We start from the raw sequence: 127,220 nt of genomic DNA, 5'->3' as shown, positions 1-127,220 counted from the left end.
CTGTTTGAGATTCACTGGTGTGTTTGGCATCATTGCTCTGTTGGTCAAGTCAGACAGATGGACTCACATTTCACTCTAGAATACTTGATGTACTGAGGCGTTCCTGGTCAGCTCAGTGAGTGCAAAGTGCCCAGGTCCTGTGGCTGCACAACAAGAATAAATTGTTACCCATCAACCACTCTGCTTGACAGTTTATATGCTGCGTTTGATTTTCACCAATTGTGGCACTGTGCACCATAGCTCAATATCATAGTTTGATTTTGTGTGTGCAAAATACATTTTTGCAGATATCTTGTGGTTCAGATACAATTTTCCAACCCTAGCCTGTGCTGCCGTGTTTTTTTTTTGAATTTAGAGGCTTTCTCCTGGTAATCCTTCTAAACAAGCGAGTCTTGTTCAGTCTTTTTCTTTGGATACTTTCATTAACTTGAATATTCTAATAGAGCCCTGTAGAGTCTGCGATGTGGATTTCTTTTCCAGTTTCTCTGAACATTGCACAGTTTGACCTTCTGGTGATGTTGCTGAGATGTCCAGTCCTGGGAAGATTGGCAAGTGTCTGACATTTTTTTTCCACTCGTGAATAATCTTTATCGGTGTGGAATGATGAACTTCAAAGTATTTGAAACTTGTAACCCTTCCCAGACACACACCCAAATCCTCCAGATCGTCTAAAGATCAGATGATTTTTTTTATGTTTCTTTTATCCTTCTTTCTTTCTTTAAATTGAAATCCTAATATGTAAAAGCTTGACAGTGAAAGAGTGTAAATATTGCTTAATGTTGTTTTCAAAACTGCCTTTGTGGTCTTTCATACTTTGCATGTCTTGGAACAAAAACCCATAGACACACCCAAGGTTAAAAGTATAATGTTGTCACGGTTGTTACGGTTCCATTATGAAACAGGTTACATTCATCAGCAGCATGTCTTAGACCATCTTTCAACTGAGCTGTAAATTTCGTGTCAGTGACATACCTGTAAAGTTTCTTAACTTCATCTTGAGTTTGTGTGACATTATTCCATTTAGAAATTCTGTCCATAGCCAGACAGGGAGGCACATGCAGACAATACTTTAGTGTGTTGGTAGGTGTTGGTAGGTGCTCCAGCTGAACACATCCCTATTTCCTGTACCTTTTTCCAAGTATTTATGAGTCACATCCAACAAATTTTTAAACAATGGCTTCACTTTGATGGCAACTACACACCTAGAAACCTTCCAGACTACATTTGACTTTTAGTAGTCAATTGAGTGCATACATTTACAGCAAATTGTTGTTTTTGGTCATAGTTTTTCCCTTTCGAGCCAGACGTTAATTGATTTAGTGAGGCTGTTGTGGCAAAGGATTTGGCGCACACAGCAGTACAAGGTAAATGTTTATTCACTGTTGCTTTTTAAGCTGTTTGTTCTCTGCAGCTGAATATGTGCTTAGAACAGTTCTGTCCTGTTCTCTCTCTCTTCTCTGGGCTCCAGCAGTTACTCAAATAGGGAAGGCTTAATAACACAATGCCTGCCAGGACACCACACACCTGGACCCACTGGACCACCCCTCCACTGCATCTGAGATACATGTCACACCATCATCTCACTCACAATTTCGTTAAAATAAAATAAAAAATTTAAATTGCTCGTTAATCTATAGTCAATCTATAGTCGGTCAAAAGTTGTCCTTAAAGTTGGGAAATTACTGTTACACCAGTCAAAACATGAAAAAACCCACAACTTAGCTCAATAAGATAAATATCTCAGAATGAAAAAGTACACTAAAGAATGAGCTCAACTAAATTTAAAATATACAAAAGAGATTTACAAATTCAAAATCTAAACACGATACAATAAAGAGATTAAATCTTAAATGAATTAAAGTATTGTGGCATCAGGTGAAAAAATGTTTTTGCATCTGTAAAATTATGCAGAGTTAATGGAGTTTAGCATTGCAGCACAATCAGGTTTACATAAAGTGGACCAAGAGCCCTTTTATTCACTCACAGGTGACGTCCAAGCCATACAGTCATCATGCATTCCTGTTTTTCTTGCTGCAACTGTTCAATGTCAGTTCTGCGAAAGATAATTCTTAAAAGGTATTATCTGTGGATCTGTGTATTGACAAAGACTACAGGTCGTGACTACATTTAACCTGAGCAATAAAGCTATTTTTACTTGTGGCTATTTGCACAATAGAAGGGGTAAAAAGAGATGACACACCAGTCTAATGAACTTGAATGCTTGCACCTGCACACCTGTGTTTTTCAATATTTTGCACAACACTATATCATAATTATTGTATCACAACATATGGATATATTATACTATATTTTCATGAATCAAATAAACCTCTTTTCAAAATGTCAATTTCTGGATTTTGCACATTAGCTGTTCATTATTATGTCAAAACTGTTTAAACTCCAGGAATTTTGCAAATGTTTTAAAGGTAGAAAAATGTGTACTCTAGTTATTTGTAGTGAGTACTGTAGAATTGCAAACATTTTCCAGGGTAGTCAGCGATGTCATTGCAAAAACACGTTTAAATGGTTTTGACCTTTTTTTTTTAAAGAAATGTATTTTAAATGAGATCGAGTTTGAGCACACTTTAATATAACAGACAGTCGTGTTAAAAACGGCACTAAAAGCTTGTGACGAGATGCTCGATCCTCCAGCTCTGTCCACTGCACTGCTGAATGATGAGTTCATAGTAAAAGTTTGCTCTCTGGGCGATTTCAAGGCATCTGTTTGTTGCTTTGTTTATGATTGCTTGGCCCTGCCACAGTTTGAGAGAAAGTATGAGGCAACAGTGCACAACAAGTGTTTGTAAAAACAATATGTCTAGGAGTATGTCAGTAGGAGCATCTGAACATTTTTGACTTCAGCACCTCCCACCAGTGGCACCTGAAAAGACTGAAGAGACGCCATTTAAACATGATTGTTATCGACCAAGATCTTACTTGTTTGAAGTCCCAGTGCATGTGTAGTTCATTCATTTTTGCCAGTGGACACTCCTGCAGGGTGGGAGAACTTCCAGAGCCTGGATCAACCAGGCAGCGATCACTGTTATAATTGTGAGATGCAATCCCCCCAATGATTATTTCACCATCTGTGTTGTAGTAGCAGTGCTGTTAAAAGGAAAAGTAATAACTTCAAATTATATTCAGTCATATTTATTATCCTGGTAGTTTGGTACTCTACATTACCTGTGGTTGTTGGAAGTGGCATTCATGCAGGATGGGGATATTTCCTGGAACAGGTCCTTGGTCCACACAGTGGTTCTTAAGAAGGTCGTTCCGTAACTGGAGTGTCAAAATTGCTTATTTGCTTTGTACTGAATCATATACTTACTGTGTGGGTACAGTTTCTAAAAAAATATATTTAAATCTCCTGGGCTTTGCTACTACATGTTTTTTAAAATTTACCACATTTAGAGTCTTAAATCATGGAAAGCCTCCTGAAATACAACTGAACTTTTAACACCACCACATTTCTTATCTTGAACTTACTCTAATAGATATTTTTGTCCTTGTGACAAAGTGCTCAAAAAGCAAAATAAAAAGCCACTTACCACACCATAACCCAACATGTTATCCCATGTTAACAGACTGGTGTAGACATTTTCCAAGTACCATTTGAAGGGTTTACATTTAAGCTTCTCTCTGAGCTCCTTCCTCTGAGACACATCACCAATATCGACCATGTGATCCTGTGTGTCAGATGTCACACCAGAAAGCATGATTTCCACAGTAACATTCTTATTTCTAAAAGAAATGTCATGAAATGAATGCTGGCTAAAACAGCTGTGTTTACTGTAGTTTTTGTGAAAAACTGTCAGGTATGAGGTAATAATGTGGCAGCGTTACCTTGGAAAGCCTTTCCCCCTCTACAAAAGTGTCATTTTGGCTAAAATGATCAATAAGAAGAAAATATTGTATAGACTTATATGGTGAACTTTTAAATAGAACAATACATTTAGGGACAAAACAGCCAACCACTAAAAGGAAGCATCTCTCCTGAATAAATAGGACAAATAGTATGCCAGGTACAAAAAAAGTTGAAGAAAGACATTCCTCAGTTTAAGCTTGTAATTGTTAGTGTAAGCTAATTTGCATTATAAAGTAATTTATAATATAGGCCAGGGGTCGGCAACCTGCGGCTTTTTTGTCCTTATACTGCGGCTCGGCGTGGTTTGAGAAAATAAATTAGAAGTATTTAGCTGAAGTGTATTTTATTTGTCTTTAGTTCTTTTTTTAACTTGTAGTTCTAAATTGGAAGATTATTGTGATATTGAAATATAAAAATAAAATTATATTTTATTATTTTTCATCGCTCAAAATAAGCATCACACTCGCGGAAGCCGGTGTACCCGCCGAAACGACGTGAATTTATCGAGACTTTCAACCCCAGGTAGGCCAATTATGGATCTTCGGATCCACATTATGTCAGCAGCTGTTCTCCACCGTGAACTATGTTAAAACAAACACCGCTCACGCCTCACAGATGACAGCTTACAGTCCTGCGTAAAGATGAAAGTGATTTCGTACAGCCCCGATTTGCAGACGCTGTGCGCAGAGCTTCAGGAGCAGAAGTCCCGTTGTAAACATACCACAGCAGACCCGATGATGTTTCCATGAACACGCTTTTCAACATCTCTTTATTAACCACTTTTCACACACGGTTGCTGTACGCACACAGCCGGCTGTAGCTTTTCAGCTCACAGCTCGACACACACCAACACAACAGCAGAGAGAGCACAGAGTTTAAAGCGGCGAGGCGTGATTGCGGGTGCCAGTGTTGCCAACTTAGCGACTTTGTCGCTATATTTAGCGAGTTTTCAGACCCCCTTAGCGACTTTTTTTTCTAAAAAGCGACTAGCGACAAATCTGGCGACTTTTTCTGGTGTTATTGGAGACTTATTTATGACGACTTTTTGACGTGAAAGCGGGTATCGCTTTTACTCTCAACAAGCAGCGGGTGCTGCCGTGGGTACCTCGCCCGTTCCAAAGCGCTCACGGGCGGAGAATAGTCCTCCCCAGCTGCTATCAGGGCAGAAGATGTTCACACCTATGCGTCCGAACTGCAAATGAATCGCGCATGAGCGAAGCCGCTGCTCTCGCACTGACTGTAACGCAGTCAGTTCTTTTACTGTTATGCTGTTTTGTGGATCACGAGGTTTAAAACTACCTATACACACACACACACACACACACAGTAACTCCACCAGAGTGCCTATTTCGGGTCACTTTTGCCGGTCCAAGCCCGGGTAAAGGAGCAGGGTTGGAATTGTGACATTAAAAAACAATAATTGCTAAAATTAATTTAATTTGTAGTTAAATTTAAATAAAATAAATAAATTCTAAATGCATTTAGAACGTTTTTACTCACTTTATGTCTCTTCCATGATGTTATTTCTCTCTCCAACAACGTAGGTTACAATTATATTAGCATGACCAATTATGCAAATTAGGCGATGATGTCATTTAGCGACTTCTAGCGACTTTTAGGACAACCAATAGCGATTTTCCTTACTGAGGAGTTGGCAACACTGGCGGGTGCCGCTGAGGTGCGTCCGACTCCCCTGCAGCGGCACTGCAAACCACGCCCCGCCACACACATTAACCAGGTAAAATACATATTTAGGCAGAAATTTGCAAATATCTATTTTTTTTAGCAGCATAGTGCTTTTTTTCCAATTACTTTTTAAAAGTCAGGTCAAGGCTTCAAAAGCCCAAAGGCGATATGAGGGTGGCGGCTCACAACAGTTTTTGTTTGCTACATGGATCATTTTAGTTCAGCTGGGTGTCTTTCCTTTTGTTATATTTCTTTAAGAGTTCAAAATGTGTTAATTACATAAATAAAATGTAATTTTCTCTGTAGCACTTCATGGATTTCATAAGCAACACACCTTAGTTGCTCTGTGGATTCTTTTAAAAAGCAGTTAAAAACGTTTCTTTTCAAACAAGCCTTTTGTTGATCTACGTATTTTATATTCTTTACATTATTTACATTTGATCTTTTACATTGCGTATAATGTCTATTGATTGTATTGTTTATTTTAATCTTTGTGTACAGCGCTTTGTGACTGCCTGTCTGTTAAAAGCGCTTAATAAATAAACTTTACTTACTTACTTTAGTTGTTCACACAAAGCATAAAGGTAAAAAAACCCAATATATGCAGTGTTATCTTCATTTTAGATGTCAAAAAGTATATGCGGCTCCCAGTGTTTTCTTTTGCGTGGTCCAAGTGGCTCTTTGGGTGTTAAAGGTTGCTGACCCCTGATATAGGCTATACATACTCAGCTGTGATGATCCAGATCTGTCCATATAGAAATAAACTTTAATGGATACCTACTATTCTTATGTTCGGGTCCATATCTATATCCTTGGACTCTGTTAGAGTAGCCTTGCAAGATTTGCAGTTTGTGTTTGTGTGGGTCTCAAACTTAAATGAGCTGTGGGCCCCTGCTGGCACTGTCATGTCATGTGAGGGACACTTTAGTGTTCAAGTAGTACAAAAAACCCCAACCAAACAAACAAGAAAACACTCACAAATATTTCTGAAAATGTAGTCTTTCAAATACTGTATAACAAGACAAAATTGCAAACGTGAACACAACTTTTTTCCCTCCCTCTTAACTAACTGAAGTGTTTCATTGAAGTACCAAATCAGGGCTCGCAAAATTTCAAAATCTCTGGTAGCCCTTCGGGCAGACACTCTTCAGTTTTTGGTAGCCCAAAATAAATTTAAGTAGCCTGAAAAAAAGAGGACAATTTTTTGATTGACTTAAAAAATTGTTAAAACACAAATTACAACAACTGTAAAAAAAAACACAATCATCAACTCAAATATTTGGTTCTAATTGAACAGAAATTTCTATGAACTTGTAAGAACTGTGTAGAACATGGATCAGTCTGTGTCAGATCCTGAATCTGACATTTCCACTGAAGTCACGGGTAAGAGGTAAGTGGAACCAAGATCTAGGCCATTTGCTTTGTTTGCAAAGGCTGCTACGTTTTGCCAAAGATAGTTCACTCTTTGCAACATCACGCTGTTCTAAACAGCTTTTTCTTCTGCGTTTCTTCTGGACTTCTTGTGCTTGGTTTATTTTTAGTAGTTTTTTTGCAATTGGCGTTTGTTCTGGGAAAGATACTGCAGACTGAGCAATAATGCATTTCTTGCATTTCTCATGGGTTCTAATGGGGTCTTTCTTAAAATGACTGGTCCCAGTAACAAAGGTGCTTGTCGACTCAGAAATTGAGGGAAACTCAAGACACACCCAGCAGAACATTATGTTATTTAGCTCGTCATATTCCAGCCACAGAAATTCTTTTGTCCATGAAACCAAAAAAAGCTGCGCTTTTGTTTTTGCCTCATAGCCTGATTTGTCATATCTTTTCCGTTTTGTGATCGGCTTTTCTGATTGGCTGTCCCTTCTTCACCCTGACCTGTCTTATTTGGCTCTGCAGAACTAAAATACCTGCGTAAATCCATCTGCTTTTACACAGGCACTTGCATAATGATCAGCGATTCTCTGCGCAATCAACCTGTATCACATGTTTAAGCTTGCTGCGGGAGATTTCACTTGTCACGTTTGAATAGTAAGCTAATGAGTGATAAGACGATGTCAGAGGAATTGGTGCGCAATTAATCTGTCACTCACCAGTCAGTAGCTGCCGCTCTCTATTCACAGTTTGCGCCATCGCAAAGTGAAAGTGAAGCAAAAAACAAGCGGAAATTCAAACGCGATTTCAATATGTCACATACTGACAGCTACGTTTGCCAAAGAATGCAAAAGCATTGACATATTTTTTCTTCCTATGACAGCCTGACGGGCAGGGCTGAGATGGGTTTTGGTAGCCCGACCAGAAAAATCGCTAGCCCCGGGACATCGGGCTAGCGATTTTGCGAGCCCTGCAAATAAACACTTGGTCCTCTCTTTCTGGCCAGACATGTGGCAGCACTTCTGCTATCATTTGGTTTCTATTTAACAAAATAAAAATGCAGAAATAAGTGTACACATTAGTTTTTGACTCTGTCACTGAACTAACACAGCCAATCCCTCAACATGTTTCTCTGCTCATATTGCCTTCATATTAACATCTATAAGGGCCACAAGTAGGGGTGACGTGGGCCACAAGTAGCCCCCGGTTTGAGACCCCACCTACAGCAGACCATGGAAACTAATACCATTAAGCTCGTGGCACACTGTTTTTGTGCTGATCTTAATGCCAGATGAGGTTTGAAACTCTCCAGTTTCTGAGTCACCAGTGTTGGTGGCTTTTACACACTATGTGTCATCCTATATGGTGACTCCCCCAATAACTTTATACAGCCTCACCTTTTGTCTGAAGTAACATGTTATATTTTCCATTAGACTCCCCTCCCTCAAAGCCCACTTTCGATGGATTAGCTACCATTTTCTTATCAGAACCCAGTGCTTGAAAACCCCGCCTCCTCATGTCTGCAGTGACCATATAAGGAAATCTGTGCCAAACGGACATAATCTTAGCACAAGACTGGAAACAAACATTGCAAATTAAGCTAACAGGGGTTGCATTTACACATACTGAGCTAATTATTTCGAAATCTAGTCACATTTCAGATGAGTATCCAATACATAACAGAAAAAAGCAAGAGTGCAGTAGGTACAATTTAAATTAATAAATGTGTGTGAAGAAGTTGAATTAGGTGAAAACACCTTTAGATCATTAGCACACATGATATGCAGTATTTTTAACAGACAATGTTTCAAGAATACAAGATATTACACCGTATTCATGTGAAGGACAGATTTCACATGTTCTGTTTATAATCTAATGTAAAACACTGAAGAATACATATATACTAAACTAGAGATGGCACGATACCACTTTTTTTTATGTCCGATACCGATATCATAAATTTGGATATCTGCCGATACCGATATGAATCCGATATAGTGTGTTTTTAATCAATAAAACTGTTTTTTAATATCTTGCTGCTTTTTGTATAAGTTAATACTCAAGTTAAAAAAACAAACAAAACAAAAACAATAAAACTATTCTGTTATACCTGTATGCAAAAAAATACACTGCACCCAAAATATTTCATAGTTCAGCAAAACTGATCAATCTAATAAACTTAAACCTGCTCCATCCTCCCTATTCTGGTATTTTAAAGAGTAAGCAACCTAACTAATAGGGTTCTAAAACTCCCAGCAAAAAAAATAAAAAATAGGGAACCCCCCCACCCTCCACCTCATGATGCTTAATCGACGTAATCAACTTTAATTTGATGCAGTGTGAAAAACAATGCACAGAAATAAATTATTTTTCAAGAATAATTAAATAGATTCAACATCTTTCTTCAACAGATTTGCAGACTGCACAGATGGTACTTTCCCAAAGGAAAGAGTACTATAGCTTACTAGGGTATATTAGACTTAACAGTTACTATATACAGTTATGGACTTCTATACATTTTACATCAGATTAAAACTTTGGGTGTAAGATTCGGATAATTTTTTATTAAAAGCTCAACATTTTAAATGAGAATAAGAAAGAAAAGTATGTCTTTGTGCCCCCTTTTCCCTGTTCATGCCCTATCGGCCCCCCTGGCTAAACTTTGCTAGATCCGCCCCTGCACAGTTACCAGCCGTCAGCTGCGTAGAAAAAGATCCTGGTCTAGAAAGTAATATTAAATACATTCTAACAACAGCTTATCAAGCTTAAACGTGCTGCTGTTGTTCAGCCGCTGGTTTCCTCTTTCTGGCGCGAAGTGGGACAAAAACAAACAAGAGAGACGGACAAAAAAGCCGATCAGCTGATCGTTGATCAGTTTCACATTGAAGTAGCAGCAGGAGAGAGAGAGGCAGTCGCTCCAGGTATCGGTTGTTAAGCTTAACGCGGGAATGCTTCACAAACATTCAGAGATGAGCTTACACACTTGCTTTACTTCTCTCTGGGATAACTTCCTCAGAGATGAAATGCTGGTTTGGTAGAGAGGCTACAAATACACACAGCTGCTCTATCACGTGAGCACACTGCTGCCACGTGCTACGGGTATGAGCCGAGTTATGCCGTGATATTTTATGGATCGGATTACATTTTTTATTTCTCTCCGATATGCGATCCAGTAATTTACGTCAGTATCGGACCGATACCGATACGTAATATCGGATCGGTCCATCTCTATACTAAAGATAAACTTTAGATTATAAATCATCATACAAACCTCCAGTGGGACGTTCCACGCGATAAATACATTTTTCTTGTATTCATCTAACCAGATATCTGCCACCCTCAGAGCATTTCTTCTCATGGCAGGGCTGAGATCAGGTGCATATGGTTTATGGGCCCTCTCGATGTGGGCTATCCTCGAGCAGGGCACAACCTCTATACTTCCTCCGCACAGCCACACCTGAGTAGACACAGATCAGATGGCCGTGATCGGCAAATCTTCAATCTTAAATAGTTTAAAAGCGTGGACTATAATATTATTACTAATAACTTACACGAATTCCAAGTTCAACATTTTCCCCACCATAAACTGTCATCCCACCATCCAGCCCACCAATTTCTCCAAGAAAAGCTCTGTCTGCTGCAAAGATTCCCATAACAGAGGGACTCCTGTGCAAAAACCAAAACATGAGGTTTTTTTCCCAACAATTCTCTACCTATATTGTCTGCAATCCAATGTCACTTGAGATACATTTTGTGATGCTGTCTCTATCGCCTCTTTGCTTGCACGCTTCACGTACTTCCCCGGTTGTGATTCATCCATCTTCTTTACCCACTCAGAGCTAAAGGGCTCGTATGTGCACCACATTGCCCAGTCAAAGCCATGAGAAAATGGGATATATCTTTCCACGTGTAGGTCATCAAAATGGACCTTATCAAAGACAGGGGACACTACAACAGTCCTGTCAGCTTTGATCCTGTCCAGCAAAGGTTCTGCCCTGCAGAAGAGGAACAAATAAGACACCAATGATCTCAAGAGAACTTTCCAGTATGTCATTTTTCTGTTCAAAAGATTTCATCCAAAATTACTGTTTTTAATCTGAACTTGAAGCGCTAGCAAAAGAAATAACTCATTAAATAAGGAGGCAAATGGGTACTTCCGATTGGTGGAGGATGTGTTCCTCAACTGCCTTCCTACTTTACTCTTGTTTTCCTGGGGGGAAAAAACAAACCATAAAGTTAAAACATGTACTTACCATCCTTCTGTGGCTTCAATATGGGCATCTAAAATGGCCACAACGTCAGCTGTGGCATGCTCCCAACCGGATATCCGGGACTGTGATAAGCCCATTTGTTGTGCATGTCTCACTTTCTTCATTAATCCAGGCATCTCTTTGTTAATTTGATCTATGTAGTCTTGTAAGGGTTTTCCAAGGTCATCTGGAATTGAAATAGAGATCTGTGACAAAGCTGATGTAGTTCAAAATACTGAGTGACATTAGCGAGGACTATCTTTGTAAGCTTACTGTAACTGCTGTAGTCATCCACCAGAATGATTTCTTTCAGCAGCTTCTTTGGAGTGTGGGTGATTATACTTTGTATTGCTCTCTTAATGACAGACAGGGCCTCATTTATGTAGATGAGTATCACACTGATGCTCGGCAGATCTTTGGGATATTTCTTTGCCAGACATCTAAACGGCGTGAGATGGTGTGTATTAGATTAATGTTTTAGTAAGCTCAAACAGACCATTAGCCCAGCCCCGTTTTTCGAGGTTTACTTGGGAGTAGTGAGATAGTTTTAAGCTCTTCTAGGACAAAGGATGACAACATTGGAATTTACAGCAGAAAATAAATAAATAACTAAAAATACTTGACCGTCATGGATCTCATTAACAAAATGTACCTGCTATCTCTTGTGTCTTGAAGCTTCCTGTCAAGTGGCAGCTGGTTACTCAGGAAGGCATTGTATCCATAAATCTGAAACAGACCTTCAGCTTCCTTCTGCTCTTGTTCTGTCAGGCCATCGCCCCACTTGGTAAACAGGATGGAGTTTGGGTATAACTTTGACATAATGATCTTCTCTTCTTCTTTGTCCACATTTTTTAAAATGGAATTTGTGAAATTCTTTTGACCTAAAACCTCGGTTAGCTTTGCTTTTGTGGAGGTTGAAAAACAGAAGGATGAAAACTGTTATTCATGGTTGGGGCAAAAGAAGAAGAAACCGGCTAACAGAATTGTTTCGACTTATCAAGTGCTCTTCAAAAACTCGTCACACAGATCAAATCTAGCATGCATCTTTCCCCCTTTTGGGTTCCTAACATTGAAAAAGAAAAAAAAATGTAATTTTACATGAGTTTGCAATTAAAACAACACTCCACCTTCATCATGGCCATATTTGTTATGATTAAATACAACAACCAAAACATGAGCAGGGTAAAGCAATGTCTATAAAAATGAAAAATGGATGAATATGCTTGATTTGAAGAGCAATGCCATATAAGATGGACCAAGCTGTGTTTAACAGCAACATTCGCCAAGAAAACTAAACACAGGAAACCTTAGTGGACAATCCTTTTTTTTATGCAATGAATAGCATTAAAGAAAAGGCATTGAAAGGAGATTTCTCATTGGTTGCAACCCTTATAGTTGGCAGTCTTGGCTTGCTCTGTCTCATTCAGTTCTGCTTTCAGGTAATGGTAGCAGTGGTGGCGATGTAGAATCCCAATAGCCTTTTGCTCTACACTGGAAGCACATCCTCCAGACCAACCACCAACCAACACCACCATGACTTAACAGAGCAGCTATTCACAAAAAGAGAGCCATGAGATTGGGAGTACACATTTACTTTTGACACACATACATTTCTTGTGAATGGTGGATTTTTACAATGTGATAGCTAATAATAGGTTAAGCTATTTCACTGAAGGGTAACTTTATCAATAATGTTGAAAAGAAGTCAGCGTGTGAGAATGTGAACTTTGAAACTGATACTCACTCAGTTTGTTTAGAGTCTGTTCGATCCTCTCCAGTTTTCTCTTTAAAAGTTCTTGATCAGCTACTCCCTCAGGAATAGATTTTCTGGGTGTACAACTTCTATTTGTGTAGATGATGAAAATGTATAGTGACAACAGAAATGATCCGATTATTCCAACTCTTCGTATGTTTACCTTCATTGTCGTTTCTCTCAGAGGATCACAGTGTAATTATGTCCTCTGCAGCATTTCAGCTTTCTGTGTCCGTTTGAACAGGCTTTAAAACTCAAGCTGTATAATAAAGCATATCTTATCTTAAAGTTTAAACATTTCTGAAAGAAAAAAAAACTCACACAGCTATTAAATAGTCTTTTACTGACATAAAGGTGCAGAGCTGATGCCAAAAACCATTATCAGGCTAACAATAAAGGTTTCAAAGTACACACAGTAAATTCCATGTGCTTGTAAAACTTACTCAGCCTCCTTTCTTTTACATGAATTCACTGTGGTTGTAATTGATATAAAAATATTAGCACATTTAGGATAAATGACAGCTTCTTCAATTAATTCAATACAAAATACTACATAGAGTGCACTATACAGGTCATCGGATGTTCAAGATGGGCTTTACGTCGACCAACAACTGCTCACACTGTCAAACCAATTCACCGGACAATTATATCCACGCTCTTTGGTTCTGTCCACCAGTTCAGAAGTTTTGGCGCGAGATATGTGAAGACTTATCAGAGTGTCTGAAATGTAACATTCCAACTTCCCCTTTAGTGTGTTTGTTGGGCAGCTTAGGTAATGTCACTTCAGAAAAGAATATAGCCCATATGGTTTTCACTGCCCTATGCATAGCCAAGAAAACAGTCCTCATGAACTGGAAAAATAAAAATAATCTCAATTCTAACCAATATAGAAATTATCTATTAGATTACATTAGTCTTGATACAGCCTCTGCCACCACATCAGATCAATTGCTCTGGGCTCCTTTGATCAGCTCCATCACCTAGTGGGGGTGGGGGGGTCATAGTTTGGTCCCGCCTTCACTGTTGTGATTGGTGTGGGGGTAGGGACAGGCTTAGGGTGTCGGGGGGTTCCCCAGGAGCATCTTCCTTGGGGGGCTCAACCCGGGGTAGCGGTCATGGCCAATTAGGGGCTCTGTTGTGACGGTTTCCTCGTTGCTGCGTGCAGCGGGGCTAGGGGAGGGTCTGTGCTGACGGACGTGGGTTACTGACCTGGTAGCCTGGCAGCCCCTGGGTGGGTCCGGGATGGGCGTGAGGTTCTGGGGGCGCTCCGGCTCTGGGCTGGGGCCCTGGCCGGAACTCGGGGGCTTGGGTCCTGGTTGGTGTGTTGCCGGGGTTGTGGGCGGGTGGGTGTATGGGGGCCCAGCCCTGGCGCAGGGTGCCGCCGGTGCGTCGAGCCACCTGGGGGGCTCTTCAACTGGTGAGGGAGGTTGTCACATCTTGCAGGAGCTTTCCTCTCTTCAGGAACTCTCTCTGCAGGAGGGGGAGATACAGGAGAGGTGGAGGAAGATCTCAGCCTGGGCGTCTATTGTCTTATGTAGTCTGGAAGATGAGTGGATGATGGGGTGGGTGCAGTTTCCTCTGTGGTGGGGTCGGGTGGACTGTCCCGGGCTCTGTGGGGCCGGGCGGCGCTGCTGCACTGGGCCCCGGTCCGGATGGGCCTGGGCCCCCTTTCTCTGGCGGGTCGCGGAGTATGGGGGTGCCTACTGGGGTCAGCGGGGGAGCTGGCCCCAGGGAGGGGTCACTTGCCCCTCCCTTCCTTCCCTCCCCATCTCCAGCTGCCTCCACCACAACCACCAACACATGCAGGGCCTTGGAGTAGGGGTGTGTCACCAGGGAGCAGAGGAGGCTACCCCCCCCCCCGTCCCCTTCTGGCTGCCTCTGCCTCAATTTTATCCCACAACATAGACATTCACATTACTCACACTCTCATTACACATACATATAGGATCTTGGGGGTGGGCACGCTACACGGAATCCAAATTACCATCAGGGTGTACAACCTCACCCCTGGCGTCGTTGCCCACCTCTCAATTTTAAATACACGTAGACATTGAGGGCTATCAGGAGGGGCTATGCGCTTACCTGCTGCTCTCTGGTAGGTAGCTCCATGCCCTCCTGGGTTTTAAATGCACCTCAGAACACACATACATCAACACTACATATGAGCGGGTGGAGGGAGGTTTGGAGTCTTCTCTCACCCCCGTTCTCTGCGGCCTGCTGGAGCGGGGGGCCAGGAGGAGGAGTTGGCCGTCCGACTGGGGTCTGGAATGTGGGGCCTCCCTGCTGCTGCGGAGTCGGGGCAGTCTGCTTCTCCCCACCACAGGGAAAAGGGTAACACCACCTGGGTCTGGGTGCAGTTCCCCCTCCAGGGGCAAGGGTACCTAGACCCGGTTCGTAGAGTACGCTTGGGGAGTGTGATTGTGTGTACAGTGTCTCTCTATGTCTGTCTCCACGTTGGGTGAGTGTTAAGTAATTGCATATGAGAGCATGAGGGTGGGAATGGATGTTTGTATCTGTGTGTGCCTGTATGTCTGTGTCTATATGTCAGGTCGGGTATCAGACGCCACCTCTCTGGGGACATCTCAGGCCCTCCAAGGTTTGGAGGCCTATCTCCCCCCACCACCACTTCCCCTGCCGGTGGCAGACGCCCTCAGACATCGGTGCGTTGGTGGTTCTTTGTGTCCGGGGGTGGGCGTCCAGGTACACACCGGCTCACTCCTTGGCGGTTGCTTATCGGGGCCTGGAGCCTGGGGCTCGCTCGGGCCACTTCGGGGGTGGGGTGCCCCCGGCCTCTCGGCCTGGGGCTCGGTCACTCAGGCACAGCTGGCTGCCGGCGGAGCTCACGGGCACGTCACTGTAACCCCCCCCCGGCTTCTGCTCCGCAGCTGCTGAGTGACCCCTCATCTGGGACTCTCCTCAGCTCTTTCTGGGATAGTGGCGCAGCTGCCCCTCTGTTGGTCTTCTTTGGTCTCTTGTGTTCTGGGGGCCTCTGGATGTCTGGAGTTTTGATCTCCTCTATACCTGCTTCATGCCCTGGAGGACGGGGCTGTGGCCCCCCACACCCTCTAACAGATCATTACATGAAGGAACCTCTTAAATACAAGTGCGCTCATGCTCACAGGTGTACACACGGGTGCTCACACACACAAACTGTTGTAATTGATATAAAAATATTAGCACATTTAGGATAAATGACAGCCTTGAAGCATTAAATATTACAGATAAGATTATGCTTGTTGTCCATTTCTATTTTTCTCTCTTCTTTATCCTCCTGTAACCAACCAACCAAAAGTTGAACATAGTAAAGCAATAAAATGTGTGTAAAAATAAAAAGAAAGGTCATATGGTTATTGTAATAGTGCCTCAGTGAAGGAAGAACACTTGGAAGCAGGAATTCTCTTCACCCAATTTCTTTACAGATGCTGACAACAAGGCAGGTTGGTGGTATGAACCACAAAATAAGAAAGCTGCAATTAGCAAACTTACAACTGTTTAAAAGAACCCAAGGAAACTCAAAACATGTCAAACCCATGGCTCTTAGTCTACTAGCCAGCACTTTAATCCTACAGTGTCATCTCAAACTCTCCCTCAGGATCATCAACCAGGCTTATAAAGCTTAAACCTCTTCACAGAACAAACCAAGTAAGCAATAATCTGTTAACTGTCATAATAGATGTTTTGCAGAAAAGCGTGACAAAGACGTTTCCATATTGCCTATGAATTTTACTTTTATGTGCACCGGGATAGAATATGTGAAGTAAAATGGATTTGTTGTACAGGGTGTGCATGTGTGGCTGCATGAGGTATGGTGTTGTAGGTAAATGCAGTGCAACGCATGTCACCATAGTAAAGACATATACTTGGCGACACCCTGCTAAGATTTCACAACTGTGTAATTCTATTTCATATTTTCTGACAGCCTCAAAGTTTCCGAGTACTAGAATCTGTAGTAATATAGTTTTTGGGGCTTGTTATATCGCGGCAGTTTCTGTTTTATTCCGGCGTTGCGGAGAGAGGTGCTGGAGTTATCTCCACCAGTGAGAGTATAGCGCCTCCGGTCCTGGGGTAAGCCGTTAAAACTACTTTTATTAGCATTCACAATTGCCAAAGGCTAAGGTTATATTTATCTGTTGTTTTAGGGTTTGATTGCTGCCTTCACATCTCCGTGGCAAACTGCCCGACCTTAATCGGAAGAGTGAAACACCTTCCCAGCTGCTGTTGTGAGGGCTCCTCCTCGGTGGAGCCTGCTGCCGATCTCAGCCTGTGCGGAGCCAGACCGGCTTGTGATCGAGGCCTGGACAATTACCACCAGCACGAGTTGTAGTTGACTCGTGGGGCGTAAGCCTTCCAGTGTGGTGTGTGTGTGTGTGTGCGCGTGTGTGACTTCTTTTATTAAAGTCGGTTTTAGTTTTTATGATCTGTAGCGAGCCTGATGCTCAGTGTCCTTTTATTCTTTTAACGTATTTTTCTGTGTTTTATGTCAGTGAACGGAGGACGTGCCAGTGGCCCTGGGACCTCAGGTGGTGGGTCGTTTTCACACTTTCTTTTGTACAGCACCGGGTTTCTTTTTGTGTGATTTTCTTTTGGGTCCACAGCTGCTGGTAAGTCCAAGTTCCACGATTGTTTTATTTTCACTTTAGGACACTGTCAACAACAATGCTACATTTTGCTTTCTAATATTTTATTTATTTTAACCATAAATAAAACTGTATTAATATTGGAGCCAACCTGCCTCGGTGTGCATCCTTGAATGTGTGCGGCCTCTTTTCATTCCTTTTATCTATTTTTCTTAAATATATATTTCCTGGGGGTGAAATTCCCCTAGGTGACGTTGTCAGAATAATAGAAGAATAAAATATCCCTTAAAGAAAGTGTCATTTGCTGTTTGTGTCAGTGCCACAAAACACCTCAAATGGGATGTTCCAAGCCAAGTTAACGTTGTGCTTGTATTCATCCATCCAGATCTCTGCAACTCTGAGGGCATTTCTCCTCATGACAGGACCCAGGTCAGGCATGTAGGGCTTGTGGGCCCTCTCAATGTGGGCGATCTTGGAACATGGAACAACTTCAACACTGCCTCCACATGTCCATACCTACATGAACAAAGTGTAACTTAAAAATTATAAATTTGCACTTTGCAAGGATAAAAAATGTAACTACAACTATAGTCCACAATGCGCACATTTTCTTAAAAAGTAGATGACAAATACAGAAATTATAGTTACTTTACCATGAAAGAGAACTTTATGACTCTATGATCTTTACTCACACGAATTCCCAGCTCAACATTTTCTCCACCATACACTTTATCAAGGACTCCAATTTCCCCCAGAAACTTTCTATCAGCAACCAGGATCCCCATGACAGATGGACTCCTAAAGTCAAAGAAGAGAACCATATTTTACAGCTTATAAACCAGTTAGATTAAAATAAAATAAAATTAATAAGGCTGTTGCATTGGCTAAATGCTGATTTCACTTGAACTTGCCAGGCAGTGAACCGTCATTAAGTTTGTAATACTCGGGTGTAAATCTCTCATACATGCACCACAGAGCCCAGTCGAAGGCGTGTGCACTCGGTGCTTGTTTAGGGGTTTTTTTTCGCTGTAAAAAGAAGTTTCCTTCCCACTCACAACGGACGCTAATGTTTTTGTCACTTTTTATGGAATCAAACTCAAAGTAAGGTCAGTACTTCCACGCTTTAAACGCTGCACGCTCATACTCTCTCCTGCACTCGATATATGATCCATTGTTGATCTGCACACAGCTGTTGCCACGAACGTCGCACTCGCTTACGTCATTGTCATGAGACATTCTCGCAAAGAAATCACGGTTTTAGTAACGCAGTAACGTAGCGTTCCTACGGGAAAGTAACGGTAATCTAATTACCGTTTTTGCGATAGTAATCCCTTACTTTACTCGTTACTTTAAAAAAGTAATCAGATTACAGCCCATCTCTGGTGCCCACTAATAACAATAGTCGCTTTGTCAATGTTACCCTCATTCTGATAACACCGACTTTCTAGCCAGATAATAGCACGTCAGAGGACACACAAAAACACACACAGTACTGACCTAACTGACACTGTAACTCCTGATGTGAATGTCATAAAATCGTTAGCTGAGCAGAGGCGTCAACATCCCTTCACTCCCAAAAAAGTGACTGTGACCCCTCACATAATTTCTCTGATAAAAAGCAAAACTGAAATGTCTGAACAGCCTAAAATTATCTTGAAACTGGTCATAAAAGAGTCATCAATGTAATGGACAAAAAATATATACTGTGTTTTTAAATCTCTTTTCAAAATGTTCAGTTATTTGTTCATGATTATGTCATTCAGCCTGAACTGTTTAAACTCCTGGAATCATGCAGATGCTTCACAGGTGGAAAATGTGCAGCCCAGTTATTTGTAGTGAGTACTGTAGGAATTAAAACATTATTAGTGGTATTTAGAAATAGTTTTGATCTTTATTTTGTTTTAATCTGTGAAAAGTGTTCATAAGATCAAGCTTGAGCACACTTGAATATAACAGATGTTCATGTTAAAGACTGCACTAAAAGCTTGTGACGAGATGCTCGATCCTCCAGCTCTGCCCACTGCACTGCTGAATGATGAGTTCATAGTAAAAGTTTGCTCTCTGGGCGATTTCAAGGCATCTGTTTGTTGCTTTGTTTATGATTGCATGGCCCTGCCACAGGTTGACAGACGTTATGAGACAACAGTGCACAGCAAGTGTTTCTTTTTTTTTTTTTTGTGTCCTGTTTGGATCTTTAGCCATCAGAATTGTTGTCTTAAGGCCAAGAAAGCAAGTGTTTCTAAAAACAATATGTCTAGGCCAAGATCTTGTTTGAAGTCCCAGTGCATGTGTAGTTCATTCGTTTTTGCCAGTGGACACTCCTGCAGGGTGGGAGAACTTCCAGAGCCTGGATCAACCAGGCAGTGATCACTGTTATAATTGTGAGATGTAATCCCCCCAATGATTATTTCACCATCTGTGTTGTAGTAGCAGTGCTGTTAAAAGGAAAAGTAATAATTTCAGATTATTTTTTAGTCATATTTATTATCCTGGTAGTTTGGTTGTCTACATTACCTGTGGTTGTTGAAAGTGGCATCCATGCAGGATGGGGATATTTCCTGGAGCAGGTCCTTGTTCCACACAGCGGCTCTTAAGAAGGTCGTTCTGTAACTGGAGTGTCAAACTTATTTGCTTTTTATTGAATCATATACTCATGTGGTATGTGATTGAGTGATTGAGTTTCTAAAAAATATTATATGATTTTATTTCATCAGGGCAGCCCCTCCATGAACTGCTCCAGGACCACATTTGTCAGAAGGCGTGCCTCCAGAAAAATCCGAGGGTCATTGTCCTCCCTCATCTGGTCCATTGCCACCGCCAGCAGAGAGCAGGGAGGCGATGTGGCGACCTGACGAGCCACTTCAGCGCCTACGTCTGCCACTCTGCCTGGTCCTGCAGCTTGTCCGGTCGATCGCTCTGGGTGTCAAGTACTGTGTATGACAGGCAGGAATGGTGGATCCAAAGTTCGGACTCCAGAAGGCGAAAAATGCACTCACAACAGCTTTGTTACTGAACATGAAAATAACTAAACTGAAAATAGAAATAAACTAAATAGGCAGACATTGTTTTCAAACCTTTTCCACCACAATTAACAGGTTGTGAAAGGACAGTCTTAGCGGTCTCTGAATTTACTAGATGAGGAATTTACTAGACGAGGCTTAGCTAAGACAGGTTTTAAATTTTTTCCACCGTGACGAGCAGTCTGAGGAAAAACAGTTCAAGCAAACAGACTCGGGGATGAGAGAACCTCAATTAACAAAACCTGAATTGATGGTCTTTGAAACATTATTGTCTTTTACCTGCTCGAGAGATGCAGAACAACACTGAGACAAGGAAGGCATATAAACAAAACCTAAGATTGGAAATCAGGAGATACTAAAGGGAGCTTAGGGAGCTAGAAATACAGAAACTAAATAATAGAAACACTAAGTCACAGAATACAGACAAACAAAATCAAAACCACTGTGTCACCAGACCCAGGTACCATAACACTGGGCCGCCACGTGCTCACGTTCCATGGCCGCCATCTCAGCCAGTTTTCTTTATTTATCGACATCAACATTCGGTCCTCTGCAACAATAAAAAGGGCCCAATACCTCATCAGCACGATCATCTTAATTTAAAATGCCAGATTTTCTACATTCACACAAGGCCCATTATGCATGTGCGTGGGTAATTCTTCCAAAAATATCCCTTAGAAAGCATTATTAAAATCATTTCTGCTAAAATGTGAGAAATTTGTGACAAATTGCAAAACACCTGGCTATGTCTTCACTAAAACCTCTGTAACTTTGCTCTGTTTCACTTCAGCAGCATCAATTTTTGCACAGATAATGTTCATTTGTTGATTTCTGGCTTTCTGAAGTTTATTGTGTACTGCACCATATTTTCAAAGGGGTTACATGCTATAAAAATACAAAAAAAAAATAGGCGATGAAAAAAATCTTCGTATTTTTCTATGTTCCAGACTCAGTTACTTTGACACAGTAACATCTGCTGTAATATTTACACCTCTGTTGAAGCGTTAGCTTTATTTTGATACCAAGACTGTTTGCACAGAGTTTTAGTTGCAAAGAAATACTAATGACAGAACTTCATTTATCACACTGATGCTCGGCAGGTCTTTGGGATATTTCTGTGCCAGACATCTAACCAGTGTGAGCTGGTATGTACTGTGAGGAAAACCTTTGCACTTCTAAGACAAAGGACGACAACACTGACAGTTACAGCAACAAAATAAAAAACCCTGTAAACATCACGGATCTCATTAATAAAATGTACCTGTTATCTCTGTTATTGTATCTGGATGCTTCCTTCCAAGTGGCAGCTGTTTACTCAGGAAGCCACGGTATCCATATATCTGAAACAGACCTTCGGCTTCCAGCTGCTCTTGTTCTGTCAGGCCATCGCCCCACTTGGTAAACAGGACGGAGTTTGGGTATAACTTTGGCATAACGATCTTCTCTTCTTCTTTGTCCACATGTTGTAAAATGAGATGAGATGAGAACTGTTATTCATTGTTGGGGCAAAAGAAGAAGAAACCGGCTAACAGAATTGTTTCGACTTATCAAGTGCTCTTCAAAAACCTGTCATACAGATCAAATCTAGCATGCATCTTTCCCCTTTGGATTCCCCACCACAACACACACACACTGCAACCTTTTGAACAGGCTTTAAAACTCAAGCTGTATATAAAAGCACATCTTATCTTAAAGTTTAAACATTTCTCAAAGAAAAAAAACCTCCTACAGCTATTAAATAGCCTTTTACTGACATAAAGGTGCAGAGGTGATGCCAACAATCGTTATCAGGCTAACAATAAAGGTTCCAAAGTGCACTCAGTAAATTTCACGTGCTTGTAAAACTTACTCAGCCTCCTTTGTTTTACATTAGTTCACTGTGGTTGTAATTGATATTAAAATATTAGTACATTTAGGATAAATGACAGCCTTGAAGCATTAAATATTACAGATAAGATTATGCTTTTTGTGGTCTTCTGTATCACCTTAACTTCCCCATTAGCTTTATACTTTATTACTTCGTCTACTGACATTTAGACCCACCATACATTTTTTTACTGTCCGGATTATGAATCTTCTGAGGGGTTAGTACTACCTCATCATGAACACGCCACCTTAATAATGGCCATACTTTCTATGATTAAATACAACCAAAATTTCAACATAGCAAAGTAATAAAATGCGTGTGAAAATAAACATTTAAATTCAAGTCACATAGTTATTGTAAGAGGGCCTCAGTGGAGAAAGAACACTTGGAAGCTGGACTTCTCTTCACTCTGTTTATTTACAGGCGCAGATAACAAGGCAGCTCAGGTTGGTGGTATGAATGACAAAAGAAGAGAACTATACAAAAGAAAACTTACAGCCAAGCCCGTGGCTCTTAGTCTACTAGCCAGCACTTTAATCCTACAGTGCAATTTGAACTCTCCCTCAGGAGCATCAACCCAGGCTTATAAAGCTTAAACCTCTTCACAGAACAAACCAAGCAAACATTAGTCTGTTAACTGTCATAATATGTTTTTACACAAAAGCAGGACAAAGACATTCTAGGTATCAATTCTGTGGCTTTTACATAAACAACCACAAACAAAAGTTTGCTTAGAGTGACTAAAAGGTTGTTTGAATAGACTGAAAAACTCCCCCTGCTGGTCAAAACCTTTATTGTCATTTAACTATTTGTGATGGCCACTCGACTCCCTCACGACAGTGTCAGCACTGAAATAATCATTGCCAGGAACAGAAATAAAACACAGTAATTTGATTTTGTGTGCATCACTCATTCATCTGTTTCTGATGAATGTGTAGTCAATGCAACAGGTCTGGATATATGTAAGGTGTCTATTAGTTATCAAGGTAGTTATCTTGTTGATGTCAGACGTCAGGAGAATAGACAGAGTATTTTAAACTGACAGGAAACCCAGAATACAAGGCATGCAGAAGAGCACCTGAAGATGGAACACAGATGTCTACAGCATCAGAAGACCACGCCAGGTGCCACACCTGTCAACTGTTTCACATGCACTCACCAAAACTGGACAATAGAGCGATGGAAAAATGCTGTACTCCAGCAGCATTCACAGTCCAGTACAGCACGTTTGGGATGTGGTTGAAGGGGAAATTTGGATGAGCAGCTGACAAATCTGCAGCAACTGTGTGATGCTATGATGTCAGTATGGAGCAAAATCTCCTGTGAATGCTTTGAGCACCTAACCGAATATATGCCATGAAGAATTGAGGCAGCCCTGGAGGCAAAAGTGGGTCTAACCTTGTATTTGCAAGGTGTAACTAATAAAGTGGCCGATGAGTAATTATGTCAAGTCATCTTTATTTATATAGCACATTTAAAAGACATCAAGTGTCGGCCAAAGTGCTGAACGCAGGGATAATATGATAAAAAAAATGTGTATATGAAGTACTTTGATTGAAAACACTGATGTAATGCTGTGACATGTTGGAACTTGAGAGATCTGTGACATTAAAAGGAGAAGTGCATCACCACAAATATCTTTAGCAGTGAAGTAAAAATAACAGTATTGTGTATAAAAACAATTTAAGGTAAAGATTTAAAAATGCTGGCAATCAACACAGCTGATTTAAACGGCTAAATGACCTCCTCAACATGTCCTGAAGTTCTCCAGAGGCCTGGTAATAAACTGACCCTAACCCTAATCATTTGATTCAGGTGTGATGACCCACGGTGAGATCTAAAACCTGCAGGACACCGGCCCTCGAGGCCTGAAGTTCCCAACCCCCGACCTATAGCATCAACATGAAAATCCTGTGTCACCTTTTTCTGAAATTATCGCATTCAGATTTTCACCCACGGCATGAATTTGAAACTTTGTTCTCGAGTTATCGCATTTACAAACATGCAGGGTGATGACAACACCCGATCTGCCTTTTACACTGCAAGAACTCAAAATCTTACCAAGTATATTTGTCTCATTTCTAGGACCTGGATCTGCAGAACTTTCAGTTAATACAAGATATTTTTGCTTGAAATAAGTGAAAAATCTGCCAATGGAACAAGTGAAAATTCTCCAGATCCAAGATGCACTGTCTAAAAACAAGTTCCTATATCTCACTGTAGCTGATCGAGGTGTGATGAGATATTTCAACTAGAAATTAGACAAATATACTTGGTAAGATTTTGAGTTTTTGGAGTGTACAGCAAGGGATAAAAACTGCAGAGAGCAGATGAAATGACTTTTGTGCTGTGAGAACGGTTTTATCCATTTCTGTATGTTAGTAGTTCATCTTTTATTCTTGTGTTGCCTTAACTTCCCTATTAGAGTTGTAGCTTATGCTTCTTGAAACACTAACACCGTTTTTGTTGCACTGGCTGTTTGTGAGTACTGCTAAAATGTATTTTTTTTACACTGGGATTTACTGCAGTAGCACTTCTTTTAGTCCCCCTGCTGTCTGGATTGATAACAAATCTTCTAAGGGGCTAGTTCTGTCACTAAAACACTCCACCTTCATCACAGTCATACTTTCTATTATTAAATACAACAACCAAAACATGAGCACGGTAACGCAACGTCTATGAAAATAAAAAATGCGTGAATACGCTTGAAAAGCATTGTCATGTCAGACAGGGAATGCTGTGTTTAATGAAAATATTTACCAAGAAAACTAAACTTGAGACACATTAGGGGATAATTCTTTATTTATGTACAGAATAGAGTTAAAGACAAAGCAAGATTTCACATCGGTTGCCTTAATAGTTGACGGTCTTGGCCGGCTTCGTCTCATCCAGTTCTGCTTCCAGGTAACGGAAGCGACGGTGGCGACGCAAAATCTCAATAGCCTTTTGCTCTACACTGGAAGCAGTGATGCCGAGATCCTCCAGACCCGGGAGTCCCGGGTACTTCATGTCTGTTGTGTGAAACTAGAAAATGAGAGCACATTAAAGGATTTTCTTATCGATTATCTTGAAAAAGCACCTTGGTACAAGGCTGAGGGGGGAATTCACACCAGCCTTCAGGCTATATCAGATACTTGGCAGTCTTACCCTATTCACTTTGTCTGGGGTTGTCCAGGGCTCAAAAGGATTCATTGCAAACAACTGGGCAGCCAGGCTGGAAAATGAGCAAACCATCATTTATAACATTAGCAAACAACTTTTGATAACTATACTTCAACATAGCATGAAGTGGTTGTTCTGTATTTTTATTGTCCTAAATTAATCTGGATGGCATTACTTTGACCTCCAGTAATATTGTGAGAAATCTTGGAACAATTTTTGGCCATATGGATTCAACATGCGCACGAAGCATTTATGTGGTACAGCTTTCCTTCATTTCCACAATCGTTATATTCACAATCATCAGGTCCTGTCATATGTTAAAGATGATAATATCCAAATATGTTCTCAGACTCTTATCTTACTTGTGGTTAGTTTTTAAAAGTTTAATAAAAAGAATTTCTTTTTGATAACGCTCACAGTCGGGATCAGGTGAGCCTTAACCATCCACTGAGCATTTCTCCTTCACAATCTATATGTTTAAATACCAAACCATATATATTGTATTTATTCATTAGTAATTATTAAACTCTGTCCTCCATCGTGTGTCTTCTGTCCTTCCTTTTCTCTTTCACCTCACCCCAAACTGGTTGCAGCAGATGGCTGCCCCTCCCTCAGCCTGGCTCTGCTAGAAAGTTTGCTTTTGCCACTGTTGTCAAACACCATGGGTTTGTCTAATTGTTGTGTTTTCTCCCTGACATGGATAGCCTTTACCTCACAGTACAATCCCCCAGAGGTGACTGCTGTTGTGTTTGTTAAAAAAAAAAGAAGAAGAAGAAAAAGTCAAACTACTTTGGATGCAGATGCGGCTCTCAGCAGGAGCTCTGCATGCGTGCGGGTCAGTAATAAATCACACTTGTTGCATATTTTTTTAAAACAGTTTTAAGCTAACTCTGATCTTGCTGTGTGCTCGAAATAGTCTGGGTTATTACTAAATAATGAATAATAATGAATACTTTTCAGGATCCACTGTTTTCGTGACTGAATCCTTGACGTATTTACCCAAATAAGACGACTTCCTTTAAGAGAATATTGAACCCTGAACATAATATGAGATGCTTACTGAAAAAGTGGGCGAGGCAGAGGGTAGGGCACAAAAGGTCTGTGTGCCACGGCGTAAATGTACTCCACCAGGTCATGAAGGAGGTAACGATTGGGTCTAGACAAAAGAAAACAGGAGAGATAGAAAGAGAGAAAAATGTGTATCATGCACACCCATGGTAACAAAGGCAGGACTCGAGCCATTGACAAACATGTTGCAACAGACTTATTGTACAAATGACTTGATTCAATTTGACAAGTTAAGCACAAAATTAATCATCTTTCTTCAGTATGTTTTTACAAGTACTGTTTCTAAATAAGTTATGAATCAATTACACCATGCCAACTTGGCAGCTGAGGCGGAGGGCAGAGACCGGAAGATCAAGGTGTGTCTGGTGGAAGTGGGGTGCAGCGGCTTTGTTGCCAATACAACAGAAAAACTGCTTAGATTGGAGTCAGCGGACAGGCGCAACGGCAGGCTATAAGAGAATTAGCTAACACTGCTGAGAGGACCAATCACTGGCTATGGCTGAAGAGGGCTGACATCACTTGGGCAGCTAAGACAGTCGGCTAACTGCGAGACACACGTTCAAGATTAATCAACCCGTGGTGGGCCTGCCTCAGCAGAGGCTGTCAAAAGGGTAGAAAACCTAACACTAGAAGTTTTACTGTGATAAACCAGAACCCTCCTGTCTCAGGGGCTGTGCAGTTAACCTGATGGTAGTGTAACCTAACGGCGCTCCATAAATAGAAAGAGGTAAGTATTACTTCTCAGTCGCAGTGAATTGATAGAAGAAAATAAATTGTAGAAAACTAAACAGAAGAAATTGAAGAGAAATAACAATTTAACATAAACCAGTGACACACTCCGGGGCCTGAGCAATCCTGGCAAGGCCTCCTTGGATGAGGGTGTCTAGTGATAATGGCCAAAACACCCGATGAATCCAAGGTCGACTACCCAAAATCTTAATATTATAATCTAGATCAGATCTCTAATCCCTAAACGTAACCAAGGAAGATAAAAAAGGAAAAATGGCAGAATAGCTTGTAATAAAGGGCAGAAACACCTTCCTCATAGCAGCCATCCCTCATAACCTTCACCATTTGAAGCAATGCATTACCAGGGATTGTAACATCTAATCCTTTTATTGAATTAATGTTTTATTTTAACTGAATTTAACACCACCTAAAACGTATCACATTAAATTATACATCTCCATTATAAATCTGTTTTATTTTTTAGTCCAACATTTAGGAACTTTTAAACCCTCGTGTGTTCTTCTGCTGACGTATTGTTTCTGGCAATTTCACAGTACATTAAAAATAACATTAAAAACTAAAGAAGACATTGAAGAAACAGGGTAGGTGTGGGTGTAGGGTTTTGAAGAAACACCCTACAGCTATATTATGATTGTTGATGTTGTACAATTTGTCCACCAGAGGGCACTCTACAAACCGGAGGGCAGCACGTTTTCGTGAAGTTACAAACAACAACAATCTGATGCGAGCAATCAGGAAGTGTGTAAATGGGTAATCCACAACTTGTTGTGATAATTAAAAACAGGATTATTTATAAACTATTACTTTATTATTATTATTTTATTAAGGCCTAATTAAAAACTACACATAAATATTAGGGCAGTCCATTTATGTTTAGTGTGTATGAAAGAAGAAAAATATTGGCTGACATATTGGATATTAAATATGATCAGGTGTTGGTATCAGTCAGGCTTTAACTTTGTTTTTCATAAATCCGTAAAAACTAAATACTTTCTCCTATTTAACGCTGTTCTGAATTGATCATCTCAGAAGAAATCACTGCGACTGCCAGAACAGCAGCTATAAATTTGAACTTTTAAACATTTCAATATTTGTTGAACTTTTTGGCATAAATACATTATAACATGCTAACTTTGCTAACAAATTAGCCCACTTACCCAACAAGTGCATATGTCTTTCCATTAGCATCAGGGTCTCTGATAGCACTGATGATGGCCTTAGCCACATCCACCACCTGAAGGGGAAAGACGGTGCGTTTAGTTGATTTTGTTTACAGTTTTTGAAGCATTTAGTCAAAGAGTGGTGTGGTCATCCACAGTGTAACTTCAATTGTTATATGAAAAATGACAAAACAGTTTTGCAACCACATGGCCCAGTGATAAATTAGGTATGCAACAATGAATCAAACCAGTGGAGCCACTTAATCATAGCTGCAGTGGCAAGTGTGGCTCTCACAAAACAGCAGACGTGATGGAAACCATTAGCCACACTCCAACATTTCAATTTTTTTGTGTGTTATCTTAAAAGGGAAATAAACTGATAGATAAAGCAGTTAATAAAATCAAGCACTGCTTAGCTTTTAAATCTTACATGAACAGGCTGCTTCACCGTCTTTTTCCCGAGGGCAATAAGAGGAACGGCATTTCCAAACCAGCGCATATCTGAGGAAGGATTTACATCACACAGTTACACCAATTATCACTCATCTTCAAAGATGAGGAACAACAGCTCTGTGTGAAATTAAAGAAAGGAAACACTGTAGCTAACATGCAGGACAAAAGAAACCACAATTATAAAACTGTAATGAGCTTTTGCTGACATTTACACGACACAGAGGTACAGCCTTCTTACTTGCGTAATAGTTGAAGAATCTGTCCTCCCTCCCAAACATCTCAGAGGGCTTCATGATGATGGCATCGGGAAACTCTTCCCTTACTGCAGTCTCTCCCACAGCCTACAGTTAAAGAACGTGACACACAAAGATCTGTTAATAAACATTAATTATGAACTGTAATATAAATGTACCAAAATTCGCTTAAAATTTCAACAAACCCATTCAAAACATAGTTTGACTTTGACAAAAAGAGGTCCAGTCTGTAGAGAAGCTGTTCCTGACCTTGTTCCTCAGGTATTTGGATGGGCTGCGGATGTCAGCGTTGAGGTGCGACATGTGGACGAACTTTGTGATGCCGGCTTCTCTGGCTGCCCTGGCAATCTGCTGTGGGATGGTAACATACACATCCTCGAAGCGAAAGTTCCTTCACAGAAAGAGGTGGAAAAACCTTAAATAGCCAACCTCAAAGGGAACTTATTAGCACAAACCAGCTTCATGTGAACACCAGAGCCTTTTTCCAGGCAAATATACCTCGTCTCCCACTCTCTGCCCACCAGATTGATGACAACATTTGAGTGCTCCATAGCCTGTTTAATGGAGTCTTTGTTCCTGGCATCCCACTCCTTTAACACAATAAACAAAGACAAGGTGACTGTCATATCCGCTGATGTTCTGCATTCATGGCCATATGCACTTTAAAGAGTTTCTTCAAGAGAAATTTGCATCTATAAGCAGCTTACCAAAAAGATGATTTGCCCAAGATCACCCATGGGCCTGAAGTGCATGAGGTCATACTGATCACAGCGATGAGGGATTATAATCTGAGACCCAATCCGACCTGAAAACACCACATGAAAACATTTTAACTTCCCCTAAACAGTGTGTACTCTGAAATCCAGCATTGCGGTATGTATACGTACTAGCTAATGAGCAAATGCACATTAATGTCAGCATTTTCCCCACTTTTTCTCAACTCACCCAGCCTATTGACGACGTATCGTCCCAGGAAACCTGTGGCACCAAACACCGTGGCAGCTATTCCGCTAAAAGAGGAGCGTCCTCCTTTCCCTTTAGGGATGAGAGCATGATGCAGCTTCCTCTGCTGGACTGTGGTGACAGACGCAGCTGACAACAAAGCAGGGTAGGAGTTGCCTGTTAGGGGGTGTAGAAAGGCAAGTAGCAGTTGGATTTAATCATAAGGTGAGATGCAATCAGTTACAGACTTAATTGGAAAAGACCATAAAGCTGAATGAGTGGCACTTCAAAACTGTAGTAAAGCTTACAATTTAGCCTCATTCATCTGGCAACCGAAAGCCACAATAGAGTGTGCATGGTATTACATATTAGAGTAATGCATTTTACTAAAGTTAAGTTAGTTTAATTTAAACAACACATTTCACAACAACAGAATTTAGCCCAAAGTCCTTTACAAGCACTGTTAAACGTTTCCATAGCAAATCCTGATCACCTTTAGTTTTTAGGCATTGAGAGAAATGTATATGTTATAATTATAATGTTGTTATAATAATGACTTCATTGAATTGGAGGCAAATTATGAAATTAAAAGACCTGTAAATTACTGTGAAGCTAACTCATAGACGGCTTTAAAAGTAAATAACATTTTGAAATATTTATTAAAAACGTCACAGGCAGCCAAAGCAGGGGAGCTAAAACAGAAGTGACGTGCTGTCTTTTCTTTGTACCGGTTAAGAGCCGAGCAGCTGCATTTTGAACCAATGTCAAACCAGAGAGTGGAAATGGGAAATCCTATATACGGGGAGGCTGCAGATGACAGAAGCGACAACATTGTCCTTAATTTCACACTGGTTCTCAGTTTGTAAATGAATGAAACTAAAAATGTCAGCTAATGTGAACTACAGGGCAGACTTGGGACTAAAGCTAGTTCAGTGTTTCTGTCCAGAATTATATAATTATACCATCCCTACTTCGGCAGTTACTCTAAAGACAGCATCCAGACTGTTAAGCAACAACAATGTTGTTTTATTTTGCAGTAAAACAAAAAGAGAAACAGGAGATGCTAGCAGTCTGCGAAACATACGTTACAGCTGCACAGAGGAACCAGCTCGACCCAACATCATACTTCACGTCCTTGATATATTAATCCACAATGGGACGCAGTCGCCCAGATTCAGCAGTAGCTCATGGTAAAACACTTAATTTTACTTTTCTTGTTTCCTACTAGCTACCTAGAGCTCTTGCTAGCGGGTGATTGGCCGAGCCCGTTAGCAAGGTCACCCGAGCCGAGTGTCTCGTCTCCGTGTGATCTTGTTATGGAATCGCACAAATGTAGGGATTGGCTATATGAATGGGTAAGGCATACATCTACACATGCTCTGGCTACAATTGTAACGGTACTCACTTGAAATCTTTGAAAGGACACTCGCAGGACGGCTAACCAGCACTACGGTCGCCATCTTCCCAACTACGGCAAACCCTGTCGGCCAAAATACGAGCGCTACCGCACGAAGAAGGCGTAAATACGACCGTAATATACTGTATAAATATATATATTTACAGTATATTGTATAAAGAACCTTTGTTTTCTGGGCAGTTTGTCTTAATTTTAGCTTTTCCAGGCTTGGACTTGATATAACTGTATTTGTGTCTTTTTTATTATTTTGGTGCCAATAAAAACTAAGCGCTAAAATAAATAACCACAAATTTATTCACACTTTCAGCTTTTTATTAGCATAAACTGATAAAACACTACTTATATAATTATACATTTCGATTAATGGTATTGTCTCGTTTCTGTTTTATTACTGAATTGTATATTCAAATATTTATTTGCTGTTTCGTTGTGGCCTCATGTCTGCCAACTTGATGGTTATTACACCCGTTAAGACGTTAATTTGCTGTGAGTATTACATCATGAAAATACGAATTACACGAATAACACATTGACTTAAAAGATTAATTAATATAACCGAAAACTAGTGTAGTCCAAACTGTATGACGCTCACAAAGTGATGAACATGCCTCGTTTTTATCTCTGGTTGAATAAAAAGGATATATCAAACACATGGTTTCTGAAACAGCTTTTTTCCCGTCTTTTATTCCGTCATAAAAGTCATAAAAAAGATTTATCAGGACTTTTCTTATTTCAGCTACAATCCTTTATTTCAGCATATCCGCCTTGTTAGCGAACACAAAGCCAGGGCACGGGCTTATCTGCAATTTATGTCAGATCTTTTATGGCGACTAAAAAACCCCAAAACAAAACAAACAAACAAACAAAAAACTAATAAAATGCAAGTTTTTTTCAATTTCTTCTGTAACATTATATAAGATATAAGATCTTATAAAATAAAAAGGATCCTGGCAGGTTAAATCAAATTCGGGTAAGAATTCAGCAATTTCAGGTGTACACACACAATATTAAAGTGCAAGATTTCTAATACTGCAAGGCACAAACTATCAATAATAGGATTGTCTTTTTGTATCTAATATAAAAAATGTTGGTAATAACACAGACATACAAAATTTCTTCATACAGTAACAAGACAACAAGTAAAACCTTGTCTAAGTCCCCCACAAGTATCTGAAATATTTTCTCATAATATGGTCTGTGGTTGACATGTATAAGAAATTACAGCTGAAACATACATTTATATATATATATATATATATACAGTAAATTCTATTACAAATCTTTAATGTTTGTTGAATTAAACTGTTAAACAAATATGAAACAAAGGGTCAAATATATTCCACAATAAACACCGATAAAGTAATTAATAATCAGTATGTCATTGACTTCATACTATAATTAAAATGTACATGAGAAATATTTCTTGAATATCACAACTGAAAAAAGAAAACATTTGGCTCAGCCTTTATTGCACCACACAGTTCTTCAGATCTTTTTTCTACAATGTTCTTTTCTTTTTAGCTCATCTGAGATTTTCAATGCACAGCAAAGATTTTTGGGGTTCATAAACAGTAAGAGAGTTTATGCTGTACCATCTGTACATTGTTGTGTGGCAGACAGTTTGTGACACATTTAGACAAACTAACAACTGCGTCTCAACTTCATTCAAAAATGCAACTGGTTGATTGACTTCACTGTCATAAAAACTCAAAGATTCACCAAACAAATGATAATACACTACGACTGAATAGTTTAAACAATAAAAACGATGTCTGTCTTTGCTGTTGATTGTTGTTTCTACTCCATACATCAGTGTTTTCTACACAGCACGTGGAAACTGAGACGTTTTCTGTGTGTGAGTGTAAATCACACATTTCTGTTACTATCAGTGGTAACGTTTCACTGACTTTGTGAATGTGCAGGGTTTTCAAAATCAGCTTTCTCAATCGTGTTATTTGAATGTTCTCTGTTCCCATTTGTCATGATTGTAGCATGTTTATCTCCGTTTGTTAGACAGCAGGTGACAAATCCTGAGATGACTCCTGAATATCTTTCCTCTCTGTGTCATCTTCCTCTTGAGGTTTGATGATGATGTGTATGGGCCTTTCTCCGCTGCATTCCTGTTGCTTGGTATCTGTGGACAGCTTGCCTTCACTTTCACACACCTCCTCTTCTGCCGAGGCCCCAATGGGACGCAGACGCTCTGCAGGAGCCATCTTTGTTCCGGTTTCTGAACTGTCTCTCTTCAGCTTGTCGCTGCTGTTGCTTTCCGAGCTGACCTTCTCTGCTGCGCCGTAGAAACAAAGCACATTAGATGTCAGCTCGCAGCAATTACAAAAGAATTTAAAAAGTGACATGGATATCAAGTAAAGTAATTTAGATGTGGTAAATATCATATTCTCACCAGGATAGCTGTTAGCTTGTTTGTCTGTGCTGGTCAAACTGTCTGATGTCTTCTTGGCTGCAGGCTTGGTTCTGGTCCGGACTTTGTTGAAATTTCCTTGTAGGATCCACTCATGCTGTAACCCCTCATCAGGAGTCATGCGCTTACTTGGATCCCAGCTGAAAAGCGCAGACAGTTTGAATTTAGATGAATTCATTTATGTGTAGAAGTAATAGTCATGATCTACCAGCTCAAGTCAGAGGAAGCAAAATGTAATTGTGGTCGATTAAGAAAGACAAAGAAAAGAATCATAATGTGACCTATGAACAAATAAGCAGAAGTGTACCTGAGGCAGCGTTTGATGAAGTCTAAGAAGACAGCATCATTCGTTTTCAGCACAGCTGAAAGCTCTTTGGAACTGGGTCTCCGTTTCTTCCCCTTGCTGTTAGTGATATTTCTTGGGTTTCCTTTAGAGTCTGCACAGATAATACCACACAGATTTACCAGAGTTATCACTATATCTGAAAAGTTCTAAAAACACATACTTTACATAAAATAAAACATATAAATGATTATAAATTATTAAAATCTCACCAAAGAACAACCTCCTTCTCGATGCTGACTGAACAAAATCATTTGGAGGCATCCCAAGGACCTATCAGGTCAAATATCACAATAAGAAGGAAGCAATTACACTTGCAAAGCGTGAACAGTAATCTCTGTATACAGAACAGGTTATTTCCTTGTCATACCTCCATTATGCAAGCTATCTGCTCCACTTCACTCTCTCCAGGGAAGAGAGGATAGCCTGTGTAAAGCTCAGCTAGGATGCAGCCCAGGCTCCACATATCAATGGCCATGCTGTAAGGGTGACCCAGGATGACCTCTGGAGAGCGGTAGAAGCGACTCTGGATATATGTGTACACTAAAAGAGGGGAATGAGTAGGGAAACGAGAACATTTCTGTCACCTCCCTAGCGTGATATTACTTAATTGTACATGTGCATCAAACCACTTCTGCCTTCTTACCTCTTTGTTGTTCATAGCAGCTTGAGCCAAAGTCGACCACCTTGATGTTGCCTGGCCCTCTTTGAGAGAGAAGGATGTTCTCCTGTTGAAAAGAAGAAGCAAACTGTCAAAAAACTCACCAATTTCTATAGTACCAGTGCAATACTCTGACGCACCACAAGGTGGAGCACAATCTGCAAAATTGTTCTGAGTAATCCTTGCAAAGCAATCATCAACAGCAGTACAGTTTTGATTGCTTCACTACGTTTCAATCAGTTGAATATTATTTTTTTATCTTCACAAAACACATTCAAGTATTAGAGATGTGATGCAGGTCAGTACCGGTTTGAGGTCGCAGTGGATTATCTTCTCCCTGTGCAGCATCTGCAGGCACCTCAGAAGTGCATGAGCGAAACGCCGGATAAGGGCGAGGCTGAAGCCCTGGAAGTTGTTTTTTTTTATGAGCTCGTACAAGTTCACCCTAGATGAAGGAAGAACATGTGACGTTTGGTTATTTCATCAAGACGACGACACATAAAGAAGCTTCGTTTAGCTGAAGGTTTTTATGAAAATACTTTGTCCATGTCCAAGTGTACTCAATGTGGATTCACTTATAAAAAGATGCTCCTCAAATAAACCCTCTGAAAAAGAAGGCTGCTCATTTTGATGTCACTTGACGCCTACAATAAAACATGCACTGAGTCTTGAGCACTTACTTGGAAATAATCTGCGATTGTGCCTCCATTCATAGGAAGACCGATACAAAAACGTTATCCCCCTGCTATTTCTCGCTGATAAGCATGAATTTCTTTAGACTGTGTAACCAGATCCTTCACACATGAAGCAAGAAGGGGTAAGAGATAGGGCCCCAATCAAGGCCTTAACTAAAGGATTTGGTGACAGTAATGTTAGACAAGGTAGCAGCTTGAGACGTCCCGTAAAGGTCACTGAGCCACAGTGACACACAAAGTTCTCTCTCCTCAAATAGATATCAGTAGTGACCCATACTAAAACATGGTTGGCTGGAGGTACACAGGTAGTCAATTTACTCCTAATTGATTGCAGTTACTTAGAAGTAAAGACCAGAGACATGCGAGAACTGCCTTTGATAAGCTACACTGTCTTCACACCGTGCTATTGTACCTGGGAAGGGTGACTGACGGCGGATCCCCTCGATTAAAAGCTTCATTATTTAGTGTGTTTACATTCCTGCTTTCTGAATGTAGGTAACATACTAACCCCAGAAGCTCAAAGGAGATGCAAAGGTGATTTCGGAAGTAGAAGTACTCCTTCATGTGGATGACATTGTGGAGGTTGTCTTTGTCTTTCCTCTTTATCACATCCAAGATCTTCAGCTCCACAAGAGCCTGGTGATGAAACCTACAGACAAATTTACAGCTGATACTTAAATTCGCACCAAGAGTGATTTGATTCATTACTCATTTCTATATTTTAATAATACAAGTGCAGAATAAACATATTCTTTTCTATAAAGGGAGAAGAGTCATTAAATAAATGAGGATCTGTATTTGTACAAGCTTTATTTCTCTGATTGAGATGCTTTTCAGCACAAAAGCCTCCTGATATCTCTGGATATTTCTTTATATCCACTGCACGCAACCTTTTCCCAGAGAAATCAGAAATAAGATAGCCATCTGACACAGCTTAAAGTTCTTCTGTGCCAGGTTGCACCTATTTTGTTTTCTGCATTATTGAAGTAGCGGTAGGACCCAATGGCTCCTACATCTAACCTACAGGACTCTGGCACTGCAGCCACTGTGATCCTCAGTTAAGAAGGACAGGTAAGATAACACCATTGGGGTGCCGACTTCTACCATGCTAAATCAGGTCTCAGCTATTTGGCAGTGTCCTGAAGTGTAAAGTGATCAGGTTGCAGGCATGTGGGGGGAAAAAAACTCACAACGGGGCATCAGATCTCAAATGACTAATAAAAGTTAACTTCTTCAATGTCACAAATAACTTATTCCATAGAGCAGTGATTCCCACCCAGAGGTAGCCCAGCGACCACGGGCCAGTTGTACCTGGACAGGCAATGTGACAAAACCCGAATACAATTTAATTTAGAATTGAGTAGACGTAGACAGGCTTTAGCAGAAAAGATAACAACTACTTGAAAGTAAGTAGTAGAAATTTGAAGTAATAAAAGTATATTAAAAGTTAAAACTGGCAAGCAATTGAGGCAGGTAGATAAGCAGTTAAAATTATTAAGCGGTCTGTCATAGGGAGTCAGTAAACAAAAACTACATTGCCAAAAGTATTCAGTCATCCATCCATATTATTTCATTCAGGTGTTCCAATCACTTTCGTGGCCACAGGTGTATAAAATCAAGCACCGAGGCACACAGACTGCTTCAGGAGCTCAGTGAATTCCAGCGTGGATTCCAGGATTCCATCGGTGCAACAAGTCCAGTCGTGAAATTTCCACAACTATTCCACAATTGACTGATCGGTATTATAACAAGGTGGAAGTGATTGGGAACGTCAGCAACCCACATAAAATTGCAGACCTTCAGATCAGCTCAAGAACAGTGTGTAGAGAGCTTCATGGAAATTGTTTCCATGGCCAAGCAACTGCATCCAAGCCTCACATCACCAGGTCTAATGCAAAGCTTGGATGCAGTGGTGTAAAACACGCCGCCACTGGATGCTAGCCGTGGAGAGGTTTACTCTGGAGTGACAAATCACACTTGTCCGTCCGATGGACAAGACTGGTTTGGACGGAACGTATTTGTCTGCCTGGTTTGTGCCGAGCATAAAGTCTGGTGGAGGGGGGATTGTGCTGTGTGGTTGTTTTTCAGGAGTTTAGGCCATTAGTTCCAGTGAAAGAAACTCTTAATGCTTCAGCATACCAAGATATTTCGGGCAATTTCATGCTCCCAACTTTGGGAGAACAGTTGGGGATGGCCCTTCGTCTTCCAACATGACTGTGCACCAGTGTACAAAGCAAGGTCCTAAGAACATGGGTGAGTGAGTAGCCCTATGGATTAAGAATGGGATTTCACTCAAGTTCATATGCATGTTAAGGCAGATGAGCAAATACTTTTGGCAGTTAGTGTAGCTGAATATGAATAGCTGTTACCAGAGTAGGTACTAAAAGTAGTGCACTGGTGGTTGAAATATTAAGCTAATAGTTGAGACTAAATAATTCAGACAGACCAAATTTAGTTTGAAATGAGTTCAGTGGGGGTTTAATGTCCATCTGACAGAGGTGTGAGGGTAAGTCCAAGGATAAAGGTCGGGAGCTGTAAAGCTTTACTTCACTTGCAATTTTAAAACAAGAAGTATATGAAGATAGGAAGTGTTTCTTTTTTTAAAAAAAAAAAAAATACAAATTTCAGGATCTTTTTTGATTCTTTAGTGAATTGATCACAAACAAAAAGAAAAAAATAAATCATATTACATTTTCCTGTCATTTCTCATACCTTTTCTTATTGCGGATTATCTTTATGGCTACAAGTTCATTGTTCTTGTGATCCAGGCATTTTAGGACCTGCCCGAAGGAGCCTTTCCCGATCACTTCCAGCACTTCGAACCTGTAGGCAATGTGGTCATGCAACACCTGAAAGAGCAAGAGAGAGGAGAAGTGAGGATGTGAGACTACTGTGCACTTTGTCCTTGCACTAAAACAAATCTTTATATCACAGAAAAAGTAAATGATGTAAAGTAATATCATGATTTACTAACATAACATTGTATTAACTTGGTGATATTAGTCTTAGAATACAGGCAGCATTCTCTTCTTTGTACACATCAGCCACAGTGGCTTTCCTGTAACTGTCAGTCAGGGCTGTAACAGTGAGATGAGCCTCAACAGACATATGAGAGTCTAAACAACGGTCAGTCACTCAGCCTTTAACAGCTCATTCATTGCATATTGTCTATTGACACACAACTGTCCATCACGTGTCTGATTTATACATGGTCAGATTGAACGGTGGAGTGGTGCCCGCAGCTGCTGGAGGTCATTTGGTCACATACTGTTTTCATTGGCCAGCTTGTTGGTGCATAAATGAAAAGCACAAATGTCTTTTACATAACGACTACTACTGTTGCATACTACATGTGGGTTCTCTATCATATCGAGACTATCTCTCCACTTGTACGGAGTGGAGAGATAGTCTCTCACTCAGAGAACCAAGGTTACAATGTAACCGTAGGATATGTGGATGTGCTTGTGAATGGAGTCACTTAAACTCTTGACAAACTGACCCAACCTGATGGTGACCTCATCATAATTAATATTTCTTTCCTTTTTTATTTCAAAGACACTTCTAGAAACTACACTCGGGTGTTGACTGCACCTTTTGTTAGATGCTACCATATGATTTCTTTATTAGGCCTGTTTATTTAATCTAACTGTCAGTCTTTGCTGTGTAAGGTCAAAAATATAAGTTCCTGCAGGCTGTAAAACCTCGGCATCAACACAGATGAAGCCTGATGGTTATAATCCAGTAAAACTCTAATGCTTGCTCTGAAACATTACCCTGATGTAGCTTCCGTGTTCATCATCGTATCCTGAGTTCTGTGGAGCTCCTTGGGAACCCTCGATTTTCTGGGAACCCAAACCAAGGAACCAGATCTCAGAATAATCCATGATTTCTTCCTTTTCAAACTCTGTCAGCCGATCCTGGAAGTTCTTCAATGCTTCTGCAACAGGAAGCATGAGGAGGAAGACAGGATGAGTCAGTATCACGTTGATCTGCCAAATGCAGAGGATTCTGAAATATCGCCTTCCAATGCCAGCATGCTATTTTCATTCCATCAGGGCAATGAAAAATATTAGTTACGTGTTTTTGTTGGAACACCCACAATATAATCAAAATATGAAATAACGTTTCCTTTATGATTCACTTGTGTTGTATTCTGGTTGACACCAACATACCTACAGGTGACATGGGTAACTTTTGACCCTCGTATGCTTTCTCTTTCTCCAGCTTGTTGATGAAAATCCTGCTGTTGCGAGACACTGCCACTTTATCGACTGTTGTACCAAACCGTGTGGAGAACTGCTGAGCGGGCTTTGGCCTCTCATCCTGTTAAGTAACACATAAAAGAGTCTTTTAGCATTTTGGGAGATGAATAGTAATGAAGGATCCTCATTACGTTTTCACAGTAATTCTAAAACTACAGCGCCATTTCTCAGCTTTGAGTTAAATAAACTAGCTTACAGCACACTAGACAGCTTCTACTTCACCATGTTATGGATGCCTAGTCAATAACAGCCTTACCAATTGTGTCTGATAGTTGTTTGGACCCCCTTTGTTGGCAATTTGGGGCAAGATGCTGTCTGACTGCTGCTGCTGGTTTTTGGCATTGCTAACCATCACCTGGACCACTGGTGGCTCGAGCTGAGGCAGAGTCCCCACACTGGAATTGAACTTCTGTGATTCAGATAAATTGTTATAGAAGTGTATTTGGTAAGTGCATTCAAGACAAAAAGGTGAAACATAAATGGAATAAGAGTTAGAAAAGCAAAGTTTTATCAGATCAGTTTACCAAACTCGTAAAGCTTGATTTTTGAAGAAAGTGAAAAATAAAATAAAACATAATAACAAAATTATTATAAAATAGGCAATTTAGGTCAACAAACAAGCTAGCTCTGGGACCTCTAAAATGATATTTCTCTACACATTCTACATTTTCATATGACAGAATGAAACACACAGGTATCTAAACAGACAGTTGTAAGAAGACGACAAATTAATTGGATGAAAATATGGCTACAAGTGTGATATCCACATATTCATTTTAAATGCTTGTTGCAGCGCCTTTCATTTTTTTTCATGAGAATGTGCAAACTGCACCTCATCTGTTTTGCTTCATCGTCCCTTCATGCATTTTGTCGGTGGAGGCTTGGGTGACCGGGACCTCCAGCTGATAGCGTCTGGAATTACCGGTCAGGGTGAAAGAAAAATGGGGGACAAAGACCCATGAGTCTGCGTTCTGACAGACTCTGTCAGTGGTGGCTTTGTAGGAGGGTGAGGTGCACTGACCTGCTTTTCTTAGGCTGCCACCCTGATTGCTTCGAGAGCATGATTACATGTGTCACTGCCTTGCAAGGCTCAATCCTGGCAGTGATGGTGCAAAATTAGACCTCTGTGCTTTGTCAAGTCCTCTTGAGAACATCCTGCAGAACCGTCTGTGACGACAGGGTTTTTTTTCTCACGTTTTTATGTATTGAACTCAGATGTCACGGAAAACAGAGATTCCCTACATCCATCATGATACTGCATCCCCTTTAGCAATGGACTGGATGAAAATTAAACTCTTACATATTAATTATTGATAGCATTCCATAAAAAAGCACTTTCATAAATTCTGATATTTCATCTCACGTGTTAAGAGCTGCTGCAAGATCTGCCAACTTGGTTATGACGCATAGAGATAAGCTAAATATAGTCACAAGCACCTGCCACAACAGGCAAAGGAAGCAAACACAGTTACATGCCTGAACGTAACTGGGGGGCCATGTTGTTTAAATAACGCACACACACACACAAACACACACACATATATATATTTAAAAGAGATGAAAGTAGTGGCTGTAGTTTATCTTTTTCTTTGTTTGTCTTGTAGAAATTGTTAGAGTAGGTCAGACACAGCACATTAGTTTGAATGCAAAAAGAAAAGGTTGGCATCAGTGGAGGATAGACTTGGCCAAAGAACATGTTCTGGTCAGCTGTTAAGCATCATTCGGTGGGAAAGCACTGACCTGTGAGCAGGGCCGATTTGTTCCAATACGGTTGCCTTCTGCTGGGAGCCTGTGAGGGTGAGGAAAGGCCTCTGGTCGTGATGTCTGTGGGAGGAATGAGAGTGATTCATAAAATGCCCTACACAAAAAATGAGAAATAGCTGCCTTTTATTCCCAACAAGCTGGAAATAAAATAGATACAATGAGTAACCACATTTTTCTCCTGCAGTGACTTATTTTTACAGCGTGATGCAATTGGACAACGTGTCCAAGTCAAATAAAGGAATCCCTTTACACCAAAAAATACAGATTAAAGCAGGCATGTGAGATAATAATTAAGTGTCTACTTGTGCTGGATTCCCCAGTCTCTTCAGAAACACACAGCCTCTAGGCAGCTGAGCGGGGCTGAAACCAGACGAGCTAAAATAATGCACTGTGATCCTAAAATAGATCACATCTGCAAAAACCCAGCAACACCAAGCCTCTCACTTTAAATTTCCCTTTGTGCATAGTTTGTGTAAGCATGTGCTCATGTGCACGACCATGTGCTCTGCAGTAGGTGTACACGTGCTTCCGAGCCAGTCCTCACAGGAGAATCATTGGACTGAATGCATTACAGGGAAGCAATAAACGCTGTTCTAAAAAAGTACCACACACGTTTGGGATGATTCTGTGTGCGTCGCTTCATCACCAAGCCAGCTTACACGTGCCTTATTAATCAGCGGTTGAGCTCACAACTGTGTCGAATGACACCATATGGGTGAAATAAAGCTTAGCTTCATACGGGGATATGTGTTAAACTCACTCCATCAGCCTGGCAGAAAGGACGAGGGCGAGACAGGCCAGGTTGGGTTGTTGTCTGCAGGTGCTAGATGGAAAACAGCTTCCAGATCACAATCTTAATCTGTATCATTGACTGAGAAGCAAATGCAACATCAAGTCAGCGTCACCACAGAACTGTCTACAGAGTGAAGAAGGTGAATTAACCCAACTAGCTGATTCGACTTTTTGTTAAAGCTTAACTGGATACAAGCGCTCTCTGAGTTCTCCCTTTACATTAAAGTCAATACAGTTCTTCAGATTAAACCACTTGTAACACTAACAAGGAGTAGGGTACAATAATGTGGTCATGTTACAATGTTGTGAGTGAGTGACAGCTGGAGCCATGTAGGTCACTGTGACAGGTTGACTTCTTAAACATCACCTGTACAGGTGTGCTGTAAGCCTGGCTAATGAGTACTGAGCCACTGGAAACCCAGTGACATCACAATAAGGCAAATGTGACCTGTGACCTTTTATTCCACTGTTATAGATGCATATACATCAGCTGACACTGAATAAGTAAATGAGCACATTTTGTTTTCACTTTTTTTTCTTAAAAACAATAAATTGAATTCTGTTTTTGGAACACAGTGGATGAACTGTAACACTTTAAGCACAGACTTGGACAAACTTTTATTGTACATGCAATAAACTTGTGCTCCCTTTGCCCATGTAAATCCATAATCCATTAACACGAAGGTCGGAGGGACCATATACAAAAAGGATATTTGCTCTCATCCCAAATAAACAATGGACCTACAATCAAGACAACAAAAGCCATGCCTTTATTGATGTGGTTAGGTCTTAGCTGGATGTAGGATCATCTCGACAGGTGTATGAGAGCAGGTTGATCTTAAAACCGTCCACCATTAGGGTCAACTGGTTAAAGGGTTAAAGCAAAGCAATAAAACCAGGAGCCATTGAGGTAAACACCAACAAACTGTAAAACCTGCTGCTCATGAACACTGTCATCTGTCAGACATGTCTAATCATGCTCTCCATTTATTTTGTATTGCACGTCGCATGCTGAATGTGACCACAAGGAAAAGGATGGATGTAAAGTGGTGGTAAATAGTCATCAAACCATGTGATCACAAATAGTGCAAGTCCTTAGTTTTAGACATAATTTGTAAAAAGGAATTTTGCATTTTTTCACTCATGCAGGAAAAAAAAGGCTACAATTCTTTAAAGTGCCAAAAACAGCAAAGGTTAAATTTATGTCAGTTCCCATGTAAGGTGTGAAAAATATACCAGAACACATATAGACTTACAGAATCTGTCAGCACAACAAACACTGAAGTAAGTAGGTTAAACAACGACTGAAATAGAAATGGATCAGATTTTTCATCATAACTTGGCATGCACTCTGGGGAAAGGGGGCGGACTGCGAAATAAGCACTCAAGTAGGATAGCTTATGAAAGAGAAATGGAAATCATTTCAAAGTTACGTTTAATATTCTTGGAATGAGTGAATACAATAAAATTTTTTACTATAGTTTCATTATAAAGGTTTACCTGTTAGAGGTCTGTCCTACAATTATCAGGGATGTTAGCCCTGTATCAGAGCAAAAGTAATCTAAAAATGAAGATAACACATGCTCTGACACTGGTGCCAGTGGAGATAAAGCAGTGATAATATTAATATTCATAGAACATATTCATATTGTCTGTATCATAACAATATAACACAGACAACATTATGATCCCATAAGATAATCCCAGGAAACTTTTATGAGTATCGTCAATTTGTTTTTGTAATTTTCCAATAAACTGCCTGTAAACTGGAATATTGATTCCTATTCGATTAATAAGAACTTCCTGCTTTGCTACCAGACAGTCAGTCTAGTATCCAGCGAACAAACAACTCCTCACCTTGTTATTTATTTCTGGCAACATGCTGTGTTATCAGCCTTGACAATCCAAAAACAAAGGAGAAATTACGAAATCCAAGTCATTATATCCAACTCTGTCCGTCCAACCTCAAAAACAAGGCGCACTTTCCAAAAGTCCAACTTCGTGATAAACACTGAATCAACACTGATGAGGAAAATCCCGATGACTGATCAGATTCCCACAACCCAAAGCTGCCGTACTCCCGGTTTTACGCGCACACGGTAAATGCACTGTCGTCAGAGAGGAGATTAGCCCGCGAGACAAGCTGTTGTGCCGTGACGCGTTCTGCTAAGACACCGGAGGAGCCACCTGTTCAGGTTTCTGCCGCTGACAGCTGGGGCTGTCCCGATATAGATTTGTTGGGTTTTTTATCCGTTTGCTGTCGTCCACCTACACCATGCGGTGTGACTGATGCGCTCTCCAACACCGACGCTGTGCAGCGAGGGCTACACCAACGCACGCACGTACTGGCCACAATGCTTGAGCTCACTTCAGGTACTGTAAATGTTTTGTAGACTATTTTCAAAGTGAGGTCCAGAAACCTCTGCGCTGTCGAAAGCGCGCAAGTAACGCACGGTCACGGTCTCACCGTCGTTCTTCAAAAGTCATCTTTTAGATGAGTCTTCATCTTTAAGTGACACGCGCACGCGCGATGTGTTTTCCACAGTAGCTACATTCAGATAAATCCAGCAGGTTTACTGGATTAAAACTTTTCTTTTCCCCTTTGTGTCTTTCTGCCAACATTAATTAAAATTAAGCAGTTCTGCTAAAATCTGCCATGTTTTACAGTCCTGTGCCATTTGTGTGTGCACTGCAGGGTCAAGTAGTTGATAAAAATGAACTAAAATCTCAGCTCCTTGAGCAAGATACTAAACCTCAAGTTGCTCTCTGATTATCGTAGTGTGAATGATAGATACACAGCAATTAGGCTTGGGTGAATGAGTGGAGTTGTACCAAGCCCTTTTAGTGTTCAAGTAGAGCAGAAAAGTACTATATAAGAAGTATTCTATAAAACAGAATGTCAAAACAGTGATTAATGCACTCAACGCATTTCAACACATTTGTTAGCCTTAGCACACTTCATAAAACTAGGGCTGCCACGATTAGTCGACTAGTCACGATTACGTCGACTATCAAAATCGTAGACGACTAATTTAGTAGTCGAAGACCGAGAAGGCCGGAAGTGCGAGGCTTGTGAAATGGGACGGTCTAGCCTTCAGACTTGCGTCACCGCTGTGTCGGTGGAGTTTAATAAACGAACTAAAATATAACAGGATACTGGCGTAAATTCTTGACCATCTCACACTTGTGTTTAATTTTCTGTTTGACGTTTATTCACCTGTGTGAAAATCCCGGAGGAAACCACCTGATGGATTAATAAAGTTTTATTTAATCTAATAATCTAATAACTTTGATCTCAGCCAAACCGATTTACTCCAGAACAAATAAAACACCGAAAAAAGCCAAACAATTACATTTTTAAGTTATCCGAGTGACTTATATATCATGTTTAACCTGAGTAGCGAAAGACAGCGGGGGTCTGAAAACGATGAAGCCGGGAGTCTGCTGCTCTCGCCGGCTCGAGTGACCATTGAACCCCCCGCTCGCTATCGCGCACTTTTGCAAATATGCGGTGTCTTGATAAACCGAGCAGATATTTGAAGTTTACACAGCTACTTTCTCGCCTGAAAATATGTTAAAAGTTTATTTTGTGACCCAGGAAGATTAATAAGAGTAATACTAAAACTTAGCAGCAGCCGCCATTGTTGGAAACTGAAATTGGCTGGGCCGCACTATGAATTCTGGGATATGGAGTACCACGAAGGAAACACCCGACCCATCCTTCAAATAATCGGCCTTCAAATGCAACCTCCGAAGGATGCAGCCGACGTTTTGGGACACAGCTAATGTATTTGAGTGACACGGTTAGCGCCCAGTTGGCTCCTAGCATTTCTCAACAGCTCTGCCTCCTTTTCGACTGCCTGGGACATTTAAACAATGGATAATCCGTATACAAACAAATCCATGCTTTTCTCCTCAACAGAGTGCGTACCCCGATTGAACAACAGTGCCATAAAATAAGAAGAATGGCACCTAATTATAGATTTAATAATACTGACTTAGTAATATGTCACATGAAGATTCATCAGCCAGGTTAAGTGTTTACTGACAATTGACAATTATAGCGGACATCATCATTACTATTCCAACAATCCTCTCCACACAGACAAGCATAAACACTCGATAACCACAATTTAATACGCGTTTGTAATGACGCTAGTTCAGTTTACAATAGGGTTCATTCGCTCGGTCAGCAGGTGGCGGTATCCTCGTACACTGGGGAGTAAACTGCCATTAAACGAAACAGAAGAAGAAGAGAACATCTGAACATGCGCGGTACGGATCGGGGAGTCCTGATCCGTCACTATCTTTTTATTTTTCGTTTTTGTCTACATCATATTGAAATGTTTCATTATTGCAAACATTTTAAGAGATACTTATTATTCTCAACATCTTAACAGATAATCTGACCCGTAACCATCGTAAAAGGCTTCGAGCGGAAGTAGTGGCCTTTTGCACATGCGTGGTACCGATCGGGTTTCCGGTACGGATCGGGTAGTGACAGTGCCCGCATTTGGAGGCCGATTACGCTACAGCGACACGACGAAGACTGTCCAAATTCGAAGACTCAACAAATGCGCCCTTCATTTCCCCAGATTTGAAGGATGGGTCAGGTGTATACTTCGTGGCCCAACCTATCCAAGAATTCATAACGCAGCCCAGCTCAGTTTCCATTAATGGCAGCAGCTAGCTAGTTTTAATATTACTCTTATTATTCGTTCTGGGTCACAAAATAAACTTTTAACATATTTTCAGGCGAGAATGTAGCTGTGTAAACTTCAAATATCTGCTCAGTTTATCAAGACACCACATATTTTCAAAAGCACTCCGACGTTTTCGGAGACGTCTGTTACCCGCTAGCTCGATAGCTGACCGGGAGCTCGAGGGTCACTCGAGCCGCCGAGAACAGCAGACTCCCGGCAAATCGTTTTCAAACCCACCACCCTTTTTCACTACTCAGGTTAAACGTGATATATAAGTCACTTAGATAACTTAAAAATGTTATTGTTTGGCTTTTTTCAGTATTTTATTTGTTCCTGAGTAAATCGGTTTGGCTGAGATTAAAGTTTTTACACAGCTGAATAAACGTCAAGCAGACAGCTGATTATCAGAAGTGTGAGATGCTCGAGAATTTACTCCGGTGTCCTGTTATATTTTAGATAGCAAGGAGTTTATTAAACTTCACCGAAACAATCTGAAAATTTCATTAAAATTTAATAAACTATCATCTTGTCTTTATTTTTAGTTAGCACAGACCTGAAACACTTAAAGCTGTAAGCTAATGATAGTTATATAAGAGCAGATGCTGCTGGTGCAATAAGCTGTACGTTTTACGTCCAATGGATGATGATCTGATTAGTCGACTAATCGCAAAAATAATCGGTGACTAGTCGACTATCAAAATAATCGTTTGTGGCAGCCCTACATAAAACCCAGAAGAAATAGCAATGAACTTTCATTTCACCTTGACACAACAGTTACGTGTTTTGAACCCTGACTGACATATGAAACACATCTTACCCTTCAAAGTCATATTAGAGCATGGGGCCCTTTCACAACAGCCATTCTGACAGTTTATGGCCAGGTAAACTCAGGTGGATCATTTATTACACTGAGCCAAAAAAGACACGATTAAAACGTTTCATTACCTTTGTCTACCCTGCTGTAAAATGTCAAAATGGCTGCTGTTTACAACAAAACAAAACCTATTTGCATCATGTTTATCTCACGATGCAAATGTAAGACGAGATTATTTGCTTTCCAATGACTAATCCACACTGCAGGAGGGAAACAACTCAGTGCTCCATGTGCTGATTAGCCCAGAACCAGTACAAGAGATGAATATGATAAGATGACAGCAGTTATGCAACAACAGTGGCTACTTCAGTAATCAGCTCTGGGAATGAGCATCTATTGAGGAAGCTGCTGCTACTACCCTCATTATACTCTTATCTGTTCTCTTGTTCTCTTATTTCTCTTGCTGTATTTGTTTAGTCAGACATACAATCCTGTTTCCAAAGACGTTTAAATGCTTGAAATTAAGCCGGCAATGACAATTGGAAAATTAGATAATGCAAAGCTCACAAATTCAGATTTCTAGGCAGAAGGTTAGTAACATGACTGGGTCTATAAAAGAACAATTACAAGGGGCTATAGATGAAAGAGCCAGGGTAGCATCTGCGATACTAGCAGGTTGCTAAAATTCTATATAAAGCAATTATTTAATATACTAAATTCCCAAATACCTAGAGTGTAGTTCAAATAAAATGTCATGCAAGACAGTGCAGAAAGATGCTCTTATCCTTACAATCTGCCTTTCACTTTAGACAGTAACCTAGCATCTCATTTTGAAATCAAGCTGTATGATAAATAATGCTGAATAATCTTGCAGCATTATTTTTGGACAATGACCAAATATGAAGAAGGTGCTACAAATGATAAGTTATGGTTTAGAGCTGAGCCACTGAGAGTATTTGTCCCCTGTTGGTGGAGAAGCCATCCAAGAGGGAGGTGAACATAGTGACAGTGAACACACGGTCCTCTCAGAGGTGGAAAGACTCCTTTAAGTCTCATTAATATTGACAAAACTCATTACCATGCATCTGTACTGCAGCATGACTGGAAAAGGGGGGTTAGATGAGAATATTGACTTCACTCTCATGTGCATGCTAAAAATAAAAGCAGCTTAGCCAAGCATAAAGACCAGAAACGAGATGAAACAGCTATCTTGACTGCACATAGAGGACTGTAAACCTTGCCACAGTTATCCTGGAAGAGTATTCAAGCAGCTTCTATTTTGTCACCCAGGTGACAACACATTAGACACCGCATGAGAGCACCTGAAGTAAAAAACTCAGATATGGAGTATGGAACCATGAGAACAGAAAAATCAAGAAACAAAGTTTATTTACGGGTGTCATAGCACAAAATGTAAAGCCTGTGAGCATTTCTTTAAAATAAATCAATAAAAACAAAAATACATTCTAACTGGGTGTGGCTGTCTGGAGAATGGAAACAAATGATTGCCTTTAGTCCCATCTAGGCAGTCCTGTTGCTAAATATACCTCTGGGTTGACCCTCCTGTTCCTACCCCAGCAGCAGCCATGGAGGAGGCTAAAACCACAGCAGGCAGGTGAGGTCCCGTCTTCCCACATAGCACATCTCCTCCATGCTGTCACAACCGCAGCCTCAACGACATCTCAGCCTCTAGACACTATTTCCATCCAGAGGTGCCGTAACAACAGATGGCCTCTTGTTTGAGGAGCAAATGAAAAGATTATGATTGCAGTGATGATACCAGGCCTGCATTTCCAGTAGGTTTTTGGTCTAGTTGACCTCCAGTCGTTAAAAAACAAAAATTTCTCCAACTTGACAGAACCTCGATGCTACAAACCTAAGCGATGATAGGTTTCCATAAACGATAAGTTCCCTGAAAACTTCTTGTGCCTCTGAACAGTACTCCTCTACAATCTGGACCTTGCTTCATCGAGTTACTCATTTAGACGAGGTTATATTCCAAACCTCTGTGGTTTCTTCTCTGTCAGGTTTCTGCAAAGTATTTTTCTCTGCCCCAGGTTTTATCCAGAACAGAGAGGCAGACTGCCGACAGACACTGAGAGGATGCTATTGCTTTGTGCGGTTGCTATTATGAGTGAGGGAGTGCTCTCTGTCTGCTGCTGCCAGTGACGTATGGATGGGACTTGACTGGGGACCCATCCTGAGCCGGAGACAAAGCAGCAGGGGCCTGGCACTGACTTTGCCGTAAAAGAGGCCTCTGGGAGTGAAGGACAGGGGGTGGGAAGTGGTGAGCTGGGACTAGACAGATGAGAAAAGACAGGTACAGAGCTCATCATCCTCCCAGGTGGGTACTTTGTGGGGAAGTCAGATGGGGAGGTGGTGCAGCTCTAATGGCCCTCCCATGTGGTTCAACAGATGCCTGCAACTTTCCTTTTCCTTCTCACTTGTCACTGTATCCTGGAGACAAAGACAACGGGGATGTTATATCCCCCTGCCTGCTTCTCCTTATCCACCCCTCCATCTCTTCTACTCTTCTACACCTCTTTAGCTGCTTTACTTGCTGCACAAACCCCTGTGAGATGCTACAGTCTTGCTAACAAACAGCTTAGCCACCCCACCCTCCTGTAGCTACCCCTGGCCTCCTGCCTGCTACACACAACAGCAGAAACAGCAGAGCCCACAGCAGGACAGGAGACAAATGCTGACTATAGCTTTTTACTGCAGATAGTCATTGGGTAACCAAGTGTTGTAATTATCTCTCTGTATTTCTTTTTAATTTATTGCTGATGATTAAATGATTTATCGGAGGAGCTCTCTATTTAAAGTCCAGTTATTAGGGAGGTAACAGTGCAACAGTTCATATTAAATGCTGCAGTCATACCAAAGACCAAAGGACACGCTGTCAGTAAGCACAAGCACGCTGTGCTCACACAGGTTCCCCTCCACTAAAAATAAAATCTGTAAATCACCATGTTTTGGTGACAGGAAAAATGTTGCTATTCCTGTAGCATGAAGCACCAGGGTACTGTATTCCATTACTGCTCAGTCAGCCAGTTGGGACACTTGAGGTACAGTAGCTGCTGTATCACTTCTCTCATCCTGTATTCTCTTGTCCTGTATTATTTAATTCATTTGCCCCTCAACCAGCTGGATCAGTCATATAACTGGGCTATACCTTTTTAATGTCTCTGATCTGGATAGAACGAACAGTAAGTCTGTTAAGTCATGACCAACCTGCCACCTCTGAGAGGACTGCAACCTGGTGCCTTACATGCTGTTGGGCCTTTGGCTAATCGCTGCCAGGTGCAGGCAAATTAAAACAAGATGAGTTATCGGCCAAAACAGACCGTGTCAGTGTCCCCTCCCACATGGCAGAGAGGTATGTGGGTAGTGTGACCCGGCTGGCAGGTGCAATGCAGCATCTGCAGTTTTAAATGCACAGCAGACGTCTCAGTAACAGCATGTCACCATGCGCAATATGGGTCAAGTTCACAAGGTGGCACAACCACATACACTTTAGTCACACAGGTGATTATAAACTCACTTGTAACATACATTATATGTAAACAGTTTTTGTGCAAAAGTGCAAATTTTGCAAAGGTGTTGTGGCTAAGATCCCCAGTCTGTTAAACCTACTGTGGAAATAAATGAGTTCTTTTCTGAAGAACAATAACGATGTCGTCATTGAGTCGCTGCATTAAAAGAGCATCTGATAATCTGTTTTTATTAAAGTAATTACAATCAAGCCACATTCTGAATATTAGCCCGCTCAGCCCCATTCTCTATAAGGAGGTCTGTGTGCTTGTATCTGTGTGATTGCATTCATGTTTGTTATGTTAGTGTCTGTGTTTCTTTGTTTGAGTAAAGCTGAAAATTAAGCAGTTCCCAGGCAAGCGAAATCTTATTAGGCACGTGGAGAGGCTCTCTCCAGCAGGGTGAAGAGGGTGAGACAAAAACAGGCAAATAACCTCAAGTCGACTTGTGTCCATCAACAGAAACACAAGCCACCGTTTGTAGTAAAATATTGTCTAAATTTGGAAAAGTATCTGCCCTGTTTGACAAAAACATCCTGCAATCAATGTCAACTAAGCAGATTTGTCCTGATGAATAAATTAATGAATTGATTTATAATAAGAAAATATCAATGAGGATATTTTCCAATAATGGGGACATTTTGTGGTTAGCACTGTTGCTTTAGACCAAAGTCTTGTTTTTTGCCCTGAGTGGGATTTCTGGCTTTCTCCCAGAGGTTCGGTTAATTACCAGTTTTAAATAGACTGAAGGTGTGAGGTGCTACCTGTCTACCTGCCCCTCCTCTCACCCCTCGACAGCTGGGATACGCTGCAGCTCCTCCAAACCCTGAACTGGATAAGCCTTTAAAGCAAACCAGTGAATATTTTCTAATGTTTAAGTTGTAACGTATGCCATAAAATAGCAAATAAAAGCAAAATCAAAGACAAACATGAAATTAAACGGCACTATGTGATATGGTTTCATGATATGATCTGAGGCTAACAAATCGTGATGAGTCAGATTTCTAAAAACGAAAGATTCTGACAAAAAGCTGCTGAACTCTCTTCAAATACATAATATTTATTTTACTTCAATATTGTATTGTTGTGATTTATGTTTGTGTGGGGTGTTCGATGGTTGTGGAGGCTGACCTACTACTTCATATTTGTGTCAACTGTGCTGGCCCGTCGGGACCACCTACATGTATAATCCTCCCATGCACTATAATACAATCTTCACCATTTCATGTACTGTAATAACCACAAACAGATATACAAGAGCTTCCTGTCTGCCTCCTTTCGCAGACAGACTGTCACAGAAAACACCAGAATTGGGCCACAGGTCATTTTTCTGTGGCCTTGATCGGGGGTTGATGGGGCTGTGGTGGAATTATTATACTTCCCCATTGTGGCACCAACAGATAAATCCCTCACTGTTTGAGATTAATCTAACATACAGACTGAATGCTTGCTACCCGTTGCACCCTTGTTGAATGCCTCAACACAGAAAGAAATCCTAAAGATTTTAACTGTAACTAAAATAAAATGTTATGTGGTCATAAAAGCTCTGTGATTCAGTCAAAAATAGTCTTTTTTAAACATTTTGCATTGCTGTTTCTTCACCTCTCTTAATCTTTTGAGCTGCAGTGAGACACATAGTCAACAGCCAAAAGTACTCCTGCAGGTCTAACTGTTCTTCGCACTGCATCGCTGTGCAGCTATTCTCTGAAAACCATTAAAAACACGCTGGAAGTCTTTTCTGTTTGTGAAATTTTAAAAGGCCGGGAAACCGATTGTACTGATGCCCTACAACTACAAGAATAAAAACATAAAACATATTCGTGCTCAGTAACAGTCGATAGCCTGGCTGGGTTTATTCTCATCAACATTGATTGGATCCAGCTTTGGATACTCCGAGCTCTGTTGTTCTGTTCACATCAAAACTAAATATTTTTGGAGATATTCAATGCATTCAAGTTAAAAGTCATGATGTCTCTACAGCAGTTCTACTGATACAATCTCTAGTAAGACACCATAGCCTATATTTATCTTATTCTTTCTAAATTAATATAGAGCTGGAAGTCTTACCTCATGAATTATTCTTTCATCTAAGATCTGCAGCATTCCTTCCCTGGAATGAGCCCTGACCCAGGGCCCCATGTCTGGCTCAGACCGCTGCACTGTTATTTCAATAAACCCAATAAGATGAAATTAATTGGCCTGCTTGTGAGGCAGCTGAGGCGTAAAATGTTTGCAGGTGCATGTGTGTGTCAGAGTTCAGCTCTATAACCAAAATGTGTGTGTGTCATATGTTTCGCTGCTAAATATGTTTACAACACCGCAGGATTTACCCCCTGTCGTGTGCGGTGCGGGCGCTGACCTAAATGCCCCAGACTCTGCCCTGCCAGGTTTGAGAACCTGAGGATGGAGTCGGCGCGCTTGTGCCATCAGACCTGTGTGAGTGATGATGGCCTGACATCTCTGGCAGCTCTGTGACCACAAACCTTAGACAAATGGGTCTAATGTTGCGCCAAGTGAGCTATAATCTCCAGGCAACACAGCATTTAATTTTCCATTTTCAGCTTTCCTAGAAACCATCCCCTCCTTTACTTTCTAATCATCAGTTGGCAAGCTAAGTTATGGTAACCCACCAACCAGCCAACCTTTTTGCGTCCCAGTGGTGGGACAAAGTTGAGCCTTATCACCTAGGTAAGATCAACTGTCCACTTCTGACCCCAAAGTACTTACTCTCCTGTCACCTACCACAACAAGCCTTTGCACCACCCAGGTACAAAGCAGCCAATGTTTGAGCTAGACAAAGACAGACAATATACCGCCTTCAAAGTGTATCATTAGCACAAATTGCAGGATTTAATCTCATGGCTCGCATGATGGATGCAAACAATGAAGAATGAAACATTCATTGAGTCCTTCCCCATTTCTACAGGTGTATGCTGACACACTCTGGCTAGCACAGGCGTGGCTTAAAGGTAAATCCTGATTAATGTGATCCTGATTATGTAATACAATTACAAGCTTTCATGAGAGGAAGTGCAATTAGAATTACATAAATGATCATCATAGTAAAAGACACAAATACTTATTATTAGTGGGGGTTTTAAAACACTTTTCATTTTCAGCCAACAGTGAAGTTTGAATTTGCTGCTTCAATCAAAACTGTGCAAAACTACTAGATGATTTAAAGTAGTCACATCTCATATTCTTAGATATTGTATTATACTGTAAAACTGTGTAGGAATCAGTGAACCAATCGCAACAAATGTGTCCTTTTATATAACGATATTTTAGATTAGACCAGATTACACAACAATTCTCCTGAGCCTATGGAGATGGAACGAAAGAGTGCGATGGGGGAGGACGTTGGCATACCCTGCAGCTCGGTACTGCATGACTCACTGTTAAAGGAAAACAGACACTTCATGCAACTAAACCAGACACTCATTAACTAAACTCCCTGGGTGGCTGTTTACACAGCATTCTTTGTAGATCCAATTAATGTTTATCAGCCGAGGAGTGTTCTGGCCTCTTGATCCTCTCCGGGGCAGCATCGCTACACCTCCTCACCATTGTGAAATTTAGCTGTGACATGGTGGCCTAACCAGGATCACACCTTGGCAGTATGAGACCTGCCCAGCTTGCAGGAACCAGTGGGAGGAATAGCAATCGCTGGCAGAAATGAAAATGTTGCTATGGCTGGAACTATTTTGGTGATCATGGAGATTCACATGTTGACACAAGTGAGAGCCATGTGACAAACAAGCCGCAGGCCGTTCAGTTGGCACACATAACATCTTCCATGCATAAACATAAACTCGAGGGAACACAGTGCAGGAAAGCAGATACGCAAACACGCTCGGAATGAGAAATAAGAAACGATAGTTTGATTAGGACATGATTAGAATTAAGCTCATCGTACTTCAGATGTAATTTACGCGCAGAGTCAACTTTGCAATAAAGTGACAGTGTGAACTCTGTGCTCGCTGACATCGATATCAGCCTGTCATTCAGAAGAGGTGAACCCTATGTCTCTCTAAATGACCGGCTTTTATTCAGGGGTCCGGTGTCATCAAGGAACAAAGCAGTGATGAGAAACTCTATCAGGGGCAAGGTTCATTAGAATAATAGGGTGGCACACTCCTTATTCCACATTCTGTGGAGGTGGCTGACCAGGTGCAATGCAGTGAAGCATGTCAAGAAGTGCAAGAAATATAATCAAGGTCTTAATCTAACGTAGTCTGCTACTGTGTTTTTATACAAGTTTTTATAAAATTCTTATGCAGGCATTTCAGTGCTAAATTTAAAATGCAGATCTGCTATTCCAATTACACTATTTAATGTTACAACTTTATTCAGCTAATTAATGAGCCATGGGGTAAGAAATCTCTTAACATAGAGATGTGCACTTGCATGAAGCTCCCAGTATAAGGCAAACATTGAGCTTCAGTAACGGGATGAATGTCCATATGTAAGTCATATATGTCCAAGTACATGCATGAGTCACTGTGAGATATAAAAAGCATTCTTAAATGATCAAGTGGACTTGAGCAGTGAGTCATAATATACAAAAGCTGCAAACTTGAAAAGACGCTGCCTGCTCCAGTCTCAGCAAGCATCTGTTGAGAGCAGCTGCTTGCGTCCGTATTTTGCAATGACGCAAATGCTTCGCATCGATAGCCTAACTTAGGAAACCAGAAAATCTTTTGAACTGACACCCTAACCGAGGAGTCTGTCCTTGGCAGCTTCAAATGATGCCTCAGCTACCACTCTATCAAATATCTCACTGATGATCAAAGATTTTTCAGCCTTCTTATGTTGGGCATCTTTTAGCTCAACAACCTGTGGGGAGTTCTATTGCTAATTAATAAGAATATCTGTTTGAGGGGCCTTTTTTAAGTGTCGGGATCAAAGAATAAGAGGAGCCATGATAGGATTAAACAAGGATGCGTTTAGCTGACCCACTCTGCAGTATGCAGTAATCCACATGGAAGACACAAACCGAGCTTGGCTTGGTTGTGCTGTTTTAAGTGACGATGGGCTTTCTTATTGCTGTGATTTGGCCCTCTCCACAGGTCATTAAATTCCCACTCTCTCAAACCCAACACACACACATGCAATATCAATCTGGTGTCCCCAATTCCCCAAATTCATATGTTCTCTCGTTTGTTTCTCCACCTCATCTATTTTCTTTATCAAAATATCCCTGCCTTACTTAAAAATAGTCTGAATGACGCTGAACCCAGGATGCTTTACAGAAAGACAACAGTGAGCATGATCTTTGTTGCATTAAAGGATGCAGTAATTTCTCCTCCACTGGTCTTTGTCCACTATTGGCAAAGAGGTCCAAACTGTATTAAAAGTTTAATCAACAGTAACTATAAAAGTGTCCGATAGGAGCTCAGCGAGGGAGGTCTCAGGTGCTTTGAAACACACTAATCCCTTCATGCAGAAGGGAGGGGGTGGGCGAATCAGTCCACCCCTGCATGAATGTGTCCTTGCAGGGCACAGTTTAAAGCTGTGGAACCTTCCAGGAAGAAGAGATGATGGGGTTAACACAGGTGTCAGCGCGGAAAGCTTCAGATATGGGACGCGTGTAACGTCATAACTATTCGCCAACGAGTAGTTTTGCTCTTCCCAGCAAATGGGAATAGAGCACATCTCTCAGATGCTTCCATGGTGCAGGCCAAGAACTTTACAAGGGAGAGCATGTTCCCCAATAAATCACTTCTGCTGAGAGCACACAATCACCCAAATAACATTTATTTAATGGCCTGCAGATGAACTCAGGGTGTTTGGTTACTTGGAGGCCTTCCGTCACCCCACAAAACCTTGGCAACAACAATAACTTGTGTAATACATTAAGCTTTCATGATGGCAAAATTAAAAGAAAAAAAAACCCTCAAGATTTAGTATACAGTTGAAATAATAAAGCACAGTGGTAAGACGAATTGCTGTTTCCATACCTTGATCAGAAGGGGAAATGTGCATTTTCTCTCCTTTAAAAGCTTATCAAGCTTATTTTTGGGGCCGTTTCTGTTCAAAGAAAAAAAGATAATAGTATAACAACATAAACCTGCTGCTTTATCAACTGCAGATTAAACTACTCTTCAGTTATGCCAACGCATATTGATTCATCTTTCAGAAGCATAAGTCTTGCACAAATTATTGTCATCCTTGTTGCCAACATTACATCTGCATGTGGTTTCAGTCTGAAACCACATGCAGATGTAATGTTTGCATACTGGGAAGTTTGTTTTTTCTTACAGCAGACACAGACGCGGACTCTTCCTCAGCAGCTTACTGCGTACACTACACTGACACCTTCTGGACACAAGTTTGTCTTTTATTAAACACATTCAACTCTTCCTCCAGTTCATTCATAAAACTGAAAGTGTCACTAGGATTAAATAGCTTTATCGGTAAACAGGGAATGTAAAGAAGAGACTCTAAATCCCATTACGAACTAAAAACGTCTACGTTAACTCTTCATGGGCATTTATTTACTTCTTTATATATTTTACTAAATGCAGAGTGCACCGCATTACATACCACAAACTTCTAAAAGAGGACCACACAAACCTTTTCTCCGAAGACTTGTTCGGCGCGCTCATGTTGACGTGATCAGCAAGGTGGTGTTGATGAAGCGGTTATGCGCGGCATGCCCACTAGTCAGGTTTTTAGGCGGTAATAACAAACGGCTGGCAGCCTTCGTGCTGTCGTAGTTACCACCACCGACTTATCCCAAACACAATGGCTGTTGTACACTAAGTGCTCACTGACAGTGTTGTTCTCCCTTTTTTCTGACGTAGGCACTTAGTTGCACGAGCGCGCCCGTGTGAGAGAGCACGAGACAAAGGGAGAAGAGGACACCCGCTGAGCTATACGTTTCCCACATATTGCAGCACTCAGTGACCATACCGGCAACAGAGACGTAGCACGGCGTAAAGGAGGGGCCGCACGTTTGGATGCAGGATGCTTAGCCTACTTTTATATTTCTACAAAGATACAAATTCTTTCTAAAAAGATTCCAAATTTCAAAAGAAACTAGTGCTGCTAATGTTAACCTGGTTACCATGTTTCGTTTTAGCCCTTTGAATAAAATATAAAAATATTAAGTAATGTGATAAATAAATAGAAAGAATAATGCAGAATTTGTCTCTGTAGTTCAGAATAACACTCTCTTCATTCAAAGTCCAAACAGAGCACTTCTAATAAGCAAGCAGGCACTAGCATAAGCCCACACCTGCCGCCCAGTACAAACATGCAGACACCCAGTCTACTGAAGACTGGTGGCAAAATCGAGCATTCTTATTTGCTAGCAATGCCATTTTTTTCTTGAAATATATTTAATTAAAAACAATTTTTGAAATTACTTCTTAGGGGCATATATTGCCTTATCTTTTATTCTCTTATGTTGTTTATTAATGGAAATCACAGGCTCTAAATCTATTGTCTTAATTTAAGGAAATGTTTGTCCAGCGGGGGAGTGGTGACCTTAACGGCATGCCTCCACAACCACCACTACCACTGGCTACCTAACACCAGGGCTTTGTAAAAAGACCCACTGGGTCAGAAAGTGTTCAAGCTTGTTTTTACAAGCTGACCATGGATTTGTATAACTGCGCAAACATTACATGTTTTTGTGCTAAAGAACGCAAATATTTCTGTTCTCTGTCATGAGCAAGATGGGGAACCAAATCAGTGCCATTCTTGCAGAAGTTCTGTTTGTGCAAACTTCCAAACAGTTTCAAATGCAATGTGGTCTAAAGCACTTATTTCAGCTACAAACTGAGGCAGCTAATTTGAAAGCTACTCAGTGCTGTTCTGCTGTTTCTGCTACTAAATGAAAACAAAGAAGTCTGTGTTTCTCTTGGGAAAAGAACCGTGCAATATTATTTTTGCCTTTTCGTTTCATTTTTAGATAGTGAACAGAAAGCTAATTTGACTGCATGCAGATGTACATAAATGTTCTTGGCTTGACAGAATGTGAATAGTATTTTCACACATCTTAAAATGACTTGGGAAAGAGAACCAAAGGACAACTTTTTTTAAAATAAAGTGGTTTATTTAGAATAATCAAGGCAGCGACATAGCACCAATCAGATGGAAACATTCAGACATCACTTTAGTTCTGCACAGAGTGGTTTTCTTTCACGTGTGACCAGCTTATTCTTCTGTTATTATATGCAGCAATTACCGAAGCACCATTTGAGCTGAGAAGTTGACTAAAGCTGGTCGAGTTTGAGAATAACAGAGAAAATCTTTAAATATTTACATGGAAGAAAAATCCCTTTCTTTTATCATGTGTATACTGCAGCAGGGATTATTGCCACTCATATAGTATGTTAATGAATAACTGTTCTGAACTGGTACATATTTACTGCATAAGTCGTCAAAGAAGTCTAAATGAAATCAGTCTTTTCAAAACGAGTCACTTGCCTCCAGTAGGTTAATTTAAGTTTTCTTTTTCACAGGGGGAGCATCTCGAATAGGCCTCTTAAATAAACAGTTTTGTCTTTCTTTATTTTGCTTTCCAAGTCACAGTCAGCATCTGTTAGCTTGTACATACCTGCAGCTGTTCTAAATTTACTAATCCACATACTCGTATGGTATTATTTTTTAATTAGAGTTATTAGCGCATAATATAAAACATCTGGATTTTCTTAGCTGACTCACGGCTACACCTGGATTTTTTTCCCTCTTGTCCATAAAACATTCCAGATTTCAGAAGAGGAATTTAGAGCTAAGCTCAAAGCCCACATGGTCTTGATTTTTTCTGCTGACCAGTCTTAAGAATAGAGAGCATGGCAGTGGATGAAAATAGGAACAAATTATAGAGAGGGGGTTGCAAAAATCGGGGTTGCTTAGACAATTTTGCTAATCAGCTTCAGTTTGCACCTTGCGCTACCTTCACCAAAAGCCTCTCCTCCTCCCTTTTTGCTGACATCAAACAGAGGGACAAAAGTGCTTTTTTTCTTTGGATGCATGCTGAGAGTGTGAGAAACTCGTCTCCCTGTGGACACGTGACTGACGAGAGGCTGCGAGACAGGGCATTGCGCAGAGGAGGTAGCAGCTGGAGGCGTAGTTTAAAAGAAGGTCAGATCTGATCCCGGTTTAGCTGCGAGCGGATCAAACAGGACTGGACTGATGTCTGAGGTTGTGCTATGCTCGAAGCTGAGGCTGAGTTCAAGTCGACCTGAGCAGGTATGAGAAAAAAAAATGGGTTTGTTTACAGGAAAATGCAGATGAGGATGATTTTATTTTTATGTGAGTGGCTGAGAACATACTTCACCCCAGGTGCTTGTGGTGATGCTTTTCATAGCCCACTGCACTGTTAGAGCTGGTACCTATCAAATAAAAAAGCCACAATGATGTCAGACATATTAGCTTTACTTAATATTCAGTTTGAAGCTTTTATTCACTTGAGCTTCTTACCTAAGTAGTCCTTGTAGTCCTTAAAGTATTTGTGTCTCAAGCTGCGTCCATCTGTAATTAAAATCACAGTTATATGCACAAACTGAATGAATGGATAAAGTTCCCTCTGTCAAATACTTGGTTTAATATTTCTGCCAACAGCTTCAATCACACGTTATCAGTTCATCTCGTGGCCGTCTATTCATTTGCAAGGTCACTCCAGCATGTTTATTTCAAGATCTATTTCAAAGGAGAAACCTGGCATCTAACAGCGTGCCATTTGCCAAGATAGAGACACCAGAGCAGGAGCAGAATGCTTGGCACAGCCTGGCATTCTCATCCTGCCCTGTGGCGCTTCAGAGCACAAAGCTTTGAGAGCAGCTCTATCAGACGTTAGTTGTGAAAGTGACATATAGATAGGAGAGAATGTGTGTTAAATTCTACATTTAAAGCCATATCACAATCATATGAGCGATCACTAAAACATTTAAGTCAAGGGAAATAAAATAATACCAGAGTTGCCGCGCTGCTTGATACACTGTCCCCTGTTAGGGATGCCAGAGGCTGGGTTTCCTGGATTGATGATGTGGCACTCGTAGCCCGTAGGACAGTGCAGAGGCTCATCTCCATCCTCAGTAGTACTGCAGGCCTCAGCTAGTGGGCAAAAAAATACAAAAACCAACACACTCTGTACACTCTGTATCCAAGGAAACGACAATAAGAAGAGCAAAAGTCATTTTGTGGCACTATATTCTGGCTTTCCTTCAAATAATTAAAAAACAATATTTCCTACAGGAAATTCCAGCATACAAATATAAACTCAGAAAAAAACTCAAAGTTTTAGAGTTTGTTTTTTTTAAAGGAAAATGAGCAGAAAGTCTGCCCTCCTGTTAATATTTGTGGAGCGTTGTATTTGAGACTGGTGGGACTATTGACAGTGAAGATGTCTTTACAGTTTGTGATTATTATTGTCACACAGGAAGGGAGGAAAGTGACTTCTGATTAAATATCACTGCACAATATTTCACTGAAAACTCAAAAATGTTCTGCAGATGGATTTTCTGGACTCACATGTGTGTTACCCTTAACTGTTCAGGTGTGTGCCCTCACCTTGCAAAACCTCCTCAGGACCGTCTAGCAGCCAACCGTTACCCCCCAACCATCGAGGCTTGGGCTGCACCAGCCAGTCCAGAACTGCTCAAAACACACACATCCTTAGCTACTGCAATACTCAACAACAATACGAGGAAAAATATAACTTCCTGCATTTCTGTGAACATAAAATATTGCCAACCAATAATCACTTTAATATAATTTGAAGCCCTATTTTAACTCCAGTCTGCTGGTTCTGCTGACCTGGTGGTGGCTGCACAGACTCCAGGCAGGCATAGATGCAGCCATTGTAGCAGCAGCGTTTGTGGCGCTCGCATTCTGAGTCTGAGCGGCAGCCCGGGACCTCGCAGGCTCGCTCTGGTAACATCTGGGGCGGCGGTGGACACCGGTCATTCTTTTGGTGCTGTGTGGACTGGGGATGATTGAGATACTCGTAATCCTGAAAGAGAGAAAGAAGACAGATAAATGTCTGAAATATAACATGGATGGGGTCTGTTACTTTGATGCACGATACCCTCTCTTCTTTATTTAAAGTACTGGAACATATTACCCTGGAGGCCAATGTGAGGGCAACACACACAAAAAGAAATAGAGATACTGACTTCAGAATTAGTAGATATTGAGATAGATAGATATATGCTTTTTATTTTTTTAATAACACGGTTAAAAATGCAGCTCTGGAGTCAGAACACAAAACACACTGATAGGAAATGTCACATTAACTTTGCAGGTGTCGCTGTAAACAAAACCATAATAAGTACATTATGGATGTCTCTGTAGGATTTCACATGCTGTTATATAAATGAATTTCAAAATAAAGTAGGTAAAGCTAATCACTGGCCTCCTAATACAAGTTTACTTTGATCAGTTAGTAAAGTTGAAGCACAGTAAGATAAGATAAGATAAGATAACCTTTATTAGTCCCACGTGTGGGAAATTTATTTTGTTACAGCAGTGCAAAGTTGCATAGAAAAATTAGAGAATAAAATAGAATACAAATGCTATATACAAGTATAATACAACAATGCCAGAAAAGAGTATTGCGTTTAGTGTTATTGCTATTGCACATGTGTGGACGTGTGTGTTTGATCAGGTGAAGTAAAAGCTTAGTTTCACTGTAGACAAGAAGTATTTTCAGAATGGGTGCTGGCTGTGCTGCATATATGTAGATTAGACTGAGACGGTTTCATTCAGTGTAATAATATCTGTGACCACATTGCAACCAGCAGAGGGCGACAATACACCTGAGGGAGCACATCCAGCATGCACTCAGCTGAACTGTGCACAGGAGCGGTGAAGGTTTGATTTCTGCATGCATGCCTGCCTACCAATACCTTAACCTGGATTGGTCAGGTGTTTCAGTGTGGGACCGAACACTTACTTCCCTGGTGAATGAGAGGGAGAAAGTAGGCCACTATGAAGCTGAGCAAAGATCCACTTCACACACAGTTCTGGCAAGAACAAGTGGAGGGAAGTGTTTTGTTTTTTTATTATATTTTTTTGTTCACTGCTGGTATTGAATATCTGATGTTGTGCACCACAGAATAAGTGACCATTCATTGTTCTGGGGGTTTGTGCACATGGAAATTATTATAGCAAAATCCCAAGAAGCACAGCTGCCATCAACTAAACACCAACTCTCATATTTTCTCACGAACTGTATTTACTTTTCTGGATGAAGCATCAGTGTTTTCTCTCTTTTTAACTGTATCAAAACGAACAGTTTGGTTTAACCTCGGATCCTCCAGAGCAGAGGAACATAAAAAGAACCTGTAATAGAGTGAATTGTTGCCCCCCCAGTGGTAAAATACAGAAGTGCCTGTTACAGGGCTAGTTCTTGGTTGACCAATATATAACAACAAAAAAGGGTAGTTTGTGCACCGCTAAGAAAACAACAAGTTAGTGTGTGATGTCCTGCTGTTCAATAAAGGCACCTATCCACGTCCTTCTGTCCTGATCTTAATCCAGAGCCTAATCCAGAATATCACAACTGGCGACGAGGATTCTAAAGATTTCCACAGCGTGACAGAGGCTGTAGAAGGGCTGTGTTCACATGTAAGGAAAGAGACAAAACGAGACGTTTTCTTCACGGCTGCAGCGGAACAGTTTTTGGTGAGCTAACATGGCGATGCATGTGGGTCGTGTTGAAGAGTATAATGAATCGAAGGAAGATTTTGAGTCATATTTGGAGCGGTTGGAGCAATGGATGTTGGCAAATGATGTTTCCGATGAGAAGAAGGTGTGCACGTTTCTCTCTGTGATCGGAGCAGATGCATACAGGCTGCTAAAGAATCTTGTGTCTCCGAGGGTACCGAGTACCATGGGATATGCAGCGCTGACTGGAGCGTTAAGTGCGCATTATAAGCCGACTCCAGTGGTGATAGCTGAGCGTTTTCGTTTTCAGAAACGTAACCAGAAAGAAGGGGAGGCAGTTTCTGACTATGTTGTCGCCCTGAGGCAGTTGTCAGCCACATGTGATTTTGGACAATATTTGGATGAGGCCCTGAGGGATCGTTTTGTTAGTGGACTGCGTTCTGATGCTGTGCAGCGCAAGCTACTATCGGAGAAAGATCTTACATTTCCACGTGCGTGTGAGATTGCCATATCCATGGAACTCGCTTCGAAAAATACGATGGAGTTCTCAGGACGCCAGGACCCTCACCACGTAAATGCCTTGACAAATGCTTCAAATTTTTTCAACAAAGGATGGAAAGGACAGAACAGGCAAGAGGGCAATAACAAGCCAAAGAACTGGAAGGGACCTAAAAAAGACACAGGAACAGGAGTGAAGCAACCATGTTATCGTTGTGGTGGAAAGCATTCAGCACGTGAGTGCAAATTTAAGAGTGAAAAGTGTCATGTTTGTGCAAAAATAGGACACATTGCACGTGCTTGCAGGAATAAAAAATTCAGTCAGCAAACTCAGTATTTGGAAACTGAGGATGAATGCTCAAGTAGGAATGATGAAGCTGAACTTTTTGGAGTTTATTCAATGTACTCCATCACCTCCAGTGAGAAGGGATACACAGTGGATGTTGCGCTTGGGAACAAGAACAGCACCATGCTGCTGGATACAGGATCAGCAGTGTCGGTAGTATCAGACAAGTATTATCAGATGCATCTCACTCATTTCCCTATAAAACCAGCCAGTGGGCTAAAGCTCAAGTCCTACTCAGGCCAACACATTGCTGTGCGTGGATATATTATGTTACCAGTACAGTATGGGACTCAAAACATCACCCTACCACTGATCGTTGTTCAGGGAGACAGACCAGCTCTGATTGGACGAAACTGGTTAAAGAAACTACAGCTGAACTGGAAACAGATTTTCACAGTACACAAGGTACTGGTGCAGAAAGAAGCAAAGCCAGGAGTACTAGAAGTGATTCAGCGCCATCAGGCAGTGTTTTCAGATGACCAAGGCTGCATAAAGGGATTTAAAGCTAGAATCCACACTAAACCAAACACTACACCAATTTTCTGTAAAGCTCGCCCAGTTCCTTATGCACTAAAAGAAGCTGTGGAAAAGGAGCTGGACAGATTGGAAAAGGTGAAGGTTATTTCAAAGGTTGAGAAAAGTGAGTGAGCATCCCCTATTGTTACTGTGCCAAAAGCAGACAAAACAATTAGGATATGTGGTGACTACAAAGTCAGTGTCAACCAGTGTGTTGAAGAGGAAAGATATCCACTTCCTAATACTGAAGATTTGTTTGCTACTTTAGCTGGAGGAACATCCTTCAGTAAACTTGACCTTTCTCATGCCTATCAGCAGCTACAGTTAGATGAAGAATCAGAGAAGTATCTGGTCATCAACACACACAAAGGTCTCTATAAGTACAATCGCCTCAGCTATGGTGTTTCCAGTGCTCCGGCTCTTTTCCAGTCTGTGATGGATCACATCCTTCAGGGGATGGAGCATGTGACCTGCTTTTTGGATGACATCCTCATCACTGCTTCATCTGAAAGGGATCATTTGAAGAGGTTGGAGGAAGTACTCACACGTCTGGAGAAGCATGGTGTCAGAGTGAAGCTTTCCAAGTGCCACTTTCTTCAGAGCAGTGTGGAGTACCTGGGACATCGTATTGACAGGGATGGACTGCATCCTTTAGAGGAAAAGGTAGCAGCCATAGCAAATGCACCAGAACCAACAAACGTCACTGAACTGAAGTCTTTTCTTGGTCTTCTAAATTACTACAGTCGATTTTTGGAAAATCCATCCACCATTCTTCAGCCTTTGCATAACCTGTTGAGAAAAGATGCTAAATGGATTTGGACCATGGAATGTGCAAAAGCATTCAGGGATGCAAAAAGTCTACTGCTGCAGAACAAAGTGTTGGTGCACTACAGCACAAATCTGCCATTGTAGTTAGCCTGCGATGCGTCACCTTATGGATTGGGCGCAGTCATCTCTCATGTCATGGAAAATGGAGAGGAAAGGCCTGTGGCTTTCGCATCAAGAACATTAACTGAAGCTGAGCGAAAGTATGCCCAGCTAGAAAAAGAGGCCCTTGCCATAATTTTTGGAGTAAAGAAATTCCATAAATATCTGTATGGAAGGAAATTCACCCTCATAACAGATCATAAGCCACTGCTGGCTATACTAGGGCCAAAGTCAGCTGTCCCAACACTCGCTGCACTAAGAATGCAACGCTGGGCTCTTATTCTAATGGCATACAACAATGACATTGAATATAGAAGATCAGCTGAACATGCCAATGCAGATGCATTGTCACGTCTACCTCGGAATACGCCAGACAACATTGCAGAGGAGGGAAGTATCTTATATTTGTCACATGTGGAAGAGCTACCAATAGTAGCTAAAGACATTGAGAGAGCAACCATGAAGGATCCAATCCTCAGCAAGGTCTGGAGCTACACCATGAATGGGTGGCCGAGTTATATGCAAGACGAATCACTTAAGCCTTACTTTACACGCAGACACGAGCTGTCAGCAGAACAAGGATGTGTTCTTTGGGGACAACGGGTCATCATTCCACCAGTTTACCAACAGAAAGTGCTGGAAGACCTGCATCATGAACATCCAGGTATCTGTCGTATGAAAGCACTCGCTCGCAGTTACCTGTGGTGGCCAGGCTGTGATGGTGATATACAAGAACTGGTTCAAAGCTGCTCAGTCTGTCAGGCTGTACAGAAGTCACCACCCGTTGCACCACTCCATCCGTGGAAGTGGCCTGCGAGAGTTTGGCAACGGATTCACATTGATTTCGCTGAAAAAGGCAAGCAGTACTTTTTAGTTGTCATTGACAGTCATTCAAAATGGTTGGAAGTGTTCCCTATGCCATCCATTACCTCACACAACACCATTGAGGTTTTGAGAGGGTTATTTGCTTCATATGGACTTCCAGAAGAGCTTGTTTCAGACAATGGACCTCAACTTGTGTCAAAGGAATTCATTCAGTTTTTGGAGTTAAATGGGATCAGACACACAGCTGTTCCTGCCTATCATCCTGCATCAAACGGGGCAGCAGAGAGGTCAGTACAAATCCTGAAACGATCCCTGATGAAAAATGTGCTGGAAGCAGATGGTAAGGCCACATTGCCACTCAGTCATCGTTTGGTAAACTTCCTTATCATGTATCGCAGTACACCGCACACTGTGACGGGTCGTACACCAGCAGAGTTGTTCCTGAAACGTCAGATCCGGACTCGCTTCAGCCTGCTGAAACCTGAACTAAGCAGACACATTGAACAGAAACAGTCTGAGCAGAAGCAACACCATGATTACAAAACCCAACCTGTTCGTGTTTTTTCGGAGGGGGACGCTGTGCGTATCCGAAACTTCAGGGGGGGGGGAACAAAATGGACTCAGGGAACAGTTCTGAAGAAAATGGGAAGTGTTACTTACCTGATACAAGAGGGACAGAGAACACGCACAATACATGTGGACCACCTGTTACCATGGAGACAGACTGTGGAGAAACCCCCAGTTATATTTTCACCGGTTTCAGAGGGACGGCCAGAAGTGATTATAGACAGTGTTGTTCCAGAGATGCCACCAAGTCCACCTGGGATTTTAACATCACACTCCTTACCTCCTGAACCACCTAAACAGACAACCGATGAACCACCAGTATCCACCCCAGAAACCACCCAAAGCCCATCTGTGGAACGCAGATACCCAGAGAGATGCAGAGTTCCCCCAAAGAGACTGAATCTTTGAAAACGTAGAGTTATGTTTTAGTTATTTTACTGCCAGTTATTTAGAAGTGAACAATTTAATAAAAGTAATGGCTACATTTGTTCATTGTTTGTAAGGGCCACAGAATATTTCTTTTGGTGGGGGCAGTGAAATACATTCTTTAAAGGGTTGCTTATTTCAATTACAAATCTAAAAGGGGAGGAATGTAATAGAGTGAATTGTTGCCCCCCAGTGGTAAAATACAGAAGTGCCTGTTACAGGGCTAGTTCTTGGTTGACCAATATATAACAACAAAAAAGGGTAGTTTGTGCACCGCTAAGAAAACAACAAGTTAGTGTGTGATGTCCTGCTGTTCAATAAAGGCACCTATCCACGTCCTTCTGTCCTGATCTTTTTAAGAGCCTAATCCAGAATATCACAGAACCTTTGGGGAATATTTTATTAATATGGCTAGAGTTCATTTTCTAAACTGGTCAAGGTAGTGCATCTCTGTCAAACTGTTTGTCATGATGTTGAAAGCACACGGTGCAAGAAACAAGTGAAACTGCAGCATCGTTTCTGAATGGGCCAGAGTGCAGATGAAAGCGAGCAAGAGGAATTTGTTTTTGTTTCTTCTTACACTAGATTTGTAATTAGATAATTGGCTTCTGGGTGGCACACGATCATTAAAACTGTGCTGTTTATTTGGCAGGCTTGCAGGCTGTTCCTCCGAACCAACCAGTGAAACACAAAAGACAAATGTTTGGCACTCATGGTGGCACCACAAACACTTTAAAAATGAATTCATTTCTTCTGGCAGCTGGGAGCTCGGTGGGTGTTTGGTGTACGGGGTGAGGTCGGCGAGATGGAGAGAACGTTGTGTTCTTCGGTTAATTTGAAATTTCGATTATTTTAGCGAGTTGAAATGAGAAGCCTGTTTTGCCTAATACTTTGGGCCTGAAATTTGTTTCTCATCAGTCGTTTTGACACATGGACAAAAACAGGAAATAACTGGATACCTTAGTAAAGCTTTTCATCTCCAAAGAACAAGAATATTGTTTGTCAGTTTGCTGCAGGTGTTGTCTCTGATGTTAGTCGGTGGTCAGTGATTATTTTATCGCTTTTCTAGTTAAATTCCACTCTAATTTTTATGTGTATGCTGGCCTCATACAGACAGGGGTCTACTGGAGCTCCGTACTCATTCACAGCATCTCTTCTGTGAATGAGTACTACAAAGTTTGCTCAGACTGGATAATTACATAATGATTATTACACTATCTGAACTTATCTTATATCCGATCTGTTCCCCGTGTATCCTGCAAACCTCTCCTACAAAAAGCTCAAGCGTGCCCTTCCTGTTTATTCAACTGCATGCTTTTGTGTGTGTGTAGTTTGAACTTGCTCTTAATTATACCATACAGGCAAAAGTGCACACTGCAGGAGCCATTCACTGATTTATTACAGCTCCCCGAGAACGCTACCATCACCCATGCTGGTTCGGACTGTGCTTTGGTTAAATATCCGTTACTCTTCTTTTACTTTAACCACTTTGTTCTCAGTTGTCATCTCGTGATTTTTCCACTGCTGTACGCCAGAAGGGCTGTCATGCTCTGCTTCTTGAAGTCTATCATAAAATCTCATACACATCTCTCAGATGTTCCACAATGTTTATTTACACTCCTGTCTGCTGCTTCTCCCCAATAAAGAAACTGCCAGCAGGCTTGTGTGTGATGTTCATGAATATCTGTGGGAATATTTTCCCCTCCGTCTATCTATCTGTCACTGTCTGTACTCCATCTCGCTCACTCTTTGATGCTTTCATTTTCTTTCTTCCCCTGCTGTTGGTGTCGAAAAGCAACACGATGGTAGCTTTAAAGTCTGATCTCAGTCGCTGATTCTTTCACTCGTTCCAATTTCTCACAGAGAGGTGATGGGGAGAAGCCAACCACGTCTGGCTACTTAACTGAACTGAAATCTGACCATCTGAAGTAACGACAAAACAAAATCGGAGACAGATACTAACATTTTCTGCTTCGTCTGTGCAAGGATGCAAGTGCACGAGCACACACATGCACAGAAACTTGGATCTACAAACAAACCAAAGAATATATATATATATATATATATTTCCATGGTGTACACACAGGTAAACGTGTTTGGTCTTTTGGTTAGGTTTCAAGGTTTCATTTTAAATCTGGCAGATCTTCAGCTTTTACTAAATGAAGAAACTCACAGCACACATCTGGTTAGATTTTGTGTTGTGAGACCCAATTTCCTGCTTCTAGAGCAGCTGTCAGTTTGACAGAAAGACAGAAGAGCAAACGCAGCAGGCTAAGTTGTGAGGAAAACAGACAAACTGTAAATCAGTAAGACATGAGAGCTTTAATGAATGATGGGAAATCATGTTGACAGACATCATGTTGGTTTATACAACGTTCCTACAACAGAAGGAATGTTTGGGATGATTTGGAAGGGAGTTTATATTTGAGGTTTGTGGTACTGAGCAATAATCTGCTCCAGTGTTATGTCCAGTAATGTGCTGCTGACCACCAGACTCAGATCTAACTGGAATTAATCCTGCTTTGAGCTGCAGAGTTAAATAACTGACAGGTCATATCTCAGAAAAGAAAACAATTCTCACAAATATATTCATTAGAATATATTAATAATAACAGAAAAATTATCCCAAATTGTAGATTCTAAGCGAGAATAGTGTTACACTACTATGATATAACTGATATAGCTAATGACCAATGGCTGCAGTAGTTTCCTTCATATTGGCACTCTGTCCTCTCAGAGCTCTGAGCTTCCACAAAGCAAATCTACATGTTTAAAGTCACCATATTTAAAACTTCACAGCTACAAACGTGGCCTGGTCTTTCTACAGTCAGCGCCTTCCATGCATTTATAAATCCCAGGCTTACAGACTTTTCCCCTTTTACCTAATAATAAACAATAATAATATTACACTTCATTTACAAACACCTTTCAAAACACCCAGGGGCCCTGTACAGTAAATGAACAAAAACCAAGTAAAAGAGCACTAAAAATAAACAAGTTAGAAGTAGACAGTGCACATGTGATCACAGGGGAAAAGTAGTTTTAAACAGATGAGTTTTGAGCTTAGAGCAATTGCATACAGCTGGAAACAATATTCCTTGAATTAAAATGTTCAAACTTTACCTCTGAAACTGTTTGCATTACAAGACAAGCCATCACCACCAGTCTTTAACATTTAAAAGAGCGCCACAAATGTCCACAAATCTCTCAAAGATCAGGCAGCAGTTGCATGCTTATCCTTCAAACACATGACCAGACAAACGCCAGGAAGCCCAAGTGTTTCACATTCTGCTTAATAGCAGATACTGTCAGAAGGGCCCACATCACTTCACTTAGATGAAACTAAAGATTTATAATGCTACTGTGAGACACTGCTTTGCACACGGGCATGCCCAGGCAGATGTCTGAGCCAGACTGTGTTATGGCTATATGAGACTAAACAATCTGGTTGAGCGGTGGGTGTGTGCAAAGCAAATCTGGAATCTGAAAATCTGGGCCAATGATTTGGTAAGAGGGGGAAACTTATAGGTCCACAACTTTCAAACTGAGGCGCTGCTGAGGTATTTATCTCAGACATAGGAGTGGGTCCATTTCCTTTTTGTTCCTTTTAAGCGCTTAAACAGAACAGGCAATCTCCAGCCTGATTAGACAGGTGCTGAAAACTGGCCTATTTCTATTAGCATCTCTATCACTCTGACCATTGCAGCCTTTAGGCCCATTTCTTACCTAAATACCCTGATTACATGTAAATCATTCTTAGACCGGCATGTTTCTGTTCAAGCACAGAGATGGAACATGGAAAGACTGTCATGCAAACACCTTTCTTTCAAAAGATTTACAAGTATACTAAATGATCAACTCTTGGTGTACACAGTACATGTAGCACTTCTCTTAAATTCAAGTGATACTTTGGTTTTGGGAAAATGTCAGCATGTTCTATCCATTACTGACCAAAATACATTCTTTAAGGTTAAAACAAATATCTGCCAAAATCTGACCTCCTCTCCTGTATTAATATACAAATTCAAATTCAAATTTTATTTGTCACACACACACACAACCATACACAGTATGACATGGGGGTGAAATGCTTGTAGCTGTACAATGCCCGACCATTAAATGACAGAAAAAAAGTTTTACAATATTTACAATTTACAGGTCACTACAAAATTTACAAATTAACTTAGGAATTTACAGTAAAGAATGTGCAAATAGCAGAAGAGATTATAAAGATTATAAATTATAGGAATTATAGGATTATAGGAAATGTGTGGTGGTGCGTGTGGTGATGTGATGTGTGTGAGAGTCCAGTCTTATAGTGACGTGTGTGGGAGAGTCTAGTCCTACACCTGGTTCAGGGCCCGAATAGCCTGGGGGAAGAAGCTCCTCCTCATTCTCTCTGTTTTGGCCTTAAGGGAGCGGAAGCGCTTCCCAGACCTCAACAGTGAGAAGAGTCCATTGTTGGGATGGGAGAGGTCCATCATAATCTTCCTAGCTTTGGACTTGCACCGCTTGGTGTAGATGGACAGCAGGTCAGGGAGCTCTGATTGAATGATGCGTTCGGCTGAGCGCACCACTCTTTGCAGATCTCGTCTGTCCTGCTTGGTGCTGTTCCCAAACCAGGTGCAGATGTTTGCCGTCAGGACGCTCTCGATGGTGCAGGAGTAGAAGTTCTTGAGCACCTTCAGTGGCAGATGGAAGTCTCTAAGTCTTCTGAGGAAGAAGAGACGCTGACGGGCTTTCTTAACCAGGGTGTTGATGTGGCAGGACCATGACAGGTCCTGAGTGATGTGGACACCCAGGTATCGGAAACTGTCCACTGTCTCCACTGGCGTGCCACTGATGATGAGGGGTTTGTAATTCCTCGCCTGCTTTGTAGTGAAGTCCACGATCAGCTCCTTAGTCTTGCTGATGTTTAGGAGGAGGTTATTCTCCTGGCACCAGGTCTCCAGGTTCCTAATCTCCTCCAGGTAGGCCGTCTCGATGTTGTCGGAGATCAGGCCCACAACAGCAGTGTCGTCAGCAAACTTGACAATGGAGGTGGTGTCTGATGTGGCTACACAGTCATAAGTGTACAGTGAGTACAGCAGGGGGCTTAAAACACAGCCCTGAGGCACTCCAGTGCTCAGTGAGATGGAGGGGGAGACTTGTTTTCCCACCCTCACTGATTGGAGTCTGTCTGTGAGGAAGTTGAGGACCCACTGACACAGTGATGAGCTGAGTCCTAGATCCGTCAACTTGGTGAAAAGCTTAGAGGGAATTATTGTGTTGAATGCTGAACTGTAGTCCACGAACAGCATCCTAACATAATTCCCTCATAACATAATTATACGAACCTACTTGCATGTAAAAATTTTGGTTAATCTAAATGGATCGTGTATTCATATTGTTATGGTTTAAAGCTTATTATACAATCTCAAGAAAAGGCTTCAAAAGGCAAAACTGAGCATGTTGGTGGTCTTGTGTTGATTTCAAATTTACCAATTTTCCTTTCGAGACAAAATATCCTTCTGTGGAGTGTGTATGTTAAATACTGCGTGACTATAATTTGTCTTTCTGTATGGCCTTGGCGTTATGAATGAGGCTGAGTGTGTGTATGTGGGAGATTTAAAAAAAAAAAGAAAGATTGCAAGATACCGAGATGAAAAGGTTCAAGGAGTAAAAGGCAAACTCTGTCTATAGAGCTGTCTCAGCATGTTCCAATTACTGCAGCTTTGAGGCAGAGTCCAGACGGACAGTTCTTTTGGCCCATCCTGAGAGCAGGAGGAGACCAGAGAAAGATATTTGAGGGAAAACGGAGGGTGGTGTACTGAGAGAAGCACACGGTCAGCGGGGAAGAGAAATCGGGTCAGGACGAGGGTGGAATGGTAACAATTACATACAGTATTAGAGAAAGGCTGAAAATGAGAGACAGAGGCCACAAACAAGTCAGAAGGTGAGAACACTGAAGCATGAAAGGTTACAGAGAGGAAAGGCAGCACGCTACAGTGAGCCCTTGTTAGAGATGATCAATCAGCTACACTGAGCTGAGTTAACAAGCGGGGGCCTGGCCTGCAAATTCAGTTCCTGCCCTAATAATCCACTACACACACACAGACACAGACACACACACACACACACACACACACACACACACACACACCAACTAATGCTGAACATCCCATATACCCCCCACTACTCCTATAGAAACCTGAAAATCACTACTTATTCCAACCTGTTGCACACTCTCTGTTACTCTTCAAAACTCGCCTGTCTGAGTGGATTTTTCATGCATCTATAAATCAAAGCACATCTGCTCTCAAACCGTTTTTTCGCAACGGTGAAAGAAATGTTAAAGTTCTCTCAAGCAAAACACTGACTCTCCAGACTGAACTACGTACTTACTCTGTTACATTTTTGTTGATCTGATTTTTAGCATTTTTTAAAATGTATTTGTTTCAATGTTTCATCTGAAAACTAACAAGCATGCCTATCTCATACAGTTTCCGTTAAAAGCTACAATATTTCCCGATGATAATAAGTGATCACATAAAAAAAGCTAGCATCATGTGGATTGGGCCTATTTAATCAAAATCATGGTCATTACCTAGCCACAGTTAGCATAGCTGGGACATGGGGGGTGCCACAAATCTAATTTCATGCTCCTCCTGGGTTTGGAAAAGTCCTGAATTAACTTTCAGAGCTGCAATTTGTTGTTTTTCCTCCACGACTTTGGAATTGATATAAAACAAAATATAATATATAACTTTATTTAGCAATTTAATCTGATTTAAAATATCCAGCTGGTGATTGTAGAGTAAAAATATCTATTTCTTCCTTTGAGTATAAAACCTGAGTAAATGCACTTTTTCTGTAAATGTGTTTTATACTATGCCACAACACTATCGTTCATTTTAATCACAGCCCTCAGGCCTACTCGAACACCTCTCACCTCAGACACAAAACTGCCCTGACAGCTCAAAGTGCCTCCCTGTAACAGAGCAGACATTGTACTGCAGTGCTGTGAGTTTTCACCGACTTCCACTTTAAAAGATTCTCTAAACAACCCCAAGACAGAGGAATACACACACTCGTATGTGCAGTAGAAAAATCAAAGGTGAGGTTATGTGCCCCACCTTATGGTTGAGTCCTCTTTTCCTGATTCTTCTGGCATCACTTCCTGTGGACAGGACCAACAGGGACAGGAGCACCAGCAAAGAGCCTGGCATGGTCTGTGTTCTGCACATCCCCCTCCTTCTTCTCCTTTATTTTCTCAGAAGTATTCCTTCTTCCTCTTTATTACAGAGATTTACTCGGAGTTTGTCCTGTAGCTGTTTGTAGGTCCTCTGGTTTGTTGCCTTTCCAGCTGAAGCAACAACTCTGGGTGCTCAAGTGCAGCCAGAAATTACACAAGCGCTCTCCCTCCAACAGGTCCTGCCTTTATATCCGGCTGAGGAAAAGTGACGGGCAGAATGACAGAGTAGAGAAAAAGTAGAGGAAAGTACAGAGGGGATGAATAGAGGCAGTACAGGAAAGGAAGGAGAATTGTTAGGGGGAGTAAAGAGGGGAAGGGAGAAACAGCAGCAGTCTGTGCATCAGTTACTGAGAGCTGAAACTGCCTGCTGGCACAGCGTGTGCACATGTCTCTGGGAGAGAGAAGGGGAGGTGAAAGGAGGGAGGGAGGACTGTTGGAGAGGGCAGTGAGTGTGAGACCGCCCCTTGGCCCTTCGTTGCATCTTGTAGCACATCTGGTGATCATTTATGTAAATTTGACAGCATTTTGTCTGCGTGCATTTGTGACTTATTTTATTTTATCTCGTTTCTTTGCACGGGGTTTAAAAAGACTTCACTGCTAGCCTGGAGTTCATACACGCTTTTTAACTATTAACAGTCCAAGATTTAATTACAACAGAGTTAGGACACACCTGATTCATATGGCAAGGTGTCTGAAATTGCACAAATACACCTAGCTGTCTGAATGAGTGTCCAAGTGTGAATAAAAACAATCTAATGTTTGTTGGCAGAGCACTCACAGTGATTTCAGTGGCATTGATCCATGCACAATAAAAGCATGTGGTGTATTTCAGGGAAAGGGGCCTCCCTGTCTTTTTCTCCGTCATCCCCCCCTTAAACTAGGACGCCCTTCATCTCAACCCCACCCCCCACTTCCCCCGACTCACCCCACCACCTTACCACTGGACCTTTCTCCCCATTCTTTGCGTCTTGCACTGAAAGGGAGAAAGAATGCTAAGCCCGCACAAATCTCAGTCATTATTAGTTTTACAGGAGCAGAGCCCGTGTCACTGAGAGAGGCCCCTGGGCTCACTTACACAAAAGACAAAGTAAAGCAAAAGCAAGGGAGAAAAAAATGAAAATGCAAAGGGTAAGGGGTGGACGACACGGACAATAAGATATGATGATAGTGGAATTTAATGAACTATTTGTTTCATTTACCTTCCATATTTATGCTAAGTTATAATTACACTTGGTCCTGGAATGCTGGAGTGGAATTCAGCTGTCCAGTTTACAGCAGTGCTTCCCAGACATGTTCTCACATCTACATCCTGCCCTTCTTTCTAAAGGTGGAATTTACAGTATAAACGATTATAACCAAACAAGACGAGATCAGGATATGGTTGAAACAATCCAGCCAGCAGCTACAAGATATAAGAACATATCGCTCTGAATACAGTTAAGTAATAAAACTGCTGGTCTGTGGCAAAAAAAGAGTCTATTGCATCTACTTTTATCTAGCGTGTAAGGCCTTTCCTGGAAAACAACATCAGTTAAATGCATGCATATGTTGCTCCAAATAAGTCCCAGCTCTATATTATTCTGGATACTTTCGTTTGATAACCAGTGTCCATGATTTTCTTTCACACATATGATGAAATTTCCAAGTACTTTTTAAATTAAATTCATCCATTCATACATGCATTTTCTGTCTGCGTTTCTGTTACAGGGAACAGCATCTGAACTATTTTGGAAACAATGTTATATGTGTGTCATCTATATAAGACAGAAATTAGAAAGATAAGGGGCTGGACACCTAAAAGATAAAATCTTTGATTGCAGTCTGTATAGAGACAGGCTCCTCTTGAAAGGCAAAAAAAAAAATCCTTTCATCTGACAGCTGTTCTCTGGACAAAAAGATGCATTGTAGCTGTTTCTGGAAGGATGGAGTGTCTGCAAATCTCTGGGGACTCCATATTAAATCCTCTCTGATACTGATTAATTCTAGCCTGATTCATGCCGAAATGTTTGGTAGCTCTCCAAAGACAGATGTGGCTCAGCGGACAGAGCAGCCCCTCTTTTTCATGTTTGTACACTAGCAGAGAGTGTGATTTCATAGAAGCCAAAGAGGTAAATGTGTGACATATGTTTCACAGCAAAGGCCAGCTTGTGCATCTGGACATAATCTGTGAGTTTCAACAGAGGTTACATTTAAATACTGTCTTAATACAAAAAGTATAAGTACCAGTAAGCTTTGTGGTTGGGGTCTACTGTAGCCAAACATGTACACACAGCATGCATTCATACCACAGATGCTTGAGTTTTCCTATATAATTCATCATATTTCTTGTTGATACTGGGATTTTGTGCACTAAATAATGGGATAAAATGTTCATTCCTCATGCTGTTAATCTTAGAGACTGCAGGAGAGCAGTTATTTAGTGCTGAGGGTCTTTAACACATTGCCAAAGGCTTCTAGGGATAATATGAACCAATCACTGATGTACTACAGAAACATTAAGCAGTACAACAACAGCTAGTAAACCTATTCCAATCACATGGACCAACCTTGACGTCTAATGTTTTGTTACCATGATCTTAGCAATAAAGGAATGAGCTTCTGCAGATTCAGTCCACAGAGACTTTATTGCTGACTCTATGCATTAGCGTCAATGTAAGGAGGACGAAATGCACGGCAACATTTAAATGAACCAAAACCAAAGATTTACCAGATTTTGTGAATATGTGCTAAAGTGATATGTGGAAGAAGAAAATATATTTAAAATTTGTTCTGAAGATTGTTCTTTAATGTGACTTTAATGTTAAATGTGCATCTTTTGCTAAAGCATATAGTTAGGGCTGGACCAGGTGACCCTGAATCCTCCCTTAGTGATGCTGCAATAGGTGTAGGCTGCCGGGGATTCCCATGATGCACTGGGTGTTTCTTCTTCACTCACTATGTGTTAACAGACCTCTCTGCATTAAATCATATCTGTTATTAATCTCTGTCTCTCTTCCACAGCATGTCTTTATCCTGTCTTCCTTCTCTCACCCCAACCAATCACAGCAGATGGCCCCGCCCCTCCCTGAGTCTGGTTCTTCCTGTTAAAAGGGAGTTTTTCCTTCCCACTGTCGCCAAAGTGCTTGCTCATATGACTGTTGGGTTTTTCTCTGTATCTATGAAGCGCCTCGAGGCGACTTTTGTTGTGATTTGGCGCTATATAAATAAAATTGAATTGAATTGAATCTTTGAACAAAGTATTGCATTAATTTGGTTAGAACAGTAATAAGTAAGACAAAGTAATGGACACATTTTTTTTACCTGAAGATGGTCCAATTGATCATTTACCTTCTATGTTGGAAAAAACATGGATGTTGGAACCAGAATGGCTGAAAATGTAATTGTTAAAACATTTCTGAAATAGTTTAGTGACAAATAAACTGACAGACAACATGCCATTTGTGGAGTTATGCATGGGTGAATAGATCATTTATCTTTTTGGTGTGGCTTTTAATGTTTATTAGCTTTTTGTGTGGCTGCGTTTGTATCAGTGAGCTGAAGCTGAAACTTGTCAGATTATTCATTTCTAATCAGGCCTGTCAGTTGGGGTCAGAGGGTCAACGCAAGAGGTCACAGGTCAGCTGCGATTGGTTAGTTTGAACTCGGCTGCTGAATGTGGACAGGAGTCAAAGTTCCACTTGGATGAGCTTTAACCCCCTGACACACGCAGTACATATGACAACAATTAGCGGAAAATTCTGATAATAAATTGTGTTTGGTAATCAGATGATCACGCTACATGATTTCATCCTGCAATGCTGTGCCAGAAGTGACAGAAGGATACCCGAGCTTTGTTGCACTTATACGGAGCAGAGGGCAAGTTTTTACAGCACTTTAACTCTTTAATGTCCTCCTTTTGATGTTGTGTGTATCAAACGGCAATAAAAGTCTACCTTGTTTTATTTTTCACTATGTCACATTGAAAAAGGTCCAGCAGGCTTTCGCTGCTTCCCAGCATTTGGTTTTTGTCATGATCCTGGGTCCTTTTGAGCCAGCGTTTTGTGTTTTCTCTTATTGCGATTTTAGTTCTGTTCTTCCTCTGTTTAGTGTTTACTCTGTTCTGCCCGTGTGTTCCTGTATCAAGTCCGCGTTTCGTAGTTTGTGTCCTTTCATGTGTAAGTTCCTGTTTTATTGTGAAGGTCTGCGTCTTATGTGAGTGTTTTCAGTTGCCTCCCTAGTCTCGTCACGTTAATCACTCCCAGCTGTGTTCCCCACCTGTGTGTAATCTCCCTGTGTTCTCTGAGTGTATTTAAGTTGTGTCTTCTGTCCTAGTAGTTGCTGGTTCGTCTGTGTTGTTTCCCCTCGGTCTCCCTGCATCTCTCCATGTCTATTTCCCCGGACCTCCCTGCATCTTCGTTTCTGGTTTGTTTTGTTAGTTTTACCCAGTTTAGGTTTCCGGTTTCATGTTCACCCACCATTGCTGTTTGTACCCACTCCTGTAAATAAATACTCACCTGCACCAGAGCTGCCGCCTTTTGGGTCCTTTCTACAACTCCACACGTCTGCCACACCGCGGTCGTGACAGTTTTAATGTGTCTGACAGAATGTAAACTCTGAGGAACCAGTTGGGATCAGTTACACAAATCTGTGACTTAATTGTAATTTTACTGATTGTTCTCATGTGTTTGCTTTTTTGTTTTCTAGTTTGAAAACTGAACTTTAGCAAATGAAGCAAATATTATACTACATGCAAAGATTGGCCTTTGATGTGCGTGATCTTTATCTATACTATAACACACACACACACAATTTATTATTATTAAGTGTATTTAAACATGGAGTCGGGATACGGACGACCAGCTGAAGTTCAAACTGAGCCTCAGAATGGGGGAGAAAGGTGATTTAAGAGGTCAGATTAGAATGGCCAGGCTGCTTGAAGATCGCTAACTCAATTAACCTCTGATTAAAGCCAAGGTATGCAGTACATCTAACCTTGGAGCAGATGGGCAACAGTAGAAGACCACACTGGATGTCGCTCCCGTCAGCTAAGAACAGGAAACAGAGGCTCACTTGTGGTGATTGCAGTGGCATTCCTTCTAATTTGCTAAACGAGCCACTGATGAGCTCCAGTAACTAAAGTCTGACACAAATGACAGGAGATGTAATTCAATTTCCAGCACCTTGTTGAATCCACGCCATGAGAAATTAGAGTAGTTCTGAATGCAAAAGCGGGTCTAACCCAGTATTAGCATTTTGATGAAGTATCAGGTCGGTGCATGTTATAAATAAAATCTTGCTTCCTTTGTTGGCACTTAAAGGTTTACTATTTAAGAGTGTTAGGGATACAGCAACACATAGTCACTGATGATTTAAAGTATGGCAGCTGTTTAATACTGTGGGTTAGCGCAGGAAGAAGATCAAGGTGGAAAGATAAAAAGAGGGTGCGGGACGGAAGAGCTGCAGATAAAAGGAGAGGAAGGGTTTGTGATAGATGACAGACAAAAAGGCATTCATGACGCCCAAACAGTTACTCCCCTTCAGTACTGTCAGTAACCTTAAAATCAGAAAAAGGCTGTTTTTATTTACAAAAGATTTAATCGCCTGCAAACTGAACGTTTATTCAAGGCAGGGAGCGCGTCAAACAAACTCCAAATTCACGTCTGTTCGTTATTCAAACTTCTAGGCTGTGTGTTTGGTTTTTTAAATCCGTTGTAGTCTAGAACATTCCCCTGAAAGTACTACAGATATCTTGTGACATCTCAGATCAACTAAAATCAAAAATCTGCTCATGTGTACAGCTTTGATATGTTTTAGTAATGATTTCTGTGCACACTGTGAGCTTCTGTTTGCTATAAATCTTAATTAATCTAAACCCTTTTTAGATGTTTCATTAATTTCTCATTATCAGGACGACTTTTTCACTGATGTGATTCTGCTCGATTTCCTTCTGTTCACTAAAATATCACGATACTGTATCCTCTAACAGCTCCAACCTGCAAAACGTCTGATGTGTGAGCTCACTCTGAGCGCTTCCCCCGGCATACAGCAATTGGTTCTTTTCTGTCTTTCTGCTTCCTCTTGTCGTTTATTTATGGTTGATTGCCTACTGCTCTACCTCATGTGCTCCACCTTAGTTTTAAGTTTCCCTTTTTGTCCAAATTAGTTCCTCATCTCTCAGATACAGTTGTCTTTTTTCCCTCCCTCTTGCCTCACAGCTCTTCTCATCCTGCAACTAAAAACTTTGAACTCGGATAGCTGTGCAGAATTCCTCACCGTGACCTACAGGTCGAAAAAGAAGAAGAAAGAAACTCATTCAGTTTCTATAGCAACTCACAGCTCAGGCGTTCTACTGTGGGGTCAAAGTGTCCAGGAGGTGCTTCAGTAACTCATGTTAGACTTCAAAGCTCTTCGTGTGCTTCTGTCTTTATAGGAGATGATGCTGAAAGGGTCAGATTTAGGCTGCCTCAGGTCACTGTTCTCCGCCTCGTGCACTCTCTCTCTTTCTCTTTTTACACACATCCCACCGACGAGGTCTTTCCCTCAAATACATGAAGAAAACATCGTATTTATTGTGACTGAATTGTTTAAATGTAAAAGTGGACTTATTAGGTTGCAGTGCACTTTACACCACATCTGGTCCATAATTCTGAAGAAGCTGCAAAGTCTTGCTTTTAGGGAACTATATGACCTCTGTAACTAATATCCTATCTCATGTAATTAGGGATGGGTATCGTTTAGGTTTTATCCGATACCGGTACCAAACCGGTACTTTTGAAACGGCGCCGGTGCTTAAACGGTGCTCGAACCGGTGCTTAAAGAATGGAGAACACAAAATTGGTCCAAAAACCTCTCATGTTCAGCTGTTTTTTTGTAAAGAGATAACAATGTTAGCCTTTTCTGCAGCTATGGGGCATATATGGTATCACTCTTTGCTGGAAGCAGTGCTTAAACAATGGAAAAAACACAAACTTTGTCTAAAAACCTCTCATGTTTAGCTGTTTTCCACTTTTTCTTTGGTCATTTTAGCCTTTTTGGCCAGGGTGAAGGGAGCATCTGCCATCAAACAAGAAGACAGCCGCATGTAGCTATGATGATGTTTGCTAGTTCACCTTACATGCATTAATTTAATAACGTGGTTAGCCTACTCAACGTAAATTACACACGAACAACATTAAGCTACTCACGCAGAGAAGAACGGCTGCTGCTGCATCATCATCCTCATCATTTCTGCTACACTGGCAGGGCTAGGGGTCAGGACTCTCCTCTTCGGGTTTTTGGGGGATGTTGCTAACTCCGGGTCCGATAACAGGCACCACACCCGCAGTAGATGTGCTCGGTGTGAGGTCTCGCAGCAAGCTATCAAATACGGCGCATTTTTCGGCTTTTAAAAAAAACGCTATGCGTCGCCAGGTGTTTTATCGTACGGAGCCCCACAGGGGACATGGGAGAAAAAAAAAATTAAGACGGACTTTTGCGAGATCTCGCAAAACTAACTCGGGATCTCACAAAAGTTTTGCGGGATCTCGCAAAACTTTTGCGAGCTCTCGCAAAACAAACTCGGGATCTCGCAAAACTTTTGCGAGATCTCGCAAAAGTTTTAGCCGCATTCTTCGGACGCTGGCTCAAAGCCGACCGGGAGGTCGAGGCACGATGTGCCGGGAAAGCGGTGTTCCTCCCGGCTGTAGTAGGTCTCGAGCTAACGGGAAGAATGCGTCTATAACTTTTGCGAGATCTCGCAAAAGTTTTGCGAGATCCCGAGTTTGTCTTGCGAGAGCTCGCAAAAGTTTTGCGAGATCCCCGAGTTTGTTTTGCGAGAGCTCGCAAAAGTTTTGCGAGATCCCGAGTTTGTTTTGCGAGAGCTGAGATCCCGAGTTTGTTTTGCGAGAGCTCACAAAAGTTTTGCGAGATCCCGAGTTTGTTTTGCGAGAGCTGAGATCCCGAGTTTGTTTTGCGAGATCTCGCAAAACTTTTGCGAGATCCCGAGTTAGTTTTGCAAGATCTCGCAAAAGTCCGTCTTAATTTTTTTTTCTCACATGTCCCCTCCGGGGCTCCGTATTATCGGATTCGAGGTGTTGCCTCCTTTGCACAGTGCCATCATGGCACCGGATACCGGTACCCATCCCTACATGTAATGAATAACTCTGGATATTTTATTCTGATGAGTATGGATAAGATGTCTGATTGCAAATCATAGTCAAATTAACAACATGCTGCTGAGTCATGTTCTTTTCTTGGTACACTGTGGGTCCTTGGTATCGACTAAACATCATTTATATTCCAAAAGCTGATCACGAAGCTCAAATCATCCATACTGGTAAACTCGAATTATTCAAACTACGTAGAGATAATCCTGCAGAAAAACATTTCTTTTACAGTATCACTGTCACAGGCTTTTGCTTTGTTGTTTTTGATTGGTTGTAAAAATGAGGCAGCCTGTGGGCGGATGCCAGCAGAGCTGACGGACATTGGAAGGATTTTTGTCTGTTTCGGTTGTGCTCCGTGCACAAGTGTTAAAATAGGACGGGGGACAGAATGAGGCTGTCCCAGCCACAACGATGAGCTGGTGAAAATTTGGAACAACGAGTAAGTGTATGGCTCTCATATGGTCTGCAAATCACTGGTTCAATAAACCAGTCCTTACACTGAAAATGAAAACTGCATAACCCGCCCTAGTTTCTGATTTTACTGGTCTGAAAATGCACATTTGTTCAGTTCAGAAAACAATAACCGTTTCCTGACGATAGGTAGTCACATCCGTCTCTTGGCACTCAGCCACGGCGTACTGTGTGCCTGCGAGTGTGTGTGAATGAATGTGTGTGTTTGGTTTTCATGTAGAGCTCCTATGAAACATGGATTAGGTCTTTGTTCCTGTCTGGTAGATCAAAGCCTTGTGGTATTCTGAGAGCAGCTCTCTTGTTGTGGCGAGTTTTCATTTCTGTAGCCTTTTGCCTTTGCTGTGTGTGTTGGCCTGTGTGAGTCTGCATATCTTATGCCTCTTAGTGTGGGGGCATTCCAGCGTGGGCCACTGCTTGTAAACCTCACTTTGGATCTCGTTATTACAGGTTTATGAAGAGGGATGTATTTATTTACACTCGTTACTGTGTGTTTGCATTACTGCAGGGTTTGCATGTACCAAAAATTGTGTAGCATAGGACAGGAAAAAATCCCGGTGGGTTTCAAACTCCAATGTTGAAGCTTTGAATAGTTCAGATAGAGTCTGGGCTGTTTACAAGGGGCCTGAAAGTAAAGGAGAGGATGCTTCACACAGTTTAGGTTTTCATACAACTAACTGCAACTAATTTTTTTTTCCCAATAGTCTGTAATCCTCTCTGTGATCTGTATGTATCAGCATTTTCAGCTCAGTGCTGCAGTTAGGAAGGCTGCAAATGCAATAGCAGTATCTTGTCACTGGAGGGAGCCATAGTTGCATTTTAAAAGTAGCAGCTCCGCACTCGTCCATGCAGACACATCATCCATACAAGGATTAAAGACGTTCAGTAACAAAGTTGTATTTATTAACATATGGGAATGAGCTTGTGAACGGTCAGGTCAAATCTTATCATTACTACAGCTTTGTGCAGACGAGGGAGCCCAGTGTTTTCTTCCAGTGCTTCGGGGAGCGTACAAAATGCTCGTCAGTCTATTGGTACAAAAAGCATTGAACATTCAGTTAAAAACGGTTAGCCCTTTCATGTGTTTCTGCTTGCTCTTCCTTGAAATTAATCTCAAATGCATCTTTAAAAAAACCCCAATACATTTGTTCCTATCCACTGACTGCAAACATGCCTGCAGAACTGACACTGCTAATACTGAAAATAATAAAAACGAGACAGATCGCTTTGTAAAACTGTGCTTTGTGAAAAGTAAACAGAGGGTTGCAAAGTGTTTATATCAAAATGACAATTTCTTTATTTTAAGTGGAAATTTTGTGTGACGTTTGTGTACGTAAAAGAAACATATGGCAGGGTGACAGTTTTTGACGTTTAACTTGCCAATCCTTGCTTTCTTCTTTTGCCTTTTTTGATGGCAATCTTTGGCTCAGTCACCATTTTAAACTCACCAACTGCAGAAAATCCTGTCATGTCATGTCCTGCTCCCCTTTTTCTTCCCCTCCTAGACTTTGTCCTTTGTTGTCCTTGTGTGTATTCTGGCTCTTGTTAGCTGTGCCCTGACCTCTTCGGTTCATTATGTGGAGGAGGAGCAGGAACAAGGCAGAGACAATGAGAGACACCCCTGCCATGAGGAAACCTGTCCCATAATCACTCATCTTGTCAATGAAGAATCCTAAAAGGGAAAGTAGAAGTGGGACAACATCTATTCATCACTGGAATTCACCTGTGCTGTCAAAAAACCAACAAACACAACAATGTTTAAGCTATGTTATTGTTCATGAACAAGCAAAAGACTGAGGCAGAAATTGGATTGCACTAACATTAGGTTCATCCTAAGGCAATGAAGCCAGCGACGCACATGAAGGAAACATAAATAGAATCTTTGATGCATCCTCAAAATCCATCAACTCTCCGGTCATCAAAGTAGTAGAAGTAGTTAGAAATAGCCTCCGTGTCAGAGGAACCATGTTAAGTTAAAAATAGGACACCACTGGCTATATTTGCATCTACTTCACTTCAATGAGCATTTAACTATATTTGAGGTCAGTTTCAGCCTTGAGCGTGTTCTTTAATTCAACATTTAAATGTGGGGGGGTGTCACTTTTATCCAAATTAAGAGATTTTTAGGGAGTTAAATAAATAAAAAAAATTCTTTAAATGTCAGCAGGAAAGTAAGAAACTGGGGGAGGACTGAAAAGTATTTGTTGATATTTTTCTATGCAACATTTTCTTTTGTTTAAAGAAAAACCAAAAAATCAAATAACCATAAATCTTCCACCAAAGGCAGCATATCTGTCTGTCTGCATGCCAAATCACACCGGATGTTTTCTAATCTCTATTAACTGCTTTTCTTTAGTGTTGTGTGTGAATGTGAGTCACAACCTCCATGATCAGGTTAAATCCTCGCTGATTTGGGAGGCGGGGCTCATGGTATGTGTTGGTTTGCACAGAGAGAGGAGAGGAGCAGAAAAACATTTTACTGTAATTTAGTTCAAGAAATGGCTTTTTAATTAAATTCGCAGACAGATTACTGGAGATGTATGATGGCATATTTGCAACTCGTTTAAATATATCTTGGCAAGGTGGTGAGATGAAATAGCTGAAAAAAGGACACATGCACTTCCAATTAGGCGTCTATTTGCCATTTGTCATCTCTTTGCTCTTTATTTCTGCTTTGCATGCATAGTTACTGCAGCTGTTGTTGCAATGCGGTGTAACAGAAGGAAAAATCAGTGGGAAAGAGCCTCTCTTTAACAAGAAAAAGACATATTTGGAAGCGATCAGCTGTAAAATAAACATAAAGTAGCATCATAATGTGATTTTTACCCACTTGCCTTCTAAATACAGAAGAAAGTGTAAATAGAATAACAAGGATTCTGTCAGATGGACATTTGATGAAATCCATTATTAATTGTAAAGCAGTACTGAATGTAAGCAAGGTATCAAAATCTCATTTGATTCCACTGAGCTTCAGTGTGCTGCAGTTACATTGTAGAAAAATGCATAAGCACAACCACTGTGTGAGACTTTATGCATTGGATAATGTGAGGGGACACTGCGACCTTGAAATGTTTCTAAAGCTTTGCAAATAGAAATGTTAATATAAAGCAATAATTCAGTAATTATACCTTTTAGTTTGCAGTCACAACACCTAAATGGATGAGTTTCACAGCAACAACATAAAGTTAAAAATCCATTTCTTTTGCGATATTCACAGAAGGTTTAACATGTCTGTTGTCTTCAGTGTTCACTCACCAGCAATAGGTGGTCCAAGCAGGCCTCCGCTGCTGCGTATAAGCATGAAGAACCCCAGTGCACTTCCGAGCCTCTGGATGCCCACAACCTCAGCCAGCACAGTGATGTGAATGGCAACCGTTGCACCATACACCAGCCCGTAAACTGCACTAAAAGCAACCAGCTCTGAAAACGAGGTAGCCAACGGGCATAGCAGTAACACTGTACCCAGCAGAATCACTGTAGCCGTCAGCTGCTGCACCTGGAAATGGGAAACAGTGCATTAGAGTGTTTCTTAGTTTCAGACTAGAGGGCTAGTTACATTTTTTTTTCTCAATGAGTCGCCGGGAACATCCCAAGTATCAATGCATTATTTACCTTTCCATAGATATTAAGTTGTAATGATTTACTTATTGTTTCACCCATCACCTACAATATTTCTTGCTCAACAGGCATATCTGTTTGATCTGTAATACTGTATATAAGCAGCACTTTGCTATCATGTGATTTTCAAAGTATGGTTCTAGGTCTGGTTTATTATTACACTGAACGCACCGTCTCTATCAGCCTCAGGTTTGCCACCCAGCCAAAAAACACTCTTCCAAAGAGGTCCAGCACTGCAGAGATGGACATAAGAGCAGCTGCCTGGTACTCCTCGATCCCTTTACTGCGGGCATAGGGAACCAGGAACAGAGCTGGGGCAAAGAAACCCAGAGCAGCAAACACCCCAAACATAGAGTAGATCATGAACTGAGCATTTGTAATGAGGGTATAATCTACATATAGAAGAATTTTGTTCTTTAGTTCAGTCCACTTAGTTCTGTTGGTTGATTCTTCAGTCATATTATGTTTGTCACTGGGATCTTCAAAACATAGTTCCACTCTCCACTCATCAGCATCCTCCAGCTCTTTCCCTACATGGCAGCTGGACTTGACCTCATCCAAGTCCTCTTTAGAGACTGATCTGATTTCCAAGCTTTCTTCTGCAGCTTTTATCTCACTGCCATTAGTAGGATCTTTGGTGGCTTTCAGGGGCCTCAACAACATCCCACTTACGCACAGGTTAAGCTGCAGACCCCCTAAGATCAGCAGAGCACCTCTCCAAGAGAAGCTGTCAATCAGCAGCTGAAATAAAGGGGTGAGGACAAAGGTAAGAATGCATTCTCCTGAGCTGGATAAGGCATTTGCCACCGGGCGCCTCTTCTCAAAGTAATAGCCCAGCATGGTCACTGTGGGCGTCCACGTTAAAGCATAGCCAAATCCTGCAGCAAAGAAAAACAGCAAATATGATATTTTCTGTGTTGTGTTTTCGGTTGGTTTTGTGTGCATTGTATCACTTACCATTTAGAAACCCTACTGTTAAGTAGAGTTCAGTGAGGTTATTGGCAAAAGCCCCAAATACAACTCCTAAGCTGCACATCAGACCCCCCGTTATCACTACAGCACGATGGCTGAATCGTGCGCTGAGTGCAGATGCCACTGGAGCTGCAAATGGACACATAGGACATACTCATATAACTGATTCCATAACAACATTTACACACTTCATAGTATAACAGATGCTTTTTAATCTGTTCTGTAACTTGCTTAGAATTTTAATCATCGACTTAAGAGTGTCCTTTATTGTCCAGCTATATAATTTATATAACCAAACTATCCTAACAGTTGGGTTCAAAATTATATCTTATTATTTTGAGTACTCTCCTGGTAGTTTTGTGATTAATGCAGTAGAATTAATTCAGCATGAAAAGAACCGGGTGTCAAATGTTTAACAATTTTTTAAGTTGTAGAAGAGCGACACCTGGTGGCCATAACTTAAAAAGTGGAGGGCATTTAAAGGGTAAACGCATCGAGATAATGCTGTCAAAATAGGAAAACGTGTCGGGATGCTCCGATGTCTACTCTCACCACACTCGCTTCCATACGCTTGTATTAAATACAGACATGCTTAAGATTAAAAACTTGCTGATAGTTACCTACAATGTGAATGGTAGCCACTGCAATAGAGGTGATCCACGATGTACCTGTTGCTGTGGTTTCAAAGTATCGATGTATCTCAATGTAGAATACACCAAATGATTTAATGACCCCAAAGGTCAGACCAAAAACTAGAAAGCAGGAGAGCAGGATGAACCAGGCGTAGCCCCCGTCGGGGGCTGCAGCTGCCGCCACGGTTATCCTTCTCCTCTGAGCTCTCGATGCAGAGTCCATGTTCACTTGTGCTGGCTTCTTAAACAGTCACATATCTACAGGGAGAAAAACAAGTATGTTATTTTTTTTTTTTTTTTTTTGGGTGCTTTTACATTTGATGTCAAATTGTTAAGCAAGATATTAATTTCCATAAGAGACTTTAATTTGTAAACAGATATTGGCTGGTGTCTCTGCACTGAAGATATTCAGAACAGCTACTAAATCTGAATGATGTTCTTGTTTAATTTCAGATGCAAATCAACATATTTTAGACACGAATACATTAAACAGAAAGACGTATCTGGATACCTCTGGCTAAAATTTGTCAGTACTAAGTGAAAAAGTTACCTTCTAAGTACAGTACCAAACTGCTGTACTTAATATATGAAAATGTACATCATGATATCAGTGAACAGAATTACTAATGCATGCAACAACAAGACCAGCCCAGGTATGTCTGAGAGCCAGAGCTGCGATTCTGTCTCCAATAACTATTTAGTCCCTAAAAACAGAGCAACTTCAGCAACCTCGCACAGAGCACTGTACTTCAAAAGTGTAACAGTACAACCACCCTTAGACTCAAGTTTCCCTGCTGTCATCAGTTTGATAAGTGGTTAAGAAAATATATGGGTGGATATATTTGAGTAATATGTACCTGGCTCGTGTACAGAGCCCTGACAAAAACTCAGAGAAGCTTTTACGATGAACTGGGACCCCACATAAAGTTTCATTTCCAGGTGTTATGGAGAAAATCCAGATAGGATGAAAAATCTTGTGGAAGTCAATACGAGGTTTTTGATTCTAATAGTTTTTCCTTCACATAAACACTCACTGAGCGAATGTTGATTCCTAGGTTAAGAGTTTAGTTCCAGCTGTAATTCCCACCAAACAATACTGACCAATGATGACTTGTGTGGTGCAGTTGGATAACACTGACAATGTAACTTTGGTCATGAGAAAGTACATACAGTCCATTTACTTCTTTTGATGTCTGCCTCAAACTGACCACCACGTGTGTCCACAAGACTAAAATCTCGAGGGCTGGATTAGTCTTTGTCTAAGCAGCATTTCATTTCAATAAGCCATACTCACTCTGCCTGCTGAATCAACTAAACATGAAACATTTGTCATAAATCAAGACATTCAACACCTCTTTATTCCAACCAGCGTTTAGTCTGAAAAAGGACATTTTTCATTTTTCTCTGCATCTGTCCAAAAAGGACAACAGTAAAGTGTGTCTATTGTTAGACACAGAGACCAAGAGACAAATGTCTCTTGGTCTCTTTGGACGACAGTCAGAGCACAATTTATCACACATCATAGGATTTAGCTCAGTTCCCTTACCTGCTGATGAAACATACATAACACAAAAACTGATAATGAAACTGCACAGAGTGCATAGAGAACAGAGGATTTTCATGCATTTCAATTATGGAGATTATTCACCTTCTGTGTGATTTGAATGAAAGAGGTCTGAACCTAAATCCGGATCATGACCCCAACAGCTCAACAACATTATAAGATGAGATGAATGAAAGTGTAATTCAAAGCATTAGATTTCACATGTGATACATGTAAAATAATATAGCTACCTTACTTTTCTTGGTCAGTATGAAGCCATGATGTTCCTCCTGTAGGGCAGCTGTCCAAGCTTGGTGGGATTTGTTAAGCATAAGCGGCTTGTCACATGCTGAGGTTGTAGTGGTGTTACTCACACAGGAAAAGATGCAGCTCGTCTTCTCGTGTTAGAGGTTAAAAGGTGCAAAAGTCAAGCATGGACAATAAGCGTGAGAAAAGGGGTTAAGTAAAGGAATCAAGGAGATAGGGAATAAAATACAGCAGAGGATTAAAAATGATGTAAAAGGTTAAGAGCAACATGTGAACAGCTAACCTGGATAGACCTTTGTACCTCACGGTTCCTGGACATGTTGAAAACAAAGACACGTGCAGTGCAAAGTTTTATTAAACTTGTCTTATCAGCTGTTTGGTAAACGTGTTTGTGCGTGTGTGTGAGAGCGAGCGAGAGGTATTCAGAAGGAAAGATCACGTGCAGATTTAAACACCATCGTTTTCCTTTCTCGGCTAAATCGTATAAAACGTATAAAAACTATAATTACTATGAGGACATTAGCATCTGCTAGGAGTAACACCATAAACACAATCATGCATTTCTCTGTAACATTTAATATCAATGACTAACTAACAACAATCAAAGGTGGAAACAATGTATCAGTAAATCAGTTAAGAGCTTCATATTAGAGAACTTGGCTACTTCAGTTTACTCAGAACTTTCTGACCACGAGTGTGACTCGTCCATCATGCAGTTAACAAATCACTACGATACGTTCAAACGTATGTTCTCCTTTGCTTCTCAATCAAATCCCCAAATCTGCCACTTGTTTGTAACATCCTGGGTTTTTTAAAACCACGATTTTGCCTTGCGTGCTAGTACTACTTTTAATAGAGCAGTATCTTTCAATAGGGAAGATGTTGTGTGTTTCAACACCCCTCAAATACATGTACATTCTGACCGCAACATAATGAAATCTGTAAAAAAAAATAGACAAATAAAGACAGACCATATTATTGTGGTCCATGATAACCACCCACACATGCAGATAAAGCTACAAGCTCAGACAACTGAGACTGTATTCTGCGCCGGGCATGTCAAAACACAGCTGAGAGCTCAGCAAGTCCTTTCACAAGTGATACGCTTGCTCTGTTGCTGCCTTGCAGACAGTTAACACGACTGCTCTGATCAATGCGTCATATACCAAAGAGAAAATGGCAAGGTTGGTTAAAAGGTGCCCGGAGCGCACGCTTGCTCAAAGCAACACTTGTTTACACCATGTAAAAGTAAAAAGATATGATCCCGTCAAAAAGGTCATCCCATGATTAGTAATGGATTCCTTCAAGGGAAAAACTAAAGATAAATATATATTTTTTTATTTCAAATGAAAATACTTAAATTAGCAAACTGAGTTTTGATTCATGAGGTGTCCTTTTTAGTCGGTGCTGTTTTTAAAATAACATAATAAATAATATTTTAGTTTGAATGTGTTTGAATCAGATGGATTCATCTGCTCTATTCCTGTGTACCACGGACATATTCATTAGCAAAGGTAAAATAAGGACATTGACTGAAATGTGACATCATTATCCCACAACCACCTGGGACAAATGCCTCGTAAACCTCCTTTAACCATCTCTCAGTGGTACAACCTGCCAATAAACTTTGGCAAACTATTAATTCTGCTCATGAACTGTCTCTTTTATGAGCTTTACAGTTCACTAAAGAGGCACGGTACCAATGTTTGTGGTGTGCCAGATTGTTAGTGTGGATCTTTACAAAGCCAAGTGCACATTGTTTGGGCCAAGTTTATGTGGGCTTGTGAGTCAGCAGACGGCAGCAAAGAGAGAAGTCTTCCTTTAATAGGGAAGCAAATGATCCTTCCTGCTTCATTGATCACATTAAATCTTCTGTCAGTGGTAAAAGTATATATACTCTGTGTACTCTTAACCTATTTTGAATTTGATATTTTCAAAAATAATATCCATAAATGTGATTTGGGGATGACTCGCACTCTTTGTTTCAGTAAATTCAAATTTCAAATAGCTTTCCTGTGTTGTGGTGAAGGTCACTGCGTGGCAGTGCTGTTTAGGTATTAGAGCTTAGAGAGACAGAGAAACGGTGGGGGATGGAATAAAAGAATCAATCTTCTTTCTCTGCATCTGTCCAACACCCAGGTAATAATTTAGACCAGTCTACCTCTCCTGGATGTATTCCTATTATGTAACATCAGCAGAAGAATTATCCCAGTCTATTTTAGAGTATCTTTAATAATTGTACGTTCATGCGAAAGCTTGCTTGTAATGCCCAGAACAGAGACATACACGTACCAACGAGTGCTTTAAAACAATTAAAGATTTATAAGAATGGGTGATGAATTACAAATCTATGCTGGGGAAGGTGGGATAGTGGTATAGATGGAGACCTGAATAATGAATATGTGCTGCTGAAGCCTGACACAGTGCACAGGGTGGTGTTATTAACTGTGCTGTTCAGTGGAGGGTGGACTCTGATGCCTGTCTTCACTGTATCTGGCTTCATGTCTGTTATTGTTATTGCAGCAGAGACGTGTTTGTCTGCACGGGCTGCCCCCACACGTCACCAAACAAGTCAACTTTCTGTTTTTCATACACAGTCTCAGATCTTTGTGCCTATGAGGGAATCCAGAGCCATGTTACGTTTTTTAAAAGCACAATGTTACAGGCAAAATAATGATCATTGCATTTGTAGCATACTTCATGGCCAGCGTTGCATTCATTCTGCTGCACGCACGGCTAACTGAAATGCTGACTAAAGCTTTGCTGTTGTTTCTTTTTTTCTTCATTTCCAGTCACGATGGTGATGCAACAAAAGTGACATGCAGAACACTGCTTTGAAAGAAGCCCATAGAAGTTACATGACAGCCAGCTTCCTCTCACTCTTCTAATGCAACAGGTGTTTTAGTTACACACTTCCTCTGTGTGCACTATTTTTAGCCACACTAGCCTCAGTTAAAAGATTTGTATTGCACCATCCATCCATATATTTACCCATCTTCTGGTTGTGGCCATCATTGTGGCACAGTCCAAACAGTTAGGCAGTCCTCCACAGGGCCAGTACACAGACATAATTTACACTCACAGTCGCGCTTGCTTGCAGGACCATTGGAAGTAATTAAATCAACAGTCTGGTAAATGGGTAGCAGAGCCACAGTGGTTAGCACTGTGGCTTACATCCAGAAGGTCCTGGGTTTGAATCTGCCATCTGGCCGAGACCTTTCTATATGAGGTTTGCATGAGTTCTCTCTGGGTACGTCTTCCTCCCATAGTCTACAGACATGCAGTTTGTGGGGTTAGATTATCTGGGGATTCTAAATTGCCCACAGGTGTGACTGTGACTGTGAATGGTTGTCTGTCTCTTTGTGTCATTAGCAGCAAATTGCCACCCAGCTAAATCAATACTGCCTCACACTAGCTGTGTGAACGTAAATTTGCATTTTTAACATTTGTGCATGTCACCAACACACAGCAATGAGAGTATTAGACAAGACAGAACTTCCCTGATGCACACCGACTGCGTCCAACAGCCACTCACACATGCACCACAGTAATGGCCATAAAAGCTAACGAGGCAGTCGGGGGCTACGTGTGATGCAATCAGACACTCGATTGTGTGATGAGCCAAGGTCATTGGAAAAGAACAAAGAGATTGTAATCATACAGGAAAAGAATCTGCTGGCATCAGACCACTGGACCTCATTCCTGCTCTCTGATTAGCAGTGCAGCCAAATGTCCAGCAAATCAACTTCAACCGATCAGTCTGTTTGTCTGCAATGAAAGACAAATCTTAACTCAGATCCTACTGGAGGCTTGGCACATGCACACACACACACCACATCAAGGATTGCAAGAGTGATTTAAATCTTTTGGGTATTTTTTTTTCTTCCCAGTTTCCAAATGTCCTTGTAGCTAAAGAAAAAGTGGATAATATGTTTCAGTTCATTATAAATTCATATATGCAACAGGGCACCGTTTTGATTAGCCTCTGATGTTTTAATTAAAGACCAATGAGTTTTTGAACTCTGCACTAAAGGTTCCCAAGCCAGTGAGAGTTGAAAGATGTCTTTGGAGCTCATTTTTAGGCTGGTCGTGTTCTGTAAAACTGGCCCTTGGCACCTTCCCCACTCTTTCGTCTTCTTCTCCTTCACAAAACAGCTTAGTCAATGATCATTTAGGATTCAAGCCTGCTTAAAAACCATATCACACAATCACTCGCACCAACCCACACACACTGCAGCACACACCCCACATTCACACACCTCAAAAACTTGCAGATATCCTTTCAATCTTCTCCACACACTCAGCCCCCAAGAATGTTTGGCAGTCGGTTTTGTTTATAGCTGAGTGTGAATTATTCTAGTGAGTGAAGAAGAGAGGGGGGAATTGGAAGGGGCTTCCTCTGGAGAGTGGCTGACAGCCTTGTCAAAAATTCTGCAGATACACGCAAACTCAGCCAAAACATGCCCTGGGGGGTATAGATTTGACCCTTTTGATGTAGATGTCGGGTAATTCATGCCACATGAACAGGTGCATCGATGCTGCCCCAAGGCTGCTTTGTACGGGCGTCCACAGGAATTACAATGTTCAGTCCATATGTGAAGGAATATGAACCCCTTGGGGATAACACGGGTTTGGTGAAGGAGTTAGCTTTATATGGAGAAAAGTTGGTAGAACACAGAAAAGAAGTATTGCCTCTCTCACTCACTTCCATCTATGTTTCTGCTCCAAAATCACTCTCTGTATCCTTTTTATGTATTTGTCCAACCATGTAAATGGCTGAAGAGAGTAAAAGTTGTAGTCTACCTGAAGGACAGTCTCTCCTTGCATCACCCTTCTGTCCCAGCTCTCCACCTTTGCTTGAATGCTTCAGTCTTTGCTTGCCTCTCCGTGGCAAACTCCCAGAAAGCACAGGTGTGTGTGGGCCTGCCCAGATGGCAGTGTTTTTGATGATGACAGCAGGAAGAACAAGCCAACCGAACTCAGGTCTTCTACTGCCCCCCCCCCCCCCCCTTTTTTTTTTTTTTTACATTAAAAATAATCAGCAGTGTTTGGTTTGATAAAGAGCTCAAAGCAACCTGTAAACCTCACTAATAAACATTTCAGTGATAAAAACAATACATTTGTGGTTCACAGCCTTTGTGCTGCACGCCCTGGGAGATGCCACATTCTTGCATTAGCTTGGCAAAGAGTTGTATTTTTTAACAAAAAAGGTTCCATCACTAACACCAAATAATGTAATGCATTAGTAACAGTGTTACACATTAAGCTTCTGCCAGCACAAACCGAACATTCCCTACTCCCGTTGCTTCACATTGAAAGGATTTAACAGGCAGGCATAAACTAGTCACAGGACATCTTTGTTGGCGAGTCTAGCACTTACCACTATCATTCTTCAGAAAAACGAAGCCAAATCACTGGAATTTTCAGGATTTTGCCACAGATGACCAGTTTGAAATATTGCAGGGACTAAATTAACAGGGCAGACACACAGAGCGAAAATGAGCAACAACTTTTACTTTTTCTCTTCCCTCTTGTCTCGTTTCATTCCCTGCGCAGCATGGGATCAGATCACAGTTACTCACAGAACGAGTCGGCTATTGTCTGATGTCTTCATTAAAAAAAATTACATTACATTTTTTCTCTGCCTCTCAGTATTCTGTAACCTGTAGTTTTAAACCTAATTTGTTGTTTCCAGCAGAAGATCAAACAGGACTAAACAAGATGACTCAACGGATTTTCTGCTGTTGAATGGCTTATGTCCTTGTTACACTCCCATAATTTCAACTTGACATATATGCTAGTTCTCACTCACAGTAATACCAGTGTACAAAGAGAGACATTAGCATTCCTTCATAAAATATTTAAAAATCTGCAGCAGTTCAAACCGAATCTGAAATAAATGGATGGTTCGCCCTCACCTGCTCGTGTCTTGCTCTGGTCTCCAGGTGAAAGATGTGTTAAAGCAGGAGGTTGCTAACAAGCACAAGGTTGCTCACACTTGTGTTACCTGTAAACACAAGGATTGAGTCTTTACAGGTAATGAGTTGGAAGCTTGGACTTAAAGAGTGGGATTAGCTGGTGTTGGAGTGTTTGTTTTTTAAATAACGATTTCACAGGGGAAAACTTCCCCTGAATTCTGAACATTCCCACTGCTTCAGTAGGCTATGATGCTTCCCATTATGCTATTTCTTTGATGGACTAATTGCTTTGAATTGCATAATATTTAGAGTTCTATCATCTCTGCGACTGTACCGTCATAGAAACTACACCACTAACTAATTTATTACAGAAAATATGTTACAAAATGTAACATTACAAAGTAACACAATTTTGCTAGATGCTCTATGAGCTGTGCATGCTAATGATGCAGTATACTCCAAATACTCCTGCTGGGCACTCAAAGTGCTTCCTACTGCAAGTCTCATTCACCTAATCACACATATATTCATATAATGTTTTATCTATGCCTAAGCATATTTTCTAACATTCACACACTCACACTCCAATGAAAGCATCAGGGACAACTCAGGGTTCATCTTCTTGTCCAAGGATATATTGACATGTACACAGGAGGAGCAAAGGAGCTATTTACTTGAGCCACAGCCACCCCAATGACAGTGCAAACACGCCAGTGTTTACCAGATAATCTGTCCCACCATTTCTAGAACCTTAGCATGTTATCACTTAACACATATGCAAAATGGTAATGGTTCTCGGCCTGGGAGTGCAAACAAGTGGCTCTTTTGTTAATCTCCTGTGGTGTTGATGAAATTAGATGAATATGAATATGGAACAAAACAAACACTACCTACTGAGCTATCCCTGTTATCCATTAAGTGTGCTCAACCTCAATAGCAGTGGATACCATGGATGGATATATATCTATAGAAATGTGAACAAAGATTTTCACACAAGGGGGGATCACAAACCTTGCACCGGTGTCCTGACTCTGGCTCCTGTGCTTGACTCAGTCATGTTAAGCGGGACACTCAAACAATGTGACGCTAGTAAGTATCTTTCCCCTGCAGTTAAGACTAGACTAGCAGCACTTTGTTGTGTTCATTAGGTTTATTTAAACAGAATCAAACATGTTATTCATGTAGTGAGCAGAGACAGGTCTCTCCTATCATTAGAAAAATTTCAAGCATGGCTTTCCTGGAGGCAGCTAATAATGTTTTACTATTAGAGAAACACATTTCATAGTGTCTAAACCAGATTGTGTTGTTACATTACTGTACTTTTGGATGTTATTCAATACATTAGTATACAGTATATTGCCAAAGTATTCACTCACCCGTCCAAATCATTGAATTCAGAAGTTCCAGGCACTTCCATAGCCACAGGTGTATAAAACCAGGCACCTAAGCACCTCCACACATTTATAAAAGAAGCTGATCTTGATCTCAGGAGCTCAGTGAATTCCAGCATGGCGCAGTAACCCGATAGAGTACCTTTGAGATGAATTAGAGCAGAGCCTGTGAGTCAGGCTGCCCCGTCCAGCATCAGTGTCCGACCTCACAAATGCACTTCTGCAAGAAAGAAATTCCCATAAACAGACTCCTCAACTTTGTGGAAAGCTTTCCCAGAAGAGCTGAAGATGTCATAGCTGCAAAGGGTGGGACATTGAACACTATGGATTAAGAATGGGATGTCACTCAAGTTTATATGTGTCTGCAGGCACATCTGGTAACTTTGGTAACAAAACCAGTTCAGAAGATGCTGGGACTCTGTGACATGGTCTCCTTAGTTTCCAGACATTCATGGACTTTTGTTAAAAGAGGAGGGGGTGCTGCACAGTGGTAAACAGCCTTGTTCTGCCACGATTAGTCGACTAGTCACGATGTCGTCGACGACTGATTTAATAGTTGACGCGTCGTTTGAAGCTTTGTAAGATTCCAAAACATGCAGGAATTAGTAGGATTTAAGAGTGTAATAACGGACTGAAACAGAAGATGGCAGCACTGCATGTACAAGGATGCCAGCTGCCGTTAAACCCCGAAGAAGAAGAAGAAGCAGTGTCCGGTATCGTAGCTGTGTTCAAATTCAGGAACTGCATCCTCCTGTACCCGCATTTGTAGGCTGATTACGCTACAGCGACACGACGAAGACTGTCCAAATTCGAAGACTCCGACAAATGCGCCCTTCATTTCCCCAGATTTGAAGGATGGGTCGGGTGAATACTTCCTGGCTCAACCTATCCCAGAATTCATAGCGCGGCCCAGCGCAGCCCTGCTCAGTTTCCAACAATGGCGGCAGCTAGTTAGTTTTAATATTACTCTTATTATTCTTTCTGGGTCACAAAATAAACGTTTAACACATTTTCAGGCGAGAATGTAGCTGTGTAAACCTCAAATATCTGCCCAGTTTATCAAGACACCACATATTTTCAAAAGCGCTCCGACGTTTTCGGAGACGTCTGTTACCCACTAGCTCGATAGCTAGCCGGAGGCAAGGCTCACTAGAGCCGGCGGTGAGAGCACCGGACTCCCGGCAAATCGTTTTCAAACCCACCGCCGTCTTTTGCCACTCAGGTTAAACATGATATATAAGTCACTTAGATAACTTAAAAATGTTATTGTTTGGCTTTTTTTAGTATTTTATTTGTTCCTGAGTAAATCGGTTTGGCTGAGATTAAAGTTTTTACACAGCTGAATAAATGTCAAGCAGACAGCTGATTATCAGAAGTGTGAGATGCTCAAGAATTTACTCCGGTGTCCTGTTATATTTTAGATAGCAAGGAGTTTATTAAACTCCACCGAAACAATCTGCAAATTTAATTAAAATTTAATAAACTATCATCTTGTCTTTATTTTTAGTTAGCACATACCTTAAACACTTAAAGCTGTAAGCTAATGATAGTTATATAAGAGCAGATGCTGCTGGTGCAATAAGCTGTACGTTTTACGTCCAATGGATGATGATCTGATTAGTCGACTAATCGCAAAAATAAACGTTGACTAGTCGACTATCAAAATAATCGTTTGTGGCAGCCCTAGTTCTAACGTTTTTTAATATGTGTTACTGCCATAATATTAAAGATAACTTCAAATGGTGAATTTTCTCTGTTTAAACATTTGATCTGTTTTCTGTTATGAATAAAATATAATTTCATGAGATTTGCAAATCACTGAATTCAATTTTTACACAGCATCCTAAATGAACCGGGTTTATACATCAAAGATGTGGATTATGTGTTGGTGGCCTCATTGTGCAGAAGCCTTTGTGTGTTACCTACTTGCATTGTTGTTTCTCCTCTTCCCTTTTAATTTGTATCCAAAGGTAACAGGAGGTTTGGTTTTTGTAAACAGTTATCTGGTTAGCCTCAGGTAATCTTTGAGTTCAACACAGCTGAAAAGGAATGTTTAACGACTGTATTATATTCAGTTTGATGCTGGTCTGGCCTGCTGATTTCCCCTTTCTGTCCCTCTGTGCTGGCTTGCAGGTCCTGGGTAAGCAGAGTTAATCAGGGTTATTGTTAGAGCATGAATGTTTACAGACACTAAACGTCGCCTTTGCAGAGGATGGTAAAATACTTCAGTGAATAAAATCTGCTGCAAATCTTGCGAAGACTGTGAAGCTCTGAAGGACTTTTTTTATTACGAGCCTCACTGTAACTACATGAGCTTTCCTGGACATTTTTTTAGCATGTTTGTGTTAATCTTTTACCAAGTTCACTGTCTTTATGTGAGCGTGTTTGTGTGAGTCCTCTGTTATTATAAGGTATTAAAGGGCAGTGGACCATCAAGTCAAGCTGCCACGTAATAAAGGGCACATAATTCATTTCACTATGGAGCAGAAAAATGTGCTTGGCTTTAGATAAGAAGACACTTACAGAGACTCTTGTTTTCTCTGTCCACTCCCTCTCTCTGATGTTCCTCTGTCTCTCCTTTTTCTGTCTTTTATATTTTTATCAAATCTACACAAATCCTCTGATTTCCCACTAACAAATATTCAAATATTAAATCACATAGAAACCCATCAACAACAGCTTGTGTTTGTCTTTTTCTTGAGATTCATGTTTTTTTGGTTTTGTTTGGAACAAACTGAAACAAATTGGTTCAGTGTCCCTACAGTCGAACATTAATGGCAGAATGCATTTTCTTCCCTTTTCCATTTTATTCCTTTAAATTAGAGTGAGAAAACACACTGGGACACGAGAAAGACTCATTCGGATGATTAAAATCTACATTTGCTGTCTGAGCCAAGTGCTCTCTATCTAGATGGTGGGATATGTCCTCTGTAGGGATTTCTGTGCTGATAGTCTGTGCCTGTGCAGTTTAATTGGATCCATATCTTACCATATATCTTATGGTGTGCATCAACTGTGATGCCTATGGCGAAAAATCAAACACCAGCTTATCCTATCTCATGACATGGAGGGAATTAAGAAAATACTTTCTTGTAACAAAGAAGAGAAATGCTCAGTGGGGGTATTTCCCAGCATCACAGAATCAGTGCATAATCTCACATCAAGGTAAAATTTGCTATATAGGAAAATGTTTGACATTTACAAATTGGTTGTGTTGAAAAAAAGATGTCATACAGATGACGCTGCAAAGCAACTTCAGTTGCACCACCTGCCTGAACATCTCTGCAGTACAAGAATCACCCTCTCGCCACAATAAAGGCTATCTCATCTCATCTCTCATCTCATCTCATTAGCAGCAGCCTCCCTGAAGTAAAACTGCTACAAAAAAAGAAAAGGAAAGGGGGAAACCCTACAATTTTGCAATTTGACCTTATTACAACCAGTAATACCTGTAGTATGAAATATTTCTCAACTTTATTTATTCCAGAACAAAAAATGTTAAAAATCAAAATCTGCACATCTACTCACAAGGACTGCTCCAAGGATTAAAACAAGCAGCTCACTTCACGTGTCCCTACAAGCACATACGATACCCTTTTCTCACTGCTGTCTTGAAACTGTAATAATTCATAGCTGTGGAACAACTGAAATTCAAGTGTTAGCTTCACTATGAAAATTACAGCACCTCCGACAAGCTAACACCAGTTAACTGTAGCCTTAGCTGTCATCAGTACAAATGTAGGATGAAAGCAAAGCTGGCTTTGAATATTAAACAGCTACTTCTCCTCCTTACGTGGCTCTTGGGTCTTTGGGGGTTTGGGTTGTTGAAGACTGGTGGGTCTCCCCCCCAGCATGACACCAGACAAAAATCTGATAAGTCTCAACATAATCACTCAGTTCATTAACTGAGGTAAAGTGCTATGATACATGCATGTATATGTAATTTATAAGGAATATTGTAGTATATGTCAATATACAGTGCTTGACTATATGTCATAAAACAAGACAACATCAGTAATTTAAGTACATTTGAGAAAATGACATCATTATTTTTTAAGCAAATTACAGAATTCATGTTCTTAAACCCAAAGCCAGGAAAGACTTCTCTGATCAGTCAGAAATTAATCACCAATTAAAATCAACCACCAACCCCAATTTTTCTGCAGTTAAATAAGTGTAATTTGGTATAAAATGAATCATTTGCTTTGCTATTTTTTCAGCTTATCTTTTAAAACAGTACATTTGAAAGTTGTTGGATACAATTTGATTATAGAGTTTGTACGATGTGAACCATAAAAAAACATAAAAATGATTTTGGTAATGATAAGTAGCATTAATTTAGGGCATCTGTGGCATAAACCTTACAATGAGTGGTGGTCTCATAAATTTTTCAAGCATGGTATGTTTATTTATCATCTTTAAAAAATAAATGGTGACACCAAATATTAGCCTTTTTAAAAAAACAAAAAAAACAAACAAACCCACATACCACACAAATAATCTGCTGAGCTGCTCTTTAAAAGTTTCTGCCAGGGTGGATGATTTACCATATTGGTAAATGTAACTTCATGTGTATTAACCACCAGGGAGAATATCCTACTTTGTATTGGGACTGCTTCCATCTGCAGGGACTTATTTATACGTACGTATTTGGTGGTGTGACTGTTTTGGGGATCTTCAATTCGTCACATCCACGTATAAAATGCATAAGGCAAGGATAACACAGCTCCATACCCATCCACATACACAGAATGCTGCAGAGCATGAGACCAGCTGAGAGAAGACCCAGAAAACAGAAAGAATGAATGAAAACAGAAATGACGTTGATTAGGGTTGTGAAAAAAGAGGTGAGGTTAGGGTGGGTTGCAAAGTAACTTGCAGATGCACAGAACTGTGTGCAGGATAAATCAGCTTAAACAGTAGTGCCAAGCATTAGTAGACGTTGACTGGCAGTGAGGGCAGCTGATGTCTCTGGATAATGGCAAAGCCTGACTTTGGGGCCTACCTGAGCTACCATCATGACAGACTTATACCATCAAGCTTTCTTCTTCTTCTCTTCCTTCCCCAAAACTGTAATAAGCGTCTGCTGAGATTTCTTTAATGCCACAGAGCTAGAAGCGACATACATGACAGATGCTCCATCTGCTGTATGCTGAGTCCCAATCCTCACCTCCATCCAAACACCTCTATCACATCCACGCTGTGCACCTCCGTTCTTATTTTACCAGAAGCATGACATACACATTTTTCAAGTTAACTTTATTTGTTCAGCCTTTCTTATCACAGTTTCATTGTCAAAGGGTTCCTCAGCGCCCACATCATGGAACAATGAATGCATGCAGCGACCTTTCGACTGTCAATGAGCAAGAAATACTCCCCCTAAAACCATGGATGAAAAAATAAGTAGGCGGGTGAGAGACAGTTTATCCGTGCATCTGGCCGTGCAAGAAAGAGAGAAAGTGTCATGGTCCTGGATCGGTGACCCAGAGTTTTGTGTTTCATTTTGGTATCATCTTGTGTTTTGTGTTGATTCTTATTTTTTTATTAGTTCTTAATGTTTTAGTGTTCTCCCTTCTGTGCTCTGTTCATGCCTCTGAGTTTGTGTTTGTAAAACAGATTGTGAGTTTCCTGTTTTACTTTGAAGGTCTGTGTCTCGTCGTGTCTAATTAGGTTCAGCTGTGTTCCCCTCTGGTGTGTCAGTCCCTCATTACATTACATAATTCTGGCTACAAGCATGGCCAATAGGTCTTTATTTAGAAAACTTACTTAAAACTTTAGTTAACAAATGTCTTCCTCTGATTCCTCCTGTGTGATTTCTTTATTTGAATAACCCGTAGCATTGCTTTGTCCAAAATTACATAATTTTTGCATTAACATTTTTGTAATTGTTATCAATACTAATCAGAACCTGTTAAGATCGATACATAAGAATGATACAGTGTGAGCAGATAATTGCACTGAGCACTGTCCTTTTTGGAAAATGCACTGGATGCTCGTTCTTATTTTCTTATCTAACCATGTGAGTTAGGTAAGAGGATTATTGCTGCTGTTATGTTTGTATGGAGACAGAGCCAGGATGTAATTAGCTTAGCTTACCATGATGATTTGAAGCTGCATTAAACACCTGCACGTGACCACCGGCTAGCTAAGTAACAGTCATTTTTTGTTCTACAGACTGTCTAAATATACTTGAAACTTTTTTTTTCATGGCCTTCTCGCCTCCGTGTCTGCGTGTCTTCTTCTACATATACTTGCCTTATTAATGCAAAAACGGTGATGTGTTAACTGGAAAGGTCAAATAAAAATGTAAAACACAAAGATATTTTTTGAGGGTTGACCCCACACAACCTTCATAAAACAATGGGCCGATTCCTGTAAAAAAAATTAAAGGGCTTAGCTTTATTTAGCAAACACCCTGCTGGCTCCAACATCCTAAATGATATTACTTTTTTAATGCAACTTTCTGCAAAGAGAAAATATTAGAAAATTTTCAAATTAGAATAAAATGTTTTAGTCGTTTAAAAAGTGTCGCTCAAAAGTGAAAGTCCTTGAAAAGGTCTTTATCAAACATTCATCTTTCTTGTCTTTGATGTGTAAGTGACTTTTTGGACTGAACTTTACTTTTGAGCATCAGTAATGATTTGTGACGATGAGCTACACAGACATATGAGAATACTTTATCCCCCGTAGCTGCTTTTAGAATAATGGTCCATACGAGATATGATCACTGTTGCAAAACGCCATTATATACTGTTTATAATATCAATGTGTCTTTACCTACTGAGTATACAGATGGATAAAAAACTTTGTAAAATACGTTATATTTCATCATGTGCATGTAAATCTTAATTCTAAGGCATGAAAACCACAATAAAGCAAAAGAAATTGCCACTGAAATAATAGAGAAAAAAAAAAGATAAATCTTATTTGAAGCAACTGGATGAAGTTGAGTTTCAGGCAGTAACCTGTTTCCCTGTGGGGGTTTTAATCCCAACTTTAATCTAGATTACATCCACATCTGTCATGTCCCTGCGTGCCTCCACAACCTTCTTGGACCCCTCGTGCTGCAGGCAACTCTTCTCAGTAAAAGAACTCTGAGAGGTCCAAAGGCCACAGCGGGATTAAACAGAGTGAGATGAGGACAGATTTGTTCCAGACACGAACATCAACAATAACCAGAGACCGCTGTCTTAAAAACATTAGATTAGACATTAGGGAGACACTCTTCCACAGTGCTGTAATTGTGCGCGTGAAAACGAGAAGGTGATGTAAGAAGCGGATTGCCACAGAATTCACAGAATACTTCTCTGTCTGGCAGCGACAGCTGTTTCTGTTTCTTCTTCTCAGAGTAAATGTTCAGCATTAGGACTCTGATTGAGCATCCCAGACAAGCAGAGATTAGACCATCGTACCAAGGAAAAACAATACAGACCAGAAAACGGATTTCTCTCAGATTACTAGGAGAGCTTTTATTTGGAGCGTTGCAAAGTACATTTCATGGTTTTAGTGCTCACTCTCTCTCACTCACGCTCGTCTTCATTCAAATAAAAACACCTTTTTTTCCTCCATGTCTGTTCCTTTTGTCACTGATTTAGAAACATTTGGAATAATTATGCAATTTCTTAATCGTTTACCTGGAGTTTATATTTGAGAATGGAGAAACCACTTCAGTCCAAGCATAGAAATATACACAAGAGAGATGAATCGTATCATATATGAGACAATCAATTTGCTAGAGCATGGCTTCAAGCTAGTATACAGTACGAAACACACTGAGGTCATACTGTAGGCAACAGATTAAAAAGTAATGAGAATGAAACTAAAAGTTGCAGTCAGTATTTTCACAGTGGGAGGAAAAGCAACTTTGGATTGAATATTGCATGTTTATGGACGCAGCCGTTTACTAATATTGCTGCAGAGGCTTTCTGGTCGGACAAAATCATCCGATTTAAAGGGTTGTGTGTCTCTCAGCGCGGACACTTTTACTCCTTATGAAATCCTTGAAGAGCAAAAGAAATGCGTAATGTTTGCTTAATCTCTTTTTATCCAAACAATGCACATGCCCTCAGAGCTGTGTAGATAGTGAGGCCTTTTGGAAACAGTACTTTCATCGTATACTGCACAGTCACATCTTAGAGGTCAGTCTGTGCAAATGCAGCTCAGAAAGCTGCTGCCGGAAGGCTGTGATTATTATTTCCAGCAGCTTCGCCACCTTTCCCTAACAGAGCCAGAGATTCCAGCGAGTGCACGTTATCCTTGTCTAGATGCATTTTAGGTGGAGCCGAGTTCTCACCGCCTCCTTCACCTCCCGCCTCCTGTGGCTCCGCACTGGCAGCAGCAGCTGCAGCGGCAGCCACGCACTCCTCTTTGAACAATCGATCATGCTCCATCTTGAGCTCTTGGTAGGAGCGAGAGAACATGTGGAAGATGGAAGTAGCAGGGAAGGCCATGATGAGAATGCCACTGAGGATGCTGCTCAGTGCTACCACCTGTCCCGGAATGGATCTGGGCACCATATCGCCATATCCCACTGTCGTCATGGAGATAATGGCCCACCAGTAGGAGGCGGGAATGCTGGTGAAGTCATGGGTACCTGTGAGCTCGCTCTCAGCCAAGTGCACCAGCGGGGAGAAGAGGGTGACAGCGACGCAGAGAAAAAGCAACAGAAGGCCAAACTCCCGGGTGCTGCGTCGCACCGTCAGCCCCAGTGTCTGCAGGCCGAGAGAGTGGCGAGCCAGCCTCATCACGTAGAGAATTCTCAGTGCTCGCAGGATCCTCAAAACCAGGCCTAGCTTGTCCAGGTAGCCCTTACCTCCTCCCGGCCTCTCGTGTTCCAGCTCTGGGTCTTTCTCTGTCACCACCAAGGAAACGTAGTAGGGCAGGATGGCCATAGCGTCGATGATGTTGAGCGGCCCGCGGAGAAAGTCCAGCTTGCTCCGAGCTTGAATGAACCGCAAGATGAACTCCAGGGAGAACCAGGCCACACACACCGTCTCTATGATGAACATGTTGTAGCACTTAGATGAACACTCGCCCTGAGGTGGAAGAGAAGGCAAGGCAGAGAAATCGAGGATAAGAGAAGCGGGAATTGACAGGGAGTAAGACAGATGGTGAGAAAAGCACAGGGAGAAGATTCAGAGGTCAGATAATCGTCTTTGGTATTCATTAATTAATCATAAGTTACATTCGGTCAGTATGCTAAAGCTACTGCAGCTGCACTGGTGGGTTATAAAGTGACGTGATCGATCAATTATTGCATTTGGGAAGACCTCAAGGATTAATCCTCCTTGGGAGTGGCGACAAAACGCAATCAAACTTGTGTGCCCTCCAACGACAGTGTCAACGAAGAGTAATGCAATAATAAAAAAACTCCTCTAAAAGAATAGTGGGAGTGGGGTGTGTGTGTGTACATGACACTGCTGCTAACTGACCCTCGTTTTCACACACTTGTGCCATCACACAGATATATTCCTTGCAGCCAGGACAGCTCTTTGTCATGTGACTTTGAATATATGTTGTTCTGAGTATTTGCTACAATGTTTCTCTTAGAAGCGCAGTTTCTTCAGGCAACACTTTGTTGTCGGTTTCTGACTGTAGTAAGTGAGAAACATGGTAAAGTATCCCCTCTGTGAAGAGGAGACTTTGCGCCCCGATGATGGGGAATCATCAGAGTTTTTCATAATGTTATGAGTTATTTGGTTTTTACACAGTGTACACAGGCTGAATGTGAGACTGCATTATTAAGACAGACACTGTTTATGTCTGTGACACTCCTTTCATCAACCCCCCCCCATTTCTCCCCACTTTTCTCATTGCTCACTCTCTGCTTTTATCTGCACTGCGTCTCATTCATTTCCCTTCTATCTAACAACTTTTTTCTCCTCCTGCAAGCCTCTCCTTCATCCCTCTGCCTCCATCTCCACCTTCTCATCATTTATTCTTCTTTCCTCCTGTATCGCCCTCTTCGGACTCCCTCCTCTCTCATTCTTCATTCTGTGCTCGCCCCTCACACTGCTCTCCTTCAGCATTAAAGCCTGCATTCATTCATTCATTCAGCGTTCCACTAAGTGAAGTTTCTCTATGCGTTGTATCCGTCATACACACATACATCTGTTTACTTCGTGTTGCATTATCACTTGTGTCCTCTCTGCCTTTTTCACTCTTTTTAATCCCACTGTGATGTTTTGCCTTTTTGCTTCATTCCTGCAGAGTGGCTCTGCATATTTTGTAATGCTGGTGCAGGAATATGTGTGCTAAGATATTGTGACTTTCAAAGATGTTGCTTTGTGCATGTTGCATCATGCAGTGATGCTAGCAGTGATAATAGCAGCGTTTATCCAGTCTATAAAGGAGGACAGACTCTCAGCTCTCTGGCATGAATCTTAGTTCTTTAAAGTTCAGGACAAATTTGTCTTGGTGAGACACTTTGTAGGTTTTATGCTCTACAATCTACATTTGAACAGGTCTTAATATTAACTGTTTAAATGCTTTTGAAAAGGATCTTAATTTTATTTGATTGTATTGTGTTAATGTTTTATATATAAGGCCTTTCATGGCAGATGTAGTTCTTTTGATCATTATTTTTAATGGACAAATACTCATGCAAGTAACTTCATGTTGCTTTAGATTTACATCCAGTACGACTTGCATACTGTAGCATAATGCAGCATCAGCTTCTTTCAAGGCTTCGCTGAGTTTTATGGTGTTTACACCCAGTAAAATATTCAAACCCAAGATTCCACATCTTTCACTTGCTGCATGGAAATAAAATTAAGCCTGACCTCTTTGCTATCTTATGGTAGGAACTGACCCCCACTGTGATGAAACTGTAAGCCTAAAACAATATGTATGAGGCTTCATGTCTCCCAGGTGGCTTAAAGTCTCTATGTGACTATAAGAAGTAAAAAAAGCTCTCTGGTAACTGAAGACATCGATTAAAATCGATCAGTCTTTTGTTTTCCATTTTTAGACTAGTAATTAAAGATTTCAGTCACTGTTTCAGTTTAGCTTTTGAATTTTGCTAATTGCACCACACGGCTTTCTAAATGTGAGGATTTCTAGGAAAGAAATGATGTAAAAGTTGCTGAACATGATTCAAAAACAGATGAATAAACTTTAGTCCCGACAATCGTGATAAACATGAACCTTTAATGGTTCCTAGAAGGAGGCGCAGGGCAGAAACACATTTAGTGTATCATTAACATCAGTGTAGTTAATATGTTAGCCAAGACATCCTAGTTTCCACATCCAGCAGGCAACATGATCGCTTACAGCTTTCTTTTGGTTTCTCAGCAAAGTCACAAAAACTCTTTGTTTTATTTTGGCCTTTGAGTCGACAGCGACATCGCTCTTAAGCTGGTCATTGCATCATAACGTTTCCGAGAATTTATGACATATTTAACATCTCATGTTAAAATGTATTCAATAAAGCTGCAGCCCACACAGTTAAAAGTAGGTAAGATAACATAACATCACTGTAAATATAGTAACACAATTTACTTGTTTTTTAAATATATATTTTTGTACATATGCATATTTAGATTGTAAAAATACATTCAGAAATGTATCATCATTTCACAAATATTTGTCTGTTATGTGAGAGAATGATCTGTTAAATCCAAATGTAATACTATGGAAAAATATATAAAATGATCGAAAATTAATGAGAATAATCAATAATCAAAGAAGTATTTGAATTATAATTTTGCTGAAAATTTCATGTCATCTAGGTCTGATTCAATAATTCAGAGGTAACAAGTGAAAATATAATTAATAGGAATAAAAACTAAAGAAAACATATAAAACATTGCACGGCCACGCTGTGCTAATTATATATTTTAAAAAATAAATGTAGAGGTAGGAATTGCAATTAATATAAATCTCAAAGTATTCCCAACATTCCTGAACAGAAATAGGCCTCTGCACCTGGGGTGAGGGTGTGGCCATGAAAACAATGTGACATGCCATTGGATGTTGGGACACATAATAACATGACGCTAGGCATCGGCCAATGAATGTGAACTAACAACCACAAGGTCGCGGGTATGGCAGCACTGCAGGAAAACATCCTAATATAAAAGTATTTTACTGCATTTTACAGTTTTGTTCTGTTCTTCTAGAATATCGTCAAAGTTACGTAAATAGACTGATTTCACATTTCAAATGTAAATTAACGTTAAATCACTGTAATGTAATAAAACATCATTTTCATGGTTATTAAATGTATCTGTCTGTACATATGCATATTTAGATTAAAATACATTCACAAATGTATCATGATTTCACAAATATCTGTCCGTTATTTGAAAGATTGAACTGTTGAATTCAAATGTAATGCTATGGAAAAGTATATAACATGATGCCTATAAGCTTGTGTTACATCACATAAGTATTATTATCATTGCTATTTAGGGCGATCGTAGCTCAAGAGTTGGCAGTTCGCCTTGTGATCAGAAGGTTGCCGGTTCGAGCCCCGGCTCGGAGCCTCTCGGTATTGTGTCCGTGGTCAAGACTCTTCACCTACTGGTGATGGCCAGAGGGGCCGATGGTGCGATATGGCAGCCTCGCCTCTGTCCCAGGGCATGCAATCCATTATTATTTAAACCAACTGTTAACTGTATATTTCTGTACATTTACGTATTATGATTCATATTGCCACATTCATTGACCTTGTTTATAGGTAATTTCATTGTTTGATCATGTTAAAATGTTCCTAATTTAATGTCTAAAAGCACTTGGAAAAGGCAGAATCCCATGTGAAATTAGCGCAACAAACTGTATTGTCATTACTGGAAATAACCGTATTTTTATGAGGAAGTTATTTTCTGTTATTTTACGGTAGTATTTTGGCGCCCCAGCTGCCGGACTATTACTGTTTATTTAAGATGTTTTTTGTAACAGTGCAGCAAATCATTACCTAAATATTAACCGAATATAAACCTTTAAATTTCTCAGTTTCAGGACATTCATCGTGTTTTTTCTGTCTGATGTCTAACTCTGTGGTCTCTCCTGTATGAATCTTTAAGGCACTTTCTGTCACAGTGTAGATGTTCTGTCTGACACAAGCACCATCCTCTCCTCGCGGCTCTTTCTTTCTCTGACATTAGGCCTATTGCAGCTTTGTGCTCTCGCTCTCTGCAGAATAGACCATTTGTTAGAGCTCCAAGCCTTCTACTTCTGTTTCTCTGCCTTTCAACTACAGACACAATTGTGCACACAATAACCTCCCACAATACTAACTATCTCCCTGACCTTATCTCCTCCGAATGACTCTGTGGAACTAATGCCAGCAACAGCACATTTCAGCACAGACACCATTCACCCCACAGCTGTCTCATAGGGGGTCTCGTTTTATCATCTGTATTAACACATCCCAATGTCAAATTAAGACAAAGACTGCAGTGGGGGCAACGAACACTGAGGCATTCTCATGGCAAGGACATTTAAAATGAGCAAAGAGGAAAATACATTATTATTATTAGTAGTAGTAGTAGTAGTATTAGTATTAGTATTATTATCATCATCATCATCATCATCATTAGTAGTAGTAGTAGCATTATTATTGCAGCTTTCCTTATATTTCGGAGATATAAATGGTATTACTGAGATTTCTACAGAATCCCACAGATATGTGGGACATAAATCAACTCGAAGTAAATGAATAAAAAAAACTTAATGACAAAATGAACAATATGTATGACGCAAAAAAATTCTACCCAAAGGTCGAGCTGATCTGAACTGAGTTGCTATTTTGCACTAGATGTGGGTTTTACAAAATAAACACATGCATGACAATATTGATCATTATATTTTGGCTGAAGTGCCCTAAAAGCAGCCCTGCACTCAGCCAGAGCTCATTATATGTGATCACATTCACACCTTACAGTTTATTAAACATTTTAGTTAATACTTATGTATGATGACGCTATTTTGAAAATGTAAAGTATGCATCTTAGGCAACTTGAGATATATGTAATACATTATTTTGGTATTACAATGTGAACGCAGTGTGGAGAAAAAGGTTTCAGCTGAAAATGTCTGTGTGACCTTGACAATTGTCCTTGTTTTGAATATGGCAATAAAAAGGAGAAGCCAGATGCTACAATATTAATATATATAAGCATAAAACAATTACAGCATTACAACCTATACAAGCTAAAGAGAGCAGCCCAGAACAGAGTCCGTTGGCGTGGTGTTGTTGCGGACCTATGCTCCCCCAGGAGTCAACAGGAAAATTGATTGAACCTATACAAAGTGATCCAAGCTAATGTCTGCTGACCCTTCAGCCTTCAGCATAGCTGCTTTTCTGCATGACTGTTTTTCTGTCGTCTCTCTAAATAAACATCTGGCTTTAACTGCGTAATTATGACTACTTGCAATGTGCTACACGGTGTTTGTGTTCATGGTTAAGCAGATGGTCAGAAACATTCAATCAGCTCATGATGGTGTTTTTCTCGTTCTGACCCCTGCACTGGTTCATCGCCATCATACTGTTACTGTTGTGTCAGCATCAGTTGAGCTTTATATTAATGTTGGCAGCTTAGCATCTACCCTTTGCTAGCAATCCGTCACTGTGCAGTCAGACAGCTACTGGCTGTGGGGTCGCTCCGTGTACCGTGGGTTTGAAGTGTAAATGTGTGTCTCTGTTGTTGGACAAGAGAAAGCTTCTATATCTCTGAATTATGAATGTTTTTTTTCACGTGTGGATCAAATAAAGCTGCACATTTTCACTGTCTTCAAAAGATAATTAGGACAACTCTTCCCTACGCAACTGTCATGCTGCTACAGCAACTCAGGAATGTTTGCTTTTCTAACCACTGCATGATTATAAACTGTGGTTCATTCTCTGACTCCTTCACAGTATGTCCATATAACTCTTCATTCCTCTTTCTTCTACATCTCTTGGGGCTCCTTCTCCCACGATGATTCTGCAGTCCTGCATATCAAGAGGTACAGTTGGAAATGGGAGCAAAAGCAAAGATTCTGCCCATCAGTCAGCTTTACTGTGCAGCAGACCTTGAACAAACTTTGCACAACTAAACACTTTTCCTCTACGCTGCTTTACTGACCTTGCCCTCACTTTGAACGCTCTAAAGAAAAGCTGAATAAAGGAGTGTGTGGATGGACAGCGAGGACAACCACAAAAGACGCACAGCTGTCCTTAACCTGGAACTGCCAACATCGAGCAATGTGTTCACTAGTCATATGGACACGCACGCATGCACACTGGGTAGAATATGCCGTGTGGACTATATGCACCCATTAAATTGCAAGAATCCTTGAGATATATTGTAATAAATAAGAGCCTCAAACAGCGAGCTATTCTCTATAGAGTACGACTCCTTACACTGAGCACCTTACCACGGACATTTGTGTCAGCATAGAGTTGCACGGTTTTATCTTCATATGAAGTAGCTGTAAAGCCTTCAGAGTTATCCATCACTGATAAAGACCAAGAGATTGTTCATGCACGAAAACCCCAATAGAGAAAAATGAAAGTGAGAAGGTGGCTCGGAGAGATACGGGAGAGAAAAAAGAAGAATAGATGAAAGGAAAGTGGGTGGCTAAGTGGTGCAGAGGGAGAGAGGAGAAAGGGATTACAAGCAAAGTTGATGAGGAAAAGAAGAAGTGACATCTGAACCATGGGGACCATTTGCAACTCTGCATCTCTATTCTCTCTCTGTCTGTCTGTCCGTGCAGCACATGGACACACAAACATCCACAAATGCAGAGATGACAAATTTTAACAAAGGTTTTTGCTTGTTAGACTCTCTCTTTCATGCCTGCATGCACACAAACAGACACACACTTCTAGTAAAGTCTGTCTGTAGCCTCCAGTTTCAGTACAAACTGCTATAAAAGCAATTTAATGTGATGTCAGTTCCTCATCCAGTATTTTAAATTGTTTAGTGTCCCATCAAACTATAGGCACATCAGGTGCACACAGACACACACACGCCTTCAGTAGACGAACATCAACTTTTATGATCACAAAAACATTTTGTGCAAGCGTTTTATTTTTTATATGTAAGAAAATTATAAAAATGTTTCCTCAGAACGTGGAGCTGAAAAGAAAAAAGCAAACTATTGACTGCAGTGTGCACCGGCTCACTCTGAGTGTGTGTGGGAATGCAGCGTGACACAAAGAGTGACTGCTGTTACGACAGGACTGAGCTGTCTTGTGAAAAGGGAGTTGGCAAATGTCATGTATGTAACCTCAGGAAATTAAGCAGCTGCTGCTTGTTTGTGTGTCACTGTCACAACTGGTTTTCTACCACATCCTACTCTGTCTACTTTTAATTGATTTTTTGGGCCGGCTGGTTTTTCTGCGGAGTTTTCCCTCACCGGTGTTATTCCACACCTGTCCACCAGGTGTCATCTGTGTGGGCTCCTGTTACACAACCGCATAACTGTGCCAATGTGCTTCCTGCCTCCACAGCTGTCCCACATCACAAATTACTTTCTACATGCATAAGTAGAGCTGTTTTCTCAGTTACAAGGTTGTTTGCAGTACATCTGTTAATTATGCTGAGCTTTCGTTCGTGGAATTAAGTCTTACCATTTGGCAGCCATCTTGGCATCGCAGACATGTGGGTAGTTTTTTATTTTCCTGTATACCTTATTAATCCCCTGTGGGGAAATTTCTCTCTGCATTTAACGCATTCACTCAGTGAAGCAGTGGGCAGCCACCGATCCAGCATCAGGGGAGCAGTGTGTAGGGACGGTACCTTGCTGAGGGTTACCTCAGGGTAGTCGTTCGATGGATTTGAACCCCCGACCTTCCGATTATGGGGCAAACACTCTACCTGCTGATATGAGTTATGCACACGTGCAGTTTCACAGTATTGTGGCTTCATTAACATGCGCAAATATGATCAGCATATCTGTAGGTCTGGTAAATCCTATCAAAGCACTCACCAAAAATCATGTTCTAGATAAGGTCAAGCAAAAAGAACCTTTACCTACAGTTATGGGGAAAAAGAAAGAATTCAAACTGCTCTGTGCAGTCCTGTGGAAGCTAAGGGGAAGTAGCAGCCAGGTGCTGCTGATCAAATGCCCTTGGTTAATTAATCATCAGTGCGTGTAAACACCTTTATGAAAACTACATGTTGGCAATAAATGTGTCTTAACAAAATGTCATTCAAGGTCAGAGTGTGTAACGCTCAGAGAAACTGCAAAAAAATAATAAAAACCCAAGAGCCACATCTCAGACTCTACAGGCCCAGTTAGCATGCTAAAGGTTAACATTCGTGACAGTGCAATTAGAAAAAGAAGGAACAAGTACTGCTTGTTTGGAAGGGTTGTCAGCAGAAGGCCTTTTCTCTCTAAAGACAATATATAGAACTATAGCAGAGGTTCCATCTGATCAAACCACAGAGATGTTCTTTACACAGACGGGAACTAAGTGGAGATATTTGGCCATAAAGCACAAACACTGTGCTGCACGTTTAAGACCAACTTCCTTTTGCTTACAGTTGTAGGCTGTGCTATGTCCTCCTGTTATTTACAACCCACCGGTCTCTATTCAAAAGACTGTTGTAAAGAAGGTGATACCAAGTTGCCAAATCACTTTAAAACTGAATTATTGGAAACTCAAATGAAGCAAAATCCCTCAGGGGAAAGAAATTTGAAGCATCTAAGGTCATTATTGCGTTTTTGTATTTGGGAAAATAAGCTTCTATTCACAAGATTTAAAGTCATATTTGAGACTCTGCTAATAAACAGATTTTTAGCTTTTTATATTGAAATCATCTGTGAAAATTACTAAATATTTTCAGACTAATTTTCTAGCTCAATAGTTTGAAAGCTCAACACACTGCAGCTGAAGAAAAGCTGACAAATTCTTTTAAACAGACAAAACACAAGCAAATATTTTGCATTTTCATTAATCAGCTTTTGCTGCATTTAGACAAAAGGAGGCAAATTCAGAAGAAAATGCACCCAACAAAAATTTAAAATAGAAAGCAAAGATGGAGATGGGCTCATGGCAGATATTAGATATTTGGAACATATGAAACGGGGAAAAATACTCTTTCTCTAATTACCAATTTAATCTTTGAATAGTCAGCCTATTTTTTAATGCAGCTTGCTCTTATATTTGTATTACCAGATCACACTCAGGGACTGTGTACCTTTACCTGTTGCTATAAGTATGTATACAGTTTATATACAGTATGTGTCCCAGTTCATATGATGCAACTCTTAAATGCATTTTAATTTGTGCATTTTGTGGGTTTATAAATATTGTAGATGTCAAAATGTTCTTTTATAGGAGGAAGTTCATGTCCAGTATGTTCTATATTTGTTCTCATTCACCTTTTGAGCACAGCACAAATGTGAAGGCTACTTGACATTTATGGAAGTGTGTGTGGTGCATCTTTGTTGCATGTCTTTCATTTCTTTTTAAAGGTCATCACAAAAGCATCAAGTGATTTTAAAATTCATAAACTGGCAACATCGGGTGAGACACTTTGAATTAAAAAGCAGAATTTGAATTTAAAATGTGTTACAGGGGACAAAGGTTGGGGAATGGCTCCCGTGCTTTGCTGTACTTATCTATGCTGTGCGATCCCACTCTGGCATGGACAGGATAAACACCTCATACTTTGCTGGTCTCTCAATAATCCCACTTGGCAGCCATGCGGCACATCCGACGGAGGGAATGCAGCTCATAAGCAGATAGGCCGTAACAGGCGTGGAATCTGCTTGGAACTGATACGTTCAGAGTACATACATGCCCGGGGAACCAAACAAGGAAATGCATATGCATGCTAACTCAAAGTGTTGCTACAATTATTCCAGCTGCAGTGGAATCTGATTATTAGCATGTACTGTAACTGCAGACCTTCTTGTGGTCTGAAGGTCTGCAAGTTTAGAAAAGATCTAATGTCTGCCATTTTAAAATGACAGTGCGTGTTAGTAACAGCTGCATACACAAACCGCCGACTTATGCTCATCGGCACCAATGTCAAGTTTCTCTTTTTCCCTACTTCTCCGGCCTCTATTTCATTCCCTCTAATCTGCAGCCACCTGCTTCTCTAAAGTCTTACTTAGTTACTTAAGTATAGTAACCCTGAGTAACTGCCAGACTCACATCCTGCTGAGGCAACCAACTTTACACACCAGCACCTATTTATGCTCTCTTTGTGTGAATTTAATGAAGGGGGGGGGAAATCATCACACACAAAGCATGCATGCTTAATTTTGTGCCTCTGTTGTTAAACACACAAACAAGCTTATGACTGATGATAGTGCTTTGTCTTCTGAATTTGGCCAATGACAGAGAGAGTACACACACACGTGTGCACACACATGCACACTAGCCTTGGTGTTAATTCTGTGCATCTATTACATTATGTTTCACATCTCAGGTGTGCAAGTAAATCATCTTAAGCTAAATTACATGCAGGGGGAGCCTTTAGTTACATTATGCTCACACAAAACTTATCAGATCGCTGTCACTGCTGCTCTGAGCTGCAGGGGGAATTCATTCATGCTTCCGAGTCCAGATAGTCAAAAATGTTGGTCTCCAAATCACAACTCCCCCCTCACAGACAAAAAATGTCTTTGTTGATTCACATAATGGAATTTAGCACAGAAGCAGGAGACACGCAAATAACCAGTAATTCTTCTGAGATGTAATCACAGCCAATACTGGTTTTCAGTGAAGCTGGACATAAAATGCCAGATAAGGATCCAGACTCAGGCAAAAGCGTGTTTTTGGTTTCAGACGCTTGGATCTCTGACAACCAGTAAATGTTATACTCTTTCCTGGCCAATCGTTTCTTATTTCTATTGTTTTATTTACTATATTATATGTAAACCTGTCGCATAGATTACATGAGATGCTACCGGTTCCATAGCAGGTCAGTGCTACAATACGTACCCATTCATATCACAACACACCGGTCCACTGTGTCCATTTCACAGATGCAGAAGTTGCAGTAAGTTTCAGTAATCTGCAGTATCAAGCCAACATGAAAATAATCACGGGAAAGCATTAAACAGACATTATACATATTAGCCACCTAGCTTACTCGATTCTAACAATTAAGGATCCTGGAATTAAAACACTAACTTTAAATATATCATCTCCCCCTGCTGGTAATGCAATTTCTGCAAGCGTGTCCATTTCAGATTTGGAGAGGCAAAGCGTGAAAAGGACACGGTGGACTCGCGTGTCTATTACACGTTTTGCTGTGATACTGGGTTGACCCATCACCTGTCAAACATGAGATGCCATTCTTAAAGGCAGCTATGTGATCGTATTATTAATGAATGATCTTCAGTGCTGCCCATAATTTAGATGTGGAAGGATTACTGACAGTAATTGCTTTTAGGTTATTATTCCATCACTGAGGCTCTGTTGAAGATGACATGAATAGAAGGTCATTTGATGGACTCCAAGAATGATTACACACCATTACATAAACTAACTTTATCTTAATGACATTAGAGTTCAGCATATCAAATGCAACATGCTACGCTATTAAGAATTGATGTCTAAAAATAGATTTTTGACTATGCTGCAAATGCACAGTCAGTGTCAAGGACGTGTGCTTCGTATGACGCTCACCAGAGGGCGGGGAGGGGTGGGGGGGCTAAAAATGCTAGCAAAATAATATGAAATGAGTTAGGTTTGCTGTGCCGAGAATGTGTGTGCACACATGTGTGTCTCCTCTTTCTTATTTACCACTTTGTCTGAGACAGCCTCTAAATACTGAACAGCTCCTTTGAGAAAACAGAAATTGGAATGCAGATGTTTTAATATTTACCACTCGTCTCTTACTCCTCTATTACCTTCTTCTCTCAAATACATAAAGTGATACTTTATCTTCCTTCAGACATCACAAGACTCATTATGTCAGTTTTTTATCTCCTAATAAAATAAGAAATCCTTCTCGTCCGCAATCAACAGCCCAAGCAGGCTCTGTAACTCAGTGAGACTATAGACCAGTCTCTGTTTGAGAAGACGTGGATGAATCAGAACCCTCAGTGTGGCGCTTAAGCCACGTAGTCTGTCCCTCAGTGTCAAGATATTTGTGATTGATGTCCTGGGACGTAACTGTTGAACAGCAAATCCCACTCCAATTTATGGCATTAAGAACATAAAATGACTCCCCAGGCCAGAATGCATCTGAATTAGGCAAAGGAGAGCAGATCTGTCGAGGCTGTCTGAAAATACTCCATCAAACAGACTTAATTCCAAGCAACACTTAATGACAGGAACGTATTTCTGTGATAGACGGATGAAAATGAATACAGACAGGTTTTACTTTGAAAGCACAAATAAAGTGCGTCTTTGTTTCATTTGTGACATTTGAGCAATAACACGTAATTTCAAGAAGGTTATCGATATATACTGAGACCTGCTGCTCTTTCTGAGTGTTGCTACCATAGATTTGACTCAAGAAGATTACTGGTGTCTAAAAACGTTTTCATGAATAAGCAAGCGTCAAAAATAACAAGCGATCCACTGAGATCGTCGTGTCTTTTAGCTCAATATGTGACACTGATGGAAGAAAGTGGTTCCACTCCAGAGGGATTACATTAGGGGGCCACAACCAGAACGTGAAGGTTAATCCAAAACAGTAAAAGTAAAGACACAAGCAAGAAGTAAAGGCAACATCACAGCATCATGTAGCTGCAAGCCATAAGGTACAGATGAGTTTTGTTACTTTGTTATTTATTAGAATAAATAACACCAAAAATATCACCTAAAAAATAACGTGAATCGAGTTTTTTCTCAATCTACACTTGATTATAATCTCAAACAGGATTAACTCAGAGTGATAATCAGAGGAAATGATTATTTTGTCCTTTCAGCCTCTCGACAGCAGCGACAGATCTTTTGTGAATAGCTAGTTAGTGAGATGATGCTACAACTTTTTAGTTCTTTCAACGTTTGAGCAAGAGCACTGCATCAAACATCCCATGAACTTTATTTAACTAAATCTATACTATAGTTTGAAATACTTTTTGTAAATAAACACTGGTATCCATCTGTGCGTACAGTAAGTTCATTTGGAGAGCCATTAGCAGTTTGGTAGCCCAGTCTCACTTTAAAGAGTCACTGACAGTTCACTTCAACTCATTGCATTTATATTGCACTAAACCATTACAACAGTGACCTCTAGGTGCTTTACAATGTTAGGTAAAGACTCTACAACAATACAGAGAAAACCCAACAATCAGATGTCCCCTATGAGCAAACACCTGGTGACAGTGGGGAAGAAAAACTCCCTTTTAACAGGAAGAATCCTCCAGCAGAACCAGGTGAGCCAGAGATTAACAGTAACAAATGATTAAATGCAAAAATACAAATAAATAAACATGAAGAGATCAAAAGTAGGTAAGTGCAGAAGAAATGCTCAGTGAATCTTGGGAATCCCCCAGCAACTTAGGCCTATAGCGGAATAACTAAGGGAGGGTTCAGAGTCACCTGCTTCAGCCCTAACTGTAACCTTTCTCAAAAAGTTTTAAGTTTTAATAGTAAAAGTTTGGGGTCTGTCTCTCCAAGCCAAACTGAGAGCTGGTTCCACAGAAGAGGGGCCTGAAAACTCAGCCTCTCATTCTACTTTTAATATCCCAGGAACCACAGTTATGTTACTATAAGTGATCTCAGGAACACTATTACATGCTTACTCTAATAACATCCCTGAAATAGTACGGATCTTGGGTACTATTAGGTAGGTACAAGAGCCTTTGATGTATTAAACAAATCACTTTCATTTCAACTTACTATAAGGTATTTCACACACAAGTATCTTTAGACTTTAATGGGCCAAGAAAAGAAATGGGGCAAAGAAAATGTATTATAATCCAGGACCACTTACTAATATAGATATTAGGTGGCTGACTAATCACTAATCATATATTGATAGTAATTTTTTTAAATCTTTGAATGATCATCTTCATATGAACCCTTTTGATTTTCTTTGTTAAAGACTTTAAAAAAAACGTGTTAATTGTGTATTGTGCACAAGTTATATAACAGAGAAAGACCTAGTTTGGTATTAATGTTATAACATTTCTCGTTACTCCTTGGCAAAATATGCAAAATTATAAAATTCTGAAACTGACAAAAAGATATTTCATTTAAATTTGGATGATCTGCCCTTCAAAGAGTCTCCTTGGGGAAGGGTGATCGTGGCTCAAGAGTTGGGAGTTCGCCTTGTAGTCGGTTCGAGCCCCGGCTTGGACAGTCTTGGTCGTTGTGTCCTTGGGCAAGACACTTCGCCCGTTGCCTACTGGTGGTGGTCAGAGGGCCCGGTGGCGCCAGTGTCCGGCAGCCTCGCCTCTGTCAGTGCGCCCCAGGGTGGCTGTGGCTACAATGTAGCTGCCATCACCAGTGTGTGGATGACTGGATGTGTAAAGCGCTTTGGGGTCCTTAGGAACTAGTAAAGCGCTATACAAATACAGGCCATTTACCATAACTGTGCAACTCTCATGGTGCAAATGCTATTTTTAGATCGCTCCATGTTCGGGTACAAGCACTTGTGCATTTATGACAGGCTTGGATCTCCTCTGATGTGTTACAGCACTGACCCTTTGGGAGAGGAGAAAGTCATAAGGACTCAGATCTGGTAATTAGGGTTTGAGGAGTGGCCACAAGAGCAGTCATCACAGTTCAGGTTGTTTCTCTGTCTCTCTGTGCAAGTTTAAGGTCCACGGTGACGTTGCGAACACACAGGAGCAAGCTCACAAGGTCGAAAGGAAGACCTCCACAGAGCAATCAAAAATTACCAGCTGCACTGGGAGCAGTGCTTCAAATCACACCTTGCCTTTATGTACCTACAATAAGTGTTGGGGAGTAACGGAATACATGTACCGCCGTTACGTATTTAAAATACAAAATATGAGTAACTGTATTCCGTTACAGTTACCGTTTAAAAAGGTGGTATTCAGAATATAGTTACTTTGTTGAAATAAATGGATTACACGGCGGTATTTTCCTGTTTCATATTATCGCAGGTCAGGACTGTTTGGGTTTTGTTTGACAGCTACGTTCTGTTGTTCCAGGCGGCAGCGTTACGGTTGCCATGGTTACAGGGTAACGCTCTCTTTGTGTGTTTCCTGGTGAGCGAGCGCCTTTTTGTTGTTGTTGTGCTAAGCTAATAGGCAGAATGCTACAGGCATAGCCCTAAAGAATGTAGCCTGATGGGCAGTGTAGTCCGTGCTGCAGGGAGAATGGACTGCCATACCCGTTATGTGTCTGTGAGCGAGGGAGGGAGAAAAAGGAAAAGTACGAGCTGTCACCGAGCAGAAACGGGAGCTGGAAGCATGTAAATATAATAATAACCACTGCAGCCAAGAAGAGAGCCTGACGAGCCCAGTTGTAAGTAAGCTATTAAGACTCAACTGTACACCGTGTTCCTGTTTTCCTCCGAAACAATAAGTTCCGTTGAAGCAGCCTTTCAACGCCTCTCTCTGTCTAAAACTTGACCCAGACAACAAAGTAAAGCTAGTTTTCGGCTACGAGCCCGACACGAACTCGACGTATTAGCCAGAGGTCCCTTTACTACGGTTTGGAGCCGCAGACCTTCAGTAATAGTAATAAATCACATTCATGTAGCTGTAAACAGCATGATAATATATTAAGTAATCCAAAGTATTCAGAATACGTTACTCTCATTGAGTAACGTAACGGAATACATTACAAAATACATTTTGGGGCATGTAATCTGTAATCTGTAGTGGAATACATTTTAAAAGTAACCTTCCCAACACTGCCTACAATATATTCTTTGATAAAAGATCAATTTATCATCTTTAGTCCAAAAGATGCTGTTGGCATCATTTGTATACGAGGCATGAAGCTCAACTCTTGTTCGGTGTTTTTCGACATGATCAAAGATGCATTGTTGAATTATATGAAGGTTTCTTGCATCCACTTGCGTTTTTGTGCTTTCTGTCAAAGTGTCACAATTATAAACATCCTGCAGAAATGACATTGATTTCAGAATCACATTGAAAGTTTTTACATAATACAGAGCAGAGATACATGCACACCCACAGCAGGAGACAGAAGGATGAAAGAGTGGTTATCAGTGGGACTGGAGCTGAGCTGTTAGCTCCTAGTGGTATACTGCTTGATAGACGAGATCAGCTGAGGACAGAGAGAAACACATTACACGGACAAAGGGGAGCAATCAGAGGAGAAAAATTAAGTAATGTTTCTTGCCGGGGTTTTTCTACCAGAAACTTCCTCTCTTATCTCCCTAAAGCACATTCTTTCTCTGTCTCTCCTTTTCTCCTTCACTCTATTCAGCCACCTAGTCCACAATCCATCTTTACTTTACGCTATCTCTCCTTCACATGCCTTACCCAAACAGAAACAGGCAGAGAAGGTGGATGAATTATGAGTGGACGAGGGAATTTCAGCCCACTCCGGCACATAACAGAACAGAGAGACAAACAGCAGGACTACGTGAATTAAAGATGACAGGAACCCTGCCGCTGCTTGCTAGCTGGACACTGCAGATGGAGTTCAATGCAGCTGAATAGTCTGAACCTCTGGAGCATGCAGAGGGAAAAACATGAAAGCGGCAGATGGATTTGTTTACTTGTAGATGGAACTGCCATCCTCTTTCTAGGAATGAGCGCAGACATGCAAACACATGCCTGAGTGAACGCATACACCTAAATGTCCTTACGCCCCACAACATCCTCCCAAAGGTGTGAGATGTCAGACACAATCATACAAATCTCAGAGGACCTTATAACCCACACTGCTGCCTCAGGCCATCGAGACAAACACTCCTAGTTACACTAACTCCAGGAAAGAGTTTCACAAAACTTTGCACTGGCTGGAAGCACTGTTACACCAGGAATCAATACGGCGTGGTAATTGCAAGTGCGTGTGTACGAGGGAAGGCTGCGTGCAGCCTTTCAATTTCTCCGTCAGTGCAGCTGTGCTTACCTGAGGTGAATAACAAGCAGGAAAACTTCATTTACCATTTACATAAAAATGCTACTGTAATACTACACATCAGAAATATTATGCTATTCAATCTCTGCTTGCTTTTAAATCCTGCTGCATTTCTCATTCTTTTCTGCTGAACCTTTCACTGTCATCACTGCATAGAAAATAAAGCTCCAGCAGCAACTGACACCACTGCATATTTCCACTTAGGACAATAGTAATAGGTTTGATCTATCACATGCTCTAAAAGGTCCATATCAAATGCATAGCAGCAGACCAGGAGACTCGATCCACTCCTGAGCCAAAGCTCTTGTCCATCTGTGTTCCTATGACTCTCACTAACTACTGGACTCCTCTTGGCAGGGCTCTCAAAATCCTCTCTTCAGCCTTTACAACTCATCAAGTATTCTGCTGTCGGCATTCTCCAGTAACACCACCCCCTCCCTGCACTCGATCTTTTGGCTGCCTGTCACTGCTCGTATCAAAATCAATACAGGGATGCTACTGTACACTTCTTGAGGAGTTTCCGTTGAACAGGTGTGTCAACTTACATACATACGTACATATGTACTGTCTTGATCCTGATACTCGGTTAAAGTTGCTTTATTGTACACCAGGACTTTGGGCTGAACCTGATATGCAGGGATTATTTTGAACTGTAATTGGACTGGTACTCATGTAGTGCCATAGTGGAGCTTTCTATTACAAGTCTCATTCACCCAGTCGCACATACATCCATGCAGAACTTTGCCTAAGAACTTTCTAACACAGGGGGCAACTCTGATTTCACCAACTTGCCCAAGGATACTTTGGATGTGGGCTGGAAGAGCCAGAGATCGATGCACTGTCCTTCTAATTGGTAGGCAACCTGCCCTACCACCTAAGCCACAGCTGCCCAGTTGTGAATGTGGAGCTGGGAACGAGCATGACAGGTCTACTTCAAGGACACCCGGCGTATGAAAAATGATCAAGTCCTGAATGGGGGACATGCTGCTGTCAGACGTTAGTCATGAGCCAACATGAGACAAAAGAGTAAATGTGTGCATAATTCAGAGAGCGCTGTATCAGTTTCAGTGGATGGCTTCATCGCTATTCTGTGTGCAGTGGTAGTGCATATATGTGTTTTTTACAGCGTGTCTGTTGATGCACGCGTGTGTGAGTCCGTCTACGTTGTCACATACAGTACGCTCATTTCATTATTCAGATACTGGACAGGCCTCAGTGAGCAGCTCCGGTTTAATTATTCTGTGCTGCTACGGGTAGACAGATCACATACAGACACTGCAGCGTCCCCCCAGAATATTGAAGAGGATAAGATGACAGCGAGTTTTATAGTTTAGAATTTTCACTTTTGCAACATCAGCATTTGTCTAAGATGTTCTCACTCTTGTTTTTTGTTGTCCTTCAATCCAGAGTGGAGTTATATAAAAACAGTTAAAAGCAATTATTCATAAACATGCAATTATGTGTGCACAGACCCCGACTTGCAAAGGGCCAGCGTATAGCCTGGGTTTGGGGATCATCTGGACTTTATAATGGAATCTATCATCACCACTAATCTCCACACCTGAGCTGCAGCAATGGCAAAATGTTTATTAACCAAATATCTCCATTAAACACATTTAATGTTAGTTTCCAGGAAATAAAGGAAGTGGTAGTGATTATGTCTTGATGAGCCTTCCTTCTAAGCAGTCACGATCACTCACATGATAAATCGCTGACAGACAGAGCTGCTTTAGGACTCTCTCTACAAAATTGTCATTTATGGCTATTTTGTACTAATCTGACTTGGATTCTGAATCTTCTGCTGCTAATAGCTACGCTTACAGCAGGCCAACACACGCTTGGTCACCAGTGTTGATTTCACTGGCCAGTCATTTTCCTCAACGACCAAAAATAACAAAGACACTAATTAGGCTGAAATGTACTGACCCTTTTGTGAGTGAATAAAAATGAGATGAAAATATTCTGGAGAGACGAGATCCAATCAGAACTAATTAAGTTCTGCAGGAGACAGGAACTAGCGCCCATGCTCCTTGTCTCACGACAACGTGATAAAATATCAATGCATGGGAGGAAGAGTGGAAATATGGGCACATTTCACATTCAATGTCAAGGAAAAACACAACAAACCTTTACACTTTCCATTTTTGTCAGCTGATTCAACTTTAGATCTGGTGTACTGTAATCTTACCATATTTAGTTGACTAAAACTACACTAAAACTAAAAGAATTTAGATGCCTAAATCATGACTAAAACCCAAAGACTGACTGAACCTAAATCAAAATTGTCACAATCAGCACTGTTGGCCACTCACCCTGTCCTCTTCCTCTCTGAGGTCTGGCATCGTGCTGATACATAAACTGACAACAGTCACGGCAACCATGATCACCGACAGGCAGGCAAAGATCTTCCCAGGTAAGCCTGACTGTGGGTTTTCTACCATATCTCTTAGCCAGTTCATCACTTTTCTGTATTGTGTTTCCTCCACTGTCACCCGCTGCATGGCGTTTTTCTGCCTGCGCTCCTGCCGATGCCTCTCTTTCTCGTGCACTTCCTCGATGCGTGTGTACATCTTCCTCTTGCAGCAGCGCTCCATGTACGCCATCTCCACGCCCCAGTAGGTCAGCTCATCGTGCAGGGAGAGGATGCACATCTCTCGTAGCAGTCGGAGTTTCCCTGCAGCCAAGAAGTTGAGGATAACCCTAAAGGCGGATGGTGAGCGGTCGAAGAAGAACTCCTTGCGGGCTTCATCGTAGTCGTCACAGATGCTGGCGATGTCCTCAGGTGACCTGCAGCCACAGAGGCGGCCAAGTCGTGTG

At 40.9% G+C, this 127,220-nt stretch overlaps 6 protein-coding genes across 13 annotated transcripts in view; all 6 read right to left on the bottom strand.

Moving 5' to 3' along the window:
- Nucleotides 1–2,618: 2,618 nt before the first annotated feature.
- Nucleotides 2,619–13,094, bottom strand: LOC146382269 (putative polypeptide N-acetylgalactosaminyltransferase 8). Its single transcript, XM_084932499.1, has 11 exons — nt 12,917–13,094; nt 11,825–12,074; nt 11,446–11,612; nt 11,176–11,359; nt 10,720–10,917; nt 10,474–10,588; nt 10,194–10,379; nt 3,549–3,686; nt 3,184–3,279; nt 2,938–3,105; nt 2,619–2,753 (listed from the first exon to the last, which is right to left on the bottom strand). Exons 1-11 carry the CDS (start codon nt 13,092–13,094, stop codon nt 2,619–2,621), a joined length of 1,815 nt encoding a protein of 604 aa, XP_084788625.1.
- A 12,079-nt stretch (nt 13,095–25,173) lies between these two features.
- On the bottom strand, nt 25,174–31,693 carry ndufa9a (NADH:ubiquinone oxidoreductase subunit A9a). The gene is made up of 11 exons (XM_084932771.1): nt 31,584–31,693; nt 30,182–30,355; nt 29,944–30,041; nt 29,735–29,826; nt 29,486–29,627; nt 29,221–29,323; nt 28,960–29,030; nt 28,527–28,603; nt 26,612–26,707; nt 25,537–25,603; nt 25,174–25,413 (listed from the first exon to the last, which is right to left on the bottom strand). Exons 1-11 carry the CDS (start codon nt 31,636–31,638, stop codon nt 25,243–25,245), a joined length of 1,146 nt encoding a protein of 381 aa, XP_084788897.1. The 5' UTR covers nt 31,639–31,693; the 3' UTR covers nt 25,174–25,242.
- A 192-nt stretch (nt 31,694–31,885) lies between these two features.
- dyrk4 (dual-specificity tyrosine-(Y)-phosphorylation regulated kinase 4) lies at nt 31,886–58,464 on the bottom strand. 4 transcript variants are annotated; one of them, XM_084932762.1, is made up of 15 exons: nt 58,161–58,464; nt 57,545–57,614; nt 41,719–41,802; nt 40,235–40,387; nt 39,889–40,039; nt 39,490–39,653; nt 38,429–38,565; nt 36,225–36,365; nt 35,328–35,466; nt 35,007–35,088; nt 34,731–34,903; nt 34,573–34,633; nt 34,325–34,454; nt 34,000–34,157; nt 31,886–33,879 (listed from the first exon to the last, which is right to left on the bottom strand). In XM_084932762.1, exons 1-15 carry the CDS (start codon nt 58,190–58,192, stop codon nt 33,605–33,607), a joined length of 1,950 nt encoding a protein of 649 aa, XP_084788888.1. In that variant the 5' UTR covers nt 58,193–58,464; the 3' UTR covers nt 31,886–33,604. The 4 variants fall into 4 exon arrangements, with proteins under 4 accessions (XP_084788888.1, XP_084788887.1, XP_084788889.1 ...); XM_084932761.1 differs by having other exon boundaries at nt 31,886–33,882; nt 58,161–58,461; XM_084932763.1 differs by lacking the exons at nt 57,545–57,614; nt 58,161–58,464 and adding an exon at nt 49,599–50,129 and having other exon boundaries at nt 31,886–33,882.
- Nucleotides 58,465–59,611: 1,147 nt separating this feature from the next.
- On the bottom strand, nt 59,612–76,008 carry wfdc1 (WAP four-disulfide core domain 1). Its single transcript, XM_084932770.1, has 7 exons — nt 75,423–76,008; nt 62,352–62,547; nt 62,106–62,189; nt 61,509–61,649; nt 61,017–61,067; nt 60,869–60,928; nt 59,612–60,777 (listed from the first exon to the last, which is right to left on the bottom strand). Exons 1-6 carry the CDS (start codon nt 75,531–75,533, stop codon nt 60,870–60,872), a joined length of 642 nt encoding a protein of 213 aa, XP_084788896.1. The 5' UTR covers nt 75,534–76,008; the 3' UTR covers nt 59,612–60,777; nt 60,869.
- Nucleotides 62,459–96,128, bottom strand: LOC146382265 (monocarboxylate transporter 13). Of its 4 annotated transcripts, none has more exons than XM_084932768.1 (6): nt 89,343–96,128; nt 88,708–88,851; nt 87,922–88,628; nt 87,388–87,628; nt 85,581–85,804; nt 62,459–62,547 (listed from the first exon to the last, which is right to left on the bottom strand). In XM_084932768.1, the coding sequence occupies exons 1-5, from the start codon at nt 89,575–89,577 to the stop codon at nt 85,599–85,601; spliced, it is 1,533 nt and encodes a 510-aa protein (XP_084788894.1). In that variant the 5' UTR covers nt 89,578–96,128; the 3' UTR covers nt 62,459–62,547; nt 85,581–85,598. The 4 variants fall into 4 exon arrangements, with proteins under 4 accessions (XP_084788894.1, XP_084788891.1, XP_084788895.1 ...); XM_084932765.1 differs by lacking the exon at nt 62,459–62,547 and having other exon boundaries at nt 85,019–85,804; nt 89,343–89,612; nt 91,149–96,128; XM_084932769.1 differs by lacking the exon at nt 62,459–62,547 and having other exon boundaries at nt 85,019–85,804; nt 89,343–89,612; nt 91,154–96,128.
- Nucleotides 96,129–105,912: 9,784 nt separating this feature from the next.
- Nucleotides 105,913–127,220, bottom strand: part of kcng4a (potassium voltage-gated channel, subfamily G, member 4a) — a 24,652-nt gene continuing 3,344 nt past the window's right edge. For both annotated transcript variants that reach the window (XM_084932760.1, XM_084932759.1), the window contains exons 3-4: nt 126,716–127,220; nt 105,913–107,508 (exon numbers count right to left, since the gene is read on the bottom strand). The exon at nt 126,716–127,220 is cut by the window's right edge and continues 137 nt beyond it. In XM_084932760.1, the coding sequence (XP_084788886.1) occupies nt 106,633–107,508; nt 126,716–127,220 (1,381 nt within the window). In that variant the 3' untranslated portion in view covers nt 105,913–106,632. The remainder of the gene's footprint in view (nt 107,509–126,715) is intronic.

This window comes from Perissodus microlepis, chromosome 7 (genome assembly GCF_051167445.1).
Source record: "Perissodus microlepis isolate ML-2025 ecotype Zambia chromosome 7, ASM5116744v1, whole genome shotgun sequence".
Taxonomy (NCBI): domain Eukaryota; kingdom Metazoa; phylum Chordata; class Actinopteri; order Cichliformes; family Cichlidae; genus Perissodus; species Perissodus microlepis.
Note: the sequence above shows the minus strand (reverse complement) of the source record. Positions and strands in the feature narration are given on the sequence as shown.

What these genes read in the sequence shown, in the direction of transcription:
- wfdc1 (XM_084932770.1), bottom strand. Translation starts at nt 75,533, where the DNA reads ATGTGCAGAACACAGACCATGCCAGGCTCTTTGCTGGTGCTCCTGTCC. An exon ending in AAAGAGGACTCAACCATAAG is followed by an intron (nt 62,548 to 75,422) that starts GTGGGGCACATA and finishes TCTCTCTTTCAG; the next exon opens with GATTACGAGTATCTCAATCA. An exon ending in TCCTGAGGAGGTTTTGCAAG is followed by an intron (nt 61,650 to 62,105) that starts GTGAGGGCACAC and finishes TTTGCCCACTAG; the next exon opens with CTGAGGCCTGCAGTACTACT.
- dyrk4 (XM_084932761.1), bottom strand. Translation starts at nt 58,192, where the DNA reads ATGAGCGCGCCGAACAAGTCTTCGGAGAAAAG. An exon ending in ATCTCCTTTGAGCTTCTGGG is followed by an intron (nt 35,467 to 36,224) that starts GTTAGTATGTTA and finishes TCCTTCATCTAG; the next exon opens with GGTGAACTTGTACGAGCTCA. An exon ending in CTGCTATGAACAACAAAGAG is followed by an intron (nt 34,904 to 35,006) that starts GTAAGAAGGCAG and finishes CCCCTCTTTTAG; the next exon opens with TGTACACATATATCCAGAGT.
- ndufa9a (XM_084932771.1), bottom strand. Translation starts at nt 31,638, where the DNA reads ATGGCGACCGTAGTGCTGGTTAGCCGTCCTGCGAGTGTCCTTTCAAAG. An exon ending in ATACGTCGTCAATAGGCTGG is followed by an intron (nt 30,042 to 30,181) that starts GTGAGTTGAGAA and finishes TGGTGTTTTCAG; the next exon opens with GTCGGATTGGGTCTCAGATT. An exon ending in CCCCAGACAAAGTGAATAGG is followed by an intron (nt 25,414 to 25,536) that starts GTAAGACTGCCA and finishes CTCATTTTCTAG; the next exon opens with TTTCACACAACAGACATGAA.
- LOC146382265 (XM_084932768.1), bottom strand. Translation starts at nt 89,577, where the DNA reads ATGGACTCTGCATCGAGAGCTCAGAGGAGAAGGATAACCGTGGCGGCA. An exon ending in GGCTACCATTCACATTGTAG is followed by an intron (nt 88,852 to 89,342) that starts GTAACTATCAGC and finishes GTCCATTTGCAG; the next exon opens with CTCCAGTGGCATCTGCACTC. An exon ending in ACCTGAGGCTGATAGAGACG is followed by an intron (nt 87,629 to 87,921) that starts GTGCGTTCAGTG and finishes TCCCATTTCCAG; the next exon opens with GTGCAGCAGCTGACGGCTAC.
- LOC146382269 (XM_084932499.1), bottom strand. Translation starts at nt 13,094, where the DNA reads ATGAAGGTAAACATACGAAGAGTTGGAATAATCGGATCATTTCTGTTG. An exon ending in ACAGACTCTAAACAAACTGA is followed by an intron (nt 12,075 to 12,916) that starts GTGAGTATCAGT and finishes CCTCCACAAAAG; the next exon opens with CAAAGCTAACCGAGGTTTTA. An exon ending in CGTGGAACGTCCCACTGGAG is followed by an intron (nt 3,687 to 10,193) that starts GTTTGTATGATG and finishes TCTGACACACAG; the next exon opens with GATCACATGGTCGATATTGG.